The 138,442-nt window shown below is 41.7% G+C and overlaps 3 protein-coding genes across 4 annotated transcripts; all 3 read left to right on the forward strand.

Annotated features, from left to right (window-relative positions):
- The first annotated feature begins 21,276 nt into the window (after positions 1-21,276).
- Ireb2 (iron responsive element binding protein 2) lies at positions 21,277-68,811 on the forward strand. Its single transcript, XM_021171452.2, has 22 exons — positions 21,277-21,479; positions 22,886-22,975; positions 37,305-37,470; positions 38,272-38,409; positions 39,879-40,097; positions 42,377-42,446; positions 42,992-43,175; positions 43,946-44,085; positions 47,592-47,763; positions 49,064-49,161; positions 51,316-51,432; positions 52,376-52,535; positions 53,447-53,582; positions 55,327-55,411; positions 55,886-56,042; positions 56,386-56,510; positions 59,707-59,811; positions 59,917-60,059; positions 62,928-63,075; positions 63,160-63,282; positions 65,027-65,212; positions 65,915-68,811. Exons 1-22 carry the CDS (start codon positions 21,461-21,463, stop codon positions 66,023-66,025), a joined length of 2,892 nt encoding a protein of 963 aa, XP_021027111.1. The 5' UTR covers positions 21,277-21,460; the 3' UTR covers positions 66,026-68,811.
- A 2,693-nt stretch (positions 68,812-71,504) lies between these two features.
- Positions 71,505-98,057, forward strand: Hykk (hydroxylysine kinase). The gene is made up of 5 exons (XM_021172170.3): positions 71,505-72,081; positions 74,684-75,034; positions 76,216-76,355; positions 85,001-85,184; positions 94,203-98,057. Exons 2-5 carry the CDS (start codon positions 74,689-74,691, stop codon positions 94,661-94,663), a joined length of 1,131 nt encoding a protein of 376 aa, XP_021027829.1. The 5' UTR covers positions 71,505-72,081; positions 74,684-74,688; the 3' UTR covers positions 94,664-98,057.
- An 834-nt stretch (positions 98,058-98,891) lies between these two features.
- On the forward strand, positions 98,892-105,919 carry Psma4 (proteasome 20S subunit alpha 4). Of its 2 annotated transcripts, none has more exons than XM_021172522.3 (9): positions 98,892-98,995; positions 100,148-100,174; positions 100,408-100,450; positions 100,747-100,909; positions 102,731-102,808; positions 102,949-103,037; positions 104,271-104,401; positions 104,712-104,835; positions 105,524-105,919. In XM_021172522.3, exons 2-9 carry the CDS (start codon positions 100,172-100,174, stop codon positions 105,676-105,678), a joined length of 786 nt encoding a protein of 261 aa, XP_021028181.1. In that variant the 5' UTR covers positions 98,892-98,995; positions 100,148-100,171; the 3' UTR covers positions 105,679-105,919. The 2 variants fall into 2 exon arrangements, with proteins under 2 accessions (XP_021028181.1, XP_021028183.1); XM_021172524.3 differs by lacking the exon at positions 98,892-98,995 and adding an exon at positions 99,266-99,416.
- The last annotated feature ends 32,523 nt before the right edge of the window (positions 105,920-138,442 follow it).

Consider the following 138,442-nt stretch of genomic DNA (forward strand, 5'->3'; position numbering starts at 1 on the left):
GATTTTAAGTAATGAGGCAGGTGCTAGTACCAGTCTGTCAGCCTTTGCACTGCTGACTGGCACCTTTCATGAGATACTGAATGTTTCTGCCACACTTTCCAATACCTCTGCTCATTTAGATAATGTGACAACTAATAGAGTTATCAGAAATATGACTACCTCTCCAGTAGAAGTTTGTGTTAGTCCTCCATTTTTCTTTATATTGGCTGAATTTCAAAATGATACAGAATGGTTAGATTATACAAATATCACTTGTTTTTTGACGCAATGCTGGAATGGAACCAAATCCTTAGCCTTAGTGGTACAGCTACCAATCTTGGTCCCTGTACCTGTTGAGGCAGATCCAGAGAAGTTCCCAATAATGAGTCTAATTAGACAGAAGAGAGATTTTGGAATCACAGCTGCCATTGTCACTGCCATTGTAGTGTCTGCAGCATCAGCGGTTACCGCAGGAATTGCTATGGCCAATCAAGTTAATAGTGCTGATACCATAAGTCAGATAGCAGAAAAAACGTCTGAGGCATTGCTCACTCTGCAAAGGGTGGATTCTCATCTCGCCTCAGGATTAATGTTAGTGAATCAGAGAGTGGATATTTTACAGCATAACATGGAACAGATGATGGATGTCATTCAAATGAGTTGTGTGGCATCCACTCCGCATGTATGCATTACTCCCAATAGGTATATTAATAATTCTTTTATTAAAAGTACAGACCTATCGAATTATCTGAAGGGAAACTGGTCGCAGGAGCTGGACAGGCTGCAGAAGAGGCTGCAGATACAGATCCTGAACCTTAATGGAACCAGAGTGGAACCTGTGACCTTTGGAGACATTACCTCTTGGCTTTCCTCTGCTTTCTCTTACTTTAAGGAATGGGTGGGAGTGATTTTGTTTGGTGCTGCCATATGCTGTGGACTGGCGCTCATGCTCTGGTTGGTATGCAAATTTAGAACACAACAAAAACGTGACAAGGTAATTATAACTCAGGCACTATTGGCTATTGAAAACGGCGCCTCCCCCAAAGTTTGGTTATCTATGCTCAAGAATTAGTCGGCATCTGAGTTCTCTGCTCTTGCACATGAGAGAGACTCAACAATCATTGATCAGCCCTTGCACATTGATGCATACAACAGGGTGATCATGATTTCCCCACTAATTCATTTTTTTGGCTGGCCTCTTTTGCAGAGTTCGCCCTAGGTCACTTAGCAGTTACTGTCACACAGCACTGGGGTATCCAGAGACGGGCAACTTTCCTCATGCACAGGCCAACCTAAGGCACGGGGCCCGGTGGCGATAGGGTTACCCTACGACGGGAAAAGACTGTGACATTGGAGGAACGACCTAAAACAGGAGCCACAGCAGATGGACATAATTGCACAGGCCTAGTCCAGCCTCATTTTATTAAAACAGAAAGGGGGAGATGTGGGAAGCCACATGTGCCGTTGCAAAGTGGCACAGGCTTCTGCTGGCCACCATGCATACATAGGCAGGAAAGTTTTTTGCCAAGATGAGGTTTTGAGAATTGACCAAAATTGACCAATCAGAAGAGAGAGAAATTGACCAATCAGAAGAGAGAGAAAGTAACCAATCAGATAAGAGAGAAAGTAACCAATCAGAAGAGAGAGAAAGTAACCAATCAGAAGAGAGAGAAAGTAACCAATCAGATGTAAGAATGCAAATGAGGTTGTAAGTATCAACCAAACACAACACAATCCGGGTGTGAGACACGCCTCTCCTAGGCCTATATAAAGCAGCATCAGGGCTGGGCTAAGGGTCTTTTCGCCTCTGCAATCAAGCTCTCCCAATAAACGCGTGCAGAAGGATCCTGTTGCAGCGTCGTTCTTGCTGGTCCAGTCGGACGCGCGCAAGAGGAGCTGAAATGTTGCAACTGTCCACTTCTGAGTAACATGTAGAACCATTAGTAAACCAGGTCCTAGTTTTCTCTTCCTCAGGCAACCTATCATAGGGAACACCTAATGAGACTATAGGTACATGCTTAGCAGCAGACAGCATTGAACAGGGGTAGAAACCATAAGCATTTGGACAACTTCATGTAACTTGCTTGTGTGTCCAGGAGCTGCTTGGGCCTGATCACGTTTATACCACTTCCCTTGGATAATGGATTGCTGCTATGCAAGTCCTACTTTATGACTTGTTGGGTCAGAGAAAACCCAGCTCATGATAGGCAGTTCAAGTAACATGGTAACTTGATGTCCTATTGTTTAAATGATCAGTTTCCACTAAGGTCCAATAGCAGGCCAAGAGCTGTCTTTGAAAGAGAATAATTATCTGCATCCTGGGCCTGTTGAAGAGCCTTCTTCTGTTCCAGGCCTCACACAAAGCTAGCAGCTTTCCAAGACTCTTGGTAAATGGGCCTGAGTAACACACCCAAGTGAGGAATGTGCTGTCTCCAGAAACCAAATAGACCCACAAAAAGTTGTGCTTCTTTCTTGGTGGTGGTGGGGCCCAGGTGCAATAACTTATCTTTCATCTTAGAAGGAATATCTCTGCATGCTCCACACCACTGGACTCCTAAGAATTTCGCTGAGGTAGATGGTCCCTTGAAATTTGGTTGGATTTATTATGCTTAAGTGTTATCAATGAATCCAAAGTGGTTTCCACCTCCTGCTCACTTGGTTCAACCAGCATACTGTCATCAATACAGTGCACCAATGTGATATTCTATGGAAAAAACAGATGACCAAATGAAGTGGCAAATATTTAAAGGTCCACTCTAAGCTCCTTTGCATCCACCCAAGAGCTCTGGATTTGCAAATGAAAGACACATACACGCGCACATGCGCTGGCTTATTTTTAATATGCCTTAGCTAGCTCAATTGTTGGGCCACTTCCAAGCCTCCCTGCGGCTAACACACTCTTCCCTCCAATATTCTTTTTTTTTTTTTCGAGACAGGGTTTCTCTGTAGAGCCCTGGCTGTCCTGGAACTCACTTTGTAGACCAGGCTGGCCTCGAACTCAGAAATCCGCCTGCCTCTGCCTCCCGAGTGCTGGGATTAAAGGCGTGAGCCACCACGCCCGGCTCCCTCCAATATTCTTGAGTTATTACTTTCTAAAGTCTATACTTTATCTGATACCCCAGACCAAATCAGAGAAGGGACCACTGGGGCCAATTTTCCCTGACTCTTCTATGGTTGGTTCTCTGTCTTCCATTAGCTTTCATATATATATCCTCTTTCTTCCTTCTGCCCTGGCGATTCTCCTTCTCTCTGTCCTGTGTTTCCTCTCCAGGAATCCTCAAAGTCCTGCCTCTGTCCCCTTGCCCAACCATTGGACGATGATTCTTTATTGACCAGTCAGAAAGCCAGCTGTTGGCAGAGACCCACAGCAAACTTGAGAGTTCCCATGTAAGCACAAATCAAATCCCCAACAATCAAGATCCCTTCCAACTAAATTATGACACAGGGCAGAGGAGTTAATATATCCTTGAGGCAAGACTGTAAAGTCATACTGCTGGCCTTGCCAACTGAAAGCAAATTGCTTCTGATGGTCCTTATGAACAGGTACTAAGAAAAAGGCATTTAATAGACCAATAGCTGCATACCATGTACCAGGAGATGTGTTCATTAAGTAAGAATACTACATCTGGTACAGCAGCTACAATCAGAATTACTTCATAATTATGAAGAATTTGGACCCCAGCACCCACCTAACAAGCCAGGGGGCCCACTCATGCCTGTAACCCAAGCTCTGAGGTAGACCTACACAAGAAGATCACGGGGGCTATCTGGATTCTAGCCTAGCTGAGAAAATGATAGACTACTGTGATCCGGTTGGATTTTTGCCAACTTGACATAAGCAAGGCTCATCTGGGTGGAAGGAACTCAATTGATTAAAAAAAAAAAAAAAACACCCTTGCAAAGTGACCTACAGGCAAGTTGGTAGAGCATTTTTTTTTATTAATGATTTATGTGGGCAATAGTCAACTGCCATTCTCCATGATCCATCTGTCTTCTGCACTGACCAGATAGAGTTAAAGGGAGATGTGGTAGGAACCACCACCCCTGCATCTTTCAAGCCCTTGATGGTGGCACTAATCTCTGCAATTCCATGGATACAATATTGTTCTTGATTCACTATTTTTTTCTTTTGCAAAGGCAACACTAAAGGCTTCCATTTAGCCTTTCCAATCATAATAGTCCTCACTCCACAGGTCAGGAAGCCAATATGAAAATTCTGCCAACTTCTAAGTATATCTATCCCAATTATACATTCTGGAACTGGGGGAATAACCACAGGATGAGTTCAACCTACTGTGAGTCAGACTTCAGCTAAAACTCCATTAATCACCTGGCCTCCATAAGCCCCTACTTTAACTGGAGGGCCGCAATGTTTCTTGGGATCTCCTGGGATCAGTGTCAATTCAGAACCAGTATTCAAGAGACCCTGGAAAGTCTGATTATTTCCTTTCCCCACACTGTACAGTGTACCCTCATAAAAGGCCGTAGGTCCCTCTGGGGATGAACTGGAGAAAGGCTAACAGCAAAACTTTTAGGTGTCTTATCAAGATTCTTCCTCAGGGGAACCTGTCCATTCATTTAAGAGGTTGTCTTAGTCAGGGTTTGTATTCCTGCACAGACATCATGACCAAGAAGCAAGTTGGGGAGGAAAGGGTTTATTCAGCTTACACTTCCACATTGCTATTTATCACTAAAAAAAGTCAGGACTGGAACTCAAGCAGGACAGGAATCAGGAGCTGATGCAGAGGCCATGGAGAGGTGTTTCTTACTGACTTGCTCAGCTTGCCTTCTTTTTTTTTTTTTTTTTTTTTTCTTTTTTGGTTTTTCGAGACAGGGTTTCTCTGTGTAGCCCTGGCTGTCCTGGCACTCACTTTGTAGACCAGGCTGGCCTCGAACTCAGAAATCCGCCTGCCTCTGCCTCCCGAGTGTCAGCTTGCCTTCTTATAGAACCCAAGACTACCAGCCCAGGGATGGCACCACCCACAAGGGGACCTCCTCACTTGATCACTAATTGAGAAAATGCCTTGCAGCTAGATCTCATGGAGGCATTTCCTTACCTGAAGCTCCTTTCTCTATGATAACTCCAGCCTTTGTCAAGTTGACACACAAAACCAGCCAGTACCAGGAGTTCTGGGTCTGCAAACTGACTGAAGTCTGGAAATTAATTAACTGGCTGAGATTGCCTTTTGCCAGGATTGAATGTAACCTTTCATTTGTAATTTTTCTACTTATACGGATCAAACAGAAATGCATTGGGCTTCTTATCTATTTCATGCTTGGATACACCAATGACTGATTAGCCAGTTCAAAGGTCCATACGAGTCATGCCATTATAAAATTCACCTTGCCTGTGCTGACCATTATGGGTTAGGTCATTATGAATGTTGTTTTGTCTATACTGACCATTATGATAACAATGATCACCTTGCTTCCGGTGATTCAGTGCAGCCACCTGGCCTCTGCTATCTCTGATCCCAATTAAACCCATTGCATTTAATTCATCCAATTGAGCAGCAGCATCTCCAACCCTAAGGTCTGGCACAAACAAAAGGGTGAGAACAAAACACTTCAAATGTGCTGGTGCCTCTCTCACCAGTTTGCGTCTTATAGGATTTGTGAAGGGCATGTCTTCTGGGTCTTCCCATTGTGGAGGATTAGGTTTTACACAGCACATCCACTCTAGAATTGCAATTTCCCTGAGCTTTAAAATTCCTTCATCAACACAGACAAGGAATAGCACGCATCTCCAACTCCTGTTCAATAGGCTATCTTTTGATAAATGCTTCAGCTAACCATACAAACTTCTGACACCTTTTCTTAACTGTGCGAACTTCCATGTTAAACCTAGAATCTCCATTCAGAGGGCCCATGTCAATAAACTCAGCTTGATCTAATTTTATGTTCCTCCTACCATTATCTTACACTCTTAAAATCTATTCCCACACATATTCCCCAGGCTTCTGCTTGAATGAATCAGCAAACTCATTAAGGTCCTTAGTAGTGTTGCATACTTCCTCATGGACTACACTTTCTACCTTCCCTCTAGGGGCCTGCATTGCTTTGAGTCTGCTTATAGGTCTCGAGGCAACTATTGGTGGGCCTTGAGGAACATCAATATTGTCTTGCGTGGCATTTTCTTCAGAGAATGTCACTGCTGGTTTATCAGACAGTGAAAGATTAATTTCCTCAGGGGGAAAGGGCAATGTTTCAAGGGGTGGGGCTGAGGGCACTAATTCCTCAGGTGAGGTAAACCCTTGAGAATCTGAGGATTCAAAGTTCTCAACTTCAGTAGGGTCCTCCCACATATCCCCATCCCAAGTTATAGGATCCCATTCTTTGCCAATTAATGCCCTTCCTTTAACTGCTGGCATCCTCTGAGGCTGAGACTTGAATTTTTGCTGTAATTCAGCCAACGTTATGAGGGCTGCAGTTTGATTTTCTGCAACTCAAGCTCTATGGCTGCTAGAGAGAAGATTCTCTTCAAGGGCACACTTAGAAATCTTTGGATTCTTTATTCACATCTGGAGCCTGTCAACTTTATAGTGAAGCTCATTTCTTTCCTTTATCAATGTATTCAGAGATTCTAAGAGCAACCAACCAACAAAATCATTTTCCTCATTTCTTCCCAAACTGTACAAAGTTTTGTATACTGGGTCACCTAATCCATTACCATTCACAATCGATGGATCAAGATCATCAAAGGCATTTACCTCTAAGCTTGAAATATAGTTTCCACCATGAGCCTTTAATATTCTCTGAGCTCCCAGGAGAGAGTGTGACTGGAGAGGTTTCAGTAGCTAAAGGTGATGGCAAATTATATAGCCTATTCCAGATGCTTAAAGGATTCATCATTCTGCTCCTCTAGAACCACTTCAGATGCCAACTTCTTTGGTTCAGCTGGTCTTCTGTATGCTGGACTCCTGAAGAAGTAGGTTCCTACAGATGTGCTGGCCAGTAAGTGCAAACAGGCAAAGAAGAGTGAGTCTTCTTTCTTCCATTGTCCTTATGTAGACCTCCAGAAGGAATGACCTAGGCTAAAGGTGAGCATCAAGATCTAGATTAAAGGTGTGTGTCTTCCTGCCTCAAGATCTGGGTTACAGATGTGCCCTCCATTTCTGGATTGTAGTTCATTCCAAATATAGTCAAGCTGACAACCGGGAACAGCCATCATGAAGGCCATGCTGCGTTTGACTAGAACATGCACACACCGTAGCAAAATGCTAGAAGGTAATCCATTAGACTTAACTTGGAGGTGGTCTTATTAGGCATGTGCTCACTGGAGCTCCATCTATATTGAGACTCTCTTGCTCAAAGATTCCAAGATCTTTCCACTGGCTGTGATTGGAGCGTTCCTGAAATTCTCCATTGGTCCATGGTGGAAGGTTCTGAGAACCTTTCACTGGTCGTGCAATCTCTTAAGTCTGGAATTGGTTGGGGTGGAGATGCTCATACACACCTATTTCAGGCTTGTTGGGTCAAATCCCAGACATAGGGGAAGCTCTGAGTGGCTGGATTCGACCCTAGTCTTTCCTTGATCCTAGGCCTGCCATGGGTTCCAAGTTCTCCATTCCAAAGCACACATCCTCAGCCTGGTTTCAGGCTAATCTAAAAACCTCCATTTGGGAGAATGAATTACAAGTCCACTCGTTCAGATCTTGGTCCAAATCTGGCCTCAGTACACACAGGACAATTAGCCACTGAGGGCCCAAAGTTAGGAACTTTTGGTATTTAATATCGAGTTAATTTAAATAACCATGTAAGACAGAGTATCATGCCTTGAGGCCCTCTTCCCTATAAAAATCTCTAGCTTACCTGACTCTTTCTCAAGACCTGGCTTACAACCACACTCAGAGTTAAAATGTCCATCATTTCTGCTGGGTCTCTGTGATGGTTTGTATGTCCTTGGACCAGGGAGTGGCACCATCTGAAGGTGTGGCCTTGTTGGAATAGGTGTGACCTGGTTGGAATGGGTGTGTCACTGTGGGTGTGGGTATAAGACCCTCACCCTAGTTGCCTGGAAGTCAGTCTTCCACTAGCAGCCTTTGGATGAAGGCATAGAACTCTCAGCTCCTCCTGCGACATGCCTGCCTGGATACTGCCATGGTCCCACTTTGATGATAATGGACTGAACCTCTGAACCTGTAAGCCAGCCCCAATTAAATGTTGTTTTTTATAAGACTTGCCTTGGTCATGGTGTCTGTTCACAGCAGTAAAACCCTAACTAAGACAGTCTCCAAACTTGAATCTTTACAATTCTTAAGGCAACATAGAACTCTTTGCCTTGTGCATTTCCTGTATGCTTTAGGCCTACTTGTGTTTCTGCCTCCCAATGCCTGGAAAATCCTGCTGTCTGCTCCTACCTGCAGACACACACAAAAGGGTTATAGATATGTAGATCACAAGGTTTGGTCTTACTGAGATTTAAAAGCCTTTTGAGAATGGAGAATATTAAAAATTGTCACATACGCTGGGCAGTGGTGGCATATGCCTTTAATCCCAGCACTTGGGAGGCAGAGACAGGCAGATTTCTGAGTTTGAGGCCAACCTGGTCTACAGAGTGAGTTCCAGGACAGCCAGGGCTATACAGAGAAACCCTGTCTCAAAAAAAAAAAATTGTCACATGCTATTTCAGTGTATTAGAAAGGCTAACTCTGGAGCTGGACTTTGGCCTTCACTTTCCTGACCCAAGCATGCTTGCTTAAAAGTTTTGTTGTGCCCTGAGTCCATGGGAAACCCAGACGAGGCCAAGAATTGCAAAGTCCGCTGCAACTCACAAAAGAGTCTTTTATAGTTTCAAGTTTGAACTTGGATTGCCTGCTTCACACTCACTTCGTGAATGCTGGCAAGCGACCCTGAGTCCAGAAAACACTGGATTTATATACAGTATATAAATATACTGGGTTTATATACAGTATAGTTAGGAATCCTGTGAATGTTCACAGAAAAGGGGAGTAGAGGGCTGTAATCATTTGGTGGAATGGTACTGAAGCCGGGGGGTGGTGGTGGTGGTGGTGGTGTTAATGGGTGTCTGTTCAGGGACAATTGTATGGCCAGTTGTAACTGTCTGTGACCTGAATTCTGATCTCTCTTGATCTTGTTATTTCTCTAAATTTTTAAGGACAGACACCTAGAGAGTTATCAGGAGGAGTGTTGGTTTTTGGAGACACAAAGGTGGCTCAGATGTCTTGAGATGTCTCTTAAGAAGGAAGGTCCTCATTAAGGGGGAGTTTTATGGGTAGTGCCATTCTAATTCTAGGGAGGGGGAGGGAGCCCTGGGCTTGCTGCAGGAGGACACAGCATGGAAGCCAGCTGTCTGGTATAGTGCTTGCCTCTGGAGGGAGGATAGGAGCTTCTGGCAAACAATGTTTGAAAGTGATGTCTAATCAAGTGATAGACAAAGTGATGAATCAGAGGAAGATTTGACAGAATAGGACCTGCCCAACTCTCAGAAGGAGAGAAGAAAGAGAAGCAACATAAGAGGGAACAGTGCAGAGGAAGAGAGAGGAGGCAGTTTTACTGGGACAATTATAGAGAGACAGGTTGCAGAGAGAGAAAAAGCTCAACCCAGGTGAAGACAGAGAATGAGAAGGAGCCAGAAGATTAGAACAGATTGCTAGAGTTAGTCTGAGACCAAACAGAACAATTCAGAGGCTGAGAGAGAACTCAGATCGAATCAGTCAGTTTGGAGAGGAGTTTTGAGCCAGAACAGCTGAGTTAAATTAGCCAGGAAGAAATCAGAAAGAACAAGAAAGTTTTATTCAGCAGTAAGTCTCAGAGGCTGAAAATATTCAAGGCCTAGATGAGATTGTATGGAGGCTAGAGCCTAGGTTAGCAGACTAAGGCAGCAAGCCTTGGAACCAATAATCACATAGGTGTATAAAAGTTACTTTACAGGTTATAGATCACTTTGGCCCAAGCAAGCTCACTTCATTTATTGTCTTTAATATCTTTCATTGAGATGCCTCTAGGAAAACATGCATCATTTCATGTGTGTCTGAGATAATTATAATGATTTAAAGAGAGGTACTATACGATGAGTTACACATGATAGAGCGAGCCTAAGAGGCTCACAAGTACTGAACAATCTTAGTGGATTTCCTAATGGGTTCATTACACCCATTACCCCCAGTATCTGGGAATGCCTTCCTTTCAATGTCTGTGAGCCTGAGGGACTGAAGTACAACTTGTGAGTCATGTCAAGCTGGCAATTACTGACCGGGGCCTCGTAAACATCCAACTGCCTTTCTATAGAGACTCAGAGTCACACAGATGTCTACTGTAACGGATTACTTAGCTTTTAGATGTACATTATGCTGGGACAAATGAGCACTCAATTTATTCCTAACATCAGAAAGAAGTTGCAAAAAACTGTCACTAGGACCTGAGACTTCTGTCAGTGGCCTACTACATAGAGCAAAATTTGTTTTCTATAGCCAGGATCTAAAAGAACAGAGGGACTGAAAGGAAGCCAGTAGTGTGTGTGTGTGTGTGTGAGAGAGAGAGAGAGAGAGAGAGAGAGAGAGAGAGAGAGAGGGAGAGAGAGAGAGAGAGAGAGAAAGAGAGAGGGAGGGAGGGAAAGAGAAAAAGAGAAAGGGAGGGAGAGAGAGAAAGAGAGAGGGAGGGATGGAGGGATGGAGAGAGAGGGAGAGAGAGAGAAAGAGAGAGGGAGGGATGGAGGGATGGAGAGAGAGGGAGAGAGAGAGAAAAAGAGAGGGAGGGATGGAGGGAGGGAGAGAGAGAGAAAGAGAGAGGGAGGGATGGAGGGAGGGAGAGAGAGAGAAAGAGAGAGGGAGGGATGGAGAGAGAGAGAGAAAGAGAGAGGGAGGGAGGGAGAGAGAAAGAGAGAGGGAGGGAGAGAGAGAGGGAGAGAGAGAAAGAGGGAGGGAGGGAGAGAGGGAGAGAAAGAGAGAGGGAGGGAGGGAGGGAGAGAGAGAAAGAGAAAGGGAGGGAGAGAGAAAGAGAGAGGGAGGGAGAGAGAGAAAGAGAAAGGGAGGAAGAGAGAAAGAGAAAGGGAGGGAGGGAGAGAGAAAGAGAGAGGGGGGTAGGGAGAGAGAGAAAGAGAGAGGGAGAGAGAAAGAGAGAGGGAGGGAGAGAGAGAAAGAGAAGGGAGGGATGGAGAGAGGGAGAGAGAGAAAGAGAGAGGGAAGGAGAGAGAAAGAGAAAGGGAGGGAGAGAGAGTAAGAGAGAGGGAGGGATGGAGAGAGAGGGAGAGAGAGAAAGAGAGAGGGAGGGAGAGAGAGAAAGAGAAAGGGAGGGAGAGAGAAAGAGAGAGGGAGGGAGAGAGAGAAAGAGAAAGGGAGGAAGAGAGAAAGAGAAAGGGAGGGAGGGAGAGAGAGAAAGAGAAAGGGAGGAAGAGAGAAAGAGAAAGGGAGGGAGGGAGAGAGAGAAAGAGAAAGGGAGGGAGAGAGAGAAAGAGAGAGGGAGGTAGGGAGAGAGAGAACGAGAGAGGGAGGGAGGGGGGAGGGAGGGAGGGAGAGAGAACTACTTTACCACATCAGGCTATTACTTCTGTGATCAAGATGGATTGAGATTCTATTAGTCTTTGAATTGTATGTACTTAGCTGAGTAGGGGACTAGAAGACAGCTTAACCCCATCTGTATATGGTCCCTTCGATTATCAGCTGATGCCTGAAAGTTAATAAGAATGAAGACCCTAAATCCGTCTCCAACTCAACTTCCTTTCATCCAGAAATAGTCAGATTGATTCAAAACCCATCTCCTAGCAGGAGTGATGCAGTTTGGAAATTCCTGAAAAAGGATCAAAGGGTTTCAACTCTTGAAGGCTGATTGTTAGGTAGCTATTTAGATGTTAGCAGAGTTTAAGGTCATGGGGCCGAACCCCTCCCTCAATATCAGCAGTTTATGAAACCAGGAGGTCAGACTGCGGGACTGTGATTACTGGTCTGAATGAAGTATGTCTGGCCCTGCACGGGGACACGGTGTTCTGAACTGCTCAGGAAGCTATGATAAGATTACTGTCTAGCCAGAGGCTTCCTAATAAAGAACAAAGATGCACCATTGTTCCTCCTTCCCCCAAGAGTCAGTCCAAGTGCACTTGTCAATCACAGGGACAGGACAATGCTTCTGCTTTAGCAGCTTCAGAAAGAATACAATGCTCTCTCCAGCCATGCGGTCCTTCTCATCTGGACGTCCTCTCCGACAGGGTTTCTCTGTAGCCCTGGCTGTCCTGGAACTCACTTTGTAGACCAGGCTGGCCTCGAACTCAGAAATCCACCTGCCTCTGCCTCCTGAGTGCTGGGATTAAAGGCGTGAGCCACCACGCCCGGCCAGTTCTTTTGATAGTGATCGCAGACTGGGGAACCAAGCCAAGTCCAGAATAAGGCCATGATGGCACAGTAACCCTAAGTTCATCTTCCAGACACTGACATGAGTTTTAGAGGAAGAACTGGGGCATGGAGCAGGACATATGCATAATTAAGCAGTCCTAGTCAAGATGCGATCACGTGCGATCACGTGGCCTTAGCTCATCCGGAAAGGTGGTCCTGGGGACTCCTTTTGCTTAAAGGATGAGGTGACTCTGAGGAAGAGATTACTTCTGCTCCAGAGTACGTTCTCCAGCTCCTTGGGGAATGGGGCGTGGTCTGTTCTGATGGGCTTCGTTCTTCCGGGACAATTAAAGGCTTTACAAAAAAGAGGCAAAAATGCCTACCTCTTACATTGCTTTTAAGTTACCTTTAAGGTCCAAGCTAAGAGACAATGCTTTCAAGCAGAAGCAACTTTAAGTGCCTGTTTTTTTTTTTTTTTTTTTTTTAAAGATTTATTTATTATATGTAAGTACACTGTAGCTGTCTTCAGACACACCAGAAGAGGGAGTCATATCTCGTTACAGGTGGTTGTGAGCCACCATGTGGTTGCTGGGATTTGAACTCAGGACCTTCCGAAGAGCAGTCAGTGCTCTTAACCACTGAGCCATCTCACCAGCACCCAAGTGCCTGTTTTAAAAGTGGCGGAAAGACTGTTGCTTCCTCCTTCATTTTGTATCCGTCTCCTTTAGTCATCTTTTTTTTTTTTTTTTTTTTTGGTTTTTCGAGACAGGGTTTCTCTGTGTAGCCCTGGCTGTCCTGGAACTCACTTTGTAGACCAGGCTGGCCTCGAACTCAGAAATCCGCCTGCCTCTGCCTCCCGAGTGCTGGGATTAAAGGCGTGCGCCACCACGCCCGGCTCCTTTAGTCATCTTATGACTGTAGATGTCCAAAGAAACTAGGTTGGCCCACCCATAAATAGGTAATGGTAGAAAGTAGAGAAAAGGGCTGGAGAGATGGCCCAGTGGTTAAGAGCACTGACTGTTCTTCCAGTGATCCTGAGTTCAATTCCCAGCAACTTCATGGTGGCTCACAACCATCTGCAATGGGATCCGATGCCCTCTTCTGGTGTGTCTGAAGACAGCTACAGTGTACCCACATACATATAAACCTTTTTAAAAAGTAGAGAAAAGTGGTTTATTCAATGTGGCAACATTGAGAAGAACAAACAGAGGCCCAATGGTCCCCTTGTCTTATTTTTTTTCCCCCTGCTGCTATGATAAAATACTTTGATAAAGCAACTCAGAGGACAAAGGGTTTGTCTCAGTGGTTAAGAATACATTACAATAATGGCAGGGAAGCTGAGGTAGCTGGAGCTTGGAGAGCTGGTCAAGATGAATCCACAATTGGGTAACAGAGCACCTCACTTTCTCCTTTTTGTATAGTCCAGGATCCTACCCCAGGAAATGGAGCCATGTGCAACCAATGTGTATTCCCCTATCAACGAACCTAATCAAGGCCATTCCCACGAGCATGTCCTCACAGATGCACCAGAGGCTAGGTGAGACTGGATCCTATTAAGTTGACAATTAACACACTTGGGCCATCACATCTCTTGGGTCTATCTTTGATCCTGACATAAAGAGAGGATGAAAGGTATGCCTAACCAAGCAGTCTTGGTCAAGGTATGTCCCTGCCACCAATGGCCCATCCTTGTCTTCCTTTCAGTCTCTCTGACAGGTTAGTCTAAGTCATAATTGTGTAAACTCTTTCCCAGAGACAAGTTCCTCCCTTGGCTGGATCAGACTTCTGCCTTTTTCATTCTTTCAGCATGTGACTCCTGGGGAAATTTTCATTGTTTCAGAAGTCTGATAGTCAGAGGCAGCAGCACTGGAGTCTCTTTAGAATCTCTTTATCCCTATTAGGACAGTGTTGCCAGTGTTTACAGACTTCTGAGGAGACCCTAAATGTCTCGGGTCATTGCCCTAGATCTGCATTCAACTTCGATTCTAGGAACAACAGGACCTATTAGCACCTCTATGACGGGATTGAAACTGCCACCCTAGTAATGGATGACTCCCCAGTGAGGCCATTAATCTCAGATGCTGATGCTCCAGCTTGCTTTCCCTCCAGTGGAAAGCAATGTCTTGGGAAGCTAAACAACTAGTGCTGCAGTGATAACCCAACCATAAGAGCCTACTTAATTAGGCATAGCTCTCCCCTTGCCCCAATTACTCTAACATCTAAACCTAAAGCTCGCATCAGTGCCCTATAGATGAAGGACCTAGGGCCACCGAATCTCTTCATCTTTTTTTCCCAGTGTGCCCACAGTGATCAATAAATCTCTTTTCTCTGCTTTCACCAGTACTAATGTGTCAACACAAACACTCAAATCTCATCTCAGAAGGAATTCTCAGCCAAATATGAGTGCCCGTGGCCCAGGAGAAGGGATTCAGGTTGTCCTGAATAATGTGGTCCGGTGTGGATGTGTTTTTTATGAACTTTTTATAGAACAAAGGCATTATAAATCAAGGCACTTAAATAAACTGACCAGGACCTCAGGCAGTTAGGTTACAGCAGAGTCAGGAAAGCTCTTAGTTTTTGGGTTAGTGGAAGCTGGTGGTCTGCTGAGGATATATTCCAGAGATTTCATCTGACAGATAGAGGGATATTAGGTCAGACTTAAAGTAGGCAATGGGTAGTTATTGGGGGACTAAAACTAGCTCAGATAGTTTGACTTATGATTTACAGCATTCCAACTTTGTATAATCACAAAGTTTTGCCTAGTCAGTTGGCTGTTAGAATCTTCCACATAGGTGTGGCTTTTTTGGGAAGTTCAATTTATTGTTTAACTGGGGTATTGGCTGGAGGAGTCTTTTGGGATTCCTCAAGCCAGGGCCTAGATCTGAAACTGTGTCAGAGTACTAGGTAAGAATAGGGCTTATTGTGAACATCATGGTCTGTGCCTCTAATCCCGGTACTCCGAAGGTTTTAGCAGGAGGATTGTTATGAGTTGGAGGGTAGCCTGGGCTACAGAAGAAGGGACAGAGATAGAGACAGAGACAGAAACAAGGACAGAGACAGAAATCAGGTATAGTGACATGTCTGTAATACCAACACTAGGAGAACAGAGGCAGAGGAATCAGAAGTAAGGCTATCCTCAGCGACATAGCAAGTTGAAGGTCAGTTTGGGATACAGGAAACTCTGCCTTTACACACAGACACACAGACACACTCATACACACACAGAGAAACACAGACACATAGACAGACACACATACACATACACAGTGGCACACACACACACACACACACACACACACATTTGTGGGAGCATGCTAAGAAAGGGGGTTGGAACAGAAGAACAAATAAAATCCAGGCCCAAGAAGGTCTCAGACATTGAGCTGGAAAGCCTGATCTTGATAAACACATGCAGAAACTCTGAAGGATTTTTAAAAAAAGATTTATTTATTATTATATGTAAGTACACTGTAGCTGTCTTCAGACACTTCAGAAGAGGGCACTAGATCTCTTTAAAGATGGTTGTGAGCCACCATGTGGTTGCTGGGATTTGAACACAGGACCTTTGGAAGAGCAGTCAGTGCTCTTAACCACTGAGCCATCTCTCCAGCCCACTCTGATGGCTTTTTAACAAACATTATCAGATTTGTGATTAAGGAGGGATGGTGCCCTGGTGGGGTTGTAAGGGTATTTGGAGCAATGGTGAATTAAGAAGTCGAGGATGAAACAGGGAGAGTTGTTAGAAAACTAGAATGCTGAATTATATAAAATCATTATTTTTAGGTCACAGTGGCCAAAGCTTAACATTTTTATTTATTATTTATTTACTTTTGTGATTGTGCATGTGTGTATGATGTGTGCAAGTGTAAGTCCCACAGCATGTGGAAATCAGAGGACAACTTTGTGGAGTTGGATTCTGGGAATCAAGCTCAGGTCACCAGACTAGCATGGTAAGTGACTTTATCCACTGAGCCATGCAATAGTCTAAAGTGACCAATGGCTCAACCTAATACCAAGTAAGAAATGACCAGAACCTAAACTGTGGTACTGATGAATGAGGTCAAACAACATTAGGAAATTCTACTTTGACAGGACACCACAGTATCTTTGATGAAAGGGACAAACAGAAGGGTCTACATCAGAAAGTGGAAGCACAATTATAGACCACAGGAAAGCATTCCTGAGCCTAGGCATTTTACTTTTCTTTTGACAAATATCGACACAGCTTAAGGACCGACAGGTTCTTTTTTTTTTTTTTTTGGTTTTTCGAGACAGGGTTTCTCTGTGTAGCCCTGGCTGTCCTGGAACTCACTTTGTAGACCAGGCTGGCCTCGAACTCAGAAATCCGCCTGCCTCTGCCGCCCGAGTGCTGGGATTAAAGGCGTGCGCCACCACGCCCGGCTTTTTTTTGAACACTGTTGCTGTCTTCGGACACACCAGAAGGGGGCATCAGATCCTATTACATACAGGTGGTTGTGAGCCATCATGTGGTCGCTGGGAATTGAACTCAGGACCTCTGGAAGAGCAGACGGTGCTCTTAACCACTGAGCCATCTCTCCAGGTTCATTGGGATGTGATCATATAGCCAAGTTCAGAGCTAAAGTTGAGATTAACACTGTCTCTGTCTCTGTCTCTGTCTGTCTGTCTGTCTGTCTCTCTCTGTCTCTCTCTCTTGTTTTATTCGAGTCAGGGTTTCTCTGTAGAGCCCTGGCTGTCCTGGAACTCACTTTGCAGACCAGGCTGGCCTCGAACTCAGAAATCTGCCTGCCTCTACCTCCCAAGTGTTGGGATTAAAGACATGTGCCACCACCAGGTTTCTTAATTATACTGTCTCTGGTCTAATCTGGCTAATCAAAGACGGCATTAGTATAAGTTTCCCAGGGTTTCTATGACACAACATGGGTAGCAAAAACAATGATTTCAGAGGAAGTAGGAGGGGGATAAGGGAAGTATACATTACATACATGTGCAAAATTGTTAAAAAATAAATGATTAAAAAACAAATGACACTATGTAATTTTTACCTGTAAGTTAATATATATGACTTGAGGTCACTTTTAGCATCTCGTAGCATATCTTTATGTGAGTATTCTGTACTTTTTACCCGTGCTCCTTTGGCAGGCATTGAGGTCGCCTTAAATGTTATTATAAGCAGTAACTTAGTGCTTACCTACCCTGTGCCCATCTTCATATGCACCTAAAGCCACAGGCGACACCACTGAGACACTGTCAGTACAAGTCATTCCTGTGGCTCATGTGGTAATGGCAGTTTATAGTCTTTGCCATTATAAAGCGTCAACATTGTAAATAAATACTTTTTAAAAACTTGACACTATGCCCCTCCTTAGAATTGGGAACAGAACACCCATGGAAGGAGTTACAGAGACAAAGTTTGGAGCTGTGACAAAAGGATGGACCATCTAGAGACTGCCGTATCCAGGGATCCACCCCATAATCAGCTTCCAAACGCTAACACCATTGCATACACTAACAAGATTTTGCTGAAAGGACCCAGATATAGCTGTCTCTTGTGAGACTATGCCGAGGCCTGGCAAACACAGAAGTGGATGCTCACAGTCAGCTAGTGGATGGATCACAGGGCCCCCAATGGAGGAGCTGGAGAAAGTACCCAAGGAGCTGAAGTGATCCGCAACCCTATGGGTGGAACAACATTATGAACTAACCAGTACCCCGGAGCTCTTGACTCTAGCTGCATATGTATCAAAAGATGGCCTAGTAGGCCATCACTGGAAAGAGAGGCCCATTGGACATGCAAACTTTATGTGCCCCAGTACAGGGGAACGCCAGGGCCAAAAAAATGGGAATGGGTGGGTAGGGAAGTGGGGGGGAGGGTATGGGGGGCTTTTGGGATAGCATTGGAAATGTAATTGAGGAAAAGATGTAATAAAAAAATATTAAAAATAAATAAATAAATAAATAAATAGAAAAAAAACTTGATTGCATAAGTTTTCATGAACTTTGAAGTGAGCACAGTGATGCAATATCTAAAGGTTGGACTCACCTGATGAACCTTAGCATGAAGAAACAATGAGGCAAGCTCCAATTAATGAACATTTTGCGAAAACAACTGTGTGCTTTGACAGATACCAACAGCACCAAGGAAAATAAGCAGCTAAGAGACTATCCTAAGTACAGACTAGACAGGATTGGATTTTAGTGAGAAAAAATTTCTAGAAAAACAATATTATCTAGGCGTGGTAGCACATGTCTGTAACACCAGTACTTGGGAGGTTGAGGCAGGAGAACTGCCATACGTTTGAAGATACTTTGGGCTTTTAGGGACCCTCTGAGTCAGCTTGAGACACCCAAGACCAAGTTCTCAGCAAAAAGGAGGGACAGAGGACAGGATAGGAGACAAAGACAGGAGATAAAGGACAGGGAGAAGAGGAAGGGAACAAGGGAGGGGTGAGAAAGGGAGCAGGAGGAAGAGGGAAAGGAGCATGTCTGTGGGGGAGGGGAGGGGAGCAGGGACTGCCTCTGGATAGAGAGCAGACAGACATGCCTCCTAGGCAAATGACAGCTTATAAAGGGAAAAGGGGAACCCTGGGTTAGGGTGAGGTTTTAAATTTAATTGTGCATGTTAATTAGGTGGGCCAAAGGGGGCTGTTGATTGCTGGACTTCAATCTTTTAATAGCTGGACCTTTGTTGTCAGCCTCAGGAGGGAGAAGTAGCTGAATAAGGAAACAGACCTTGATTGCTAGCTTTCGGAGCATAATCTAACAGTTTTACAAGGCAGAGGGAATGAAGGAGAAGGGCAGGCCCTGCCAGAGCCATGTTTGTCACGCTTGGGCAGCCTAGCGTCCCTTTGGGGTTGTCTGGTGAATGTGGAATCAGCCAGAGCTACACAGCAAGACCATCTCAAAACAAATAAATAAAACAAGGTAAACAATTGAAACAATTGGCAACATTTTAAAATTTGGTTGTAAATGATGTCAATGTTTGATTATAGAATATTAATAGGGATGATTCTTCAAATGCATAAAGTGTAAATATTAATGGTACTGTACCAGTGCTAAATTTCTTTCTTTCTTACTTTCTTTCTTTTTTCTTTTTCTTTTCTTTTCTTTTTTTTTTTTTTTTTTTTGATTTTTTGAGACAGGGTTTTTCTGTATAGCCCTGGCTGTCCTGGAACTCACTCTGTAGACCAGGCTGTCCTCGAACTCAGAAATCCACCTGCCTCTGCCTCCCGAGTGCTGGGATTAAAGGCGTGCACGCTCGGCTAGTGCTAAATTTCTTGAATTTAACTGTTGTAGTGTGGTTGTATGAGAGACTGTCCTGGGGGGATGGAGAGATGGCTCAGCAATTAAGGCCACTTGTGCTCTTGTAGAGAACTTCAGTTCAACCCCCAGAACCACAACAAACGAATTTTCAAAAGCTCAAACTAGTGAAAACCATGAGATCTGAGAGAGAGGTTGGTAATTGAGATGATTCAACACCCTCTTCTGGCCTCCTTGGGCACCTGCACACACATGACACACACTAACATTGAGATACACATATAAATACATCTTTAAAACATACAAAGAAAAACCCAAGTCTTGAAAGAGTGAGTAAGGGTTAGCCAAGGGTGTACAGGAGTGTTGTTTCAAGAGAAAGCGGGACTATTCAGTTCAGCCTCGTGAACAATGAAGTTATACGTGAGCTCTTGCTTTCATCTGAATGCATCTCAAATCCAGACGCAGTTTCTTGGTATGTGAGTTCGGTTACTGTGTCCTTCCTAGTTTGTTTCAGTTTCATGGAGATGATTTCGAGAATACTCATGCCCTTCATACTTTCTGAGTAGACTGTCACAGTTGTCAAGATCAGGGTGGTTATGAGGGTAATAACTAGGAAGCCAGTGGATCAAGTGGACTTCTATACAGTAATGGAAGAGAGGAGCCAAGGATAGTGTGCTGGTATGTGCTTAGGCGGCGGCATTCGCTGGTAGAGGTGACAGACACAAAAGGATTCACTCACTGGCTTGGGTGGCAGTGGTTGTGCTGATTGTTTTTGGAGAGGTTTTGCATAGGCAACACCTGTGGTAACAAGCGTTAGGATATATTCCTCTAAGCTTAGGAGATGGGTTTGAGTTGTAGGTAGGCTAGAGAGCATCAGCTTATGAACGGATAGCTGGAGCCAATAGACAGGTGAATGAGCCAGAGGAAATGTAATCTGGTGCAAAGCTATGTCATGAGATAGAGTTAATGACAGTACACTTAATAGCTGGGCAGAGAAAGGCCCTGGTAGAGGAGACTGGGATGAAGTAGGCTTGGAGGCAGGAAGTACAGAATAGTTTTGGAATTATGGAAGCTAATACAGTTTGTCTTAAGAAACATACTAAACAAACAGCTAAAGCAAGATCTGGGGGTATGTATTAGCAAATAGTTATGCCTACCTTTATCACAGGCATTTTGGGAAGTGGAAACCAGTCTGAGAAGGGATAGGAGTGGGGAAGAAAAGGGCAAACCAGACAACTCCAAAGAGCCCGCTAACCAAAAGACAAGACAGGGAAGACATAAGGACTCTCCCTGGCGGGGCCAGAGAAAGACTTAGGACACCATCACGTTTAACTGCTCCTGGGAAGAGAAAGGTCGAAGTTATAGGAAAGTATGGACATTTTAATTCATTCAATTAGTCGATTGCCTATGTGTCCCATTAACCCGGCCTTGTTCTCTTGAGAATGCACGAGTGGGCCTCATTACATCACGGCTTAACACAAGGCTTTACCATGCAGGGAGAACCTGAGTCCCACTCCTGGCTCTTTCCTACAAGACAGTCCTGCAGACATCGCGGGACCTCAAATGCTCACGGTATACTTTTGGGCCCACAACCAAAGTAACGGAACCTATGGCGTCCCGTTGTCAAAGTTACTACCTCCCAGGGCTCCGCCCCCTCCCTCCCGCCCCACCTCCAGCTCTGGAGAACAACAGAGGCTGCGCAGAGACCCGCCTACCCGCTGGCTCCGCCCCACTCTTTCTTTGTTTCGCCGGTCCGAGGATCTCGCGAGAGTTAGCCGGCAAATCCCGCGAGCGCGGACCCCGGGCCAGCTCTGCGGCTCTCGCGGTGCCTGCGCGAGACTGCTTCCTTCCTCCTTCCCCCTGCCCGTCCGCCCGTCTTCCTCCCTCTCTTCCCGGCCTGGCCTCCCCCTCCTTCCCCCGCCGGCCCCCTCCCCGCAGGGATAATATGGTCCCCGGCGATGGACTCCCCAAGTGCAGGTCAGTTCCCGGCCGCCGCCTTAGCGTTGGCGGCTGGAGGCGTGCGCTGCCGTACATCCGTGGCCCTCGCTTTGCTCTGCTTACGGTCACCCGGGGGGCGGCCGGGCCCTCAGGGCTTGGTCGTTCTCTCCCCTCGGGGCGGAGGCCGCGAAGGCCCGGCGTCCCCGCCCGCGTCCCGCTCTTCAGCGGAGCGCTAATTCCGCCCTTTGGCCGGGGCCCGCTGCTTGTTGGTTGCAGCCTCCATGCCCCCAGGAGGAACTCCTGGGGCAGGGACAAGCCCACGTCTTTCTCTGCCCGCCCCCCTTTTGTGAGCATTGAGGGTCGGAAGACCTGGCTCCCTTGTTTGGCTTTCACTCTGCTGGCTGATCCTTCTACCCAGCATCCTGGAATCTCCCTTTCTTTGCTCCTGGAAGTGGAGGGGCTGTCGAGGCTGAACGTTAGCCGGTTCCCAGATCATTTGTTGCAGTCTCCTCCCCCATCCACCTCCCTCCACAAAAGAAAAACACTGTTCTTTCTGAATGGACTGTGCTTGTCTTTTCTGGTTTTGGAAGAAAATCTTAGCGCAATGTTTAAGGGTCTCACCCATCCAAGTAATGAGGCCGCATAATGAATTTTTATCTACCCCAAGGTGGCCTCACTCATTCTCACAACACTGAGGGTGGGGGCATATTCAATTAGTGCATAACCATTAAGGGTATATCTCTTAGTAGAATCTAATGTGCCAGTTTATCTAGATATTTTAATGGTCACTTTAAAAAACATCTTTAGTGTTCTGTTGTTGGATTTTTTAATTGCCTTTTGAAAACCTCTAACAATGGTTTTGTCAAAGCATTCTCTCTGTACTTAAGCAATGTTCAGGGCACGATTTCTGAATGCTTATACATCACTTAAACCATTCTTATGGTCTCTTTGCAGACATTTAACATTTTTAAGATTGAAAAGCCATTGGGTGGGCATGCTTGTAATCCCAGAATGGGCGTTTATTGCCTCTACTTGCAGGCTCTCCTGGGTTGCCCAGTGAGGTTAAGTCTGCTCTGGGATACAGTGACAGACCCTGTATCAACAGGCAAGGTAGAGAACTATCTCACTAGTTTCTATTTGACAAGAGTGGAAGTTTAGAATTGTCCCCTTGCAGTCCGATGGAGACGAGACTTGTGTCTGTGGTATGGAACAGTCAGCACCTCCATCACTGCCTCCATGGTTCAAGTGTGGCCCCCTTAGCTGCCCTGCAGGGTAATGCAAATATGCAATATTTCCGTCAGTTTCCCATCAACACACAGAGTTCTGCTGAGCAAAATTTTGGGTGTTTTCTCTTTGAATAAGGTTCTTGGTAACTGTAGTTAATGTACTTAATGTATTTGATGAAATGTATTTAATGAAAGGCATTTGTTCTTTTTCTTCTCCAGGATACACCTTTGAGTACCTTATTGAAACATTAAATGGCAATTCACAGAAGAAGTTCTTCAATGTACCTAAACTTGGTGGCACCAAGTATGGTAATGTTGCTTTATGTTTTTCGTGGGCTTTAGTTTCTAGTAGTTACAATGCATTGGTCAAGGTAAGCTGAAGACATTTATTTCCACCATGTGGCAACAGGGACACCTAGCCATGTTTCATGTTTACAAAACTTCCTTTGGGACTTTTGGTTGAGAACAATAGAAACCATACCTTGATTTCTTCTTTAAAACTTTTAGCTAAATAGATGGTGCCTCTCCTCCCCTCCTCCCAGAAGCTAATCTTATTTTTAAAAGAGACCATCATAATCTATAGTGACTTAATATGTGTGTTAACTTTTTCAATGGTCAGTGCCTCTGGTTATTGTTTTGTTTTTGTTTTTTTTCAGGACAGGGTTTCTCTGTAGAACGTGACTGTCCTGTCATTCACTCTGTAGACCAGGCTGGCCTCATACTCAAAGATCTATCTGTTACTGCCTTCCAAGTGCTGAGATCAAAGGCAGAGACCGCTACTGCCCAGAGCCTCTGATTATTCTTTATATCATCTTTAAATAGAATCATCAACTGAGCCCACTGGTTCAAATTGTTCTTCACTGCTAGGCTTGATTCTCTGACACTTTGGTAAATGTTCTCACATTCCTAATTGGGGTAAAATCTTTCATTGCATTCTCAGAAAAATGAACGTGGTTAACCTGGATGGAGTCTTAACTTTGATTTTCAGTTGTTTTTTGTTTTGAGACATGGTCTCCTATGTGGCCCAGGGTGGCCTTGAACTGTCATTTCTGTCTCAGTGCTGCAGTGGGAAGAAGGCCCCACTAAGCACAGCTTTTGATTTAGTTGACAGTTGAGCAATTTTTCTAACAAGACCAAAGAATAGAAAACCTGTTTGGAAGAATGGTTGCTGGTGTAAGCTTTTATGAAAAAAATTCATGGCCAGCCTTCTACAGTTTGGAGAGAGATTTTCTTTAGTCCTGTTTTATTGCTCCTTTATAAATACTGCAGATTTTTATGAATTTAAATACTCTTCATGTATTATATGTATTTATATGCATTTTGAGACAATGTAGGTATTTTTTAATATCTTAGAAGATCTTTGTCTTAGAACTATATTGCTCTTTAAAAATAACTATTCCCTAGAATGGCAACAGTAGCATTCCTTCTGTTGCAGTAATTTGTACTGATAAGAGAGTATGGGTATTTTTAAATATTTTATGTCTGTTATTTATTTTATCCCCTAAGTGATGATGATTTTGTATTGGTTCTAGAAGATTGTTTACCAAAAAAGGGAGGGGGCATTGGTTTAGTAGGCAAAACGCTTGCCCCATAGCGTGAGGACTTGAGTTCAGACCTGCAGCACTCACATTCAAAGCTCAGCATATTCATGTATCTGCCAGCTCTCCACAGGCAGACTCGGGCAGGGCCAATCCTTATTTGCCATCTGCCCAGCCATTCTAGCCAAAACAGCAATGCTCTCTAGGTGAGGGACCCTGTTTCTCTTAGGGTGGAGAGCAATATTGAAAACAACCTAACATTGAACTCTTGAGTACACACATGCACAGACAGGCATATCATTCATACACACATATATATTATTCACACACACAATAGGTTTTTCATACACTCTTTTCTTCAAAACAAAGCCTGATTCTAGTTACTTTTCTGTTGCTATGATAAGATACCATGACCAAGACAACTTATAGAAAAAGTTGATTGGAGGCTTACAGTTTCAGAGGTTTAGTCTCCATAATCACTATCAGGGAGCTTAGCAGCATGCTGTCAGACATGAATAGTGTAGGTGCTGTAGCAGAGAAGCTCTTATCTGAAGAGGCAACCATAATTCAGAAAAGGGCAGTGGGACTTTTGAAACTTGGAAGCCTGTCCTTAGTGACATACCACCTCCATCAAGGCTACAACTATTAGTTCTTTACAAACAGTTCCACTGACAAGGGACCAAGTATTAAACTCTATGAGTCTATTGGGAGCCATTCTCATTTAAGCCACTACCCTAGCCTCAAGGGATTTTGGGGTTTGATTTATTTTGTTTTTTAGATAGTCATATGTAGCCCAGACTATTCTGGAACTCACTATGTAGCCCAGGCTGGCCTCAAAGTTCTGATTTTCCTGCCTCCATTTCCCAAGTACTGAGATTACAGGAGTGTGTGTTGCAACATGTGATTTAGGTAGTGCTGGGGGTCAAACCCAGGCCTCTTGCCTGCTAAGCAAGCACTTTACCAACTAAATTACATTTTCTTTTTTTTTTTTTTTTTTTTTAAAAGATTTATTTGTATATGTGAGTACACTGTAGCTCTCTTCAGACACACCAGAATATTGGATTGGATCCCATTACAGATGGTTGTGAGCCACCGTGTGGTTGCTGGGAATTGAACTCAGGACCTCTGCATGAGCAATCAGTGCTCTTAACCACTGAGCCATCTCTCCAGCCCTAAATTACATTTTCATGTAAAAGTTTTTTAACACAAATTTGAATGATTAGTAAAGAACATATATAGAGAGATGGTTTTGTACTTGAAAATAAATAATTTCTATGAATACTTTATGGAAATATGCTTAAAGATGACTTATAAACATAGAATTAGGGAATTGAGCCATTAATTACTGTTCCCCTCTCCCCTTTCTAGTGCCAGTTTATCTTATTTTTAAAAATATTTTAAAAATTATTTATTTTTGAGGACAGGGTTTCTCCATATAGCTGTCCTATAACTAACTATGTAGACCACAATAGCCTCAATCACAGATGAGACTGCCTCTGTCCATTGTATCTTTTGCTTCTCCAATTTATATTCAGGGTACAGAAGTGGACACTCCTGAGACATTGACTATATTTTGACCTGATATGATTTCCCTCTTGGAAAGTTCTGAGTTGCCTCTTTGGTACCTTTTAGTAAACTGACTAGAAACTTAAGAGATCTTTGTAATTGTCTTCTCTGAGTTTAAAAATACACATATTCCCAAGGCAGAGAATAGTCTCCGTTGCTTGTAATAGAGTCTGCTTTCTGAAGCAGTTGAATTGCCATTGAACAGAGGGTATGTGGGTGGCAGTTAACCTCAGGTAATCACAGAGAGCAGCAGTATAAAATCATGAGTGAAGTGGTTAGCAATGGGGAAGAGGGTGGAGAGACGGGCTAGTGTAGAGTGTCCATTTTTTAACTAGTATGAAGCCTCATGCCTTTAGGTCATCTCATTATCTTTTCTTTTTTCCTTCCTGACTACTTACTTTCTTAACTATAGTAAATAGATATAGCCAGCACTGTATTCATACTTACCTTGTTAGCCAAGCATGGTAGCACATGTCTGTTGGTCAGTGTCAAGAGGTCATGGGTTCCAGATCAACCTGAACTACATAGATTCTGTCTCTAAATAGCATGGGGTGAGGATATAGCTCAGTGGTAGAGTAGAGCATGCACAAAGCCCTGGATTGGACTCCTAACACTAGGAAAACAAAACAAAATGAAAACCAACTCCTACATTGCATTCTCTGAAAGGAATCTGTAGTTAACATTTTAGTAGCGTGTTTTGTTTATAAGAATTTCAAACAAGATCCATCCTTCTTCACAGATAAAATAGAAAATCATTTTTTGTTTTGTTTTAGTTTTTGAGACAGTGTTTGTGTGTGTGTGTGTGTGTGTGTGTGTGTGTGTGTGTGTGTGTGTAACAGAGCCCTAGCTATCCTGGAACTCTCTGTAGACCAGACTGGCCTTGAACTCACAGAGATCCTCCTGTCTGTGCCTGGAATTAAAGGCATGCTCAGCATGCCTAGTGAAAGGCACATTTTTATAGACATATGTAAAGCATGAATATTTTTACAGTGTGTATTACTCTGTGACCTTTTTTCATATATTAGGTGACCTTTTTCACCTAATATATGCACATCTTTCCATGTCATTTAATACAAGTATTCCTGCTATCAGAATCTGCTTGGTTTCTGAGTCAGAGAGTGTGAGTTCCAGTGGGAAGGGCTGGGTGTACTTGCTACAGCCTTTAACGCTTACACAGTAAAGTTGTTACTAGCTTTCTCGGCTATATTTCCTTTATTCCTACCCCTGCAGGGCCTCAATTGCTCTACATCCCTGACTTCTAACACACACACACAATTTTAATTCAAACTATTGATACATAGTATTGTTGTGTTGAAGTTGTGCAGTTCCTTCCACCTTCATCACACATACTTTTATTTTCATGCTCCTAGTATATGCTGTCTCAGTCTCTACCATGGTCTATAAAGAACAAATACTTTAATAGAAAATGATACTATGTTTTCCAGATATGCAAAGATAGAGAGGAAAAGTATAGTCTTATCAAAACCAGTCAGAGCCAGAGGCCGTTTGCAATTTGAAGGCTGCCTGGTCTTGTTTTTTACTGTCTACCTGAGCTTTTATCTGTATAACTCCCTGTACTGACTTTGAATAGTTCCCAGTATGACCACTGTACTTTGAATAGTTCCCAGTATGACCACTGGACTGTTCTTTGTGCATTGTAAATGGCTTACAATCTAGCTAAGGTATCTCTTGGTGACTTTTTCACCTGTTGCTTTAACTGGATTTGTCAATTTTCCTCTGCTGATACAGTTATCCTGCTGAAAGGGTGTGTATTCTCTAATCTTGCATTTTCCTTGGACCCTGGAAAGGATTGTGGGTTGGGTAAGCAGCAGTTTACCTACAGTATATACACAGTACATATGTTTGTAAAGATTGCCTAATGTCAGCCTGTAGATATCTGGTACAGTTCTTCCTTTAACTTGGTACATTATGTTCAAGAGTTGACTTTAGTTTTGCTTTTCATTTTCTGTTGCTGATTACACTCTTAGATTATAAAAAAGTGGCACTTACTAGCTCAGCCAAAGTAGAATTTATTGTGTTGGTATACAGTAACTCCCAGGCTAATGAACTCTGGTTGTCTCTTGAGTTATATGTCCTGATCTGTAGGGAGCGGGGGAGACAGACAGACAGACTGACAAGGTTTGACATGGGCTTTTGAAATCTTAAATCTCACCCTCAGTGACAGTTCCTTCAATGAGGCCATACTCCTAATCCTTCTAATCCTTTCAAATAATACCACTACCTAGTGACTAAGCAATCAAATATATGATCCTGGGGGGCCCATTCTTACCAGAATACCACAATAGGCATGATTCACTTTTAACTATAACATCTCAAAGATGAATAGCTGTAGTGACCAGACAGCGTAGCACTAGATGATTAGTAGTTATGTTTATTTCATTCTTGTTGTTTTTAAAATAAGATCTCAATGTGTAGCTCTGACTGGCCTGATACTCACTATATTGACCAGGCTGGCCTTAAACTCAAGCTCTGCCTGCCCCTGCCTCCCAAGTGCTAGAACTAAAGGCGTGTGCCATTATGCCTGGCACTTACTCTGTTTTTGAGAAATGTTTGCTGAATGCCCACATTTGTATTGCCATGGTTTGTGAGTTGGTTCAAGTGAAAACTTCTTGAAAAAAAAAAAAGTGGCTACTTTATTTAACTTGCAACTCTAATAGTATCACTGATGTTTTTCTCCAAGCAATTACTGTACTTTTTCTTAAGTTATTTTTTAATTAGCTTACAAGTAGCATGATTCCTTACAGCTTTGCATCTGTCACAGGCACTGTACTTTGATGTTAAGCAGTGAGGCTATATATGTACTTTGTCTCACAGAATTAGAAAGATTTCAGCTGCTAAATTTTAAGAAATCAACACTCAGCTTCAATGACATTCTTACTGGTCTTTTGAGTGATAAGTCACTGATAAGTCATTTGGTGCCACTGCCTTGAGTCATCAGGCACTCGGTTTTGAGTTTTGTTCTATTACTGTTTTGAGATGGGGTGGGTGGGTCTCTAGTTCAGGCTAGCTTTGAACTCAAGGAAATTCTTCAGTTTCTTAAGTGTTGGTGTGATAGGCATGAGCTGTTAAGGCTAGCTTCACTGTTGGTTTTAAGCCATCTGGGGGTGGGGGATCGGGCACGTAAAATGCCTCAGTTAAAGTACCTGCTGCCAAACCTAATTACCCAAGTTTGACCCCTAGGTTCTCCATGGTACAGGAGAGAACCAGCTCCTGCAGGTTACGTCTCTGCCTCCATGATCATACTGGGCACATATATTCCCTCCTCCCCCACAGCAATAAATTAAAAAAAAATCACCAAAAAGGTCAAAATGCTAACAAGGAAAAAACCAAAACAGTGTCTTTAGAATCTCAGGAGTTCTACGATCACATTTAGAAAGCACTAGTGTAGATCAGGCATAAAGGTTGTTAAGAGTTTGGACTCTGAGTGGTGGTAGTAGACAGATGTGACAAGAACACTGCTTCATCTGGACATAGTGGTCCATGCTGTTGGTCTTAGCATTCAGGAGGCAGAGAAGCAGGTGAGTCTCTGTGAGTTGGTCTACAAATCCTGGTCTATAAATAGAGTTCTAGGACAGTCTCCCAGAGAAACCCCGTCTTGAAAACCAAAACGAAAAGAACAATGCTTCTTTTTAAAACTCCTTGTAGTGGGAATTGAACCTGAGACCTTGAGCATGCTAGGCAAGTCACACACTGAACCTTTACTTCTGCCCATCCTTCATTTTTTATTCTGAGTTAGGATCTCAATAAGATGACCACACTGGCCTTGAACTCAACTCTAGTCTGACAGGCCTTAAACTTGTGCTCTTGCCTCAGCCTCCTGAGTAGCTGGGTTTACAGACTTGTGCCCAGGCCCAGCTGTGATGCTGTGTTGATACAGATGTGATAAAGCAGAGGTAGCAGTAAGGAGCCATTGCATAGAGTAAATCACTTGAGTGGGAACTTAAGAGTGGGTTTTCAGGAGGCAACTAAGCGTGTAGTTCTGAAGCTTAGAAGACCATTCTGGTCTGCAGAAAATATTTTTGTATTGTTGGTGGAGTCAAATGGGTTAGATCTCCACGCAGGAGTGTGTGTGTAAGGTGGATAGTTAGGTGTGATCGAAGCCACGGGAGCAGCTAAGACCTCTAGGGAGAGCACTAATGAGTGAGACATAAGCCTCAATAAGAACTGCTAAATTTAAAGATTGGTTAAGAAGTTGATTACAGGGCTGGAGAGAGATGGCTTAGCAGTTAGGAGCACTGACTGCTCTTCCAGAGGTCCTGAGTTCAATTCCCAGCAACCACATGATGGCTTACAACCATTTGTAATGGGATCTGACACCCTCTTCTGGTGTGTCTGAAGACAGCCATAGTGTACTCAATAAATGAATACATCTTTAAAAATAAAAGTTGATTACATCTACATTGGTTTCTTAACGTGTAGAAACAGATCTGATGGAACCTGAACATTTCTTTTTAAATAATATTTTTAAAGATTTTTTTTATTTATTTTATGTATATGAGTACACTGTAGCTGTCTTCAGACACTCCAGAAGAGGGCGTCAGATCTCATTACAGATGGCTGTGAGCCACCATGTGGTTGCTGGGAATTGAACTCAGGACCTCTGGAAGAGCAGTCAGTGCTCTTAACCACTGAGCCATCTCTTCAGCCCTGAGACCTGAGTCTTTAAAGTGGGCAGTAAGCATATCTACTCTTTGCTCTAAAGCAGTGGTTCTCAACTTTCCTAATGTCACAACCCTTTAACACAGCTTCTCATGTTGTGGTAACCCCGACCATAAAGTTATTTTAGCTACTTCATAACTATAATTTTGCTACTATTATGAATTGTAAGTATTTTTAGAGATAGAGGTTTGCTAAAGGGCTCATGACCTGCAGGTTGAGAACCACTGCTATAAAGGGTCTTTCAAGGCCAGTCTCTTAAGCCATCTTCAGGAGCATAGCTTGAAACAAAGAAAACTAGTACCTTTTGGCAAATCATTTAGAAGGCATAGAAAATTGTCTTTCAATAACATGGTAGGGAGAAAATTGCAGAGAGCTAAGCTGTTGTGTGAGTCTGAAGAAATAAAGTTGTTTCCAGGAGGAAATTGTTAACCTTGTTGACTTGCTGAGAGGCTATTAGAACTCTTAACTAGGTATAGTAGGTATGATGTCAAAGACAAAAATGAGTTTTAAGGAAAATATAGAGATATAGAAACTGCATTTATTACTTGTGGGAATATAAAAGAATACCACCAGTTGGAAGCTAGTGGGCTGTTTCTTAAAAAGCTAGGGATTTTGGAATGTAGCTCAGTGATAGCATGTTTGCTTAGCACATATAAGTGCCAGGTTTCATCCCTCCTTAGCACTAGTAAATGAATGAACAAATGGTTAAGCATGAACTTATCATATGATTTAACTATTGTATATACACGGTATTCTTTTTTTAAAAAATTTATGTTTTTAATCTTATTTTATGTATTTGGGTATTTTGCCTACATGTATGTCTATGCCTGGTGCCTGTGAAGGCCAGAAAAGGGTGTTGGATCCCCTGGAGTTGGAATCACAGATGGTCATGAGTTACAGACTGGGTGCTAGGAGTTGAACTCAGTACTCTTAACTGCTAAACCCTGTACATAGTATTCTTATCTCTACCCAAGAAAAAAATCAAAGTGCTAATATTAGGAAGTGTTCACAGAGCTAAAATTTGTATGACTTAAATATCCTCAACTAAAGCACAATTTGGTGTGTAATATAATTTAATAAAAGAAAATTAACTGTTAAAGATACATAATATAGTAGGAATGAACTCTAAAAGAAAGTTCAATGAAAAGAAAGGCAGACAAAAAAGATGTTTTTGCATTATTCCATCTGTCTAGAAAAGATGAAGAGAAATACTCGTAGGGGTCCTGGGGTTGGAGAGGAAGGTATAAGGATTAACACTAAATGGGCATGAGGAAAGCTAGTTTATGTAACTGTACCAAAACTCATTTATGATGCTAATTGTAAAACCTGTCACATTTACTAAAAAATATTAGTTGCTCACTTGGAAAGGGTAAAGAATATAAGATATGGGAAATATGTCTCAATTTAATTATTTTGTTTAAATTAGCAATTCTTGAATTAGAGAAGTGATACAGACCAACTGAAAATGCTGAAAAGCTAAGTGTTATGTGACTTTTCTTGGGGAAACTTGAACAAATGCTTCTTCACTCCAGATAGAGTACTGGCAACAGACCACAGAGACAGTTCCACTCCAGTCACGGTTGGTGAACCAGGGGGTTATTTGAGTCACTTACAGGGAGGGACATGGCATGCTCATAAAGCTGCTCTAGAAGAGTCTCCTCTCTTCAGCAGTTGTTTACTGTTTATAGGAAGGGTCTTGTGACTTTTGTAAGTTTAGTTCCCTTCCTGAGTCTTCTAAACCTCTTTCCAGGAGAGAATGTTTTATTCAATATGAAGGATACAGCTACATAATATTTTTATCTCTTCCTCTTGTTCTTACATTCTTTCCAGTCCCTTTGTAGCAATATTTCCTGATCTTGGGTAGAGATGAAGGGTGTAATGTGGATGTCTCATTTTCTCCTATGTATAGCTTAGCATTGGGCCACTATGCTATAGGAATAGTCACTTACTCTTGGCAGTTTGACTAGTTGAGTCTCTACAGTAACCACCACCCACTGCAAAAAAAATTTAAAAGAACGCCCTCTATTAACTAACAGAAGTAGTAAATACAAAATGTCTAGGAGGCAGTTTACAGGCACATTAACGTCTGTTTTAAAAACAGTAGCCACAAAAACAGTAGTTCCCACCAGGGCATATGGCCTCTGTAGCCACAGGTCCTGGCTTACAAACCAAACATAGGCCCTTGCTTATGGAATCAAATTAGAAATCAGTGACAGTCAGTGCCACTATTTACTAATGGTATGTTCATTGTACAGTGGTCAGGTCCATACCCAAGCAGGTATGTCAAGTGACCGTTTTATCCATTTCTCATATGGAACCAGTAGCGGTGGTAATAGCTTTTATGGCTTGGGCCTGCCTAACCAGCAGCTTATAGGGAGATAACTTGCCCTTGGCATATTTGTAAATAATAATGGTTTCTGGGCATTCTCCCAATCCTCCCCCCTCCCCCCATCCTCCCTCCAGTCCACATAGGGTTTTTTTCAAACTCTAGCTGCTGATTTACTGTTCTTTCCAATGCTTTTCCAAAACTGTAAGATGCTTAGCATTATGTACATTTAAATATACATATATGTGTGTATGAGTGTGTGTATGTATAATATACATATGTAATCTTAATATATATATTACATATATATTGTACACACACACACATATATGTATAATCAGACTATGGACAGGATCTCTTAAGGCCTACCTGTATCTTTCCAAGAAAGTTAACAGTTTGCCTGTAGATTCTGCATCATGGATGAGAGCCACCTTGTTTGGCTTTCTGTAATGCAGTTGCTCTTCATTAGCAGTCATGCATTTTTTCATCTTGGGATGTTGTCATTGGGTTATTGCATACCTCATGAACTAGATGATATGAGTTTTGCTGCTCCTCTTGCCCAGGGAAAGGGAGAGTGGAGCTTAGTTTTTCTGCTAGCGTTGAATCCTCAGGCAGTCTCCCTTCCCCAATATACTATACATATACAGTCAACTTATGTAATTTAAGTATGCTCAGGGTATAGGGAGAATAACTACCCACTCTTTTTTCTTTTTAAAGATTTATTTATGTATGAGTATACCATTGCTCTCTTGAAACACACCAGGAGAGGGCATCAGATCCCATTAAAGATGGTTGTGAGCCACCATGTGGTTGCTGGGAATTAAACTCAGGACCTCTGGAAGAGCAGTTGGTGCTTTTAACCACTGAACCATCTCTCCAGCCCATAACTACCCACTCTTAAGATGAACTTTGTCTTTTCAGCTATACCCCTACCTCTTGATGAATTGTTGCTCTGGTTTTAAAGTCTTCCAGAGGCTCACAAGCACTGTTGGGCTTCTTGTTAGTTTTTCCCCTAGGAATACCAGCTCTGTTCAAAGCTGGGCCTAGAGAGGCCCCTTTATCTGCTTTATCCTTTTATCACCCCTTCATTGCTTTAGCACTTTATAAACCTGATTTGTACGTTGTTCTAAGTCATTCAGATCCTCTAGAGACTCTTCTATTTCCTCACGACTACATCTTATTATAGAGCTCAGCAAAGGCACAGAAACTTCATTTTCCTAACTCTCTGTGCACAATTTTATCAGGCCCAGAGAGCTGAACATCGTACACTGTCACTCAGAAGTCCAGTTTCTTTAGTAATGGCTGTTGTTTATTGCTTTCAGGAACTGTTGTGCATGAGAAAGACCTATCAGAGCGTATAAACCTTTCATGGTTTATATTAGATCCACTAGGGACTGATTTTCCTTATTGTCTTAGTTTGGGTTTTATTGCTGTGGAGAGACACCATGACCATAGCAATTTTGTAAAACGAAAACATTTAATTGGGGCTGGCTTATAGTTTAAGAGGTTTAGTACATTATCATAGACTAAATATGGGAAATGGGGCAACAGACATGGTGCTGGAAAAGGAGCTGAGAGTTTTATATCTTGATCTGAAGGCAGCAGTAGACTACGTGCCACCCTGGGTGTAGCTTGAGCATAGGAGACCCTTTGCTCAAGCCTGCCCCTACCGTGACACACTTATTTCAACAAGACCACACCTACTCCAACAAAGCCATACTTCCTAATAGTGCTACTCCCTGTGGGCCAGGCATTCATGCACATGAGTTTGTGGAGGCCAAACCTGTTCAAACCACCACATTTCTATTAGAACCTCAGGTTGTGCAGCTTTTGTTTTAAGAAGAGATGAGTAGTTTTATTACTCATCTTCTTTGCCTCTGTGGCATTTACGTTGCCACCCACATCCATGTCCCACAGCCTTACAAGCCAAGCTGTGAGCAATTCTTTCATTTGCTTAAAAAGTCTTTCTTAAAAAAAAAAAAAAAAAGTCTTTCTTAACCACTGAACCATCTCTCCAGCTCCTAAAAAGTCTTTTCTTAATTCAAGGCAGTTCATAAGGCTATTATTCCCTGGTTATCATAGTTTCTTTCACTGGGCCACTAGTAAGGCCACTTTCTGCACATTGAATCATGGCTTTTCCTTCCTCTCCAGTAAAGGTCAGTCAGACTGAAGGGGTATCTTCTATTCATTTCTGTCTCATTCTCTTCCAACCCATTCTCAGATTGGTTCTCCCCATGGGTTCCAAGTCTTTGGATCCATAAAGGGTTCTTTGTAGCATAGATCTTAATTGTATTCTACTTCTCTTATGCTTCTTGCCAGCTATAAGAAATGCCATGCCATCCATCTCATCTTCTATTTGTTTCTTCCATTTTTCTATCCTCCAGTCAAGTCTGGCTAATGTGAAGAATATCTGTTCAGTTTTTTCTAAAGTTCTAGTTAAAATAGTAAATGATCAAGTTCTTTCATGGCAGAAAGGCCCCATAATAAACTCCTGCAACAATCTGCTTTTGATCCCATCTCAATCTGAGCTGTTTTCAGGGACTGCAATATATTTTGTAATTGATCATCCATTTGAGGTTATCCCTGTACTTTTTTCAGACCATATTTATCAAAGAGGCATACTCTTCCCATAGCATGTAGAGAAAGCTAGCCATCTTGGAACCGTCACCAGGTGTGCCTCAGGCTCAACCTCCTTTGCTTTCATTGCATGTCTCTTCAACCAATAGATCAAGCTTGGTGAGAGTCTCATAAGCTTCCTGGTTCTTTCAAGCTTCATTTCCCTTCAAGGAGGTAGTGTTTCAACTTGAAGATAACTTAGCATCAGGGTTGGTGTTTTTTAGATAGGATGAAAGAACAAAGGGGTCTGAAAGGAGGTGGGGTTTTTTCTTTTTCTTTTCTTTCTTTTTTTTTTTTGGCCTGGAATTAATGATTTCCTTTTTCAGTTTCCTAAGTTTCCTTTGTCCTTACCCATAATCAGTATGTCTGGTCTCCAGAAGGTCTATGCTCCTGATTGGATAATCAAATAATCTGTCATTTTCCCTACACCCCTTTTCTTAGCAGCACTGCATTTAGACTTCATCTTTGCTCCAGTTGAGAACTGATTACACTGTCTCTATCAGCTAGTGCTCTGAGTCTCTTTACCCTTCCACCTCTGTTGGAAGCTACTTTCTAGTTTTCATATTTTTGTTTATATTTGTTTTATAGAACATGTCTTTCACAAACTACTTAAATAAGGAAGACACCAAGGGGATAAAATGAATGTATATAAATTTCAGGACTGAAGATAATTTTGACTTGGAATTTTGAAGCTATGCTACATAGTTGTCCAGCTTCTACTGTACCCACTAAGAAAGCTCTAGGTGCTTGGTCTGCCTAGTCCATAGCCAGACTTCTATATCCACTTCACACTGTTCAAAATTATGTGTATTTGGCTCCTTCCTTAGGCTCTTGTGGATTATAAACATTGTGTTTTTGTTTTGTTTGTTTTTTATTTTTGTGTTTTCAAGGCAGGGTTTCTCTTTGTAGCCCAGGCTGCCTTGGAGCTCACTCTGTAGACCAGGCTGGCCTCACAGAGGCCTGCCTCTGCCTCCCAAGTACCGGAATTAAAAACATGTGCCACAGCTGGGCGTGGTGGCGCACGCCTTTAGTCCCAGCACTCGGGAGGCAGAGGCAGGCGGATTTCTGAGTTCGAGGCCAGCCTGGTCTACAAAGTGAGTTCCAGGACAGCCAGGGCTATACAGAGAAACCCTGTCTTGAAAAAACCAAAAACAAAAAAACAAAAAAACCATGTGCCACCATGCCTGGCCCAACATTGCAATTAAAGAAAAAAAAGTATCTCTCTATTTCCTGTGTGTGGTGGTATTTGAGTGAGTAGTGTCTCCCATAAGCTCAGGTACTTGAACACTTGGTTCCCAGTTTTACCCCTGTTTAGGGAAGTGGTGCAGCATTGCTGGAGGAAGTGTGTCACTGGAGTCATGACTGACAGGATGAGAGGGCTTCACCCTCCTTCCGGGTCACTCTGAGTGGTGCCTGCATTTTAAGGTGTAACAGGTGTTCTAATCTTATTCTGTTGCTTTGACAACTGCCATGCCTGAAAGTAACTAAGGGAAGGAAAGGGTTTATTTCATCTTACAATTCCAGGTCACAGCCCATATTTTAGGATGGGAACTCAAGCAGGAGCTTGAAGAAAATCTGTGGAGAAACACAGCTTTCTGGTATACACTCTGGCTCACTTTCTTGTCCAACCCAAGACTGACTGTCCACAGTGGGCTAGATCTTCCTATACCAGTTGATAATCAGACAATCCCCAATATGTATACCCATGGGCTAATCTGATCTAGGCAATACCTCAGCTGATGACCCCAGGCTGTGCCAAATTCACAATTGAGACTAGCTGGGACAATAGGGTTGTCTTCATTACTGTATTTAGTTTCTACTCCATGCTTTTCAATATGTATTTTTACTGTTGTACTTTTTACAGAGGGTAGACATGACTTCTTGTTTACGGTAATATTTTATCTTGAATCAGATATTCTGCCTTACTCAATACGGGTCCTATTGGAAGCTGCTGTACGAAATTGTGATGGCTTTTTAATGAAAAAGGAAGATGTTATGAACATTTTGGACTGGAAAACCAAACAGAGCAATGTTGAAGTGCCCTTTTTCCCCGCCCGTGTTGTTCTTCAAGATTTCACGTAAGTGACAGCATTGTATTGACAATACAGTAGTCTCTAATGTGATGGCCTTGTTCCCACGTGTGAAACCCCAGTATGGAATGATGTGGTTAAAAAAATCTAAAGTTATCATTAATTCCTCCATTATATTGCCTTCCATCACAGAATAAAATTCAGATTCTTCACAGTATCCTGAAAGACTGACCCTTCTTGTTCTGCCTGTTTATGGGATATTTATTCGAAGTGTGAATTTTACAATAAATGTTGGAAGAGAGCACCCTGTTATCACTCAGAGTTATACAAGCCTAGCTTCTGTGCCACTGATCACTAATGTGTGGTAGCTCCCATATGTTGCTGCTTAATATACACATTACTGTTCTGTAATCAGTAATGTGTCCTGTTTGCCTTGTATCCTTGGTATGAAGAATATTGAAGTAATTTGGTACATGTTTGTTTTACACACATACACACACACACAGATGGATGAATGTAAAATGGTAAAGGCTATTATGAATAGCTTTTTGAGATACTGCAAGGACTGTAGGGGAAGGACCTACAGGAAGGAATCACACAGCCAATTCTGTTGTTCATTTATACCTCCAAAAGTCATCTCTTCTGTTTTTGGCAGTTCTACTCCTGAGCATTGAAGTTCTCAGATAATATTCAGTGTTAATTCTTACTAGACTGGGGATACATCTAAATTTATATCATTATCAAAATAATAAAAAATAAACACAAACAAAAAAGAGATTTTTTTAAAAAATGATAACAAGTGAGTATTAAGCGATTAGACCCATAATTTGACTGTTGTTTATCTTTCAGTGGAATACCGGCAATGGTGGATTTTGCTGCTATGAGGGAGGCAGTGAAAACTCTTGGAGGTGATCCTAAGAAAGTCCACCCTGCCTGTCCAACAGATCTCACAGTGGACCACTCTTTACAGATTGACTTCAGTAAATGGTACTGCAATACAGACATGTGTGAAGACAGTAGCACTAGTTAACTGGTAGTGAAGTGGGTAGTGTAGAGGTAGGGAATAGCAGTTCTGGCCCAGAGTAAAGCCCATTGTGCTCAGAACTGACTAGCACATTAAAGAAAACCCAGAGGAACTCATGGATTGGTATGATTTTCTGTACTTTGAGTTTAAAGTTCCTTTTCATATTTGTGTATTTCTGTTACCAGGCTTGATAGAAGTAGGCTTATAACTTGCTTTTTGGAATGAATATCTGAATTAAGTTTTCTCTCTCTCTCTTTAAGTTTTTGAGTCAGGATATTGCTATTTAGTTGTGATTGGTCTTGAACCCTATTTATAAACTACCTCTTCGTCCCAGGTGCTGGGATTACAGGCGTGCACTATCACAGCCAGCTTCATTTTGACTTTTAAGTTGCTTACCTTTTAGAATAAATCTTAAGGCTTTGTCTCTAACTACTTACTGGAAATGCTGAGTCTGCTAAAGCTTTGCTCTCCTTCCACTGGCAAAGGACATACTAGAGCAGCTTTCTGGTCTCTGCCATGTTTCTTTTTACATTCCTTACAGTAGTGGAATGATTCTGGAATTTATCCTAACTCTTGAGAGAGTTGATACCATGTATTAAAAAAAAATCTGTGTTCTTTAAGTTATGTGGAAAAAAAGTATAGTGTACTTTCTCAGAGTTTTTCACATTGGTATAGAGCATATAAAATAATTATGCCAAGTGTGGCTTTAATCACAGCACTTAGGAGGCAGAGACGGGGTGGATCTGAGTTCAAGGCTCTACATAAGGAGTTCAGGCCAGCAAAGCCTACATAGTGAGATTCTGTCTCAAAGACTTAAAATACTTACCAGACTCATCTTTCCTTCTTTTGCATGTCAAATTAAAAGAAATTCATATCTGCTCTTCCTCTCCTTACCTTATCTGGAGTGTCAGAGAGATGTGTTATTGCATGGGATATTTAGGATTATGTTTTAATAACCCTCCTGAATAAAAGCTACTTTAATGTGGGATGGCTGAGAGAGTTGAGGCAGTATCTCATTGTGTGGCCAAGGTTAGCCTTGTTCCTGTCAGTCCTCATGCCTTTCAAGCACTGGGATTACAGGCATCTGCCACTTTATGCGATTTGAACATCTTTCACTTCCAGATAGTCTGTTTTGTTTTGTTTTGTTTCTTTTTGTTTGTTTGTTTTATTTGTTTGTTTGTTTTTGTTTTTGTTTTTTTTTTTTTTTTTGTTTTCGAGAAAGGGTTTCTCTATGTAGCCCTGGCTGTCCTGGAACTCACTTTGTAGACCAGTCTGGCCTTGAACTCAGAAATCTGCCTACCTCTGCCTCCCAAGTGCTGGGATTAAAGGCCACTACCGCCCGGCACCAGATAGTCTTGATGATGTGAATTTTTTTAAGTTAAAGTTCTTGTTACTTGTAAATTATTACTTTGTTTCCTTTTTGAAATAATAGTGCAATACAGAATGCACCAAATCCTGGAGGTGGTGACCTACAGAAAGCAGGAAAGCTCTCTCCACTAAAAGTGCAGCCTAAGAAGCTTCCGTGTCGAGGCCAGACTACCTGCCGGGGATCGTGTGATTCTGGAGAACTAAGCCGGAACTCAGGAACATTTTCTTCACAGATTGAGAATACACCTGTCTTGTGTCCTTTTCATTTGCAACCAGTGCCTGAGTATGACATTGTTTCTGTTAATAGTTTTAGTGCCAGGTTATTTTTCAGTTAAGAAAATCACATTTCTCCTGATTACTGTTGTATTGCTTTCACAACTACATTTCTTTTTTTTTTTTTTAATACTTTTTATTAGGTATTTTCCTCATTTACATTTCCAATGCTATCCCAAAAGTCCCCCATACCCCTCCCCCCCCCCAACTCCCTACCCACCCACTCCCACTTTTTGGCCCTGGCATTCCCCTGTACTCGGGCATATAAAGTTTGCGAGTCCAATGAGACTCTCTTTCCAGTGATGGCCGACTAGGCCATCTTTTGATACATATGCAGCTAGAGTCAAGAGCTCCGGGGTATTGGTTAGTTATAATGTTGTTCCACCTATCGGGTTGCAGATCCCTTTAGCTCCTTGGGTACTTTCTCTAGCCTCCTCTTGGAGGCCCTGTGATCTATCCAATAGCTGACTGTGAGCATCCACTTCTGTGTTTGCTAGGCCCCAGCATAGTCTCACAGGAGACAGCTATATCTGGGTCCTTTCAGCAGAATTTTGCTAGTGTATGCAATGGTCACAATTACATTTCTGATAATGCTTTCTATAATGCTAGATATAGTCTTCCTACCTCAGCCTTCCAGGTATTATCATAAAAAATGTGTGCCACCATTCTTACATTCGATAAAGTTGCTAAGTTGTGCTCTCTTACTCAGTTATTAGCTTTTAAAAAAATTTTAGTAAACAGAGCTGGAGAGATGGTTTAATAGTTTTTTTGTTTGTTTCTTTTTTAAGATTTATTTATTATATGTAAGTACACTGTAGCTGTCTTCAGACGCACCAGAAGAGGGAGTCAGATCTCGTTACGGGTGGTTGTGAGTCACCATGTTGTTGCTGGGATTTGAACTCAGGACCTTCAAAAGAGCAGTCAGTGCTCTTACCCGCTGAGCCATCTCACCAGCCCCCGGTTTAATAGTTAAGAGAACTTCTTCCTCTTGCAGAGGATTGGGGTTTGATTCCTAGAATTCATGGCAGCTCACAACAATTTCCTCTGCAAGCTCCTGCATGCATGTGGTGCTCAGACATATATTCATGCACATACACATAATAGTTAAATAAAAACATGTAAACAAATATACTTTTGGTTTAAGAAGTATTAAAACATTTAAAGTTTTAAGTTGCTAAGAAAAATATTATACATATGCATGATAAATGCCAGATGATACGGTAATTTTGTCGTCTTTGTGGATCTTTGAAGTTGTATTTCTAAATCCTTTGCTTAGTATTTCTATAAAACTTTAGGTTATAGTAATAACCTAATGCCCTTCCTAAGGATTAAATATACCCTGACAGTTTTGCTGTACAGTTCCAACAGTTTTATGAAATAACTTCTTAATAACCATTTTTCCTGATTATTTTTGTTTGTAAATGCATCAGTAAAGTATTAATTGTAAATTTGAAGAAGAAATAGAAAAGTTAGATAGTTGGAAGTTTACCATTTGGCCCCTGACAGCTGTCTAATTTGAAATCATGTTATAATCTAACACACAAAAGACATTTTGTAGCACCAAGTGCTATGAACTAATAGATGTGACTTTAGAATACTGTTCCCAAAGAATGGAGTAAAACCTCTAGACTATGTTGTGGCTATAAAATTCACTTGGCTGTCAGTTATTAAAATAAGCTTTGCTTTTTAAAAAGTTCACAAACAATTAAAATTTTTAGAACCCAGGTTACATACAAATAACTTTTATTGATAACCCTAGAAAAGTCACAAGCTGTTAGTTGAAGTAAACTTGGGCGGTTTTAAGTCATACATTCCTGTAAGCTGTATTTATAGCCCACATAATCTACTTAAACATGAAGCAGAGGTTTCTTGTTTTCAGTGAGTTGAATAAAAAGACTTTGTGAAAAGGTCTCTTTAAACTATAAGGCAATGTTCATATGTCATTATGTTCATTCCCTTCGTTTTAAGTGGCACAAGAACCAAAGGGGTGAGAGAGTGCACACGTTCACTGATAAAACTCACTGTCCCGTTTCCTTCCTTCCTTCCTTCCGTTTCCCACAGCAGTCTGAGCACTCGTGGGTGCTGACTCAGTAAAGCAATGGTTCTGTATCTGTCTTGTATGCTGTGTAAGGTAGAAAGAGCTTTCTTGATGAGAAAGAAAATCATTTTGAGTCTGAGATTCTTACAGAGATTTGTATTTTAATGTTGACAGTAAAGACTTAGACACAAGGCAATGATTTTTTTTTTTTAATAATACATGTATTTAATACCAGCTTTTCATCCTTTTAGACCTGAGACAGTGTTAAAAAATCAAGAAGTAGAATTTGGCAGAAATCGAGAGAGGCTTCAGTTTTTCAAGGTATAAATGATTTCGGAAATTCTTGATTAACATCTATAAAATACTGACTCTGTAAAGTTTTTAGATTGAGATTTTTCATTAGGAAAAGCTTTATAGTCATGGAACTTTCTTGTACCATATAATTGGAAACCTCATATTTGGCATATTTAAGCAAATAATAAAAAGTAATGAAATCAATGGCTGTATTTTACGTGAGCCATGGGTAGTCTTGTTCCTTGGCTTTCCTTGAATTTTAGAGCATAGTACCTGTCCTAGAGCTTGATAAATAGCCGAGAAAGGCCTTGAACTAATTTCTTCTGCCTCCATCTTCCTAACTGCTGGGATTATAGGTATACATCTATGCCCAGCTTAATTTGGGTTTAATGTTCATGAGAATGCATAGGCTCAATATCTGTATTTTTAGTACTTATTATAAACTTGGAGTTGGTCAGATTGAGCAGTTGGCTAACGTTTTAGTGTCAATGTTTATTTGTATCTTGATTATGAATACAGAGTTACACAATGCACTAATAACACTGTGTCTCTTCAATCCAAACAAAATATAGTGGAGCTCAGGAGCTTTTAAGAATGTGGCAGTCATCCCGCCTGGAACTGGAATGGCTCATCAAGTGAACTTAGAATATTTATCAAGAGTAGTTTTTGAAGAAACGGACCTGCTCTTCCCAGACAGCGTAGTTGGCACAGATTCTCATATAACCATGGTGAATGGATTGGGGATTCTTGGGTGGGGTAAGTAAGTATATTTTGTTCCTTTTTAGGAAAAGATACCAAAGCCGGGCGTGGTGGCGCACGCCTTTAATCCCAGCACTTGGGAGGCAGAGGCAGGAGGATTTCTGAGTTCAAGGCCAGCCTGGTCTACAAAGTGAGCTCCAGGACAGCCAGAGCTATAAAGAGAAACCCTGTCTCGAAAAACCAAAGAAAAAAAAGAAAAAAAGGAAAAGATACCAAAAACATAATCAGGGGATGGAGAGCCTTTTTGAAGCAACAAAAGAACAGATTTATTTTAATAGTTTGTAAATTATATAGTAAAGGTGATTGATAACAAAAATGTGCCCAGTGTCCTGACAGCACCACTCCAGGCAGTTTCCGCAATGATGATGGTGAGGTCCGAGGAGTGTTGATGGTGACTGGTGTACTCCACTCTAATTTTTTTTATAGAGTATTATAACTATTGGATTTTTTCCCCTTCTTTCTTGGGTTCCATTTATTAAGCTAAGATAGATATAAACTGGATTGTATTCACATCTTGGTGTTTGTTACTCATCGAACAGTGCATAGCAAACTCAGAAAATGCTGATTGCATTTAATATAAGGTTAAAATACTAGTTTTCTTAATTATGTAAGTGGAGTCATTCTTTTCAAAAGGTTTAGGTTCAAGGTCCACAGTGAAAGTATGTTCCTTGTAAGATGCTATGTACGTCATGCTCAGGAAGCATAGGAGATTTTTGAAGGTACGTGGCTGATTTAAATTGTGCTGATACACTTGTCCTTCTTTACAGGAGTTGGAGGCATTGAGACAGAGGCAGTTATGCTTGGCCTGCCAGTTACTCTTACTTTACCAGAGGTGGTTGGATGTGAGCTAACTGGGTCATCCAATGCTTTTGTTACATCCATAGATATTGTCCTTGGCATTACAAAGGTAAGCTCAAATTATAGTTGTTCCATGACTTACTTAGTGGACATCTTATGTAAGTGGAGCAGCCCCACAAGAGATTTTGGGGATTGGATTTATGCCTCCATTCTTAGTTCTCATATTACCTGTATCATAAAGTTACCATAGTAAATATAACAAATGTAGCATATAATATATACTTGGAAGAACAAAAAAAAAATCATTGTGTACTTGCAACCTGTGAACACATTTATCAGAAGACCTCATTACAAGCTTATGAAGTAGTTATTATTGTAATTATTTTAATCGAAAATAAGATAGCCTAATTGTTTATCAGAGGAGGAGCACAGAGCTAAATGCTAAGTAATAGACTCAGGCTTCTGACCCAGGAGTCCATGCCCTTAACAAGTATTAGTGCCTCAGTAAATAACTTGATGTGGATTTTAAAATGTTACACTTAACCTGAGTGGGGAGTAGGAGAGTGGTGGTGTGCACCTTTATTCCCAGCACTCTGGACACAGAGGCAGGTAGATCTTTGTGAGCTTGATACCAGCTTGGTCTACAGAGCAAATTCTAGGGCAGCAAGGCTACACAGAGATACCCTGTCTCAAAAAATAAAAGAATGTTATATTTACACTTGGGGTGGTGGCACATTCCTTTAATCTCATCACACAGGAGGCAGATCTCTGTGAATTGGAGACTGACTGGCCTGTTCTATATAACAAGTTCCAGGACAGTTAGGACTACATAGAGAGATCTTGTCTTGCAAAATAACAACAAAATGTTACATTTATCGTATTTAATTAAGAAGCCAGGTGTGGTGGCACATGTTTATACTCCTAGCACTCAAGAGGCTGAGACATGAGACTGGAAGATCATGAGATAAGAGGCCATCCTCCAGAAAAGAATTTTGTTATGTGCATTTGTATGTGTGTATCCATATTCATGTGTGTGTAAGTGCTGGTAGAGAACCTGTTCTATTGATGCCTTTGTTTCTTTGTTTCTCACTGGCCTGAGTCTGGGTCTGAACCTCTTCAAGTAGGCTGTGCTAGCTAGGGATCTCCCTGTCTGGCTTCCCAGCACTGGATCATAGGATATGCTGCTGTGCTTGACTTTTTGAACTAGGGTTCTGGGCATCAAGTTGAGGCCCTGTGCTTAAGAACTTGTACTATTTTACCAACTGCTTTTTCTTCAGTCCCCATCCCCAGGTTTTTCTTCTTTTTTTTTTTAGGTGGTTGGTTGGTTTATTTATTTTACATATATGAGTACACTGTAGCTATCATCAGACACCAAAAGAGAGCATCAGATCCTGTTACAGATGGTTGTGAACCACTATGTATGTGGTTGCTGGGATTTGAACTCAGGACCTCTGGAAGAGCAGTCAGTGCTCTTAACTCTTGAGCTTTCTCTCCAGTCCAGTCCTCCCTCCAGTTCCTTTTTTTTTTTGGCTTTTCGAAACAGTTTCTCTGTAGTCCTGGCTGGCCTCGAACTCAGAAATTCGCTTGCCTCTGCCTCCCAAGTGCTGGGATTAAAGGCGTGTGCCACTACGCCCGGCCCTCCCTCAAGTTTTAAAAAGGCTTTTTATTATATATTTAATTTTTTTTGTATGTGTGCACGTACATATGCCATGACTTATGTTTGGACACCCTGGACCATCTGACCCTTCTCCCCAATTTTTTCTTTAAAGAAAGTCTCTTTCAAAACCATTACTAGATAATGCTTTAAAATATATGAATAGTAGAAATTTGATGTCAGACTTTTCCACTGTTAGCTTTAACATTATTTTGAGCTTTCTTGGAACTTGGGGAAAAAAAACCACTGGCTTCATGTGTTCAATATAGTGAATAATAAGTTGTAACATTGTAGTTCTAACTTTTCTATTTTTCACAAACTTTAAGTGCCATTTTTAAAAAATACTTGCACTGAAACGTGTTTCATACACAATTCCAATGTGGGTTGCTTCTCAGAAGTTTTGGTTAAATTACTGATGTGATGACTGGAGCTACTCCACAAGGTAAAAAGTAGTGCCAGCTCCTCGGTAGTCATAATGAGGATTTTCACTAACTGGGAAAAACCTGACATCTTAGTAAGATGATTAAGTCAGTGCTTGGTAGCAAAGGTCACAACATTAAATTGAGAAATGCACAATTTACTCCTAGAGGAAGAAATTTGTGCTATTTTGATTTTAAAGAAATTAGTTCTTTCGACATCCTAAAAGCACACTATTTTCAGATTTTTCTGGCTGTTTTTATTTAACAGTATTATTTGTGTGGTTAGCAGCTTATCGTGAGACAATTTTTATCCATTATGTATATTTATTGGATATATTTTTCTCTGTTGGTCCTGTTCTTTTTATGGTCTTTATAGGATTAACCATGTTATTTTCCCAAAAATATATTGTGACACTTCATTAATTTGATGAAGACAACATTTGCCCTAATCTATTTTTTTTTCAAGATTATTTTCACATTATTATTTTAATTATGTATATGTCTGTATCTATGTGTGCCTTTGTGGTCATGAAAAAGGTGCCTATACTGTCCAGGAAAGGGTCTCAGGCCCCTTTGGAGTTGAAGTTAAAAGGCCAATGTGAACCACCTTACATGGGTGCTAGGAGCCAAACTCGGGTACTCTGGAAGAGGAATATATACCCTTAAATGCCACTGAGCCATCTCTTCAGGCCCCCTATTTTTCTTTTTATCTTAAAAAACTAAGATCAGGGGCCTGGAGTCCTATTCCAGGAGATTTAAAACCCTTGCCTGGCTTTTACAGTCAATGAGCAGGAATGTGGTGCATAAATACACATGCAAACCAAAACATCAATACATGTAAAGTAAAAATAAGTAATAAAATAACCCCAAAGATGAGAAGTTGTTTCAGTTACTTGGTAGGAATGAGTGATTTTTGAAGGAATTCACTTTAAACCATGTGTTAAATCTGACCAAAATGAATTTACCTAGAATAATGTTGCTATAAATATTTAAGCTAATACTAATAATTAGGAGAGTTTTGTACAGCAGCATATACTTTTAAGATCACTAGTTTTTCTCATATTATTTCTTAAACTATAGGATGCCAACAGTAGTTAGAACACAGTTCTTTTATGTGCTGTTAGGAAGAAAAAGGGCTCCCAGCTATGTGAGCATTCTGAGGAATTGAAGATATATTCTCTGGTTTAGAGACGTTAATAATAGGTTTGGGGTTTTTTTGAGCATTCAGGTGTTTATTTTGTTGTTATCACAGCATCTCATTTTTACCACAGCTCTGGCTGTTGTAAAGATCTGCCTGTCTCTGCCTCTCAGATGCTGGGATTAATGGTTAGAGCCACCATGCCCTCTTCTCATCCTTCTCTTCCTCCTCCTCCTCCTCTTCCTCCTCTTCTTAAAATACCGGTAAAACTAGAATGAATTTGTTTCATACAATAAAAGAGTATTGGTTAAAAATTTAACTTTATAGAAAAAAATCTGACTTGCTTTTCTAGAAATCCATGCTAATTTTACCATTGCTGTGTTGTTTTTGCATATCTCTAAAAGCACCTCAGGCAAGTAGGCGTGGCTGGAAAGTTTGTTGAGTTCTTTGGAAGTGGAGTTTCACAATTATCTATTGTCGATAGAACTACCATAGCAAACATGTGTCCAGAATATGGTGCTATCCTCAGCTTTTTCCCTGTTGACAATGTGACACTACGGCATTTAGAACATACAGGTAAGAGAATATAAAATGATTGCATTTCTACTGTAGCTGTTTGATAGTCCTTTATAATAAACTATGTCATATATGCTATTGGATAGTTATCAAACTGTTAATTTTGAAACAGTGACTCTAATCTTCATTTATGTCCCTAAAAAAATTCCTTGAAACAGTCCCTTGTGATCCACTGACACGTGTTAAAGAAATTATTCAAACTACTGATGTTCATGTTACCCTTTCCTTACGCATACCAATGCTCTCACCTATCCTTAGTAGAGTTGCAAGCAGACAAGAGATTTTTGAGTGAGAAGCAGTTTGGGTCGCAGGTTCAAGATCCTGTGTAGCTTGGTTGGCTAGGATCTTTGATCACCCTGATCACTATAGAAGCCACCTTCAAAATGATACTTGGTATTTCATAAAACCACTGTTGTCTGAATAGTAAGTCTCCTTTCCATTATGAAGAAACCACTGTTGGGCCACTTTAGAAATAAGTGAAAAATACATTTTGAGAGAGAGAATCTGTGTTCTTCAGTTTGTGGGCATATTATTATGAGTGAATAAATGGAACAGCCAATAATAGACAGATTATATGATGCCCCTGAAAAGATGTGTTTTCCATAAAATGCACAAAAACAATACTTTTTTGAGAAGCCAGTCCTCATGCTCTCGGGTGTGTCTTTCTTTTATGAGCATTTCTCTCCTAACCCTTGTCTGGGTTAGACTGTCTTTATTGAACCCTAAGTCTGTTTCACCTCCTTTCTTACATACTAATATGAGTTAAGGTAGCTGGTGATTATTTTTAACTGTATAACAAACTAGCCTAAAATGTAGTGGTTTATAAAACAGCAGTAGGGCTGCTTAGCTCTGGTAGAGCACATGCTATATGCCACAAGGTCCTGACCAATCCAGAACAAAGCCAGCAATAATCACTTACTGCCTCATGATTTCAGTGGGTCTGATTTCAGACAGGGCACAACAGGAAGAGCTTGTCGCTGCTTTGTGTCTAGGGCCTAGCTGCACAGTTCACAGACTAGGGTCTGGAATTCTGAAGACTACTCACATGAACATCTGCTGTGGACTCGGTCGGGCTGTGAACACATGCATTCATACATGCCAGTGTGGTGTGTCCTTGTGGTTTCCACGTGCAGTCTGGACTGCTAAGTGGAGACTGTCGAGGTTAAGCAGAGCAAGAGACAAGTGTAAGTCAAGGATGTTGTGAGTGGGTGGACTTAGCTCAACACTGCAGTTTCTCATCGCTGTCATCAAGAGCTCAGAATTCTTTACTACATTTCATTTTGCTGTTCCTCTTTTTTAGGTTTTGACAAAACCAAACTTGAGTCAATGGAAAAATACCTTAAAGCTGTGAAATTGTTTCGAAATGATGAGACTTCTTCAGAACCTGAATATTCTCAGGTATATGCAAGTGACTCACTTAGGAGTGAGTACAAGGATAAGTGCTTGTGCATAGTCCTGTTTATAAGTGTTTACTAGCTAGGTATCTTTGGGCAGTGTGCCCTACAGACTTAGATTAAATGCAAATTTGTAGACCAGTTCCAGCAATGTACTAAGTGCTTAATGAGTGATAGCTGTTAATCAGATGGCCCATTTCTGACACATTATTTTGATTTTATAATGACATTTAGATAGATTCTAGTTGTAGTAAAATTTGCAACATTTTGTAAAATCTACCATTTTGATTTATATTTAATTATGAGAGTGGGTATATATATATATATATATATATATATATATATATATATATATGTATATGTATATATATATATATATACACACACATATGTAGAGGTGCCCACAGGGGCTAGGAGAGAACATCAGGTCCCCTGGAGTTAGAGTTAACGTGGGTTTGGGAACAGAATTTGGATCCTATAACAGAGCAATGTGGCCTCTTAACCACCCGACCCATCTCTCCAACTCCTGCTCTAGCTTTGTAGGTATTTAAAATATCAACTCTAAGTTCTAATTTTGTCTGATTTAGGATGAGCGCTGTACTGTTCTCACTGCTCCACAAATTGTAATTTTTATGATTTCTGCTTCTGGTTTATGATTATTTTGCATCATTCTATTGTTATATGGTCTTAATGTTCAAATTACTTTACAACTCTTTTTCTATTGGATATTTTTGATGCCATAGGTAGAATTCACATTCAGGAAAGTTGATATCAATTTGGTATTATTATGGTTTTGCTGTGCTCCAATAGTTGGAAATAAAGCTAAAATCCATCAAGACATTGATTTCAAAAGAGACTAATTGAGGCTAGAGAGATGATTTAGTGGATAAAGCATTTGCTGCTTTTCTCAGAGGACCTGGGTGGGTTTCCAGCCAACCATATGTCTCCTAATCATCTGTAACTCCAGCACCAGCAGATCTGACAACCCTCTACTGGCCTCCACAGCTACCAGACACGTGTTCACATATATACAAACATGTACATGCTGACAAATAGTCATACATATAAAATAAAACTAAATCTTTAAAAAAATAATAAATGTCTTCAGTGTTTATTTAGGTCAAAGACTAAGATCAGTTGAACCTATTAAATATAGTAAGGTCCTTTAGAATAATCATGGCTGTGATGAGACTATAATGAAGAATGATTAAATTTGCTGTACCTAACCACATAAGATGCACAAAGGAAATATTAATATTTGGAAAAATAAATAACTAATTGGAAACTGAGATTTTAACAAAAATAATAACTTTTTAACCAAGAAATAAAAGCCATCTCATAGGAAACTAGCCAGTAAGATCCTCTTAAGCCACACAGAGAATGAAAACCTTTCTTTGGGCTGGTGAGATGGCTCAGTAGGTAAGAGCACCTGATTGCTCTTCCAAAGGTCCGAAGTTCAAATCCCAGCAACCACATGGTGGCTCACAACCACCCATAATGAGATCTGGTACATCTGAAGACAGCTACAGTGTACTTACATATAATAAATAAATAAATCTTTAAAAAAAAAAAAGAAAACCTTTCTTTGTTATATTCCCTTAGCATGCTCTGTTGACCAGGCATCACATATGAGGTGACGGGGGAGAATGTTTACTAACCATTCACTTCGTGATCTGAGAGTGAGGCATGGCTGGGATTAGAACTCAGATCAGTGAGCTGATGATGAGCAGAGGTTCTTGTGCAGGCTTCTGTTGTGACAGTGGTTTTGGTTTTGTTGTTATTTAGGGCAGCCTTATATATTATATAGCCCAGGCTGGCTCACTATATAGTTGAAGATGTCTTTGAACTAATAAACATCCTGTCTTTGCTTTTGAGGTATTTGGATTACAAGCAATATACTATCAATTCTGATTTTGTGTGATGCTCAGGGTAGAACCCAGGGCCTCTTGCATGCTAGGCAAGCCCTCTAGCAACTAAGCTATATCCTCAGCCCTTTTGATAGTATTTATATTTGTAGAGAAAAACATAGGAAAAGCCATAGTTTTTATAAGTTGTGTTAAAATAGATGTACTCGTTCTGCTTATAAAGTAATGTTTGCTTTTGTATTTATTCTTAGAAATTCTGATCTCCTTTCATCCTCCACTCTCTGTTTTCTTAGGTGATACAGATTAATCTGAATTCAATAGTTGCATCTGTCAGTGGTCCAAAAAGGCCTCAGGATAGGGTTGCTGTAACAGATATGAAAAGTGATTTTCAGGCTTGCTTAAATGAAAAGGTAAGTTATTTTATTGTTACTGTTATGCTATGTGCTAAGTAGTTAAGAGCCTACAGGGTTTGAGATTGATTTCTAAATTCAGTCTACTGCTTTTTTTTTTTTCTTCATATGCTGTGGTGTATGCTAGCAGCCTCAAGAGGGTCAGAGTTTGTATTATATCTATTTAAAGTAATCAGAACTTAATAAAGTGAGGTTTCTCAGTCCTAGTGGTTTCCTTTCAAGTGCTAATCAGGTGCGTGATAGAACAAACATTGTTTATATCACTGAAGGATGTTTTACTGGGCATCATTATTACAGACTTCCTACTAGGCAGAAACCATTGCACTGTATAATTCTTTTCATTGAATTTGAAAAAAAAAAAAAACCAACACAAACAAAATAACTTTGGCTCTGGGGTTTCTGATTTTTGTCTTTAAAGTCATGGCTGTAGTTTTGTCACTTTGGTCTGTTAGGAAACAGTAGAGTTGACTTTGCCTGCCAATCCTTACTTTTATAGTTTCCTTACTTTTTATTTGGAAAATACTAAACATGTTCAGAAGTAAGGTGGTCTCTGATAAATTGCTGTACACTTGCCGGGCACTGTTAGCACTAATGAACTCAGTGTAAACCTCACTTACCTCCTCTGCACTCACACACTTGAACCATTGGGGCAACTCTTTACAATAGGAAGAGTTTCTACCGTGTTTTTGAAATTTCCTGTGAACAGGAATAACTAGGAAATGTCTTAGTTGGGACTGGATTCTGGGTGGTTGGCTGTAATCAGTATATAAAAAAGTGTTGTTTCTGAACACCACTAGACTTCTGTAAACATTCAAATCTTGTTTAAGATGAATTGGACCTTCTGAATGGTGTGGACCTTATGTGTCACAGTAGAACTTTGATGTCCAAGTTGTGTTTCCTATTAGTCCTACCAAGTCTGTAATATTGGCATACAAATTTATAGGTTGGATTTAAAGGCTTCCAAGTTGCAGCTGAAAAACAAAGTGACACTGTCTCTGTTCATTATGATGGAAGTGAGTATAAGCTGTCCCATGGATCCGTGGTCATTGCTGCAGTTATCAGTTGTACCAATAATTGCAATCCATCTGTGATGCTTGCTGCAGGTAGGTTGGTATTTATAACTATATATTCTCTCATGTAAGTTACTGTTTGCTTCCCTGGTATATTTCTCATTTTTAGATAATGTGTCTGTGTGTGTGTTTTATATTGAGACACTGAAATTTTTAATTAACTTGTTAGGAGCTTTTAATTTGTAGTTTTTTTTTTTTTTTTTTACACAGAAGGTAGCTTTTGGAAAAAAACCCTATAATTTACATACCTATTAATTTTAAATTGTTTCTGTCTCTTCAGTAAATTTAAAAGTAACGCTACTCAGCAGGTATTGCTTGGGATTTTTTCCCACCAGTTTACAAACACAGTATACTGTGCAAGGGGAGAATTACTGACACGTACCATCAGTTTGTGTACCGGGTGACAGCATTACCAATGTTAAATTGTTCTTTGTTTACTATGATTATGGCATTGATTCCATCAGTAGCAGTTACAGATGACGACTGTTCTTTTTTTTCCTGTTTGTGTGATGCTGTGGTGTTAGCCTTACCCTCCTTACCCTGCTGCATAATGCTACTTTACTAAAAATTTCAGTTTGTCTTCAGTGAACTGAATAGGTAGAGTAAAATGCACACAGTAATGATATTAAGGTTTTATGGGCTGGAGAGATGGCTCAGAAGTTAAGGGCATTGGTTGCTCTTCCAGAGGTCCTAAGTTCAACTCCCAGCAACCACATCTGCTGCTCACAGCCATCTACACTGGGATCTGATGCCCTCTTCTGGCATGCAGGTGTAATACAGATAGAGCACTCATAGACATTAAAACATAAATCTTAAACTTTTTTTTTTTAGCTTTTTACTATAAATTGTAGTTGACGGTATTAAACGCACCCTTTTATTGGTTTTTATTCTAATGTGAAGGAGTACGGGTGCGTTGTCATAGTCATTGTTTGTTGGTTTTACAGGTCTTCTGGCTAAAAAGGCTGTTGAAATAGGTCTACGAGTTAAACCTTATATAAGAACAAGTTTGTCTCCAGGCAGTGGGATGGTTACACATTACCTCAGTTCAAGTGGAGTGTTACCCTATCTCAGCAAGCTCGGGTGAGTGACATTACTGTTAATTTATACCTAGACTGGCATCCAGCAGTTAATAAATATATTTCTTAGGAATCAAAGAGAAGGAAAAAAGGAAAAATACCACTTAAAAGGGTGGATGGCCCCCTCAGAGTTGGTACAAGACACACCCAGACACCAAGTTCTCAGCAAAAAGGAAATTTTATACCCAGAGGGTCTAGCAGATAGGGGAGGGTACAAAGGCAGACAGCACAGCAGCAAGAAGCAAGCAGGTGTTTTGGTTTTTTTTTGTTTGTTTTGTTTTGTTTTGTTTTGTTTTGTTGGAGGAGTGGATTTTTAAGGAGAAAAGGGGGAAATCTGTGCTTGGATGAGTTGGTGAATCTTGATAGCCAGATAATGAATTTTGGTTGTTGGATCTTGGTGTTTAAATCTCAGGAATGAGTCAGTGACAAATAAGGGAATCGACCTTGGGAACAGGTTTTAGCAATACAGTTTAGTGGTGTTTATTTTAGCAAGGGGAGAAGGAAAGATGAAAGACAAAACCTGTCAGAGCCATGCTTGCCGTGCTTGGGTGTGCCAGAGCCCTTCACTTGTTCCCTTGCCATTCACATAGTCTGGTGCCTAAGAAGCAGGTGGTGGTTGGGAATGGTTGATAACAAGCACATGGTCTGTAGCCCTCAGGATAGGGCTGTTACTGTTAAGAGTGGGGTGAGGGAAAATCTTAATTCTCATGAGTCATGTTCAGTTCAGAAAAGAGTAAAGGAATAATACAAGTTGGATTAATTTAATTGAACACATCTTTAATCCCAGCACTTGGGAGACCGAGGCAGGGGGATATCTGAGTATGTGACCAGCCTGGTGTACAGAGGTAGTTCAAGGTCAGACAGGGCTACAGGGAAATTTTGTATTGGGAGCAGTGGGGGGAATTGAACAGATTGTCTTGATTCAGGTTTTGCAAAGTTATTGTGTCTGCAATGTGAGGTTAATTTATCTATGAAGCTTAAGAGAAACAACTTCTGAATTTCTTTCATATTTAAGTGATGACAGTATAATTTTAGAAAATAACAAACCTCATAAATTTTAGATTTTTTTAAAAATTTTGCCTTTAGAGCAGCAGCTAAAGTAATTTAGAGGCTTATGTTTGTAATCTTGCTTTGGAATTACTGTCAGGGATTCTTGTTAGGTGTAGTTTATTCAGAGTTGAATAATTTACTCCCACTAGTAAATTGGGACCTTTGATAACTGTTATAGTGAGGTCATCCTTATGTTTTATAGTTTGAAATATGCCTTTCGAGTGGAAACACATGATTTTTTGTTTGTTTGGTTGTTGTTGTTGATTTTGGTTTTTCGAGACAGGGTTTCTCTGTGAAGCCCTGGCTGTCCTGGAACTCACTCTGTAGACCAGGCTGGCCTCGAACTCAGAAATCCACCTGGACACATGATTTTTTTAAAGGGGGTTTATTAGTTCTAGTTGTAGCAGAGGAGCTTTCTGATACTGTTTAAGTACTTCTGATCTAGTACAGATAGTGTGGCTGTGTGGGCTCTTCTAAGATTTATAATCAGTTCAAAGAACATGCTACCAGTGAGACTTTAATGTTTAAAACTGTGAAACTCACGTGTCGATGGTTAATTCTTATGAAGCAAGCAGTAATCTTACTGTGATAAGGGAAATGAAGAGAAGATGCTCACAACCGTCTAGAAGGGAAATACAGAGAGAAGACTTGTCCTCTCTTCACATGCTGTCTAGTCATGCTTCACTTTTTAAATGCAGGTTTGACATAGTTGGCTATGGATGTTCAACATGTGTAGGAAATACAGCACCTTTGTCAGAAGCAGTTTTGAATGCAGTAAAACAGGTAAAATGTAGATTAGCACATCTAAGTGCATTTTTATTGTTTATTTTTAATAAGGATACTTCAATATCTACTTAAGCATCAGAGTTGATTAATAGATGCTAGATTAAAAAATCAGACACACTTATGAATGCAATTGTGAGCCTCTTTGAGAGTTGCCCTAACTTGTTTCAACTATATCATGTTAGTAAATTATAAACAGTGTGTATATTGATATTTATACTTGAAACTCTCAGGAAACGTAACTTGTGGATATTAAAATAATGCAAAGAATTACTTGTATATTTTAAAACTAATTCCTTAGTAATATAAGGAACCATTAAAGTATAAGAATTGTAGTTCTGTACTTAAAATTAAAACTTAGTAAAATATTTTTTTTTGTTGTCTGGATCTCAACTAAAATTAGTTGAGACAAATTTTATAATTGTGTGAGTATATATAAGCTCTTGAATCAAGTATATTTGTTTTCCCTCTTAGGGTGATTTGGTTACCTGTGGAGTTTTATCTGGAAACAAACATTTCGAAGGCCGTCTTTGTGATTGTGTCCGTGCCAATTATCTCGCCTCTCCGCCATTAGTGGTGGCTTATGCCATCGCAGGCACAGTGAATATAGACTTCCAGACAGAGCCTTTAGGTGTGTTTTCTATATATTACCTGTATGTTTATATGCATACTTATGTGCACTGTCTCCAGAAGTGGTTAAAACCATATTCTTGATAGGAAAGAAAACATGCAGTACTTGTTTACTTTCTTACCACATCCATGTTTCTGCTCTCAGTGTGTCTGTTGATATGAAGAATGTAATATGTATATGTAATTGGTTTGCAATATTTAAACCTGAAACACACCCTGTTGTTAAATCAGTTACTTGATTTCTGTGACTTTTCTTTGAAAAGATAGAAATGCTTTGAGGTGTTGGTTTTTGGTGGTGGTTGTTATAATATGTGTACTGAATACCATGTTACAATTTTGATCAGGTACTGACTCTACGGGCAAGGAAATTTACCTGCATGACATTTGGCCTAGTCGAGAAGAAGTTCATCAGATGGAGGAAGAACATGTTATATTGTCAATGTTTAAAACACTAAAAGAGAAAGTAGAGGTAAGAGTCTTGTGGGGCTTTGTTTTTAGTTCTTTAATTTAAAGCAAGGTCTCACATAGCTCATACTGACTGAGACCTCACTCCTTGCAGCCCACACTGACCTATGAACTCAGCAATCCAGTCCTCTTAGTTCTGGGCTTTCAGGCATGATCCATGTGTCTTGCTTTCTAGACAGAATAAAAATTTTAACTTTGAGTATATAATTTTTATGGCTGAGTTTTTTTTTTAAAGCCTCTGTGTGTGTGTGTGTGTGTGTGTGTGTGTGTGTGTAAAACCATTAAAAACATTTGGTGGTGGTATAGGCTTTAATCCCATCACTCAAGACAAAGCCTCAGCCTCACAGTGAGATCCTCGGGGGGCGGAGATGTTCTTGATGACATTTTCATGTTTGTTCACTGCTCTCTCCTGTCCCCACTATTTCCTGCTAGTCTCCTCCTCTTCCCAAACAGTATCCCTTCTACAGTCACATGTATGTGTGTTCCTGCAGGCATTTACAAATCTTTGTATGTGAATGATGTGTGTGTGTGTGTGTGTGTGTGTGTGTTTATGTGTATGAATGTGGGCCTGTGTATACCATGGCATGTGTGGAGGTCAGAGAGCAGCTTCAGGTATTAGTCCTTATCTTTTACCATATTGGAGAAAGGATCTTGCCTTGCCACTGCCTCTGCTAGCCTAGCTGATAGACAAACTTCTAAGGATTCTCTTGTCTCTACCTCCTGTTTTATCCATAAGACTGATTTGCAACCTTATATCCTGCTTACATGACTTCTGGGGGCTCAAACTCAGAAACACTGTGTCAAGTGATTTATACCCATTAATCCTTCTGCCTACTCATAGTTCTGCCTTCTCTTTTATAACTTTAAATATGGGCAATATAACTTTCTTCTATCCGATGAGCTTCTCAGCCAGAATGTCATACATTTGGCACATATGTTTTATTTTGAAATCTAGATTCCACATAAGAGAAGAAAATACAATATCTGTATTTCTGAGTCTGACATTTTAACATAATGGTCTCTAGCTTTATTTTCTTAAAAATGTCAGTTTGTCTAACATGCTCTCTCCCTCTCCTCCCTTCTCTCTCTCTCTCTCTCTCTCTCTCTCTCTCTCTCTCACACACACACACACACACACACACACACACACACACACACTTAAATCTAGATTCTACATGTGTGATATTTATCTTTATTTTTACTTTTATATTATCATCCCTTATTCCCCTTCCCCCTTGTGCTCTTTCTACTATTATATTTGAATCTAGATTCTCCAAGTAAGAGAGAGCATCTGATATTTATGTTTCTGAGCCTGGCTTATTAACATGATGATTACCAGCCCATCTATTTTCCAACAAAAATAGCTGAATAAATTCCTGAATAAAACCACACTGTTAATACAAGATTTTCTTCATCCTGTTGATGGACATCCATGCTGGTTCTATAAATTGACTACTGTTTTTTTTTTTTTCTGTAATTCTGGTGAATTCATAGTTTTTAATGTTATTTTATATCTGGAATTTCTAGTTATAAGGAGAAAGACCTAGAATATTCTAATTGAGTTACTGAAATATTTGTCATTCCTATTCACATAGTTCAAAATTAAAATAAGTAAGAGCAAATAACGCTTGCTATCACTAAAATCCTGGCCATTGCTTTACCTCCTTAGGACTGGGAAAGTGTCATTTTTAACACTTTTTAAAACTTACCTTTGTTTACAGATGAGCAAATACAGTCTTTTATGTTCAAAGTGGTGTATAAACTGGAGTATTCAAAAACTGCCTGTGTAACAACTACTAATTGAACAGAAAGCATTCTATTACAGAAAGACAGTGAACTGTATGTAAAAAAGTAATTAGCCAGCTTTGCAGATTCCTGTGATCCCAGCCCTTGGGAAGCCGAGACAGTAAGATAATCACAAGTTCAAGGCTGGCTTAAGCTCATCATGTGTTGGTTTCAGGACAACCTGAACTACAGTACGAGACTCTGTTTTGAAAAGAATGCTGGGTGTAGTGATGCACATCTTTAATCACAGTCTCGAAGAGACCAGGAACAGGCAGATCACTATGGGTTAGAGTCCATTCTGGTTGCCTAGGGAGTTAGTTATGGGCCAGCTAAAACTACATAGCAAGACTCTGTCTCCAAAAAAAGAAAAGAAAGAAGAAAATGATTAGGTAAATAATTGCATATTATGCTAAATGTATAGAGAGAAAAGGAAATTAGGATAAGGATTAATTGTTCAAATTTTGGAAAGCATGTTAGATGGGGTTTTGTTTTGTTTTGAAGGCAGCCTCTTTTTGTAGACCGGACAAGCATTAACTCCAGTTACCTGTCTTAGCTTCCTAGATGCTAGAATATATCACTATGTCTTGCTCGCATTTCTGTTTTACACAAGATAGTTGAAAGATGACATTTAGTTTTACTTTTTATGTGCATGAGTATTTGCCTTTGCGTATGATCCTATACTATATGTGTGCCTAGTGCTTGCAAAGGCTAGAAGATGGGACTCAGAACTCCTGGAGCTGGAGTTACAGATGGTTAGGACCTGGCAGGTGGGTACTTGAAATTGAACTTGGGTCCTCTGAAAGAGCAGCCAGTGCCCTTAACCTCTGAATAATCTCTCTAATCCACTATTTTGAAAGGAGAGAGTTAGATAAGAAAGATAGAACCAGAAAGTTCATGTCTAATAATAGTCAAAGGTGTTGGTAGACTAGACCATTGAGATAGTAGTGGAGACTGATGAGAAATGAGGAGTTGTTGCTATTTAAATTCTATTTAAAGACAAGACTAACAGGTGGTGATATGGGACAAACAAATTTAAAAAAAAAAAACATGTTTCTTTATGATATTCTAAAAGATTGATGACATAGCTTACATACTGTATCATTTTGCTGTGAGTGTACAGATATATACGTGCATGTCTTTGTGAGTTACTTAGTTTGAGGGTAGAATGGCTCTATGACATCTTTAAAATTGTTTGTATAGAAACTTAACACTTAAAATTAATTGCTTCTGAAAGTTTGGTGGGTTGAAAGTTTTAAAGCAAGTCTATTCTGTTAAAAAAAGTCATGACTTTTCAGGTGGATATGGCTCCTTTTTTCCCCTTACTCTTACCTAAGTATTATTTATTATTGTGGATATTTTTAAAGTCTCATCTTCTAAGTTGTTCTTGTGGTCCATTCTTAAAACCATGTTTGCAGATGGGAAATAAACGGTGGAATTCTCTAGAAGCTCCAGACTCATTGCTGTTTCCATGGGATGTGAAGTCTACTTACATCAGATGCCCTTCATTTTTTGATAAACTTGTAAGTCCCAGTATACTGTTTGATCTTTTAAAGATTGCTACAATCTTAAAATAAAAAAAAGGAGGGGGGAGAGAGAGTTCAGTCTTTTCAATTTTGTCTTTTTAGACCAAAGAGCCAGCTGCATTCCAGCCTATTGAAAATGCCCATGTCCTGTTGTATTTGGGAGACTCTGTCACTACAGATCATATATCACCCGCTGGAAGTATTGCTAGGAGTAGTGCTGCTGCTAAGTATTTGACAAACAGAGGGTATGTGTGTGCCCATGCCTCTGGGTGTTGCTTTCCTTCTCTTTCTTTTATTAAGAGGCTTTTCTTCTGGTCATATTCCTATACACAGTAATACATGCTATCTTAGGGATCTCCTTGTTCACACATTTGTCTTTTAGCAAGAACTAAGTAGTACCTTGTAAACCCTTTCCTTATAATGTTAGAAATTGAAGTCACTATTTTTAACTTACTTTTTATTCAAACTAACAAGTAAATGAAGCCTTTATAATCAAAGAAATAACTGATTAGAAGCACTAATCTTAGTTTGACACACCAAATGGAGCCTGACCATTTGGTTCTAACCAGCTTCCCACCATTAAATTGTAGTAAATGTGTGCTTCCTGCGGCTATAAAGTATGTTGTCAGTGAGGCTAGGATTCATATGTATCAATATCAAAGGAGACTGAAAGGATCAAATTTGAATAGCCTGAATATATAGGAGCTAAATTACTTTAAAGAAGTTTTACCTGTTGTATTAGTTAGGGTTTTACTGCTGTGAACAGACACTATGACCAAGGCACGTCTTATAAAAAAAACAACATTTAATTGGGGCTGGCTTACAGGTTCAGAGGTTCAGTCCATTATCATCAAGGTGGGAGCATGGTAGTATCCAGGCAGGCATGGCGCAGGAGGAGCTGAGAGTTCTATGTCTTCATCCAAAGGCTGCTAGTGGAAGACTGACTTCCAGGCAACTAGGGTGAGGATTTTATACCCACACCCACAGTGACACATCCATTCCAACCAGGTCACACCTATTCCATCAAGGCCACACCTTCAAATGGTGCCACTCCCTGGTCCAAGGATATACAAACCATCACACCTGTATACGTGTGTATGCACCTTTGCTTGTTGTATATGCACCATGTGTGTACTGCCCATGGAGATAGGAAAAGGATATTGAACCCCTTGGAACTTGGAGCTACCTGACATGGGCTCTATAAACTGAATTCAGGTTCCCTGCAAGAATAACAAGCTGTTTAAACTACAGAGCCAAGGAGATAGAAATTTAAAACTATAAAGGCATTTTTTCATTTTTATGTCAGGAATAAACTATGGCGTTGTTCTCACTAAAGAACTGTTTTGGTATCAGGAAGTTTATTTGTTGATTAACTTTTGGACATTATTTGTTGCTTGCCCAATCAGATATCAAGAGTTTTCATTGAAATGCTTTATAATAATTGAAGCTATGAAGTTTCACTTGACATAATCATACTATAGGGGTTTTTTTGTTTTTTTTTTTTAAGATTTATTTATTGATTATATGTAAGTACACTGTAGCTGTCTTCAGACACTCCAGAAGAGGGAGTCAGATCTCGTTACGGATGATTGTGAGCCACCATGTGGTTGCTGGGATTTGAACTCCGGACCTTTGGAAGAGCAGTCGGGTGCTCTTACCCACTGAGCCATCTCACCAGCCTCCCATACTATAGTTTTTATTACAGAGTTTCCTCCTAATACTTTTTACTGCATTTTTTAAAGAATAGTCTTTTAATTAATTAATTAATTTTTTGATGTATGTGAATATACTGTTGCTCTCTTCAAACCCACCAGAAGAGGGCATCAGATCCCATTACAGATGGTGTGACTTACCATGTGGTTGCTGGGAATTGAACTCAGGACCTCTGAAAGAGCAGTCAGTACTCTTAACCGCTGAGTCATCTCTAGCCCCTTTACTGCATTTTTATTTAGTATGTGTGTGTGTGTGGAAACATTCAAGTCAGTTCTCTGCATGTACCCTGGGAATCCATACTCCTGTTGTCAGGTTTGCTGTCAGGCTTGGCAGCAAGTGCCTTGACCTGCTGAGCCATCTTGCTGGTGTTACCTCCTAATATTTTTTAGCTATGATTTCCATTCTGGTCATAATAGTAATTATCCTCCACAGAAAAAAATCAGTTACCGCTTCTTTTAAATATATAGTTTTGTATTATTTCTTTTAATCTAGTAGTTTTATCACTTTAGAATTTTCTGAAAATATGGACATCCAGAGTCTAGCTATACTAGTGTTTCTCAACCTGTGGATCATGAGCCCTTTTGGGTTTGAACAACCCTTTCACAGTGGTTACATATCAGATGTTTTTTTTATGATTCACAATAGTAGCAATATTACTATGAAGTAGCAAAAAAATAATGTTATGGTTGGGGGTCACCAGAACATGAAGAACGGTATTAGACAGTCATGGAATTTTAGGAAGGTTGAAAACCACTGGTCTCTATCATTCTATCCTGAAGTAAAAAGGTTTTTTTAGTATACAACACATTCAAAGTATTGATGCTTCTGTATAAAAGATCAAATGGAGCTGCTGGGCAGTGGTGGCGCATGTCTTTAATCCCAGCATTTGAGAGGCTGAGGCAGGCAGATTTCTGAGTTCGAGGCCAGCCTGGTCTACAGAGTGAGTTCCAGGTCAACCAGGACAGGAACCCTGTCTCGAAAAACCAAAAAAAGAAAAAGATCAAATGGAGTTGATAAAAATCAGTTGTTGATTGTTAAGATATATTTATAAAGTAATTTCTGGCCTCTAAAACTTCTCAGTGTGGTAGCTGTTTACAGGATAGTAAGTTTGAGACCAGCCTTGACTATATACCTAAGTCCTTCCTTGCCTTTTAAAAAGAAAAGTGAGATCTGAGATTTACCTCAGATTGTTGAGGCTGATTAGCTAAGAAACTGTGTTTATAGATGAGTCATAAACTCGACAAACGCATGTATAGTCATTGTATTCTTTACCTACCTACTGTACTTGCTTGAGATCAGCTAAAGTTGTGGGAACGGACAACAGCCTTGAACAGGTTTTACAATTCAGTAATGTTACCATTTTGTACTTGGCATGAAAACTCTTTCTTAACTTTTTATAGCCTTACTCCCCGAGAGTTCAACTCTTATGGAGCTCGAAGAGGTAATGATGCTGTGATGACAAGAGGCACATTTGCAAACATCAAGCTTTTTAATAAGTTTATTGGGAAGCCAGCTCCCAAAACAATTCATTTTCCATCGGGACAAACGGTAAGGATATCTACAAGAGTGCCTTGGCCACTGCTCACTGGATCAGCTTCTGTATTAAGTGTTTTCTGTCTGTTTAATCTACAGCTGGATGTATTTGAAGCTGCAGAACTGTACCAGAAAGAAGGTATCCCACTGATAATTTTAGCAGGAAAAAAATATGGTTCAGGAAATTCAAGAGATTGGGCTGCCAAAGGACCCTATTTGCTGGTATGGATTCTTAAATTTTAATTTTTTTTTGTCAGTAACATCGTATCAAAGTTTATTTGGCTTATTTGGATTGCACATTTATGAGTTTTGTTTCCATTGATCTTAGATGATATTTTAAATTTCTACTTTTATTTTGCTACTCTGAATTTGGTTAAACCTCAGGTTATTTGTTTTGTTTTGTTTTGTTTTTACAAAGTCTGTATGGAAGTCTGTATGGACGCAGTGAAGATAGAAACTCCGCCTTAAACTAACTTTCATGTATACCAATGTCTCCTTTTCACTTAAGTTCTGTCAAGAGACTCAGGTAGCCAAATTTCACACACTTTGGCCAAATAAGAAACCTATTTGTATTTTCTCTGAGGCTATTGAGTTTCTTCAAGGACAATAACTTATACAGGAGACACAGGTTGGCTCCATCCCTGTTTAGTCTGGTTTCTCAGGTCATCTGTTATCCCTGTCTCATGTCATCTGTATTCTCCAACGTCCCAGTGTGCCTCAATTTATGACCTTCCTGCTCAGTAGGGGTTTGCACTTTGAGTGAAGGTTGATTGAGTGGTTTTTACACATGTTATTCTGGAGCTAGGTGTGTAGCACATCTTCACTCTCAATGCTCTGCAAGTGGAGGCAGGAGGATCTCAATGAGTTTGAGGACAGCCTAATTTACAAAGTCAGTTCGAGGCCAGTCGGGGCTATGTAGAGACCCTGTCTCAAACAACAAGACTGACAAAACAAGTTATAGATATATATTAATTACAGGGTAAACATAAAGTATTTGAACAAGTATATAGTACATTTGTGCGGATTTTGGAGGAAGAAAGAAGATGAAGAATGTATGATTGAGAGGGGGAAGTGTCCTAAAACGCTTCTGAGGAATTTTTTTTTTCAAGTAGAGAAGCCAGGTCTGGAAGCTCTAGTTCAGGGGCTCTTAGCCTTACTAATACTGTTATGGTGACCCCCAGCCATAAAATTATTTTTGAAATGTAATTTTGCTGCTGTTATGAATCATAATATATGTATCTATGTTTTTTGATGGTTTTAGGAACCCCTGTGAAAGGGACGTTGAGCCCTCAAAAGGGTCACAACCACCGGTGGAAAGCCACTGCTTTAGCTCATTTTCTTTAGAGAATAAACATTTGCCAAAGTAGGGCTAGAGCTTGAGGTCTCAGCTCCAAACCTCAGTTCTGTTTGCAGATTGACTTCATGCTGATAGCACTGTCTCTTACTTCTAGTTATCAGTCTGCCAAGTGAGTTATCTTTTTTTTTATTATTACTTTTTTTTGTTGTTTTCTCTGTTGTTGTTGTTGTTTCTCTGTGTAACCCTGGCTGCCCTGGAACTTGTTCTAGACCAGGCTGGCCTCCAACTTAGAGATTCACCTGCCTTTGCCTCCCGAATGCTGGGATTAAAGGCGTGTGGCCTCTTATTAAAGAGCAATGTATAGAAGGTTCCTGTGGATACCTTATACAACTCAAATCTTAGTAATGGGATATTCCATCAAAAACAACTATACAAAGCCCAAAGTAGATATTTTTTCCTTTAAAATACTCACTATAAGGCTGATATGGTGGTATACCCTGTAAACTCAGCACCCTGGGGCCAGAGAGCAGGAAGATGGCCATGATTGAAGCCAGTTTATGCTACAAACGAAGATCCTAGTAGTAGTAGTGATAATAATATTAATAATAATAATAATAATACAAAAAAGCTCAAAATGTTGAAAGGAAATAAAATGCACATTCATTACAGGGTGTAAAAGCTGTTTTGGCTGAAAGCTATGAAAAACTACACAAAGATCATTTGATTGGAATCGGTATAGCACCACTTGAATTCCTCCCGGGAGAAAATGCAGATTCCTTGGGCCTCTCTGGCAGAGAAGTATTTTCTTTATCATTTCCTGAAGAACTCTTTCCTGGAATTACATTAAATATAAAGGTAACTCAAAGATCCCCAAATCTGTCATTACATACTCTATACTCAGGTTTTGGAAGTTGTGTAAGAATTGTTTCTAATTGGATGCTAATGTCAGCACCTGTAAGCTGTAGCTCTTCCCTGTTAGTTGGTGTTATTAATACACCCATGTTGTCTGAGGACAGTAGAGGAAACTAATCTTTATAAAAAAGATGCCTGGCAGAGAATTGAGGCTCTATGTACATGTGCCAGGTTTTTAGCTCTTTCTGTTTGATCAGAATATTGCCCAGGCAATAATCAATTCCAAAGAAAAACAAAAGTTCAGCACTCAAGGTTGGAGTAAGATTTTTATAACTAAGGGAACAAAAGAAAGAGCACTAGACATTGTATGTAACAGATACTCACTGTATTGTGAGTGTAAATAGTGAGTGGTGACCTCCTCGGGGAAGCATAATCTAAGTCATGCTGTAGACTTACAGGGCTGATAGCTGCCGTTTAGTATTAGAGATCAAAATACCTGGTTTTCTGTTTTTCTACTTATCTCATTGTGGGGGGGGGGGAGTCTCAAGTTTTCAAATAGTAGAAGTGTATTGCACAATCAAAATTTGGGAAATTAGAATCAGGAAAATGACAAAAAAATCAGGTAGTTAGTGATTGAATACCAGTGGTCTTAACCAAACGACACTTTAAGCTCTGACTCACAGGAGATCTTTTTGTTTCTTTAAGACAAGCACTGGAAAAGAGTTCAGCGTGATTGCATCATTTGCAAATGACGTGGAGATAACTTTGTACAAACATGGAGGCTTATTAAACTTTGTGGCTCGAAAATTCTTATAGTATCTACTCACCGTGGTATCTTTCATGACTCGTAACTGCAAACAAAGCCTTCTGTGCTGGACCCAGGAATCATTGCCATGGAACTGCAGATAACTTCAGTATACTTATCCATGGATGTAAATGATAATGAATCAATGTAGTGACTAAAATGAAATCTTGATTTTTAAATAATACACGAATGGTGCTATTAACATTGCTAAAATCAACGTGTGAAGTGTGTTGTGGAAGAGACCTGTAAGTATGGGGGGGTATATTTTATGAGAACATTTTGTAAATAAAGACAGAATTTGAACTTGTGTTGAAGATTCATATGAATAGCCGTTCTAAAGCTGTTTGTTTTGTTTTGCACCTTTAAAACTGGACTACTGTTTGTTGGTTTAAGAATAGCAAGTTGAAATAGAAGAATCCAGACTAGACCCTAAGATTGTGGGAATGGGTACCTGATTTATAAATGAATTTTTTTAAAGTGTTTTTCTTTCCAGAATTGAATTGGACACAGTTGGCATTCCAAATTTGTAAAGTAAGTCAGGTTTAGCCTTAGTCTTAGTATGTCTGCAAGGCATAGAACCTGCCCCAGATCACAGTCTCTCTGACCAGTCCAGCCAGAATGTACTCCATGTCTGAAGATAAACGACTGCAAAATATAGCTGATCATGTGGTATCATGTATTAGTGAAATATATTTCCTATGGTACAGCCCTGTAATTTTTTTAGTAATTTGCCACTATGACCTTCTTGCAAGCCCAAATACTGGTGTATTAATTGAACTAGATTTTGCTCATTTTACATGATACTGTAACTCCTGTAACCTCAATTAGGTGTCACCAAGCTGACATTCCACACTCCTTTTATAAATGCTGGAAATAATTTGAATCAAACTCTAGTTTTCCTTTAGATTTATAAATTATCCATCCAAAGTTATAGATATGCACCCTTAAGGGTTTTTTGGTTTTTAGTTTTACAGTCCTTTAAGTTGACTTCTTGCTATTTGGGTCTTATTTTATCTGGGATACATCACTGTTAATTTCATTATAATTTGTTTTTTAATCAAAATTGACCATAAAGATAAGACACTTGGTGGTCACAGCTGTTTGCATGTCTGTCATGTGTTTGCAATTGCATCTGTATCTGTTACACCACATCACATGCTTGGTCCTTGTTTAACATCATTTTAAAAGATTGGAAAAGAATTTTAGAAAGCCCTATATCTTTTTTTAGTTAAGTTAAACTTAGCAGCAAAAAGTTATTAAGTGTAGTGGTTTTTTAAAAATTTTTTTTTTAAAAATCTGATCTGTTCTTGTACACTACACAAAATGAAAAGTACTTCTTTTATGCTAAACTTAAGGACTACCAAACCAGTGGGTGAAGAACACTTGAGAACTTCACACATGATCAGTCGTACAGTCTTTTAAGAATATTTTTCAAATATGTACTTAGTTGGACTAGAGTTTGACAAAACTAGTCTCTTTAGTTAATGTTTTCTTTGCTACTTTGAAACCATACTGTATTCTGGTAGATACCATGTGTCTGTCTGTGTATGTTAATGTGTGGAAGCCTGAATCAGGAATGGAGAATTTACAAGTTGAGTATTAAAATACTGGTACATGCTTTGAAAAAAAATGGTAATTCCAGATGTATATATGGAAAATAATCTGTCATATTTTGAAGGCATACTCCGTCTGTAGTGTGAGCTACAAGTCTGGACATAAATGTCTGAAAAATGGTAAACTCGCTATGAATCAAATATTATTAATCAAACATTTCCAGTACAGTAATGGTATAAAAAGTGCATTTCAGGAACAAATTGAAGGTTCTCTTAATTTCTCACCCAGAAACCGTGAACTAAACTCTTGATCAGCATGGTTTTAAATGTGGGAAGGAAATTAAGCACATGTCCCAATGTGTGTATCTTGTGATTCTGCCTCCAGCCAAATAATGCAAAAATGTGGCACCTGTTTTTATTGTGTTACTTTCTTTGTTGACAATTTTTAGTTATTTTCTAAAAATTACCAATATTTGGAGAAAGAAAGTGAACACAAAAAAAGCAAATCAGTGTTTTGAATGTAGCACAGTTACCAACAGCAGCATTTTAGTCTCTGAAGAACATTGTGCTCCATGCTGTTGTGTGCCTTAGTTGTGCTGCTCATACAAATGAAGGAAAGGAAAGACCTCCAGCCACTGAACTGCCATTGTTAGTTATTCCTCTAAGGTTCCCAGGATGGCAGGTACCTCTGTTAGTACTTGGATGAGAGGCACAGCATCTCTTCACCACACTGCTTGGATTTTCACAGGGATTGTACTAAAAGCTGTAACTCAGCCAGAAGCAGTTATTTGCTTATCTGGTAACAATGTAGTGTTCCTTCCTCTTCTCCATGGTAAGTGACATGATGAGAAAACCTGATATTTTTCAGAGCCTTTTTACCTTTGAGTCTAGAGAGAAGATGCTAAGGTACTGGATAATGATACTGTATTTGATTTGGGGAGTAAAAAACGGGGAAGGAAGTGAACTTTGGCTTTTTTTCAGTGGGGTATTTTCCCTTTCAAGGTGACTGTGCTGATTTGTTTGTTTTATCAATTTTATGCATAATATGTGACTGTAAAACCTTATATATCTCTTAAGTAACTACAAATCATTGTTATTTAAAGCCAACAAAATAGCATAACAGTTTTAAGTTCAATAATGTTAAGTATTGTATAGAAATATATTGGAGGTAAAGTTCAGTTATGAAATTGTGTATATGTTATTGATGCTGTAAATTATTTTTAATAAAGAAAATTGTATTATCACATTTGACTCATGTTGTGTTTTATAGTCACTCAGAATAAAGCATAACTTAAATGGGATCCAGAAATCTCTCATCAAATATGTTCTATAATGTTCAGATTTTGTTCATTCCCAATATAACAGCCAGGCTGGTTAATCTCACCACTATATCTCTAAGTTCCTTTCTATGCTAAGATTAATGAGAATAAAAGTCTGAAATATGGTTAGTGTCCACTTAAACAGTAAATGAATTTAATTCTGGGAGTATCACAATGGATAATCAAGTTATAGAGTCAGTTTAGTCTGAAACAGTAGTCTGACCTAAACCAGGATCTTCTGTACAAACACAAGTCAGGCAAGTTAACATTAAAGTGACAGAGTATCCTACCCAGTGATCCATTCTGATACCGAAGTTTGAATGTTTAAAAACTGGATTTCACCAGGCTTAGTGTTGCATACCTATAATTTCTGTGCTTAGGAGGCTGAGGCAGGATTGGTTAAGTTGAAAGCCAGTCTGAACTAAAGCCAAGTCTACTATGGTAAACACCTTGTCTCAATTTTTTTTTTCCCACAAACTGAAATCATCTGTTTGTAGCTTATACCCTGTCTCAGGGGGAAAAAGCACAGATGAGGTACTGGAAAAGACGGAAAATCCTCTTCATCAGTTTGTGTGCATGGGCACATACATGCAAGCAGAATGTAGAGGGAAATGGAAGCAGGTACAAACCAAAGAAGGCAATTGTGAAGTTTGTTGTCCTGTGTTTTCACAATTTCAGCATTCAGTCCTCATTCTCATTGTTTTTTTCCAGGCCATGAGGAGAAAGAAAACGGACCAGTAGCAGTAGGATAGTGAGAGAAGGTGTAGCGAATTCAGACACTGCAGAGAGGCCTCAGAAAGCAAACATGGTTACAGGAGACTCAAGTCACAGTCGCCAACATCAGAAAGTGCAGAAAGGTCGTCCCTAGTTGAAGATTAGAAAAGAAATGTGCTGGGCAATGGTGAGGCATGCCTTCAATCCCAGCACTCCAGAGGCAGAAGCAGGTGTTCAAGGCTGGCCTGGGCTTCAGATGGAGTTCCTGGACAGCCAGGGCTACACAGAAATTCTGTCTCAACCCTCTCCACCTTCCCCCATCCCACACAAAACATAAACATATTTCTAAAGGGGGCAAAGGAAAATTTTCATTACGATAGGTGTTGACGGGGATTGGAGAGACTATCCGAGTTAATAATCAGAGTAACGCTGGGCCGTGGTGGTGCATGCCTTTAATCCCAGCACTTGGGAGGCAGAGGCAGGCGGATTTCTGAGTTCGAGTCCAGTCTGGTCTACAAAGTGAGTTCCAGGACAGCCACCGCTATACAGAGAAACCCTGTCTCGGAAAACAAACAAAAAATAATAATCAGAGTAACTATGGCACCCATGAGTATGCCAGGACAAGAAAAAACAAGTGAGATATGCATACAGCACGATAACATAAGGAGAGCAAATTGCAAACCTGAGTGACAGGTGTACAGGACTCTTCCAGGAGGGAGTGCTCTGGTCCATCAAAAAAGTCCTGCTTAGCTGGAAGAAGGCATCCAGCTATGTGGCCTAGTGTGTTGGCGTGGGCTTTGAGACTCTACAAGCTGCCTGAGGATGCCCGTTTTCTCCTGTTTGCCATCAGAACAAGATGTAGGAAGCTCCTCCAGCACCATGCCTGCCATTTGTCTGCCTTGATGATAATGGACGGAACCTCTGAACCTGTAAGCCAGCCCCAATTAAATTTTATCCCTTACAACCTTGCCTTGGTCATGGTGTCTTCACAGCAATTAAACTCTAAGACACCTAACTAACTACCTTGTCTAACTACCCCTACCTTGTCTCAGAATCCCAAAGTCTTGAGCACTTTCTCATTGTCAGAACTGCCTAAATAAGGATTCTAACCCAATTGTCAGCTCTGTTCCTCCGTGTAGACGCTTCATTCATCACCCCAGATCTGAACTGTGACACTAACAGCCCAGTTGGCGCTGCTTTCTTTCTCTCTCTATTGTACTTCGTTACCCCGCTTAAAAACTGGTGCTACCGCCTAGATCCTGAACTGGGAGTTGGTAAGCACGGTCTGGTTAGGGTTAAGGGTCTATGCACTCTAGGCTTCAGTTCCCGCCAGCACAGACAGTGTAGGTCTGTTTAATAAATGAAGCCTTTTCGGATTGGGACATGCTAGTGCAAAGACAGCGAGCCCCATTTCCTCACAGAGAGGGACTGACCCTTGTAGTTTCAGAACCAGGATTCCTTTCTGGGGAAAATGAACCTCTAGCCAACCTCTATGAAGATGGCCTTCAGGATACTCGCTTCTAGAAGAGTGGGAAGGAGTGAGGAAAGAAAGTCAAGATGCTATCTCTCCTGGCAGCTTGCTGACAGACTTGTGCTCCAAGTCGCTGCCAGGACTAAACCAACCTGGTGAGAATTGACAGATACCACTCAAACCCCAAGGCCTACTAATTGGCCAATCAGAAACAAGAGTTTTGACTAGAGAACCGAGATTGACAAGGTTGTCGGATTCCGGACAGCCAATCAGAAGCCAGATCTCTGAACTCTGTTGGTGGGTTGGAGAGGGTTGGGCCAGAGCTGTCAGTAGTGTGTACTGACTGGGCGGAGGGATGTGGGAGGAGCCAATAGGAAGGCGGGGCTTGCAGCGGCGGCGGGTCCGGCCCCACCTCCTGCACCGCAACCGCTAGCTGGCTGAGTGGAGAGAGCGATCGGTCTCAGGACGTCCGGTCGCTGTGCGTGAGAGGAGGTGGAAGAGACTGAAGCGAGACAAGCGTCTCTCTGACGGGACATCCCTGAGGGGGCGTGGCGGGCTCCTGCAACCCTTGCGCTCCTCAAACTCGCTGCGTGCTGACGCTGCAGGTCACTGTCCAGCCCCAGCCCTGCTGAGATCTCAGTGCGCAGTGTTGAGGGTCCCACCCTCCGCGGGCCTGCGTGGTTTGGGGGTGGAAGCCATCCTAAGGCTCCTCTGGACCTGAGACAAGGCCGGGAACGGGCTGTGGGCCACCTCCCTCCCATCGGTGTCTTTCGCTCCTCAGCAAGACCCCCTGGAAGTGAGTCTTGCTTCCAATCGCCCTTAGAGGACGACAGTGTAGAGTTCCTGCGGCCCGCGAGCTGTGAGAGTGGAGGCAACTCACGAAATAAGTGCAGGGAACATCACTGCCTGCTTCCCAAGCCTGGAAGCTCACAGCAGAGGGTCGCCGAAGACAGCCGTGGAGGAAGTGCTAAGGCAGAAGTCACAAAGACTTTGTAACACTTTAGGAGAAGGTGAGAGGAAAGACTAGTTTATGTGTTATTATTATTTTATTCTTGTGTACTTTTCACCAAGTGCAGAGTGTAAGATCCACTCCCTCTCCATTCTCCTCTCATGCAGCGAAAAATTACTGAGTCTGGCGCAAACCTCCTGCTTAGAAGTCCTTACTGTTTGAGTTGTTTGTTTGTTTGTTTGTTTGTTTGTTTTTTCCGGATCTAAATATTGTTGACAAGAAGTATACTAACATCTATATAGGATTTCGAATCGCTTTCCACTCTCTCCACACACGGGGCGCATTTGATGAAAATGGATGTCTCTGTTTTTTTATTTTTACTTTTTACGTTTTTTCTTTATGTGTATTTGCTTTCAGTAGCATGTTTCAATGTGTGTCTTTTTTTTCAGGTTGTGGAGTTCTTTCTATATACAGCAAAAAGGCTCAAAATTCTTCGTTGAACTCTTTTAGAGGCAGTGTGGCTAAAGTTACAGAGGTTGGCTGCCCAGCTGGTGCTGGGACAACTTTTCACAGCTCAGTAACTGTTTGGTACCAGGTTGTCCCGTGACCAGACCTACCAACAGTACTTTGTAAACAGGACTTTGCTTTGCTAAACAGGACTCTTCGAAGAGATAATTAACAAGCCCCCTTTAAGGACATGGGAATGTTTTCTGGAGATTGGCCTTCACCAATTGACTTCAACAGTCTTCAAATTTAATAGCTTTTTCTTTTTGAGACAAAGTCTCTCACAGTAGCCGGGGCTAGTTTGGAACTCAATAGGTAGTCTGGACTGACCTTCAACTAGCAGCAATCTTATTGTCCTGCTCTGGATTGGCAGGATAGCAGATGTGAGCTACCACACCCAGCTCCCTGTCAAATCCCCATCAAGCTCAGTGTTGTTTTTAATACCCTTAAATTCTTTCAGAGCTTGGAGTTAAGGTTTCAGTTCACATTACATTCTGAGCACTAGCCTTATTTTATAAATATATTCAGAAGGAATGTTTAAAATTCCTTGTAAAGTCTTAGAACCAAAAGCAGTGTAACAGGATGTATCAGTTTCCAGAAGTTTCAGGTGCAAAGATTCTTTTGAAGCCCTGTTTAGTCTTTGTGATAATATGTTTTGTGTCAACACCGGAGGGGCTTAATTGGCTTCTGAAAGCAAATATTGCGGTCAGAAGGTAAACATGAGAAGTGTTTGTCAAGAACACAACAGCTTGGTTGGGCACATGATTTACTTTGTAGAGACCTTGCCTAACATGCACGAGGTCCTGAGTTTGATCCCTAGCACCAAATAAGCCAAGCATGGTGGTACATGGGAGGTAGAGGCAGGAGGATCAGAAATTGAAGGCTGTCTAATACGTTTAAGTCCAGCCCATGCTACTCAAAACCCAAAAACATAAAAGAATACAACTCAGAATTATAGGCATGTGCCGCTAAGCCTGGCATTCCCATGGTTGCTGTAGTTCCAAACTCTAGTTTCCATACTTACACATTGGCCACCATCCGAAGTGTGCCATCTTCCCAGCCCTCAGAGCTGAGGTCTCAGTGGAACTGAATATTAGTTTTGGACACATCTCTTAATGTCTTTGGACCTGTGTTTCTCTATAAAGTTGGCAGGCAAGAGAAAAGATTGGATTAGATAACATAACAAAATGCTTCTCTGGCCCGCGTTTGTCCATAGAACTGTACCTTTAAGTTGTGAGGGAAATTTATAAATAACTTATGGCCCAGGATTTTTATTCATCTAACATATCTACTTCTATTTTGTTTGTTTTATTTGAGACCAGGTCTCTCTATAGTGCCTGGCCAGCCTAGAACTTGCTAGGTAGACCAAGCTGGCCTGGAATTTGAAATAGTCTCCCAGCCTCTGCCTTCCAGGTGCTGGGATTATAATGGCATGGGCCATTATCCCCTGACAGAACATCAATTTTTTTAAAGGTTATTTTAATTTTTAAATGTCTCTGTGTGGGTATGGTGCACATGTAACTACAGATGTAGCACAGAGTGTAGCTGTCCAGCAGTCATGGATAAACTGGATTACCTGCAAGGGGGGCTGGAAATGAAAAAGGAACGGGGTGCAAGAGAAGGATGAAGCCAAAACAAAGTTTCTGCTCAAGGCTCAAAGTTTAATTTTCAGCACTGCGTTTATATAGGGAAAGCCCACAGACCTCATCCTTTGTTTCAGCAGAATGTTGCAAAGCAACTCAGTTGGCAGTCTGCTCCTGCAGGAAATTGCAGGTGCGGCAAAGGCAAGGCGGAAGCCTCCTCCTGGGTCGAGGTCCAACTGTGGCAAACACTTAAGATCTATTTGGCCCGCTCAAAGCTGGGGGAAGGGCACAGAGGAGTCCCCTGGAACTGGAGTTACAGGTGATGTAAGCCACACAATGTGAAAGCTGGGGACCAAATTCAGGCCTTCTACAAGAGCAGCAAGTGCTCTTAACTGCAGATCTACCTCTCCAGCTCCAGGTCATCTGCTTCTTCATCTTATTCACTAATTGATCATTTAAACTTTATAAATAAAAATCAAGAAGCATAGACTCAATATAGAAAAATAGTGGCCTGTCTGAGAATAATCATTCAAACAACTGCCATTGTAATATGCCTGGCTCTTATTTTCCCCCTAGGCATAATGTCAAGTGGAGCTGGCCAGCAGTCACAGGCTTCTGCCAAGCCCGCTTTTACTGAGGCACAAGCCTCTGCACTGGTAGAATCGGTATTTGGATTCAAAGTTTCTAAGATCCAGCCACTCCCTAGCTATGAGGACCAAAACTTTCGTGTTCACATTTCAAGAGGCAAAGAGACTACAGATGACCCAGTTGAATATGTCCTCAAAATAAGCAACACGAAGTCTAGCCAAACTCCAGAGCTGATTGAAATGCAGAACCATGTCATCATGTTCCTGAGAGCAGCTGGATTCCCAACAGCCTCCGTGTGCCGAACTAAAGGGGACAACACGATCTCTCTCATATCCATTGGTAAGAGATTTCCTATACATTCATATTACTATATTTTGGCTACAGGTAGAAGCAAAGTGTCTAAAACAAGTTCATAACTCAAAGTGGAGATATAGCTTGGACATGGTTTTAGTAGAGATCTACTGTAAATTTTTTTTTCAATTTTTTATTAGATATTTTCTTCATTTACATTTCAAATGCTATCCCGAAAGTCCCCTATACCCTCCCCCCACCCTGCTCCCCTACCCACCCACTCCCACTTCCTGGCCTGGGCGATCCCCTGTACTGGGGCATATAAAGTTTGCAAGACCAAGGGGCATTTCTTCCCAATGATGGCCAACTAGGCCATCTTCTGCTACATATGCAACTAGAGACACGAGCTCTGGGTGTACTGGTTAGTTCATATTGTTGTTCCACCGATAGGGTTGCAGACCCCTACAGCTCCTTGGGTACTTTCTCTAGCTCCTTCATTGGGGGCCCTGTGTTCCATCCAATAGATGACTGTGAGCATCCACTTCTGTGTTTGCCAGACACTGGCATAGCCTCACAAGAGACAGCTATATCAGGGTCCTTTCAGCAAAATCTTGCTGGCATATGCAATAGTGTCTGCGTTTGGTGGCTGATTATGGGATGGATCCCCGGGTGGGGCAGTCTCTGGATGGTCCATCCTTTCATCTTAGCTCCAAACTTTGTCTCTGTAACTCCTTCCATGGGTATTTTGTTCCCTATTCTAAGGAGGAATGAAGTATCCACATGTTGGTCTTCCTTCTTCTTGATTTTCTTGTGTTTTGCAAATCGTATCTTGGGTATTCTAAGTTTCCTACTGTAAATTTTATGTTTATAAATGTCCTGATAAATAATAAGTAAGGGACCTGTGAACACCACGAGGACATGCTCTATTCTTATTTAACACAAAAAGATTATGTGTTGCTAGGAATTGAACCCAGGCCCTTGCACGAGCTAGTCAAGCACTCAGTAAATTCACTTCTCCAGCCTTGAGAATGTATTTGTATTGATTAGACTGGCTGCTGAGTTGTAATAGAAATAGAAAGAACATGAAACTAGCAATCAAGCATTTAAAACACCAGTTTGTCATTACTATGTATGTGACCTCGGACACAGCACGTGTATGCAAGGCTGCAAGTTCTCATTGTCTTTTCAAGAATGATTGATTGACAGGATGTATCATCCCTTCCATCTAGACAGTGGATCTGGAGTCAAAAGCTACTTGGTAAGAATGCTCACTTACCTCCCAGGAAGACCAATAGCTGAGGTTGCCATCAGCCACCAGCAATTATATGAAATAGGAAGGCTGGCTGCCCAATTGGATAAAGCCCTAGAGGTAAGATCTGGGGTCTTGTTTGTAAGGGATTTTGTTTGTTTATCTTTTTTTGTTTTTGTTTGTTTTGAGACAGAGTCTCACTAAAGCCCTGGCTGGTCTGGAATTGATGATGTATACCAGACTAATGTTGAATTCGCAGACATCTTCCTGCCTCTACCTGAAAGTGCTGGGATTAAAGGCATGCATTACCACTCCTGGCAGCAATGAGACTCTTAAAAGCAGTATGCTTTGTTTATTCATTGTCTTTTAGACAGAGTCTCCTACACTATGGGGTAGCTTCAAACTCCCTGGGTAGCCAAAGATGGCTTTGAACTTCTGGTCCTCCTGCTTCTGCTTCCTGAGTACTGAATTATAGGCACGTGCTACCTCATCTACTTTATATGGTGCTGGGGATTAGGCTTCGAACATGCTAGATAAGCATACTTCCAACTATGCTGCCTTCCCAAAGTATTTATTCATCCTTTACCCTTGATGTCTAGCATTGTGCAGTGAACACATTGGGAGACTTTTAATTTTAAAAAAGTAATGCCAAGCTGATGCTAAAGTTAGTACTGCATGGGTCAGAAGGACATTGCAGGTGAAGGAAAGAGCACATGAAGTATGATGAATATTCTGGAACCTCTGGATTGTTCATTGTGGCTGCTATATATATATGAACTATAAATGAGGCAGGCAGGAGATAAAATTAAAAATTTAAGGTGGAGTCAGATTATAAGAGACACATTCTATGACAGTAAAGAGTTGGTTTGTCCCAGACACTTGGGAGACTGATACAGGAGTCTCATCAGTGTGTGCCAGCCTAGATCACATTGTAAGACCCGCCCTCATCCAAAGCTAAGGAGTCTGAACTGTATCTCTCAGGCAGTAGGTGTGTGTCCCTGAGGGAAGTTTTTCTTACTATGCAAAACCTACTAATGATAGCACTCTGGGGTCCAGAGAGGCGTGGCACATCTAGAAAGCTAATTCAGTAGTCAGATAATCAATAGCTAGTAAAAACAGATTAAAGAAGGGCTTGAGTCAGGGAGATGTTTCAACTCCCAGCACTTGGGAGGCAGAAGCAAGAAGAGTACCATAAATTCAAAGCCATTCTGGTCTACATAGGGAATTCTGGGTCAGGACTATATAGCTAGGCTCTGTCTCACAATGAATAAAGAAACAAACAAACAAACAAACACATTTTAAAGTTTCAAGGTTTAGAAGGCAATGGGACTATATTTGGTGATTGTTTTAGTGTTAAGTTGGTAACCAGGGAAGAAGTGAGCCAAGTGCAGTTCTAACCTAGGCTTGTTGTGACGCAGTCTCATCTGAAGCAGGAAGCAATTAAATAAGCACTGAATGAGAGGAGAAGGAGAGGAGGTTAATTCTTTCAATCTCGAACTTATTTGGAGTCTTCTAGAAATCAGTGAAGAGAAAGCAGAATGCTGTGTTATGTGGCAGAGTTGTTATGCCTGAAGTGTTTCTTATGGGAAGAATTTTTAGGGTCTTGTTTTTGTTTCTTTGTTATGCAATCTGATAATGTTTACCAGGCATGGTGGTATATATCTGTAGTCCCAGCACTTAAGAGGCTAAGGCAGAAGGATTGATGAAAATTCAAGCCCAGCTTTAGCTGTGTTCTACCACCCTAACTCAAAAAAAAAAAAAAACAAAACAAAAACAAAAACAAAAACAAACCAAAGAAACGCAGAGGCTTTGCCATTTAGTTGACACATGTAGGCCACTTTACTTTTTTCCCCATTGGGGTATGTGTGCCTATGTCTAGCTCCTATGTGTTTCTTGTACTTGATATTCACTGAACGTCCTTTCAGTACATGCAGTTAGGGTGATTTGAAGTCATTTGACTCTTTTGGGTCTTGCTTTTAACCTCTTGTAAGTGGGGCCACAGAGCTAGGTTTACTTTAAGAATTATGTAGTGCAAAACCCTTCTGAGTTCTCTGCCCAATAAACTATGTTTATCCTATAAACTTATGTTTCCCAGGGTGGTCAGTAGCCACAGGCACTGTTCTCAGCCTTGCATATGTGCCCAATCCAATCCCTTTCAGCCCTTTCAGATGCTCCTTCCCTCAGACTTAACACGTGCGGTGTACACCAATGCATCAAATTCTCAAGGAGGACTTGGTGTTCTCTCTGCAGCTCTGATCTTTGGGAGTCTGTCCTACAAACTGTAGATGCCTTGGTCTTCCTGGACTCTCAGCTCTATCTCTTCAACTCATTGAACTCACTGGTCTCTTCCCAAGTCTTCCCTCTGCACTGAATCCTCTGTCAAGGTAGTGAGCGGGGACAAACTCATTTTACTTGTCTGTCTTCATTACTTAACGTCAGGGACTTGAATCGTCTTCAGTATTTTAACTTTTATAACTGGGCAAACCAAGTCGGTTACACCTCTTGGCCAGAATGTCAAGACCATGTGACCATCTACACAGTATTAATTTACCCTGTTCTCCCAAATCGTAATAACCTATTTTTTCTGGTTAAATAAAAACCCTTTACTTATTCGTTATTTAAGAAAAACAAATAAAAATACAAAGAAAAATCAGAAGTTACAAGTACTCCCATCCTCTGGAAGTGATGTTCAGTAAATGGTTATGAACTTTCTACTGCACTCTGTTCACCTGTTTAAAACGTTGTATTGCATATAGCTGTGGGTGATGAACATGTCAAACATTTCAGTCAGAACTCTTTCTAATTCTTTTGTGGATCTTCATTAAAAAGTGTGTCTATGGCTCTGCAAAGTTATTTTTGTCACAAACACAAAAACCTGAATTTGGATTCCAATACTCACATAAAAGAATGGCAGAGTGTCTCCCAGCCCTGGAGAGGCAGAGGTGGGAGACTCCTGGGGCTCCCTGGCCAGCCGGTCTAGCCAAATCGGCAAGCTCCAGGCTCAGTGAGTGACCTCATCTCAGAAAAATAACATGGAGGGTCTGGAAAATGACTAAGCAGCGAAGACTCTTGCCACCAAGCTTGAGACCCACGTGGTGGAAGAAAAGGCTTGACTCCCACAAGTTCTCCTCTGACTACCATACTCATGAATACATACATACACACACATACATCAATACACGTGTGTTCACACATACAAATATAAATAAATAAAAAGTAAAATAAAGAGAAGAGTAACTGAGGAAGATGCCCAGTGTTGATCTCTGGCCTCTAGGTATATACATGCACACATGAACATGCATATGCACACATGCACGCGCGCACACGCGCACACACACACACACACAACCCATTTAGAATATCAATATACTTTTAATTTGAGTAATTGTTTTATTTTTATTGGTTTATGACAGGGTATTTCTAGAAAAGATTTATTTATGTTTTGCCTGCATCTATGAAAGTGTGTTGCATCCCAAGGAGGCCAGAAGAGGGCACTAGATCTCCTGGCACTAGAGTTAGGAATGCTTGTGAATAGGTATGGATGCTGGGAATCCCTCTTCTACAAGAGTATCAAGTGCTCTTAACCACCGAGCCATCTCTCCAGCCCCTGAGACAGGGTCTTGCTCTATAGCTCTGACTGACCTGGAACTCTCTATGAAGCCTGGGTTGTCCTTAAACTTACGACAGTCCTCGTGCCTCTGTCTCCTGAGTGCTGAGACTACATGAATAGTAAAAGTACACCTGGTATACGTGTACTTTTAGGAGATTTTTTTCCATATATAAATTTTATACAGAAAAATCTTTGTAGTGATTACAGTCCTCTGTATTATATCTAGATTGTCTGTGTAATACCCTCATAATGTCTTCTAAATACACTTTTTAAATAAGTGCCTCTTACATTTTTCTCTTTTACTATTTATAAAAAAAATCAATGTATTGTGATATATTTAAAGTATACAACATGTTATAAGATACATATGCACACACAGTAAAGCTACTGCTACAGTGGAGCACACTGTTCCCTCGTTCTCTCTTCCTGTGACACTCAGTTAATCCTTGTTAACTTCTTCTCCTGTGCCCATTTACCAAAAGTGTGACGGAGGACTTTTAGGGGTATTCATGCTGTTAGATCATTCATCTTGATAGTTTTAAATATTTACTACTTTGCTACTCCCATTTCTCTTCAGAGACTGTAAATAATTTGCCTTTTGTTAAATATTTGCTACAGTGAAACCTTTGGCCTACACACACCTCTCTTTCTTTTAACCTAGCTATTGTGACTAATTACAATGAACATAATAGTACAGATATTTTCACGAGGGCCATATTTTCCTTCCCCTTAGGTAAGTGCCCCTAAAAGGCTGAACTAAAGGTTCACATAGTAGTTCTGGTTGTAATTTATTTATAGTAATTTTCCATGCTGTGTTCTATAGTGGCTGTACATTCTTGTCAACAGTATACACAGGTTCTCTTTCTCCATACCTTCCCGAAGCTAGTTTACTCATATTACTGACAGCATCTGTCTTCACAGATGTGAAGTGATAGCTCACGGTGCTTCCAGTGTGTATTTCCCTGGTGGGTGATGTAGGTGACCATGCTTCTGCGTACCCGTTGGATATTTTTGTGTTATCTTTGGAAAAGTCTCAGTTTTAGTCTTTTGTTCATTTTTAAACTGAGCTATATTGTTTTCCTTGCTATTGGGTTTACTCGTTCTTTATACATTTGCATACCAGCGACATGTCTTCTCACACTATCAATTGGGATTAAATTGTTGAGTTTGTGTATGAATGTGTTCATGTATGGACATGTTGTGTGGGTGTGCACTGACATGTGTGCATGTGCATGTCAAGGCCAGAGATTGACACCAGTGTCTTCCTTGATTGCTCTCCATCTTTTTTATTATTTAAAAATGTTCATATCTATCTGTCTGTCTGTCTATCTATCTATCCTATGTGTGTCCATGCATTTATTTATGAGTGTGTCCTTGCATGCCACAGTGTATGTGTGGAAATCTCAGGTAAGAACAACAAGTCAGTTTACTCCTTCTGCTATACTAGTTTTAGGCATTACACTCAAGTCATCAGGCTTGACAAAAGTCTTTTCCTGGTAAGCCATCTCACTAGCCCTCCACGGTATCCTTTGAGCCTGAAACTTTCCAATTGTCTCCAGTGGCTGGCCAGCAAGACCCAGGGCATACTCCTATGTCCAGGCCTGTATCACCTCACTAAGCCATTCCCTCAGACCCAGTGCTGTTGTTTTCCATGCAGGAGCTTTCAATTTGATATAATCTCATCTGTTTTTTTTTTTTTTTTTTTTTTTTTTTTTGCATTGGGTGTGACAGGCAAGAAATCATTGACAATGCAATTGTCAAGGGGTTTTATGATTTCTGATCATGGCATTTGGGTCTTTTGGGGGTTAGTTTTTGTATCTGAGGTAAGAAACATCTCCAATATCATTGTTTTTTATGTTGAAATCCAGTTTCCCCAGAACTACACTAAAGAACTTTACCCTTTCCCATGGTGTCTTTATGGTGTCCTTATTGACCACTATTTGGTACTGTGGGATTTTTTTTTTTGCTTGTTTTTTGTTTTTGTTTTTGTTTTTAGATTTATTTTATTATATAGGTACACTGCAGCTGTCTTCAGACTCACCAGAAGAGGGCATCAGATCCCATTAAAGATGGTTGTGAGCCACCATGTGGTTGCTGGGAATTGAACTCAGGACCTCTGGAAGAGCAGTCAGTGCTCTTAACCACTGAGCCATCTCTCCAGCCCTGGTACTGTTTTTAAGGATTCTTTATAGATTCTCTGCTCTGTTCCACTAATTCTTTTGTCTGCTTTTATATGAGCAAAATGTTATTTCTTGCTTTTGTTTGTTCTCTGGGTCGCAATGTCTATAGAACTGGGAAAGTGTTGCAGTTCTGCCCTTGTGCTAGAGGCTGTGAGCAAACTGCTGAGGATACAGTTGAGCACTGAAAATTCCATCAGCTTCCAGGCCTAGGTGCTCCAGTGTAGACAGAGGCCCTGACATCACAGAGACCAGAACTAAGGCATTCTTAAGTGATTGAACCAATACCACTGGAATTTGGTTGAAGCTTGATTGGCAGTTGGACTGCAGGTCAATCTCAGAAGTTTCAAATATTTTGAAAAAGAAGATATAGGCAACTATGGTTGTGGTCTGAGCTCTGTAGGGAGCAAAGTGCTTAGGAATGACAGTGACGGGAGATAGGCTGACAGGAATTAACAAAGAGCACTGGTTAAACTGCCATCAATTCCCATTATTTGCAAGGAGCCAAAAAGAAATAAAGGCCAGCAAAATCAGGATGATAGTGCAGAATTTCAGTTCAAACACACTCTTGGACTGAGGACACAACTCAGAGACAGAGTGCTTGCCTCACATGTGGAAGGCCCTGGGTTCAATCCTCTGCACCACAGAACAAACAGACAAACTCAAAGCAGAACATTGATGGAACACCAACATGGGTGAGGGCTGTATGTCCTCTTAGTCCATGAGTGACGGATGCCTTTATGTTCCTGATAGAGAAACCAAGGTCTGAGATGTTCATGGCCTGTCTGTCAGTAGGAGAGGGAGTTGGAGCTCTGTGTGACTCAGTCCAGTGTTCCTTCCACTGGTGCCCTGGGAGCTGAGATGCCATTCTGTGGGTGTGGGGGACAGCATTGCCAGCACTGTAGCTGAGTAGACTGTAACTGGAAACCCAACAAGAGTGTTATATTGATACAGATTTTTTGAGACAAGGCCATACTCTGGCTGTCCTTGAACTTACTATGTAGATCAGGCTGTCCTTGAACACACAAAAATCCTCCTGCCTCTCTGCCTCCCAAGTGCTGGGATTAAAAGCATACACCTGACTTTGCTATATTTACTTTAAAAATACCTGGAGAGATGGCTCAATGTTTACTAAGTTATTTATTTATTTATTTAAGATTTATCTATCTTATTTCATGTATGTGAGTACACTGTCGCTGTCTTCAGACACAACATTAGAGGATTTTGGATCCCCATTACAGATGGTTGTGAGCCACCATGTGGTTGTTGGGAATTGAACTCAGGATCTCTAGAAGAGCAGTCAGTGCTCTTAACTACTAAGCCATCTCTCCAGGCTCATTTACTAAGTTCTTAAGCCTTAAGGGGGATATACTGTTCTTCTAGGGGACCTAAGTTCAATTTCCAGTACCTAGATGGGTGGTTCACAACTGCCTGTAGTCTCTGTGGGCACCTGCCTTCACATCTTCTCATGCACACATCCATGTAAGACGTACACACACAAACACACACACACACATACACACACACACACACACACACACACACACACACACCTACAGCCCATTAAAATTAATAAAAGTAGAGACTAGAAACAGTTCAGGAGTGAAGTGGTACTTCACACTTGATGCAGAAGCATGAAGACTTGAATCATCTCCCCAGAACTCACATAAAAATACCAGGCACAGGTTTAGAATCCTGGGGCTGTGGAGGAAGAGACAGGAGGATTTTGGGAACTTTGGCTTAGCCTAATTGGCTCACTCCAGACAAATGACAGTCTTTGTCTTAAAAAACAAAGTGGATGGGTCCTGAGGAATGGCGTGGTCACGAAATTGACCAGTGGCCTCTACATATAAGCACATAGATACATATATATCCATAAACACATGCACTCACATAAATATGCATCTTATACCCTCCAACTCCCATACATATCAAATAAAAATAAAACTTACATGCATATGTGTATATGCATATATATGTATATGTATGTATATATATATATATATATGTATAATATGATTTCTAAAACTTTGAGTAGCATTGACCAGCATGAAACAAGGAAGTTCCCTCTACTATGACCTCTGAGTCGCAGTCCATCCCCAGCGCCATGGCTCAGGCGGGTCAGTGCTTACCCTCTACTTAACACACTAGAAGAGGAGGAGACTGAAAACAGTGTCTTGTGAGGTGTGCTGTGTTCAAAGCAGCTTCAAGGCCTGGGGATTCCCAGAGAAGACATACATACCCTGTTGCAGATGTCCCTAGAGGGTCACAGTTGGACCGGTGGCATAGATACCAGTGCAGAGGCAGATTTTACCTCAGTGAGAGGAAGAGCCATCTCTGGGAGGATGAATACTTCCTAGGAGTACCTTTCCTTAGAGAGGGCTGTGAGATATTCGAGAAGGGGTTGACAATGTATAAGGCTTGTGTAGAGGCTTTTTCGCTGAGTGGAAATGAGAGTCTAACATCACTGTGGAAAAGGGCATCCTGGGAGAGAAATGGCTCATGACAAAGCATTGAGGCTTCTTGGACTCTAGAGAGGCCAGAATGGGACCAAGTGAGAAGAGACAAGCCTCAGATCAGATGCACTGGTGAAAAATGTATGAAGAATATATTCTCTCTCTCTCTCTCTCTCTCTCTCTCTCTCTCTCTCTCTCTCTCTGTTATGGTGTATGTCACAGTGCAAGTATGGAAGTGTAGAGGTCAAATGATAATTCTTATATACGTAATATATGTAAATTTTCTTGCATGTGTGTGTGTGTGTGTGTGTGTGTGTGTGTGTAAAATTGTTTTTTAGGTAGGCTCAGACTCACTATTTAGCCAAGGATGACTTTGAACTTCTGATCTACCCATATCCAGCTCTCAAATGCTGGGATTACAGACATATGCTGCCATAGCAGGGATCAAGCATAGGGTACTGTCCATGCTAAACAAGCCCTGCCTAAGCTACATTCTATCCTGGTTTTCTGCTTTTCATTTAGGAATTCCATCATCCAAAGTTAAATCTTTTTCATCGGGAGAACTTTATCTGGAATCTGAAAAACGTTCCTCTTCTAGAGAAATACATGGGTGCCCTGAGCCAAAGTCGAAACCGGGAGATTATTGAACAGGTCATTCAGCTGTTCAAGGAAGAAGTAATGCCCAAATTAAGTCATTTTCGAGAATGTGAGTATTTTCCCAATCAACATATGTATGTTTCTTAATCTTTAACTTGGCAAATTTAGTGTCAGGAAAACATGGAGGAACTGCTTAGCTTTCTGGCATTATAAGATGTTCTCCTCTGTTCCTATCACTTTTACAAGAATCATGCCTTTACTATTCTTTTTTTTTTTTTTTTTTTTTTTTTTTTTTCCGAGACAGGGTTTCTCTGTAGAGCCCTGGCTGTCCTGCCTGGAACTCACTTTGTAGACCAGGCTGGCCTCGAACTCAGAAATCTGTCTGCCTCTGCCTCCCAGGTGCTGGGATTAAAAGCATGCGCCACCACTGCCTGGCATGTCTTTACTATTCTTACGTTTGTTGTATTTGAAGTTAACTTTTATCGTTGTTAGGTCTGTATAGTCCAGGCTGGTCTTGAATTGGCAGAAACCCTCCTGCATCAATCTCAACTTGACCAAATAATGCCAGCTTCCAAAAGAAGTTGTATAGTTCATACTACTATCACCAGGGTGTAGACGCTCTCCCTGCGTTACCATCTGGACTTTGTTTTTTGTTTGTTTCTTTCTTTCTTTTTGGTTTTTCGAGACAGGGTTTCTCTGTATAGCCCTGGCTGTCCTGGAACTCACTTTGTAGACCAGGCTGGCCTCGAACTCAGAAATCCGCCTGCCTCTGCCTCCCAAGTGCTGGGATTAAAGGCATGCGCCACCACGCCCAGCCCATCTGGACTTTGTGATGCTTATATTTTTCTTTTCTTTATTATTGAACTTCTTATTGCTTCTTTGTGAATTTCCCATCATGCTCCACAATACCATTCATCTCCCCAATCTTTGTACCTGCTCTCTGCCCTTGCAACCTCCCCCATCCAAAAGAAAAAAAAATCTCATTGTGAAAGCTTTAGTGTGTCACAAGTATGTCCCACAGCATATCCTTTTGTCCACACTTCTTTGATTGTAAATGTTCATTGCAATGAGTCACTGGTGTTTCCTTCTGCTCTACCATCAGTACTGGATTCTCACTGGGACTTTTCAAGGATATCCTGTTGTTGCCCTGTGTCATGGGAAAGCTGTTTCTTTGGGATTATAGGATCAACCCCTTCACATGTTCCAGTAGTTCATCAACTGGTAGATATTGGGGTGGACCAATTCTAAGTCCTAGATATGGACCTGGGTGGTAGCTGAGCTGGTCAGCCTTCTAACCCTTCTACACCCACACCACCAGGGCAAGCTCTCCAGCACTGCACAAACTAACTTACCCAATGCCACAGCAGACAAGGGGCAGAGCTAGCTCTCTTATTCTTATATCCTTGGGACTGGATCACCCACAACCCACCCCTGCAACCAGGGCCAGCTCTACTGTGCTGCCCAGGTAAGGTGCAGGGCCTGCTATCCTGAGGGCTGCAGCTGATGAGGAGCAGGGCCAACTCTCCCTTTCTCATAACCACAGGGCCAACTCTCCCATCTGCTTCAGGTGGGGAGCATCTCTTTCTTGTCCGTGCTACTGCATGGCAGACAAGTGACAGGACCAGCCACCTTTCCCACACTCACTCCCTTGAAGCTAGCTTGCCCGACATCCCCCCCACCCCCACCCCCGCCCCCTGTCAGCTCCAGTGTGATGCTTAGATGGGATGCAAGGTCAGCTCTCCCAAGTGTTGCAGCCAGTGAGGGGCAGGGCCAGCTCTCCTACTCTCAAAGGTCCACCTTTCTCACTCTCATGACCTCAGGGCCAACTCACCTACAATTACCAAAATTAGGGCTAGCTCTACTGTAGCTAGAGAGGTTCAGGGCATGGTGGTGGTGGCTGTTCTCCAGAGTACTGTTGATGAGGGGCCACCTTCAGGACTAGCTCTCCCATCCATGATGCCCAGGTGAGAGGTACCAACATGGATGGCCCTAGGCAGCAGAGATGCCTGTATGGTCTTTGGTCATAGGACACCACTGCTGCAGGGTCATGGACCCAGACGTGGCTCTTGGAGGTAGGACAGGTCAGGACCTTACTATTGCCTTAGGTGGATGCTTTCCCAATCTTCTTTTTATTTAATAGTTTCTCATTGTAATTTTAAAATATATTTCTCTATTTAGATACATTCATACATTATATATAAATATATATATATATATATATATACACATACATATACATACACACACACATCAGAGGCTAGAGGCAGCCTCTCTGATCATAATTGGATATATATATATATATATATATATATATATATATATATATACACATCAATATACATACACACACACATCAGAGGCTAGAGGCAGCCTCTCTGATCATAATTGGACTAGGGACTGATCTATAAATACAGCAGAACATCATTAGAAATTTTTTGTTGTTGATCAGACGTGTTTGTTTCTATCCCTGGTCTTTAGGCTGTCCTGATTCTGATTTCTGGTTATCCAGGCATTGTCAGGCATGGGCTCCTTCTCATGGCATGGGCCTCAAATTCTCAGTCACTTCTTGGCCACTCCCACAAGCTTTGTGCCTCCATTGCCCCAACCCACATTGTAGGTTGAAAGGGTTGGTATCCCAGTCCCATCACTGAAAGCTCTGTGTGTGTGTGTGTGTGTGTGTGTGTGTGTGTGTGTGTTAGAGAGAGAGAGAGAGAGAGAGAGAGAGAGAGAGAGAGAGAGAGACTTTCTTGTAAAGTGCCTATTCAAGTCTTTGCCTGTTTTTTTTCCTCATTGGCCGACTGATTAAAATTCTAAACATATGAGTTCTTTGTATAATAGTTATATATGTGCAAATGTTTCTCCCATTCTGTGGCAAATTTTAATGGTTTCAAATATTTCAGTCTTGGTGGAGAAGGATAGGAGTTCTTCTCCAATATATGATCAGAAACATATTTAATCATCTTATATTTTACTTTTTTTTTTGCTTTCTACATTATACCTATAATCCACTGGGGTTTATATACAATATGAATTTGTCTTATAACTGGCCATTTTCTGTCGCTTCTGTCTCCGACCAGCAGAAAAGAGTGATGACACAGCGTACTTCTCAAAGCAGTTTATTCAGGAACCTTTCAACATGCAATCAGGCATCTCTCTAAGCAGGAATCTCTCCTAGCCCCCAATCGCAATCCCTTATATAACCCCTCAACCACACCCCATCAGCCCAGTCCGAGTAATCTCAGTTCATTGGCCTTCGTCAAATGGCCTGATCTTGCGTCATGGTGCGCCTGCGCAGCTCTCACGATGGACGAGGCTTATTTTCAGGTGTATGAGGAAGTCAGGTGCAAGTCATAAGACTTGGCTGCAGTCCCAGGCGCCATCTTGGGACTACCGCCACACCCACTCCCCACAATTTTCCTCACCATCATGAATTGTAGATACCTTCTCCTCTTCTAAGCTTTGCAGTATTACCTCTGTTATTAATTAAACATGATTTGGATTATTTTACTATTCTGATTTTGTTGTCCATCTCCACAACTATACAATAATATATCAATTTAGTTTATGTCTTTGCTCCAGTCTCCCTGATCCTCTTCATCTCTCCAGATAATCCACCTTTCACAAACCCTCTTCCTTATGACCTCTTCTCTCTCCTGGGCTTCCTCCTAGATTCATGCCCTACAACAAGTACACACCAACATATTAAGTCTAGAGTCCACATAGTAGAGAAAACATGCAATATTTGTCTCTCTGCATCTGGTTATTTCACTTTAACATAATGATCTTCAATGAATCCATTTCCTAACAAATATCATGATTACTTTTTTATGAACAAATAAAATTTCATTATGAATGTGTACTACATTTTTTTTATCCATTTATCTGTTAATAGACATCTAGGGTGGTCCCATTTTCTAACTATTGTGAATAGTTCAGTAATAAACATGGATATGCAGGTACCTTTGCACTGGTTTTAAAGATTCTATTTTGAAGTAACAATCATTTATGTTCACATGTCAATAACCAAAAAATGTCATATGGTCATACCATTCCTTTAAAAAATAAATAGTATAAACCAGCATATTCCTAATTAGAACTTGTGAGTGACCTAAAGATTACTACACAATCTTAATTTCTTCAGTTTTAGTTTTTGAATAGAATAGAATAGATCTCCTCACCTTCTTGTTCTTTTATGTAAGAGTTTTAACTGTTGAGTGTGGAGGCAGAGGCAGGCAGATCTCTGAGTTAGAGACCAGCCTGGTCTACAGAGCTAGTTCTAGGGCAGCCAATATTACATAGAGAAATCTTGTGAGAAAACAAAACAAAAACAAACAAACAAACAAACAAACAAAAAAACAACAAAAAGTAACCCCAAAAAAGGCCTGGATGCCCTGGAACTTGCCTGGTAGACCAGGCTGGTCTAGAACTCACAGAGATCTGCTTGCCTCTGCTTCCTGAGTGTTGAATTAAAGGCGTGCACCACCACCATCACCCAGACAAACAAGAGTCTTAACTACTCTTTTTCTTCCTTTTTATTTTTTCATTTTAGAATCACCAAGTCATATGTTTAAAAAACTTTATTGATTTGGATTTCAATTGAATTGTAGATAAACTTGAAGAAAATGATTATTTATATTTATATTTATAAAACTAGTCTAATTCATGAACAAAGCCAATGTCTTCAGTTACATTTTAGGAATAAAGACATGTAGATAGACAAACACATAGACATTGCGTTTTTTAAATGTCTTTAAAGAGGTATTACCAGGCAATTAATCACTTCCAGTTCCCACTTCACTTCTGCTTTCTGAATGAAACAGCAGGTTTTACATTTTTCTCATTGCAAAGAAAATCTTGCATGCTTATTCTGGTTTCTCTGAAGACCTGTGGGCACGCAGACCTTCATGCTGTGCTCTCAAGACAGCCATACTTTTATTTAAAAAATTTTATTTGTGTGTGTGTGTGTGTACCACATGCAGGTACGCATGGAGGCCATAAAATGGTATCAGATCTCCTGTAGCTGGAATGCACAGCCTTTGTGGGTGCTGCAAACAAAACTCAGGTCCTATGGAAGAGCAGGAAGTGCTTTTAACCCATTGATCTATCTCAAGCTCTCGATATTAAACACATCATTTAAATAATTTATCCCAAGATACTTATATGTGTACAACAATATCATCTAAAATGTTCTATAAAGGAAGAATTTTTTTCCCCTCAGGTTCAGTCTTTCTATGTAGACCAGCCTGGTTTCAAACCCACCTTCCTCTTGTTTTAGCCTACCAAACAAACTCTGGGTTACAAGTACGTAAAACCAGGCCAAGGGCCCTTTTATTTGTTTTAGCTCATTAAGTATCCTTGCATTTTTACCCCAGAAAACTCTTTGAACGTTGAATTTTTTTATTTATTGTGTATGTGCACACATGTGTATGCACGTGTTTGTGGACATGCACGAGCTGGGGTATGTTGCGTGGAGGCCTAAGGACAACTCTTGAGCGTTTCATCTGTCCTTCCACTTGTGAGTTCTGGAGCCAGAACTCAGGACGTCAGGCTTGTACTGCAAGCACTTTCACCCACCGAACCTTCTTGCCAACTGCCAAGGTTTAACTATTGACTGCGATAGCCAGGCATGGTGGCACACGCCTTTAATCGCAGCACTTGGGAGGCAGAGGCCAGCTTTGTCTACATAATCAGCTCCAGAACAGCCAGGACTACAAAAGAGACCATATCTCAAAAAACAAAACAAAATTTAAAAAACAACAACAAACAAAAAACCCAGCCAAACAAAAACCTGTTAACTGTGGTGATTGCTTTAGTTTGTTATTTTTTGTTTGTTTTAAAGATTTATTTATTTATGTGAGTACATCACTGTCTTTAGATACGCCAGAAGAGGGCATCAGGTCCTATTACAGATGGTTGTGAGCCACCATGTGGTTGCTGGGAATTGAACTCAGAATCTCTGGAAGAGAAGTCAGTGCTCTTAACCCCTGAGCCATCTCTCCAGCCCTGTTGCTATTGTTGTTAACATCTTTTATAAGGTTAGGGAAGCTTCCCTGTATTCCTGTATTCATTAAGAAGTCATATAGAAACGCATGCTGCTTTATCCCTAAGTCTATAGATATGTCAAATTATATTGGTTGTATTTAACCTTAAATCAACATTGCATTCTTAATTTAAACCCAATGTGGTCATTGTATTGGTTTTTTCCTCTTTTTTATCAGTTTACTAATGTTTTATTATGGCTTCCATCTACATTCCTTACAGCTTTCCCTTTATAATAGCCTTGTATGGGCTTAGACTTGTAAGATCATTTAGGAAGTTCTTCTATTTTCTCAGTGATTGTGAGATTAGAGTGGGGCTGGCAAGATGGCTCAGCTCTTCGGAGCACTTGTTGCTCTGCCAGTGAACCTGAATTCAGTTCTTAGCACCCATGTTAGCTGGCTCACCACCCCTTTTTACCTGAGCTGTAGAAGAGCCATGATCCTCTTCTGGCCTCTGTATTCATCTACTCATGTGTGGCATACACACACTCAGACAGAAATTCACAAAGTAAATTTATACTTTAGAAGTACAACAATACTTGGTTTGTTTGTTTGTTTGTTTGTTTTTTGAGACAGGGTTTCTCTGTATATCCCTGGCTGTCCTGGGACTCACTCTGTAGACCAGGCTGCCCTTGAACTCACATATCCACCTGCCTCTGCCTCCCAAGTGTTGGGATTAGATTAAAGGTGTGTGTCACCACTGCCCGGCTTCACGACAATAGTTTCTTTTTTGAATTTTCCACTGAGGTAATTTAGTACTGTATCTGTCTTTAGGGAAGATATTAAAATTAGCAAACTGAGCATGATGGCATCCAGCTGTAATCCCAGCACTTGGGGATACAAACAGAAGGATCAGAAGTTTGAACTTATCTTCAGGTACATAGTTCAAGACCAGATTAGCAACATGAGTCCCTGTCTCAAACAAAAAGCCCCAGAAATTATTTAAAATTGCAGTTTAATTTTTTAAATATATATAGGACTGTTTAGATTTTTGCCATATTTAATGGATTGTATTTTATAGAAATTTATCTAAAATTTTGTACTTAAATTTTTTTTTTTTTTTTTTTTTTTTTTGCCGGGCGGTGGTGGCATATGCCTTTAATCCCAGCACTTGGGAGGCAAAGGCAGGCGGATTTCTGAGTTCGAGGCCAGCCTGGTCTACAAAGTGAGTTTCAGGACAGCCAGGGCTACACAGAGAAACCCTGTCTCGAAAATAAACAAACAAACAAACAAAGTTCCTTTTAAAAAAGATTTATTTATTTATTTATTTTATGTATATGGGTACACTATAGCAGTCTTCAGACACACCAGAAGAGGGCATCAGACCTCATTACAGATGACTGTGAGCCACCATGTGGTTGCTGGGAATTGAACTCAGAACCTCTGGAAGAGCATTCAGTGCTCTTAACCACTGAGCCATCTCTCCAGCCCCAACTGTAAGTTCTTAACATGCATGTTAAAAATTGTTTTTATCATTTTTATTACTTACTCTTTGAAAATTTCCTTTTACTTTGTATGTATGAGTGTTTTATTTACACATATGTCTGTGTACCACATTCATGTAGTGCTGGAAGAGACCAGAAGAAGGTAGTGGATCCTCTGGAACTGGAGTTATAACAAGTTGTGAGCCACCTTGTGGTTGCTGGGACTGAAGCCGGGGGCCACTAGAAGAGCAGCCAAGTGTCCTTGCTCTGAGACACCTCTCCAGCTGTCTTTACTTATATTTTCATACTGATCAGGTCTTTAGTGATATGTGTCCTTTTGCTCTGTTTGGAGATCAGTAGCACCTCTTCCATGTTTTCCCACTGGCTCCTGTCTCGGGCTCATCCTTTGGGGAAACACCTTTTCAAGACCCTCTTTATTGTATCTTAAATTACTCATATCTATTTTTTTCAAATGTTTTCTTTTTGCTTTTTAAAAGCTTCTTGAAATAGGTGCTTAATTCATGATTTTTTTGTGATTTTTTTATTCTTTGCCTTTATTTGGACTGCAAACATAAAATTAATTATGCATATGTCTTGATTTGTAATGATCTGTACTCATTATTGTTCCAAAGTGTTTTCCCCAGTTTTCCTTCATCCTTGTGTGTGTGTATGTGTTTGTGTGTGTGTATGTGTGTGTCCGAGCAGGACACGTGTATGTTAAGAGTCTCACTCTGTAACCTTGGCTGGCCTGGAATTCACTTTATAAACCAGGCAGAGAACTCATCTGCCCCTGCCTCCCCAGTGCTGGGATTAAAGGCATATGCACCATGCCCAGTTCCTTTTTTTCCAAGATATTCAAATTTAAAGTTTGTTTGAGAAGATATGCTGTTTGTCTGAAGACTTTATAAAAACCTATTTTGAGAGACAATGAAATACAATCCCAGCACTTGAAAGACAGTGAATTTGAGGCCAGCCTGGGATACAGAGCAAGAACATGTTTCAAAAAGCAAAGGAAAAATGTATTGTATTTTGAGATATTTGTTGTTTGTCAAACAATATATTGTTAGCCTTTTAAAAATTGAAGATAAAACATCCCATTTGTCTTTTCTTACACCTTTATTGGGATATGATTCACAGAAGATACAATCTATTCATTTGTATAATTCCATGCTCTTACATGGCTGTGCAAATGTTGCATTTCCAGTTGTAGAACGTTTCATTTCCAAATAAGAAACCTTGTACCCTGTAGCAGTCAGTTCTATTGCCTTTAAACTAGAAACTGTGGGGGTCAGTTTTGGCTTGGCTCTGTTTTCTGCTCAAGGAGGGAGGTGGTCTTAGATTACTCCTACTGCTTTGATTCTTATTGTTTCTGTTTGTTTTATACGCTGCCATTACTGGATGTCCATTATTGGAATCTCTGTTCACCAGCTACTGTCAGAAGTGCTTTTTGTGGAAAAACAGCTATCTACCTCTATAAGAGAAACCGTGCACATAAGACCCTGTGTCTTCTCCAAGGGAAATGGCTTTATTTTCAGAAAATAGAGTTTGTTCTTTTATCTCTTCTTGTTCATCAAATTATTTAGATGGCTGTGCTTTTAAAAGAAAGATAGAAAGAGAATGAGTTAGCATTTTAAATAACTTTTTACATGATCTTTCTGATTTCAGGTATTAATCATGGTGATCTTAATGACCATAACATTTTAGTAGACCTCAGCAAGTCAGCCTCTGGAGATGGTGTGCATCAAGTGTCTGGGATTTTAGACTTCGGTGACATGAGCTATGGCTACTATGTGTTTGAAGTGGCAATCGTCATCATGTACATGATGATTGAAAGCACAAACCCTATACAAGTAGGAGGTCACATCCTCGCAGGGTTTGAAAGTGTGATCCCCCTGACGGCTATAGAGAGGCAGGCTTTGTTTTTACTTGTATGCAGTCGTTTTAGCCAGTCTCTCGTCATGGCTGCATACTCCTGCCAGCTGTACCCAGAGAACAAAGAGTACCTCATGATTACAGCCAAAACCGGATGGAAGCATTTACAGCAGCTGTTCGACATGGGCCAGAAAGCCGTAGAAGAAATCTGGTTCGAAACTGCCAAGTCCTATGAATCTGGGATATCCATGTGACTGCCGCGGTAAAAAAAATTAAACCGCTCAAAACTCCCCGGTGGTGCACATGCGCTTGGCGCTATGCACTCACAATGTTCTGGATTCCCGAGTGAAAGACACACATGCACAGCCTTATTTTTAATATGCCCTAAGCAGGTCAATTGCCGGGCCACTCCCTAACTCCACTTGGTTAACGCACACTCCACTTCAATATTCCTGAGTTATTACTTACTAAAATCTATATTTTATCTTTGCTGCCCTGGACCTGGCTGGGCAGCCCTCTTGGACAGCTTTCCCCCTGCACCTACATGTCGGCAGTCTTTCCCTTCTGTATCTTTCTGGCGTGGTCCGACTCCTATGCCCCTCTTGTGGCCGAATCTTCTCTTCCTACTCTCTTTGTCTCTTCCCAGGAATCCTAAAGTCCCACCTCTGTCTCTGCCCAGTCATTGGCCGCTGGTAATTTTATTGACAAGTCAAAAACTAACTGGGGACAGGCTTCCTTTAGTCCTAAGTGTGGGACACTGCAAACAGGTATTTTTGGTAACATAATTAGCATGAGAACACAAGCCGTTACAAGTGACCTTAGAAAAGCTTGTGTTAATTAAAACCCAGTTGGCCTAGAACAAATTTATGAAGGATTTTTTGTGCAGAGTTAAAACTAAAATGGTAAAACAGATCCATTCTCACTGGGCAGTGGTGGCGCATGCCTTTAATCCCAGCGCTTGAGAGGCAGAGGCAGGCGGATTTCTGAGTTCGAGGCCAGCCTGGTCTACAGAGTGAGTTCCAGGACAGCCAGAGCTATACAGAGAAACCCTGTCTCGAAAAACAAAACAAAAAAACAAAACACAGCCATTCTAAATATGAACTGGTGAAGGAAGATCTGGTTTTTACAGCGATCTTTGGACCATCTTTTACTCTTAAGAAAGTACTACATGATGAACCCTTGCCTAGTATGCAAGGCCCGGGTTCAACCTCAGCACTACAGAAACAAGGAAATCCACACAAGTACCACCCAAGTAAGCATGTCTCTGTGCAGGTCATGCTTGCCTTTTACAAGAAACACACATGATGATACATGATTTGTCATCAGTCTCCAAAGATCGATTCTCATCCTTAGGTCAATGATTTTTAAACTTTGAAAAGAATGTATAGCTATATTAATTTTGTTTGTTTGTTTGTTTTTGAGGCAGGGTTTCTTGGCTGCCCTGGAACTCTCAAATTCACAGAGATCCAATTGCCTCTGCCTCTCAAATGCTAGAATTAAAGGCATCTACCAACGCACACATATTCACATATTTTAAATAATCCACATATTTTAAATACCTAACCTATACATCGATAACTCTATGAATTCTTCCTTAATCTCACCTGTCAAGAATTGAGGTCTTTCTGTCTTTTTTTTTTTTTTTTTTTTTTTTTTTTTTGCATTTCACTGTTACCTGCATATTGTTGTACAGTCATCTATCTTGTAAGTTACCATGACACAGACCATGAGAAACTTAAATATGTAGCTTACACATCACTAATTCTGTAGACTCTTAATCTCACCTCTCTAGAAGTGAGGCATTCTATCTTTTTTGTGGTATTTCACTCTTACCTGCTGATGGTTGGTTGTACAGTTATCTATCCTGTAAATTGACATGGCACAGCCATGAAAAACTTACATCCGGGTGTCTCTTCTTGCCCCTCTGATAGTGCCTTCCCCACAGAAAAGTCTTTGGACACATTTACAAAATGAATGCATGCAAGAAGAAAGACATGAAGCCCTCGGGAAAACACTAGAGGGAGTCCTGAGAAAAACTTGTTTGGGAGAGTAGCTGCAAACAGAACTCCAGACACAAGTACACTGAAGCAAATGTAGGCATCCAGGCAAGGCCATTATCCAGGACACCAGCAAGGCTCCTGGGCAGTTAGGGCTTACTATGCTCTTCAGGCTGGTCTTAAACATCGTGGCTCCCAAGATCCTCCTGTTCAGCCTCCCAATGCAGAGACTATAGTGATACACCATTCTGCCTGGCCCCACATGTTCTTTGTTCTTATAACTAATGATTGCCTTTTTATAGGATTCTGTAAAAATGCAGCTCATTGCATATTTGGCTTAAGTTTTATCTCAGTATTTCCTTTACTGACTCCTTTTCATGTCTCTCTAGTCTAAGTGGCTATTTACTTATTCTTGTAGGTTGGGATTTTTTTTTTTCTTTTCTGTTTTGAGACTGGATTCCACTGTGTTGTCCATACTGGAATCAAGCTGTCACATGGTTATCCTGGACTCACATGATAATCCTGCCCGTGCAACCCAGTAGCTAGGACTGTAGGCATGCACAGACCACTCACTGCATTCTTTTGTTCAACCACATGCTTTCTAAAGATGACTCAGGTCTAGACCCCTAGTCATTTATTTAAACATCTTGTTAGTAGTTATCAGTCTATGTGAGTAGGCCTTGATACTATGACTCTTGTCTGATGTCTGCCTGCCTATCTACCTGTCTAAACTTCCCAAACTAGGTATTTCTCTGAATTTACTTATACAGTTTATTTTTAACTTCTCCTTGTCTCCCTTTTCTTTTCCTTTCTCTTTCCTTTTTTTCTTTTCTTAAGTCAAGATAATGTTTGTACTTATCTCAGAGAGTCAATTGTGAGGGTTTTGTAAGAGGCTAATAGCAGCCTCTTAGCATAGACTCTGGCACATAGTAGAGGCATAATAAATAGTTACTAAATAATGGATCATATTCCAGGTTACGCACACTCAAAATATTGGTGTGGCATGCTGCTTGCCCTTCTCACAGTCAGCCATCGAGCCCTGCTGCTTTCACAAATCAGGATTTTAGGTTAACAAAACTGGAGCAGTTTTGTCTTTCCTGCTTCATTACTTTTTCAGTAGAATATACTATAATACAATGGTATTGAATGTTATTTTACATGCACTACCTCATTTAATCCAGAATAGAATCACAAAGATATTCTGATGATTAATCTCCATTTTTAAATAAAGAAATAGAGCCTTTAAAAGCTGATTTATTGCTTTAGAAGGGAGCCCAGGCTTAGATCTTGAATTAGGTCTTTGGGCTGTTACCCCTGTTCCTAATCACTACAAAATCCCATCCTTCTGCCTTTCCTTCCTTGTTTTTACACACTCACCCCCCCACACACACATGGGGGCAGTACATGAGATCATTCACATGTGAAACACTTAGGATACTCATATTTAAGGTTTTTATTTAAGTTGGCCAATCAGGACCAGAAAAATGGGCTGGAACTTGGGTCTCATTCCAAATCAGTGTTTATCCTGTTATACAATGGAACTCTGCAAGTTTCTCTTGATTGTTCTTGCTAAGAGAGATTCTCCACTAAATTCCTACTGCAAATATTGCTAATTCCTGTTTGAAATTAAATATATGCTGCATTGTATGGATATTTTATTTTTTGGTCTTTTTTTTTTTCTCTCTCTCTCATTTTTAAAACAGTCTCACTATATATCCCTGGCTGGCTAGGAATTTACAGGGCAAACCAGGTCCTGACTACAGGCCAGGTCCAGTCTACATGCAACTAAATTTCTAAGCTTCCCCCTTTAAGAAACCCAGATCCAACCGTTTTGCCTACACAGAAGACAAAGGCCCACTAGCTCTTCAAACCCCAACATAGGCACAGAAACTAGGTAAGATTGGAAAGGAGAAATGGATGAAGAGAAGTCTTTTTTTCGTTTTTTCTTTTGTCTGAGACAGGGTTTCTCTGTGTAGCCCTGGCTGTCCTGGAACTCACTCTGTAGACCAGGCTGGCCTCGAACTCAGAAATCCGCCTGCCTCAGCCTCCCGAGTGCTGGGATTAAAGGCGTGCGCCACCACTGCCCGGCGAAGAGAAGTCTTAAACTTGGAACGAAAGTTATCCCAATTAAAGAGTTGGATCTGAGAAAGGAGAAAATGAGGCTAAGAGGAAGAACAAAGGAAAGACTGTTAAGGGGCAAGACTGGAAGAGTAAACGATTTGGTTTGTCTATACAGATGCTACTCTGGCCTCCGTTGGAATGGTACAGAAGAGAAAACGAAAGTGGGTGCAAAGCGTAGGAGGAATCTGGTTCCACTCTCCACAGTATAGACGCTTCCCTCCTCCCTCCAGTCCTCCTCTAACACAGACCGCAGCCAAAGCCGAGGTTGTGCTTCTGCACAGTCCACGTGGGCAGACTGAACCCGCCCCGCCACTGGGAGAACTTCCGCGTCCTCCCGCCCCGCCCCGCCCCCTCGCAGTCCTGCGCACGCGCGGGAGCCATATTCGCCGCGGATGCTTGGCCATCCGGGTTGGTTTTTCTCCAGCTGAGTAAAGAGGCGCTGATCTGCACCCTCACCGTCTTCTTCTGGTGAGGCTCAGTCCTTTAGGGGCCGCGGAGTCGAGGTGTCTGTCTCCCGGGCGGGGGCCATCTGCGTGGAGACCACGGCCCAGGCCCGCGGCCGCCACCGAGGAGCCGTGGGCACGATGACTTTGCACCCGCCTCCTCGGTGACCGGCCTGCCAGGGACTGGTCCCCGCCGGCCGCCGTCGGGTATCCCCGCGGGGCCTTGAGACCCACCGGGCCGGTGTGACGGGTGGGGGCGGCTGCGGCCCAGAGAGACAATTCCGGAAAGTGGCGCTGCGGGGGAAAGTCCAAATCTTGTAGCGCCGGCGCCAGGCGTGGAGGTAGCTGTGTTCACAGTCGAATCCGAAACCCGCCGTGGCCTCCGGGCTGCTGTGCTCAGGGCCACCTTTCTGTTTCTCCTACGTGTTGGAACCGACTCCTGGCAGGTTAGCTCTCCTTAGGCCTGACGACTCTTCTAAAATGTCACTTCCCGTGGTCCTTGAGTCCAGCCCGTCGGTGAAGCGATCTTGAGTAAGATAAAGGTGTTTTCTATCACCTGGGCGCGCAGACCCTTCAAATGTCTGTTTAGCTTCCCAGCCACGATGCCTTCCTTATATCCCATAGGAATTGAACTGCCATTTTTCTACTAAGGCAGAATTTCCATTGCTGTCTTTCAAAGAAACGGAAATGAGTACCAGGTTTACCACCTAACCCCTACACCCCCAAATTTAGGATCATGTGAATTATCCACTTTGTTAACCATTCTCAGCGTGCTCTACTTGGAATGCCTTTCCTTCACCCCTTCCCAATTCTTTTTCTTTGACTTGAGGCTTTTCAACGTACCTTCGCCTCTCCCACCTCTAATTTACTCTCATTATCTGTATTGGTTTCCTAAAATCTTACTTGCTGTCGATTCCGCTTTCCCTCCCCACCCTCAATTTCTCTTCCATGTTGCTTTATAATCTGTGTCTGTCATATCTGGCTGCTAGATTCTGAGCTTTTTCAGGATACCATGGTTTACCTTTATTGTGGTGGCCCAACATCTGTATAGTTCCCAGTGGTGGTGCGGTTCATGTTAGCTGGGTGATGGTGTGGATCAAATGGTATTAACAGTGGAAGACACTTCTTAAAATTGTGGGGTGTTTTTGTTTTTAATGATCCTGTTTTCTTTTCACAGGAATCAACATAAAGTTCAGAAACCATGGTGAGTTCATGACACGTTTCCTTTAACTTTTGCCTGGGAACATTACGGGCTTGTTTGAAGCGCACAGCCTGACATGGATGAAAGTGAAACCAAAGGGGTAGAGGGAGTTGAATGGGGTCTTCCCTCTTCTTCCCACTGAACTCAGCACCAGGGTGTCATTGTATCCGATGCATGGGCATCCGGAAGTTAGCTTATGTCAGTGAACAGGCATCATCTCTGTTTTTCCTTTGCAGTCTCGAAGATATGACTCCAGGACCACAATATTTTCTCCAGAAGGTAAATTAGAAGATTTAGCCTGCTCCAAAGAAGGTTGGGGCGTTTTGTTGTCGTTGTTGCTTTAAGGAGTATGTTTTTAGTGTTGGGGTCTAGTGTGACGTTTAGCTACACACATTTTGGAGTTAACTTCATTCCTTTGGTTCTTGGAGATAACTTGTCACCAGGTTGATTACGCCATGCATTGTGGGCGAGTGAATGCAGGGCTGTTGATGCCAGCCTACCTTGTGTCATTGCTGATTGCTCTCAGATGAGCGGTGCAAGAGCGAGAGGAACCGTGGTGTCCCACTGTTTTGTAGGTCGCTTGTACCAAGTGGAATATGCCATGGAAGCCATTGGACATGCAGGCACCTGTTTGGGGATTTTAGCCAATGATGGAGTTTTGCTTGCAGCGGAGAGGCGCAACATCCACAAGCTTCTTGATGAAGTCTTCTTTTCTGAGAAAATTTATAAACTTAACGAGTAAGTGAGATCATGGGGAAGAGTTTGAACTATTGCACTTGACAGCGTACGCAGGATTTGCATATTTAGGGAGGGATCTTCTATGTGAGGTGGTAGAACTGAAATGAGCAGTTTTATTATTTTTCTTGTAAAAATTTGTGTATTTGCTTTATTTTGCTTGACATCTCCTTGCAGCCCATTATGTCTCAGTTCATTATGTGTATAATTCACTTGAAGTGCAAAGATAAACACTTGGTGCAAAGTAGCATTGTGCAGTGATAAAAGTATGTATGTATTTTCTGGCCACACAGATTTGGTTTAAAATCTAAAGTCCACTGATAGAAGGTGCTACACCTATTACCTAACTTCTCGAGGATTAGAGTGGTTATGGGAATCGAATGGAACAGAATAGTGAAATAAACTAACACAGTGCCGCCATGTAAAGCAGGCCCTCAGGACGCCGTTCAGAATGGCACGCAGGATTTCTGTACAGTTATCCTGACTCTACCAAAGAACAAGGCTCGTGGAGATCTGACTCAGTTCAGCCACGGGGTGCAGTCTCATTCTGTTCAGTTTGAGTGCTTGGAGCTGTCTGTGGAATTTGGTTGTTGGTGGAAGACTGGCTGTGCTATATAGAGACTTTGCCATCAGTGGTAGGCCGGCTGAAGACTTGGCACTGGGGCCTAGTTAATTATTTGTTTATGTATTACAGCTTTGGATGTGTTCACCAAGCGTACTGACCACTCTCACAACCTAGTCTTACCTTCCCATCTCCCACCCTTCTCCCCACAAATATTTATGTCTGTCTGTTTTGATTCACTGGCATTACCAGGGCCATCTGTGTGAGAGCTGCCTGCTGGAGTCTGGTGGGCTCAGCAGTGTGTACATATAGCCAAGAACAGTGAGTCTTTCCCAGAATCTACCAGTAACCAATAGGTCCTATATAAGGGGTAGGGTCCTATGAGCTACTCTTGGCTAATTATTGACAGGGCTGGTCTTGTCGGTGCCCAAACTAGTTGTAAGCTTGTGACTTCACTTGTCAGATCTAGAGAACGTGCTCTGCCGCCCTTACTCTGTCTCCTCTCTTAAGTAGTTGGCAGCTCCTTTCCCACAACGTTCACAGACCTTAGAGAGGGAGTGGTTGGTCTGAGTGGCATCCTTAGGACTGTCTCACACTCTCATTTATTTCCTGTGTTATGGGAAGCCATGAGTCTGCACTATAGCATCCATTGTAAGTTGGGGCTTCTCTGATTAAAGAGGGGATCCACTTCTGTCTGGGCGTAAAGTGTAGGTATTTAGAAGGCAGTTGGGTTCTGTGTTCATTGGCCCTCAGAAGTGCACTTCCTGCAAGGGCCTTTGGTACTCCCCTCACATAGTATCACCCTCCCTAGTCACATTAGTCTCTACCCAGCGACTTGTGTCGGCTTGTTTAGGCATAGTCAGTGCAGATGTCTACACTATAGAGAGCCAGGGAAGGCTTTGGGGAACAGGCAGAAAGCGGGTACGTGCCTAGGCAAATTTTGAACTTACCACTCTCACCCCTACACCTGTCAGGCCAGGCATGGCGAGTTAGACCCTAACATGTGGAAGTGGTCTGGCTTCTGTACTTGATGTTCCTTCTCTTGCTGTTTCCAGAGAGCAGTAATCAATACATCTGTTATTGTTCTGGCTGCATTTGTTTATCATTTATGCTGAATGACACTAGGTAAACATTTCCAGAGAAGATGCTATTTTCATCGCAAAGCTGTTGAATCCCTAATAGATCTAGGTGTTTTATATCACTTAGAAATTCTCTGACAAGCATCTTCCCTGCTTATAGTGACTTTTTTTTTTCCCTTCTAGGGACATGGCTTGCAGCGTGGCAGGCATAACATCTGATGCTAACGTTCTGACTAATGAGCTAAGGCTCATTGCTCAACGGTAAGGACGGAAATCGTGTAGCACTCAGCATGTCTCCAAGGAAAGCTTTTCCTTTCATATATATTCTCTACAAAGAGCATCTTCTTGCATTGTATATATTTTAGAGAAGCCTGTTTAATATGTCAATCTCTTTACTTTAGGTACTTATTACAGTATCAGGAGCCAATTCCCTGTGAGCAGTTGGTTACAGCACTGTGTGATATCAAACAGGCGTATACACAGTTTGGAGGTACTGAGTTTTTTTGGAAATTTTCTGAAAACTGAAAACATTTTATGAAGAATAAACTTTTTACTTTGTTTTGTTCTGCTTTAAGGTTTGTTAAGGTTGTTTTGTTGTTGTTGGATTTATTTTGGTTTTAGATTTTTTAAACATTTTATTTATTTATTTATTTATTTATTTTCGAGACAGGGTTTCTTTGTTTAGCCCTGGCTGTCTTGGAACTTGCTCTATAAACCAGACTGACCTCAAACTTACAGAGATCCACCTGCCTCTGCATCTCAAGTGCTGGGCTTAAGGGCATGTGCCACCACCACCTAGCTTTAAAACACATTTTTTAAAAAATATTTTTGTTTTTTGCGAATTTCCTGCAATGAATTTTGATAATATTCACCCACCATTTCCTTCCCTATCTGTCCCCCACTTCTCAGCCCACTCAGCTTCCTGTTCTTTCCCTCCCCTCCCCTTTCCCCTTTTAACTCCTTCAGTTCAGGTGTGGAACCTGCCCCAGAGCACTGTCACATTACCAAGAGTCACACCCATAAAGAACCTTCCTTCCCCTCCCAGCAGCCCCCATTTGCTGGACACTCTGAGCTGGAGGAGGGGCCTCATGCGCCCTCCCTTCGGGGCTGAGAGTTGGTCTGCCACTGTTCTTGTGGATGTTGTCACAGCTGCTGTGAGCTCATGTGCATGGCGGCTCAGTTGTATTTGGAGAATACTTTCCTTGTCATTCAGCACCTCTGGCTCTTCCAGTCTCTCCCTTCTTCTTCCATGATCCCTGAGTGTTGGAGGAGTGTTCTGGATGTCCCGTGGGAGGAGCACCCTGAAGTCTCTTACTCTACACACTCGTTTGTGACATTCACAGTTTAGCCTGAACTCCTCTGGTGCTCCCTGCAGTCCCGCCACAGCCTCCTGCACACTGGGTGCAGATCGTGCCTGCTTCACTGGCAAGGCTGCTTCCACGTGTCAGTTGGCAGCTTCACAGATACTCAAGCCTGGAAACAGACTTCTTCCATATTAATGAAGCTCAGCACTGGCCTTCTGTATCCGAATGTCCACCCCAGCCTCAGCCCAGCTCCTAGAGACAGAGTTGGCATTTGTGACTGAGCTTATCTGTGGTGGCCAGAATACAAACCAGTTTTGTGTGCTTCACTTCTCAGAGGCTTGGGCCACGTCCACTGACAGCTCTAAATTGAGATTGTTGGGTTTAAAATTGAAATTATTGATTCTTTTTCTTTGTTAAAGGTAAACGTCCCTTTGGTGTTTCTTTGCTGTATATTGGCTGGGATAAGCACTATGGCTTTCAGCTCTATCAGAGTGACCCAAGTGGAAACTACGGGGGATGGAAAGCCACATGCATTGGGAACAACAGTGCTGTGAGTATTTTCGTGCCACTGTAAAATGTAGTGAAAGGCTAAGAGGACAGTAATGTTAAATAGTGATGTGTGTTAGAGTATCTACCATAGGATTTAACAGCTTCATAACTTCTTCAGTGTGAAGGGAATGCCTGTTTCTAGTGCTACATCTTGATAGTTTGTTGATGCTACCTGTAGCTAAGGGCTAGTTTTCCCTTATAAGTAGTAAGGCCTTATAAGTAGTAGTCAGGCCTTAGTTCTTCTAACCATCCTGTGCCCTCCCTACCATGCGCAGATTGGAAGGAAACTCTGTTGATGTTTTGTTTTTCAGGCAGCTGTGTCAATGTTGAAACAAGACTACAAAGAAGGAGAAATGACTCTGAAGTCAGCGCTTGCTCTGGCTGTTAAGGTGCTAAATAAGACAATGGATGTTAGTAAACTGTCAGCTGAAAAAGGTAATCCTGTGTCCTCCTGCTTTGTCTTAACTGAGGATTGTATTGAATAGCCACAGCCTTAGGTTTTTAATGTGTTTGAGTTCATTGAAGCTGCCACTTAGGGGACACTAAGGACCCTATGTCTCGAATAGATGAGTCTTGATGAACTGTAAAGCCACAGTTCTGCAATATAGGGCAGGCTTAAGGACTTGAGCCTGATTGTAACTCCTGGTTTGGAGATCCTGTGTCAGCAGCTGGCCTTGAACTCAGTGTTAGACCAAAGCTGGCCTCAAACTAGCATTGCTCTTCCCCTGCTTGTTCCCCAGGTGTGTACCACCATGCCTGATGGAAGCTGCTTTTTAGGTCATTTTTTTAAAAAAAGAAATGAGAAAAGTCCATAAAGAAGTGTTGCTTTGTTTAGGATTCCGTCTTGTTTTTCTGGCTAGTTTGTGTGGGTCAGTTAGAACAACTGCCAACCAGATATCAGAGAGACATAAATGTTTTGCTAAGAAAGTTGTTGGGTGAAGAAAAGACCTCTAGGTAAACATCAGGGTGTCACAAGATCAAAGGTGTTGTGTTCCCATAAAAATGTGGGTACATCATAAAGTATAAACCATGGGAGAGTAAGACTCAGGTAGAGAGAACAGCGTAAGCCATGGTGACATGCACTGAGTCCTGCCTCTCATACAAATGTATGTTTGTGTTTTAGTGGAAATCGCCACACTAACAAGAGAGAGTGGGAAGACGGTGATCAGAGTCCTCAAGCAAAAGGAAGTGGAACAGTTGATCAAAAAACATGAAGAGGAAGAAGCTAAGGCTGAGCGGGAGAAGAAAGAAAAAGAACAGAGAGAAAAGGATAAATAGACAGAATCACGGATTTTATAACTCCTTAGAGGCACCAATTCACTTAGGAGCTGTCCTGGCCTTCCACCCCGGAAGTGTTTTCTTGTATTATCTTCCTTACCTTGGCCATCGGGGAAATAGGACATTACATACTGAATTGGGTCCATGTCTGTCCAGTTGGATGCTTTATTGTAATGATGGACATCTTTATAAACATCTTAATCTCAACACATAATTTTTGGAATAAAACTTGGAAAGATTGGTTATGGTGAAAGGATACTTTCTCTGTGGCAACAATTGTTGAGAAGATGCCACGGCTGGGGCTGGAGAAGGGGCTCAGTCATTAAGACAGAGGATCTGACTGAGTTCAGTTTCCAGTGCCCATATTGGGTGGGTCACAGCCACAGCCTGGTCTCCTAGGGGTGGCAATGCCCCTGGCAATCTGCAGTTGTATGTAAACATACACACACACACACACCAGAGACGTAAATAATTAAATAGCAGTGAACAAAAGGTACCAGGGTTGCTAGGGTGACCATTGCTGCCTTCTTGTGAGGTATATATGCTGTGGCTTACACTTGAAATACCCCAATTTCACAAAAGTGGGCAGATGGTCAGCCATCTTCCAGATTGGTTTACGACTAAACAGACTGAACAAGGCCAGAATTGGGGGTGTGCGTGCACTTTGTGTGTACTTTGTGTGTGTGTGTGTGTGTGTGTGTGTGTGTGTGTGTGTATGAAGAATGCTGAGTCCCGAGACTGGGGCTACCCACAGTTAGGAGCTGCAGCTTCATAGAAGATCATACTGGAGGAGGAGTTGGAGCCTGAGGAGGAGAGGGTAGCACACGGAAGGGCAACTCCAGTGAGGCTGAAGGGAGCCCTAGTGCTCAACCTGTCTGCTTGGGGTTCTGTGACTTGACAGAAGTAATGGAGTGCAGTTGTTAGAATGTGGTTTGTTCAGTTGTTACATCAGTGGAATAGAAGCCGGGGCATCACACCCCAGACCTACTGTCTGCAGTTAAAGCCCAGTCTTACCCTGTTGTTCATGCTCTGACACCCACCTCCACCCCAGGGCCTGGGCTGAGAATCTTGGGCATAAAGATATATCCCCACCCTGTTTTAACAAGCTGTAGATTGGGATTCTTAACGCTTGCTAAAGTTTTAGAGGTAAATTTTACACATTAGAATCACCTGACAGCTTTTCAAACTTGGGCTCAAAGCTAGGTCCATACCATTAGCTCAGTATTTGGCAGGGAACCCAGACATTGGTGTGGCTTTTATTCCATGGTAGAGGGATAAGAGCCAGTTTCTTTAGCTGATGTCTGTCAAGCCTCCGAGTGGTCTTAGTGACTTATCTGAAATATTTGCTGTGTTGTTTATACAGCTTATTCTCACTTTTGGGCCTTTTAGCAAAAATCAAATATATATAGTGTATTCATCTGTTCATACCTGTTTTATGCATGTTTCTGCTTAAAAAGACATCCTTTGTTGCTTGTTTTCTAAGAGCTTTTCTGTGTAGCCCAGGCTAGCCTGGAGCTCACAATCCTGCTTCAGTTTTTAAGTCCTGAGATGACAGCAGGTGTGTACAGTGTACACAGTTGTAGCAGCTCCAACCAACGGCATTAGGGCTATATTTCCTTCTCAAGGCACATCATAGCTTTCCTATGCTTAGGAATGGTGACTAGCAAACACTATGCCTGAAGATCATTTTTTTTTCCAACCGAAATTCAGCAACAGCACTTGTGCATGAAAACAAGATGCAAGATAGGTGGTATGCTCAGAATGAGAGCTGGCTCAAGAAGGTCAAGGGTCACCTCGCTAGCCCTTACCTAGGAAGATAGGCCTCAGAGCACTCAAAAGAAGTGGAGAACAGTGAAAGAAAGCACTGTTTTAGCTTTCTATTTTGATGATAAAGACACCATGACCGAAAGCAGCTTGTGGAGGAAAGGGTTTGCTTACTTCAGCGTACACTTTCAGGTAACAGTCCATCACTGAAGGTAATCAGGGCAGGAACTCAGAGGCAGGAGCTGATGATGCGGAGGCCATGGAACAAGCTGCTTACAGGCTTGTTCTCCATGCTTTCCTCAGCCTGATTCTCTTACAGAACCCAGGACCACCGGTCCAGGGCACCACCACCCTCAATAGGTTAGTCCCTCCCATGTCAATCACTAAGAAAACGCCCAACAGGCTTCCTACAACCTCATCTTATGGTAGCATTTTCTCCTCTATTGGGGTTTCCCCCTTTCAAATGATTATCTTGCGTCAAGTTGATGTAAACTAGCCATCACACATTGAGTAATAATTCTGGCATCACAAGTACATGGTTGTGAGTAGACAAGCCCCTGAATCTTACTAGGATTGACTATACATCCTTAAATGATCCTCTTTCAGTCTTGTTACACTCAATAGTAACGTGAGTAGAGAAGTGAATCCATATATTGCCTTGCCATATCTCCAGCTTATGCCCAGAGGCTAGCCAGTTACCTCTGTAGGGATCAGGACTGGTCTGAATGGTTATACCAAGATCTCTCACTTGGACATCAGTGGCCCTGGACTGATTTTCTTTCTCCATAGGCACCTGCCTCTGTAAAGTCCAGTTCTTCACACTAGCCTAGGGCAGCACCCTATACTCCGGCTTTCAGCTGCCTTTTCTACCTGTGCCCCTTCTTCACCATCTAGCCATCCTTGGACCCATCAATCCCTCATCTCTCGTTCATACACTTGCCAGTTTCTCTGCCTCAGAAGTGCCCTTCCCCTGGGTATATGTCTCTCTTTTGATTGAATGCTTTCTCATTTGGCTCCTATAGAAGAATAATCTGCTGTGCGCTCTCTAAGCTCCTTGCCCTGCTGATTTTCTCCATAACACGCCTCACTGGCTGTCATACTGTCCATCTCCTGGACTACGGTTCCAGAGAAAGGACTTTGTTCTCTTTCAGTAGCTACAACCTAGTTCCAATACAGGAACTGACACGTTCAAGGTAACAAACACTGATACATGGATAAACAGTGTCCCTTCTTGATACGCTGTGCAAAATTCTGAAAAACCCTTTTCCATTTAGGTTAGTAGAACTAGTCGGTTTTCCATGTCCTGACTGTCCCTTTCACACCCCAGAGCAAGGACACCTCAGAGACTAGCAGATAAGAGAACCCCGGGTACCTCACTACCACACTAGGAGCTAGCACACTTTCGGCTTTTACACTGGGAGGTTAAAGGTTGCTGGGGGCAGCCAAGGCTACCCTGTAATGGCCAGTTGCTTTATCCTGCTTTGGGATCAGCTAGCCTAGAATCTTACCCAACGTTCTTTCAGCTGCTCTGTGGCATATTTTTATCCCTGTTGCAGGGCTTTCTGGTTCTAGGATGTTGCCTGATGCATCCCAATTGTTGCCTCAGCTGCCCTTATCCTAACAGGCACCCTTCACCAATAGCAATCATTGAATTCTCTCATCTGGGCAGAACTAGATGGTTCTCACAGGGCACCCCCGCCTTTGCAACCTCTGACAGGAACAATTAAGAGAGCTCTGGCTTAAATTTCTGGGTCAAACTTTAAAATCAAAAGTTTTTCTTTCACTTTCAAGAGCTTCAGCTCATGCTTTTAAAAATAGTAGTGTGGTGGCAAATGATGTGCTCCTGTGCATGCTTTCATCTGGTGTTTTTCTTAATCGGAAATGAGTCTCTGGAATCTCGACAGTCTAGCACTTTGAAAGTTCCAGAGCATTTGTTTTAGCAGAAGAGAAAGAGAGAAAGATGGAGAGAGAGCGAGAGGGAGGGATGGAGGGATGGAGGGAGGGAGAGAGATTCCTGAGACTGAAGACTAAGAACTGACGGCCTATTACTCATCCATGTATACCCCATTACCAAAAGTTAACTAGAAATGTACATGTTTAATGGCTTAGTTTTTCCTCAGTGTGAGTTTTTTCTTTTAATATTTATATATTATTTTACGTGGATATGTGCCTGAATGTATGTCTATGAACCACTTGTGTGCTGTGGTCACAGAAACCAGGGTCTCCTGGAACTGCGGGCTATAAGCCACCCATGTGGGTGCTGGGTACAAAACCTGGGTCCTCTGCAAGAGCAACAATTGGTCTTCACCACTCAGCCATCATCTCTCCAGGCCAAGGGGAGTTTTCTTTCAAATTTTCTTTCCAATCTCTCTCTCTCCCCACCCACTGGATGTCCTTTCCTTCAGTCTCTGCTCCATTTTTGTCCCTGCATTTCCTTTAGACAGAAACAATTCTGGGCCAAAATTTTGAAGGTAGGTGGATGGCCCCATCCCTTTACTGGGGGTGCCCTATCTATCTACTGGAGATGGTCTCTTCAGGTTCCCTCTCCCCATGGTTAGGCATTTAAGCTAAGATTATCCCCATTGAGTCCTGGGAGCCTCTCACATCCCAGGTCTCTGGGACTTTCTAGTGGTTCCCCCTGCCTCCTACCCTCTGTCGCTGCATATTTCCATTCATTCTCTTGGCTCTCTGGGCTTCTCTCCTATCATCCCCCCATACCTGATTCTGCCCCCCCTCCCCCCCACCCAGATCCCTCCCTCCCTCCCTCTGTCTCCCATGATTATTTTGTTCCCTCTTCTAAGTGGGATTGAAGCATCCTCACTTAGGCCTTTCTTCTTGTTAAACTTCATATGGTCTGTGAATTGTATCATGGGAGATAGCCCCAAACGCATTGGCATGGGGGAAATTTTCCTGAACATAACATTGGCTCAGGCTCTAAGATCAACAACTGACAAATAGGACCTCATGAGAAAAGCTTCTGCGAGCCGGGCGTGGTGGCGCACGCCTTTAATCCCAGCACTCGGGAGGCAGAGGCAGGCGGATTTCTGAGTTCGAGGCCAGCCTGGTCTACAAAGTGAGTTCCAGGACAGCCAAGGCTACACAGAGAAACCCTGTCTCGAAAAGCAAAAAAAAAAAAAAAAAAAAGAAAAAAGCTTCTGTAAGGCAAAGGACACTGTCAGTAGGACAAAATGACAACCTACAGATTGGGAAAAGTCCCCCACTAACCCTACTTCCAATAGAGAGCTAATATACAAAATATATAAAGAACTCAAGAAGTTAGACTTCAAAAAAACCAAATAACCCAATTTTAAAAATGGGATACAGAGCTAAACAGAGAGTTCTCAACAGAGGAATCTCGAGTGGCCAAGAAGCACTTAAAGAATTGTTTAACATCCTTGGTCATTAGGGAAACACAAATAAAAAAGATCCTGACTTTATACCAATCAGAATGGCTAAGATCGACAACTCAGGTGATGACACATTGATGAGGATGTGGAGATAGAGGAACACTCTTCTATTGCTGGTGTGCTGGTGGGATTGCAAATTAGTACAACCACTCTGGAAATCAATCTGGAGGTTCCTCAGAAAATTAGAAATAGTTCTACCTGAAAACCTAGCTATACCACTCCTGGACATTTACCCAAAAGATGCTCCACCATACCACAAGGACACGGGCTCCACTATGTTCATAGCAGCCTTATTCATAATAGCCAGAAGCTGGAAACAACCCAGATGTTCCTCAGCTGAAGAATGGATACAGAAAATACGGTTCATTTACCAAATGGAATACTATCCAACTATTAAGAATGAGGACATCATGAATTTTGCAGCCAAATTAGAAATATCATTCTGAGCAAGGTAACCTAGACTCAAAGGGGCATGCATGGTATCTACTGATAAGTAGATATTAGCCAAAAAGTATGGAACACCCATGATACAACTCAGTCTGCATTTTAATTTTATATGCTGATGTACCCAAGTGGTTTTTGTTTGCTTGTGTAAGCAAAACTGTCAATCATTCGAAGATTTTATATCTATCTATCTATCTATCTATCTATCTATCTATCTATCCATCCATCCATCCATCTACCTATCTATATTGGTGCCTGGGGAGATGGCTCAGTAGTTAAGATCATTGGCTGCTCTCCCAGAGGACCTGGATTGAATTCCCAGTGTCTACATGGCAGATCACAGCTGTCTCTAACTTCAGTTTTAGGGGATTCAGCACCCTCACACAGACATGCAGACAAAATAACAATGTGTATGAAATAAAAATAATTAATTTAAAAATTGTCTTTTGACAGTTTCATACATGTAGTCTTAGGGTATCTATTGCTGTAGTGAAACTCATGACAAAAAGAGCAAGCTAGGGAGGAAAGGGTTTATTTGACTTACACTTCCATATTGCTGTTCATCATCAAAGGAAGTCAGGGCAGTAACTCAAACAGGGCAGGAACTTGGAGGCAAGAGCTGATGGAGAAGCCATGGCAGTGTGCTGCTTACTGGCTTGTTCTTCCTGTATTGCTCAATCTGCTTCCTTGTAGAATCCAGGACCACCAGCCCAGGGATGGCACCACCCATAGTGGGCTGGGCCTCTCCTATCACTCACAAATTAAGAAAATGCCCTACAGTTTTGCCTACAGTCCGACCTAATGGAGGCATTTTCTTCATTGAGGTCCCCTCATCTCAGATGACTTCAGCTTGTGCCAAGTTGACATAAAATCAGTTGGCACATGTGTATATAATGAATTTTACTCCTTTTCACGTCATTGCCCTCTTTTCTCTCTTCCTCTGATGCTGTCTTTCCCCTAAGAAGTCCTCTTTCTACTTTCATGTGTCTTTTGTGTGAGTGACCCACTTGGTTTGTGGTGGTTTGAATGAGAATGTCCCCCCAACCCCAGACCCCACATAGGCTCATATGTTTGAATACTTGGTCCTCAATTGGTGGCATTGTTTGGGAAGGCTTGGGAGGTGTGCACTTGTTGGAAGAGGGGGTCCTTGGGGGTGGGCTTTGAGGTTTAACAGGGTTGCTCCATTGCTAGTGTGCTCTCTATGCCTCATGCTTGCAGAGCGAGATCTGAGCACTCAGCTGTTCCTGGCACCATGCCTGTGCTCTGTCATGGACTCTAACCCTCCGAAACCATAAGACTCAAATTAAACACTTCTTAAGCTGCTTTGGTCATAGTGTCTTTACCACAACAGATTAGTAACTATGACAGAAGCTGCTACCAGGGACTGGGCTATTGCTTCACAGCCTGACCATTCTGGCTTTTTGGAGGAGCATGGAAGACGTTGGAACTTTGGACTAGGAAAGCAGTTCAATGTTAAGCGGAGCTCAATGGGCCATCCTAATAGGAGCTTGGAAGACAGTGTTGCCGAGAGCAATGTGGACTGTGGGGGCCCAGTTCAAGAGAAGTTTCAGAGGGCAACTGTCATGGTTTGAATACGCTTGGCCCAGGCAGTGACACTATTTGAAGGTGTGGCCTTGGTGGAATGGGTGTGTTACTGTGGGCATGGGCTTTAAGACCCTCATCCTAGCTGCCTGGAAGTCAGTCTTCCACTAGCAACATTCAGATGAAGATGTGGAACTCTCAGCTCCTCCTACACTATGCCTGCCTGGATGCTGCCATGCTCCTGTTTTGATGATAATGGACTGAACCTCTGAACCTGTAAGCAGCCCCAATTAAATATTGTCCTTATAAGAGTTGCCTTGGTCATGGTGTCTGTTCACAGCAGTAAAACCCTAAGACAGGAACAATAATAGCAATGGGCTAGAGTTCATTCTTGTGCTATTTTAACAAGGAATGTGGGTAGTTTCTTCCCTTACCCTAAGAATCTGCCCGAGGCAGACTGATAAGTAATAGACTAATTTCTTTGGCAGAGGGGTTTTCAATACAGACTAATATTGACTCTGTTGTGTGGTTATTAGTGAACACTCTTATGCTTGTCTACAATGAAAGGGAGCAAGTGGGGCAAAAATAAATACACAACGTGCAATTGAAGATAAAGAACACCAGGAAAACTTGCTATTGGAGTCAAGGCTTATGCTGCAAAAGATAAGGAGATCAAGGAGAGTCCAGATCCACATTGGACTGAGACTGGGATGTCCTCAGGGCAAGACCCTACCCAGCTAAGCTTCCAATTCATGAAAGGTGTAAGGAATTTCCAGCTCCTAAAAAGTAAAGGCAAATCAAAGCTGCTACAAATGTGATTTAAGAGCGTCAAGATTCATCCAAAGTTGGTAGCCAAACTTAGCAATGTCAGCCCTGTGGCTTTGGAGTTATGGAGGATACATGAGTGAAGGGGTTGTGGAGTCTTCCTTCTTAGTTAAGGAGAGATGCTGAGGCCACCAAGCAATGTGTGGTACGGTCAAGAGGCTCTGAGAGGCCATTGAGTGGGGCTGAATTGCTTTGGAGACCCCAGGATGTTGAAGATGCCAGAGCTGTGAGATGCCTACCAAGGAGAGCTGCACAGAGTTGAACCAGCCCAGAAGAAGAAGGAAGTATGTTGCTGAAGCAAAGCCAGAGGGAAAGAGGCATGTAAGCTCTTTGACATCAGATATGGAACAGCATCTTTGGAGTTTGCCTTGCTGGGTTTTGCTCTTAATTTGGTCCAGCATTTCCTCACAATGTCCCAATTCTCCCCTTTTGGAATGGTAATATATGTTCTATGCCAGTATGTTGTCAGTATGTCATCTGCCGTTAATTTTACAGTGATTTACAGTTAAGAGGTTTCCTCGAGTCTCAGAACAGACTTTGGACTTTAAAAAGCTTGAGACTATGACAAAATATCAGTACTTTTGAAGTTGAGCTAAGTGCATTTTGCATTATGATATGGGCATGAGTCTGTGGGGACCAGGGTATGTAACAGGATGGTTTGAATGAAAACAGCTCAGAGGCTCATGTGTTTGAATAGTTGAAGCAACATCTTGGGAAAGAGTAGGTGTGGTCTTTAGGAGGTATGTCACTGAGAGTGAGTGGGCTTTGAGGTTTCAAAAGACTTGCTCCTTCAGTGTGCTCTCTTGACTACAGCTTGCAGATCAAGATGTGAGCGCTCAGCTGTTCCTGCTGCCATGACTTTGCTCTGTCATCATGGACTCTAACAACTGTGAAAACATGAGTCCAACTAAATGCTTTCTTTTATAAGGTGCTTTAGTTACAATATTCTAACAGCAATAGAAAAGAAACTAAGACTCGGTGTGGTGGTTTGAATATATTTGGCCCAGAGAGTGGCACTATTAGGAGGTGTGGCCTTTTGCAGTAGGTGTGGTCTTGTTGGAGGAAGTGTGTCACTTTTGGGGTGGGCTTTCAGACCCTCCTCCTAGCTGCCTGGAAGACAGGCTTCCTTTGGATGAAGATGTAGAACTCTCAGCTCCTCCAGTGCCATGTCTGTCTTGATGTTGCCACATTTGATGATAATGGGCTGAACCTCAGAACCTGTAAGCCAGCCCCAATTAGATGTTATCCCTTGTAAGAGTTGCCTTGATCATGCTGTCTATTCACAACAATAAACCCTAAGACACATGGTTTAATTGGAGTTGCTTGCATATACATATGTGACAATCACATTTTTGTTTAAGATTTATTTTATTGATACTTTGCCTGCTTGTATGTATAAGGACCATGTGTGTGCCTTGTGCCCTAGGAGGTCAGAAGAAGGTGTTGGATCCCTTGGAACTGGAGTTACAATTGATTGTGATATGGTTGCTGATGAATCCAGGTCCTCTGCAAAAAACATGTGTGTGTGTGTGTGTGTGTGTGTGTGTTGAGATAGGGTATCTCTCTATATATCTCTGGTTGTTCTGAAACTCACTATATAGATCAGATAGGCTTACAGCTCACAGAGATCCACCTGCCTTTGCTTCCCAGGTGCTAGGATTAAAGGTGTTCACCACCACATCTGGTTATAATCATATATTTTGAATTATGTGTTATGAACTGGTGAAGTGACTCAGTGTGTAAAGACATTTGCTCTCAAGCCTGACCACCTGCTTAACCCCTGGGTTCTGCGTAGTGGAAGCAGAGAACTGATATTCACAAGTTCTATTCTGACCTCCAAATGCAGTGTATGCACGTGCATACAAATGGACAAATGTAAAACATATCTAACTGTACACTTTGGCTAGGGATATAGCTCAGGTGGTTTGCTAAGCGAGAACAAAAGGCTGGGTTTGATCCCAGCACTGAATAGCACAGAGAGTAATGCACACAACTGTAATTCCAGCATTTGGGAGGTAGAGAGGGAGAGACCGGAAGCTCTTGGTTATCTTGCATTGTATAATGAGTTCAAGGCCATTGGATACAGGAAATCCTGACTTTTAAAAATGCACATCTCAATCACTTTTGCTATAGTCACAGAACTGAATAATAATTACCATAGTCAACTGCAGAATGCTTTCCTCACTGCAGAAAGAAACATTGTACCCAACATCCAGGTCCCTGCCCACTCAGAGCAAATGATAACCTACTGTCTGTCTTTACAAATGTGTCTGTTCTAGATAGTTCATATAAATGGAGTCATGTACAAGTTTTCATGTAGACATGTATTTTATTTTTTTAGGAGAATATTCCTTGGAGTCACATCTCGGTATTCCTGGGAGTCACGCCCTGCCCTGCTCATCCCCTGCACCAGCTGGCAAACCCTGTCTGCCCTCCTTTCCCCAACCTCTCCCACACAGAGAATTCTTCATCCCCCTCAGAAAACTCCATGCTAACATGTCATCACTCCTTGTCTCCCCTTTTCCCACAACCCACTCAAGAGTGTCTGTGCAGGGGTTCAGTTTTGAACCATGTATGGGCACCATCCCAGCTCCTAGCATCACTCCTCACCCAAGCTCTATAAAACCCCCTTCTTTAGCCTGGATGTGTGACTCCACTGACCTTCACTGTGAGATTGGTGAACCCACGAAAGAGCTGCCTCCTAATAAACCTGCCTTTATTGTTGTCTTCAGACACACCAGAAGAGGGCATCGAATTCCATTACAGATGGCTGTGAGCCACCATGTGGTTGCTGGGAATTGAACTCAGCACCTCTGGAAGAACAATCAGTGCTCTTAACTACTGAGCCATCTCTCCAGCCCCACCTTTATCTACTTTTAATCTGGTCGAATCTGCCCTATATCTGTCACCAAGGGAGAGAAAATGCCTATCATGTATTAATATTAATAATATTTCATTACATTTTAATTTATGTTGCAAGTGTTTGGCAAATGTGCATGTGTCACAGTGAACATGTGGAGCTCAGAGGACAACTTGTGGGACACTCTTCTCCTGCCATGTGAATCCCAGAGACTTGACTCAGGTCATCAGGCCCAGTAAAGGCATCTTCACCACTACACCATCTCACAAGCCCATCTTAAAGTGTTTGCTTGTTTGTTTGAAACAGAGTCTCTTCTTTCTATATGGCCCTGGCTGCCCTGGAACTCATTACGTAGACCAGGCTGGCCTTGCCTCCCAAGTGCTGGTATTAAAGGTGTGCATCACTATGTCCAGTCTGTCTTGTTCTTTTTAAAATCTACCCTACCTTCATATTAGGCTTATAGTTTATAAACTGAGTTTGTGTTCCTCAGTTGTTTCTCACATAGCCCAATAAAATTGGGGAACGGGTGGTTATTTGAGTGTCTAAGATTTTTGTCAGTTTCTGAAGTAGTTCTCAGATCTGGAAGGGATTCTCACTTCTTTTCACACTGGAAGAAGGAATCCTTTCCTTTCTCCAAGTTCCTGTCTACATGGCACCTGGAGAAGCCAAGTCTTTGCTTCTACACCTAAGAACCTTGCAGAGTTGGAGGTGTAGTTCAGTGGCAGAACCTTATGTAATGACATTCTCTGAAAACTGCAGAGTCAGAGAGCTGGGGGAATTCAAGGAAACATGTCTCCTAAGGCTTGAAGAATAGAATTACTTTTTTTTCTGGTGTCAACCACAGACATGATTGTTTTAGAGAATACACAAACAAGTAAAATTTGAGTCACAGATGACATCTTGCCTAACGATACCCACTGTTAACTTATCCCAGTGACCCACTTTCTTTCCATGCCAAATAAGAATACTGGTAACCTTCAGCTAATTGTGGCAAACCATTTAAAATACAGTTCTTTTTTTTTTTTTTTTTTTTGAGACAGGCAGTGTTTTACTATGTAACCCTGGCTGGCCTGGAACTCATTATGTAGACCAAAGTAGCCTTGAACTCTGCCTCCAGAGTGCTAGGGTTAAAGATGTGTGTGTGTGTGTGTGCCATGATACCTGACCTTAAAGTTAGTTGTGAAGGTGAATTTAAAGGACTTACTTGTAGTGACAAATTTGGTGTTTTGGGCTCTTTAAAAAACACAGGACTATTATAAGATATGTTTTTATCCTAATCCCAGGTGTAGGATATGGGGCTGCTTCAGATTATCCACAGCAGCTGTCTATGATTTGCCTCGTGCTCTGGTCAGAGTGTGATTTTGTCAGCTGCTGATAGTTGTTGCAATTGTGTAACGTTTAGAATTGTGGGAACTCTTCAGAGGGTATATAAACGCTAGGGCCTGGAGAGGTGAGGTAAGGTTTTATTGGTTAGTTGATGTGGGGGGGGGGGGGGGGAAGGTCTGTTGGTGAGTGGGTGGGTTGTTGGTTGGTTGCTATTGATTGCAGTTTGTTAAATAGTTGTGGGCAAAGAAGAAACTAGATATCCTGACTGCAAAGATCAAGGAACTCTATGGCCCTAATCAGTAGGAAGCAGTCTAATGATATCTAATGATAACGTCACCTCCTTTCCTTTCTATCCCTTTTTCTCACCTATCTAGTGTTAGGGGATTGAAAGGGTGGGAGAAAAGGGGTGGAGAGGGGAAAAAGGAGAGAGAGAGAGAGAGAGAGAGAGAGAGAGAGAGAGAGAGAGAGAGAGAGAGAGAGAGACAGGTAGCAAACGTCGGTTACACTTCCTGCTCTTTCTTTGCTTCTTTTGGGAGCCCCATTTCTCCACACAGAAGCTGCCATGTGTCATGTTTGCTGAGGAAACAGCATGTGTCAATCATTTCAAAATCCTTAGTGCTCATTCTCACATGAGCTTGGAAACGAGGAATTAAAATTCCGGTGTTCAGCTACTGACAGCCTGCTGAGCGCACAGTGTGTGCATACAGTTCTACTACGCAGTTGAGAAAAAAAAACAAAGACCAGAAAGACTTGAGTGACTTATGCCGAGTCTTGCAGCTCCTGGGACACCATTTTAGCGTGAGCTATCACTGTCATCCCTTAACGTCATACCCATTCTCCACCCCATTCTTTAATGCTAGAACGATGGTCTTAAAACACAAGGCAGAACATAGAAATATGTCTTAACTGCTACACTGGCTTTCCATTAGTAAACTGTCATGTTTACTGCGACAATGAAGCCAAAGCTTCAAACTCAGCCTTTTCCACAGCCTGGAAAGAACACTAAGAGTGTATTCCTTGCTCACGTGCTTTTCATGAAATTTTTGGAAGTCCTTTGAGCCTAGTGTGGTGATGAATGCCAGTCCAAACTATAAAGCTGGAGGTTCTCTTGAGCCCTGAAATCCATGACCAACCTGGACAAGATAGTGAGCCCTTAGCTCTTAAAAAATAAAATAAAATCTTCTTTTAGATGCTTGTTTATTCCCTTAGACAGGGTTTAAAGCCTTTGTGTAGCCTTTGGATTCCCTGAATCTAACTCTGTAGACCAGGCTGCCCTCGAACTCAGAGTGATCCACCTGCCTCTGCGTCCAGAGTGTGCCACTACTGCTCAGCGATTTATTTTTATTTTTAATTTTATATCTGATAAAAGATATGAAATCTTGATTTGAGGTGATTATGAGAGTTTAGATGCCTGTGGAGTCCAGAAGAGGGAGTCAGATCTTCTGGAGTTAGAGGCAGCTGTAGACCACCCAACAATGGTACTGGGAACTAAACTTTGGCTTTCTTCAAGAGCATTATGAAGTCATCCACTGATCCATCATTTCTTCAGCCCCCCACCCCAATAAATGTTTTAACTATAATTAATAAGTGCACTATCTATACACTTCTTTAGGAAAGTTCTTCATTGGGAAGATCCTGGAGTGGCCATGGTGAAATGTTATATTTATTCAGAGCTGATTTCATGGTAAGGTTATTGCCCATCTCCATGTAAGGTTGGCTTCCAAGACACCAACCTCCCTCAAACTCTTAGTGACCATATCAGGAAGATGCAAGGACTGATCTTGTGTCTTGGAAGCAGCTAAGCAGCTCAGTGGACAAAAGCAATTGTCAGACAAGCCTGATGACCGGGGTCCATGGAACTGGCGTAAAGCTAGAAGAAGAGAAGAGATTCTACAAAGCTGTTCTCTGACTGCTACACATGTGCTCACATGCACACACACACACATGTACACATGCACACATTAAAAGGAAGCTGTGCACACATACTATACACAAACTATAAGTATATACATAGAAAGCTATGTCACCACAAGCACACCATCTCTGGGCCCTATCACTGGACATTTACAAATGGTGAAAGAGAACAAAGCTGGACATGAATGGAGTTAGAACCTAGTCTGTGGCAGGTGGGCAAAATTATAAGTCAAGGATTCTATTCTTATCGATGCCAAGAAATGTAGGGACAAGAACGATATGGTGTTTCAGGCCATTAGTCAAACCCTAATTTCCTGGATATTATGATGTTTGTCAGTATTTTAAAAGTCTCTATTTTTTTTTCTTTGCTGGGCATGGTGGCACACACCTTTAATATAAGCACTTTGGAAGTAGATGCTGTCAAATCTCTGAGTTCAAGGCTAGCCTGGTCTATATAATGAGTTCCAGAACAGCCATGGCTACATGGTGAGACCCTGTCTTTATAAAAATAAAACAAAACCAGCATACTAAGGTTTCCTGATTTGTTGGGTTCTTTTTATTTTATATAAGTATCCAATTACACATGAAGTTTTGTATTTGTATTGTTGTATTTCACTTAAAAAGGGTGTGATGATTTATCTTGTCATCTTGATGGGCTTTAGAGTCACTATGGAAACAAATCTTGGGTAATGTCCATAGGGGATTAATAGCTTAATTGAGGTAGGAAAACCCAGTGTAAATGTGGTCGTACCATTACATTGGCTTGGGTTCTGGACTGAATGCAGAGGAAAAATGTCAGTATTCATCTCTGCTTCAGGACTGTGGGCCCAATGTAACTAGGGGGCCTCACACTACTGCTGCTTTCCGTGGCTTCCTTCATTTCTTCCTTATGTCCTTCCTTCCCTGAGTTGCTTTGATCAGATATTTTGTTACAGGAACAAGATAAGTACCAAGGACCAGCCCCCAAATTATACAGTCTTCCATTTAGACCTCAACCATTCCCTGTTCACAGTTTTCCTCAGACTAGAGTTCATTCTGACTGGAACCTGCAGTCATGTATCACAGGACTCCTCCCTATGCCTCCCTCATATCAAGTTTCTTCCTTCGCTCCATCTGGATTCTGTATGCCAGCAATTCCTCCATCTCCAGCTCTAGCCTGGGTCACCTTGTCAGAAAGGCATTTTTTTTTTTTATTGTACTCTCTGTTTTGTGTTTGTGTCCTCCGTAGAATTTGTCATACAGTTTATCCTCCAATGTTTATTGAGTGAATGAGCAGCTAGAGAGTGAGAGAGTGAAGATTCAGACTCAAGTCTGACACCAAAGCAATAGCTTCACAGTTCCTAATACTCCAAGAAAGATCTATATTTTCCAATCTATTATCCCACAGAGTATTGGAAAGATAGCTAGGTGGGTAGATATTTAGACAGATAGAAATAAATTGTCTCTGGGTGTGTGTGTGCACATGTGTGTGTGAAGTGATTTTGACTCTGCTTCACCAACAGAGAAGACCAAATAAAAGCAAAAATTAAAATAGCTTTCTCCATATAAGTGACTTCAAGAAATTTTCAGTTTTCCAAAAATAATGGCAAATTCCTCAAATTAATTGGGTTTGTTATTAGAAGACCAAGAAAAGAGCCTGTCTTCGAGAGGCAGCTGTGGGACTAGGAACCAAATGATTTCCAATTTTAAGATCCTTGGATCAGGTGGCTGAATCAGATTAAAGATAATCAATTCTCCGGCATGATTAATGCCATTCATTATGCTAACCTTCCGAGGGAGCTTTTGCTTTTTGATGTTAATTACCATTCAACAGGAAATGAAGCTGGATGAGAAAGGGAACCCTGGCTAAATCAATTAGAAAAGTGGATGAGAGGGAAGGATTCAGAGCTTGTTAAGGAAGCAAACATTTGGGTGTTGTTGTATCTTGACTTTCCTGGAAGTATCAGCACAAGGTGTGATGTTAACTCTTCATTATCAGCCTGCCCAGACTTATAGTCACCTGGGAGACATCTCTGAGAACATCTGTGAGAGCATTTCCAGAAAGTTTAACTTAGGAGGGAAGACTCACCCTGAACTTGGCTGGCACCATTCCAGGGACTGGAAGCCAGAACCAAAAAAAAAAAAAAAAAATGGAGAAAAGTAGAAAGCCAGATGAGGGCCAACATTCATCTCTCTGTCTCCTGATCTACTGAAATGGGAGGCAGCAAAGATCAGAGGACAGGGTCTTGCTGCTCTGGGGCTGCATGCAGCCATGCTTCCCTGGTCATTCTGGACCTAACAGAATCTTTCCTGCAGTTGCCCTTTGTCTGAAGAGCAACTTGGACATTAACTGATACAGATAGTTTGCTCATGACATATGCAAATGGATTCTGTGGCCTTTTGAAGATCAGATTTCAGGGACAGGGAGATAGATTAGCAAAATAAAGGGCCAACCACATGCTGAGTCCAAGCCCCCAAGCCCACACAAAAAGCCAGTTTCAGTGGTATGCAACCAAAATCCAACATCTCCTATGCAAACAGGAGATGGAAGCAGGAGAATCAGGCAGCAGAGCAGAAAGGAGAGACTCAGCTCAAAACAAGGTGGAGGGAGGGAGGGAGGGAGGGAGGGAGGGAGGGAGGGAGGGAGGGAGGGAGGAGAGAGAGAGAAGAGAGAACCCACACTCCCACATACACATAACAAGCATAAATATTAAAACAACAAGCAAATAAACACCTAAATCGATGTGGGGATAGTCTGGTGACAAGTAAACTGGCACTCAAGTAAATTCACTTACAATTTTTATTTATTATTGTTTTATTTACTAGTGTTGGGAGGTTCCTGTGCCAATGTGCCTGTGGAGGTTAGAGCAGAGAGTTGTGGAGGCAGATCTCTCCTTCTGCTTCCACGTGGGTGTGGCTCCAGGGGTCAAACTCAGGCTTCCAGGCTTGTGCCCTTATCCACTGAGCCATCTTGGAGGTTGTCTTTTATTGTGGACAGGGTCTCATGTAGCCCAGGCTAGCCTTAAAGCATCTGTGGGTAACGTTGAGCTCCTGATCCTCTTGCCTACCATGTGTTATGATTACGGGCATGCATCACCATGCCTGGTTCAATGAGTGACATTCTGAAATGGCAGTTCTGGCGAGCAACTACAGACACCCAGAGCATCTGTGGCCACACCTGCGGTAGAATAGCTACTTTTGATTCACTTTTCATGTATGTAGGAGTAACCATAGATAAATATCCTATCTAGAAGAGAAATATGGAGTGGATAGGGTTTACATTTGGAAAGAATATCTAAATTCTATTTTTTGCACAGGGTTGAATGTTTTCAATTGCATCTTATACAGATGATAACAATGGCCTAATATCTTTGTTTAAGTTTGTAATAGTATTATTGATGGAGAACCATAGCTTAAGACAAATTATTCATAATAAATTATCTTTACTAATCATAAGTGTTGAGCTCTTGTATAGTAAACAATTCCTGCCCTGAATAAAGCAATGTCCTAGTTAACAAGGGACTCCATGTGTGGCATATTAATTCCTCAAGAAGATATCTCTTAATGGTGTCATGGCTGCCTTTGTTTGTGAAAGGAAACTCCATGGTGTTCACACAGTAAGGAAATCACCTGGCAGCCCGTTTCTGTGAACAAGTCTCTGTGGTTAAGCAGTGCATACCTGTGATTGCAGATCTGCTGAGGGACTTTATCTCCAGAAATCCAGATTTGTCTTAAAGAAAAAAAAAACTTTCATAACATGATTTATCACTTCCAATGTAAAGGATTTTAACACTTTGGGGAGATTGGAATATTACATTGTACCCTCCTAATGTGGGAATAATATCTTTACTCAGTGTGTGTGTGTGTGTGTGTGTGTGTGTGTGTGATATGTGTGTACCCATCTGTGTGCAGGTATGCTCACTATACAATGGGGGAAGAGGTTCCAATCAGGAGGCTTTCCTCTATCTCTCTCCAGTCTCTTTTTTGAGATATAGTCTCTCACAGTCTCAAGCTCTACATTTTGGTTAAACTGTCTAGCAAGCCCCAGACACCTGCCTGTCCCTATCTGCCCAGCACAGCATCTTCTGTGGGTGCAGAAAATCTGAACTCAGTTCCTCAAACTTACACAATAGATACTTTACCCACTTCACCATCCCCCTACCCAAGTATCTTCATTTTAAATAAGAGCTGATATTTGTTCTGGATACATTATAATTTTCTATTTTATAAGTGAATTATAATTTGCTTATTAACTGTTGTTCTTCTACTAGCAGTCAAATCTATGGCATGTTGTACTATGTGATTATCCTATTAGGATAGCTGAGTTTCATGTATGGTTTATATGTAAATGTATATTTAAATGAAGTTACTTAATTTAAATGTATATTTATTATATGAATATATTACATATGTATAGATCGTGTTTAATTAAACATGAATACAGCTATTGCAATCTAATAAAAGTATAAATTTGATCCCTGGGACCCATGTATTGGAAAGAGAGGACTGACTTCCCTAAGTTGTCCTCTGAATCCCATATGTGCTGTGTGAACACACACATGTACCAAGCATAAATATAGAATAACCAAGCGCTCTACATGAATCTATGTTTGCAATCTTGCATTTTGATCGTAATACTGAAATAACCCTTGAAAGGGACCTTCGCTTCTCACAGCGTCTGTTTTGAGGGGTTGAAGTTTAATATCCTATCAGTTCTTGGTTTCCTTCCTCTAATCTGTGACAACTCATTTACTTTCAGCAATAAAGTTGACAGAATCCATTTTTATCTTTAATTAACTTTTCAGCTTGGCTTTCATTTTAAAGGCTCACAGCAAAATTTATCACCAAGCTGTAATGAAAGCAATGAATGGAAGGTTTGAGGACACTGCTCAGCTCTGAATTTAGCTCGGATGACCCGGTTCCTGGGAGGAGAAGCCAACAACAGCATCAATAGAAAAGACAACTCATTAGGTCATACCAGCAGCAGATGACAATGTTTATTTTTGTCTTGTTGTATTAATTTTTTAGCCTCTTAATTCCCTTTTCACATGCCATGTGTTAACTCCAAAGTACCAAATTCCCTTTGCTTAGGGGTTTGGTAAGTATAAAACATGTCTGAAAATAATTGTCACATAAATAATTGTAGCTACTCTCTATTGAGCCTTTGGGTGCTGCACTGAATACTCTGCGAACTCTCCTTCCCGTGGAGCATGTTCTAAGGGACTGTGTTAAAGGACTTTGCTAACAGGACTTAAGGGGAGAGCTATAAGTTCACTTTAACAAAACTGTAAAGCTTTGGAAGTCAGGTCACCTGGATCAGAATTGCTACTACATTCTAGTTCACCAGCTCTGAATAGTGAATTAACAAATTAGCATTCATTTATTCATCGAATAAACATTTGGAGCATCTAGCATGTGCTCAATATACCAGGGAAGAAGCCAGGCACAGCTGCTGCCTATCAGGAGAAATCAGGGGAAATCAGACTCTCTGCTTCTAGAGAGAATTACAAATTGTAACAAACAAGATTGCTAGGGTTTGGATCCTAAAGGTCCATCAAAGACTCTTATGTTGAAATCCTGGTCTCTACCTGATGGTGTTCTTGGGAGGTATGGAACTTTGGGGGGGGGGCAGGTAGCCTAATTAAAGGAACTAAGCAATTGAGGGCATTTCTTTTGGGATCCTGGCCCCTTCCTCTCTGTTTGCTTGCAGTCACCATGAGCTCAGCAGCTTTCTCCCACCATCTGCTCCGATCATGGTGTGCTACTCTGCCACAGACCTGAAACAGCGAGGCCAAGTGACCAAGATAAAAGCCTCTGAGATCCATGAGCCAAAGCTGGCTTTCCTTCTGTGGTGGTTTGAATATGCTTGGCCCAGGGACTGGCACTATTAGGAGATATTGCCTTATTACAGTCACTGTGGGGGTGGGCTTTGAGACCCTCCTCCTTAGCCACATGGGAGACAGTCTTCTGGTTGACTTCAGATCAAGATGTAGACCTCTCAGTTCCTCTAGTGCCATGTCTGCCTAGACCCTGTCATGCTCCCGCCTTGATGATAATGGACTGAACCTCTGAACTTGTAAGCCAGCCTCAACTAAATGTTGTCCTTATAAGAGTTGTCTTGGTCATGGTGTCTGTTCACAGCAGTAAAACCCTCACTAAGACACCTTTCTCTCTCTCTCTCTCTCTTTCTTTCTTTCTTTCTTTCTTTCCCTTCCCACCCCCAAGGATGGCAGCCTGACTCACACAGTAGTGAAGGATGGGAAATGGGATCATGATGAAGACTGACTAGGTTGGCTTTCAAGGAGTGGCAGATAATGCCAGGGCTGAAACTGCCCTAGGAGGTAGGCAAAGCAGGGAACAGGAAGAGTGAAGGGAAAAAAAGTCCAGGTAGAGTTAATGGCATGTGTGAAAGTCCCGATAGGACTGGATTGCTTGCTCTGGAGAGTGAAGGAGCCAGCGTGGCTAGACCTAAGAACAGGTGAGGTGGTGGTACAGAATTACCGAAGGCAATGGCACTTTTTGAAAAGAATGTAAGATTCAGTTTCTCAGATGTTCCTCGTGCTGCCATCTGCACTTAAGGTTGAGAAGAATTCAGTAAGTGAGCAGGGGGTGGGGGTGGGATGGGGGCCAGGGGTGGTTTCCAGATTCCTAGTGTGAATAATTTGTTCTATAGTGATGGGAAGTCTAACAGGAAGGAATACTTTGGGATATAGTAAGTGGTGTTTAATGTTAATGGTCTCAAGTTCATTGCCAGGCTCACCAGAGCCTAGAGGTACGGCCAACATCTGACTATAAGACTGGATCTATTGATCTGGTGTGTGTGTGTGTGTGTCTCCTTGTGCAACATAAGCTCGTGTGAAACTCATGATGCCTTTGCCTCAGCCTCTCCTGAGTGCTGAGGTTACAGTCTTGCACTGCTTTGCCCAGCATGTAGGTCTACATAGGAAGAAGGAAAAGATTACTGAAGCCAACGGGCTTCTGAAAGGAAGGAGCACACAAGGGGATGGAGGGGGAAGTTAAGACAAAATGGGGGCAATATAAGTACTTTCCTAGTGTTGCTGCTGGAGAATAAATTAACTTGTATATTTAAAATACATATTACATCTCACATATGTAGCCAGGTCAGTAAGATTATTATTAAATTCTATTTTATTTCTTTTCTGGAGCGTGGGTATATGCATGTGAGTATGTATTCAAATGCTTGAGAGTTAGGAGGCCAAAGAAGGATATCAGGTGTCCTGCTGTGTTTCCTTTGAGACAGAGTCTCTTGCTGAACCTAGAGTTAGGGCCAGAGGCCAGAGAGCCTCAGCAGTTCTCTTGACTCCATCCCACACAGTTCTAGGAGGGCTTAGGCAGTCATGTGCAGCTTTTTACAAGGGCTCTGCACTCCAAGCTCAGGTCTTAAGAATACTTTTGTTCTTCCGGAGGACTACAGTTCAATTCCCAGCACCAAACCCCATTCCCAGTTCACAGCTACTTGTAACTGCAGCTCCAAAGGTCCCAACCCTGGCCTCTTCTGGGTCCCCTATGCACAGACAAATACTGGCACACAGATATAAACATAAATCAAAGCAAAAGCAATACAAGACAAAAAACAAACTTCATGATAGTTCCTTTAGCTCAGTGTTAGACATTTAGTGGGTAGATGCTATGTCAGGAGAATTTTGGCAGTGGCTGCTCAACAGCCTTCATTGTTGATTGGTCAGTCAGTGTGTCCTAGCAATGTGGAGATGCCTGCCAAGGATTTAGGGATGGACACACAGCTGGCAAATGTGAAGGATTAGCACATTATCCTAGAGGGGATAGCATCCAAGATGGACACATTGTGTACTGAGATGATTTACCTGGGTTGGAAAGTGCCCAAGACATCCCAGGCCACGCCTTTCACTTAACTGGCAATGGTGTTGCAGAGATGATGTAGGTAACTGTCCTCTTGTGACTGTAGATTAACACTCCGGAGCAGTCCAAGTTCTAATTATGCTCACTGTGGCTGAGCTAACAACCATTAACCCAGCTTTACCACTGACAGGTATTGTGATCTTCAGCAATTATTCAACTCCAGTCTCCACGTTCCTTAGCTGTGAAAGTAGAGCAACACTCTAAAGTCACCCAAACGCTGGCTAGGACAAATGGTATAAGTGGCTGTAAGTCCTATAAATTCTTCAAAGTATATATTTGCTGTGTAGGGGGTTAGGCACTGTCTCATTCTTGTGCAGAGGTATAATTAACAACTGGCATTGTGAACACCATACACATCTTTTATTCTCTGGTTCTTTCACTTGCCTGCTTAAATACACTCGCTCATTTGGACATTGTTTCCATTTCTCTGGATATACTTGGACCCAGGGGGGAAAGGTCTTAAATGACTTTTGCCTTTAAGATTCTTTGCAACCGGGTCTCACTTTGAACAGATTTATGCAGTCTGAAGGTTGGAGTGAGATTTCTGCCTATAATGAATTGTAGAGGTGCCAACTCCATAATTTTCTGTGAAAAATCTGGCATGCTCTGCCACTGAAGTTTAAAGATAATTTGCCTGAATCTCTTCAACCAAATGAAGCGTTCTAATCAATTATGAGCAGAGGCAATGAGATACAGTGCAGAGTCTAGAGGGATTTGTGATGCAGTCAGCATCGATCTCTATCAAAGTTGTAAGGGAGCAGTAGCAGTCGAAGGCACTAATATTTACAATGCCAAGTGATGACCGCACAGGCAGCATGGCCTACTCTGGAAGCAATTGCCTATCATTTTCGCGGATGACTTGAATGAATGTCAGAGCTGTCAGTCACAGCTGTCCTTCAGAGTCCTCCAGTTTATCCATCTCATTTACAAGGAAGAGAAAATAGAAGCACAAAGGAAGAGTGATTTGACCAAGATGGTCTTGCAGATCTCCTGATATGGATCACTTAGCATCTACACCAGGGGCATGAAAGTCCACAGCAGGGAGGCAGTCTTGTTGGCTCACTCGGGAATCCAGAGTTTACAGTTCCAAAGGAAACAAAACCGCACCAAAACAGACGTCAGGACAGTCTTCGCACCTGTCACAATTCTTGCGGAAGGCTGAGAAGGGGTGACAAGGCAGCACCAGGTGTGGGAAAGGCGGAGCTACGAGTTGATGAAGCTGGACCCGGGGCGGAGCCTAGAAGGACGGGGTGTGGGCTCTGGGGGCAGAGCTGCGGGCCATCGGGGCGGGGCCAAGCGCCGCGGCTCCGCCCTGGAGCTACGCGGGCCTTCCACCAAGTGTTGAGGTGGGCTTCGTGCAGAAGCTGAAGAGCGAGCGGCGAGCGGCTCCGGAGGAACGAGCGGAGTTCGGCGGCAGCCCGCGTGCTCCGTCCCTCAGGGCCCGGAGTTATCCGCGAGGCAGCCGTCGGCGGGCGGGCGGGCGATGGCGGCGCGGGGGTCGCGGCGGCGCGCGCTGCGCCTGCTCTTGATGGTGCAGCTGCTGGCGGGGCGCTGGCGGCCGGCCGGGGCGGCGCGGGGCGCGCGGGGAGGTGAGCCGGGGCGGGGCTGAGGGTCGCGGGGCCGCGCAGCGGGGCTCCGCTCCCTTTCCCTTTCTTCTGAAAATTCGGGATGAGGTTCCAGGTTAGCACCCAAAAGCAAAGAAAAGGCCGGTTTTGGCGTTCGGTGGCTGTCACCGTTGGGCCGCTGGTGTAGGGCGTGCCTCGGTACAACTTTCCAAGAGCGTACTGCTGGCATCGGGCTTCCCACTTGGTGGCTGGCTCTCGGTGTGGAGACTTTGGGCTTAATGCTCGCCTTTGAGACTTTATAGTTTACCCTCTCCTCCCTCACTCCTGCAGCATCTTGGCCAGAAGAAGCAAACGTTTGCAGAAGAAACGTTTGCTAGGCAGTTCACATGCCCAGGCTTCGGGACTCAAGGATTGTATCTGGCTTCCTCGCTCCTTTGGAACAGGGCTCGCGCGCGCGTACCACCCTCCCAGCCCGACCCTCCACGCTCTCCCGCGCCCTGTCTCCCTCCCCTGCTTAGCGTTTCAGATGTTGTGGGTTGGGATAGAGACAAACAAAACAACCTAGCTAGTACTTTAAATTTACAGTGCTTTAGCATATTTTTAGTCAGCCCTTTTAAGAACTTTGGAAAAAAATCCTACTGTTTCTGGAGCACCTGTGGTGTGTCCAATACTAGAGAAGGTGCGGCTCCTTTAAGTGGAGGGTCGCTGCACGCAAAGCTCAGTTTTATCGAGATGAGGAAATCTGGCGGACCTTTCTTTCCTTATGGTTCTTAAATTGTGAGTCCTGGTTTTCTTTAGGAAGTGGTAACTTCGCAGGCTAGGATTCCTGATTACAGAACCGGTCTACCGAAGAGATGAAATCTTTGCAGAGTGTAAACAGTTTAGAGAAGGAAAGGGGGGCCCTTGTCTCAATTTATGTCCCCAGTGTGTCTGTCTTAGGACAGAATTCTCTCCTCCGCGTTCTTCCCTCGAACCAGGAGGACAACACTGCTTGCTTTTCCCATCCGTTTTCAGGATTGATTGGTGCATATAAAACGCCAGGCAGTGCCTGACAGCCTAGAAAATGGTATCCCTGCCTCTCTTGATGGAGCTGGGAATTTTGAAAAGGTTTCTCTGTTTTAAGATAAATCATTGTTGCTGATTCTTCAATGGTGTAAGCAGCTAACTCTTGCAGGGCTTGGTGTTTTAACCAGACTTGATGACCTACTCCTTTCTTTTCCCACTCGGTGGGACTTCTTTAATACTAAGCATCTGTATAATAGTTTTTCCCCCATGGGAGCTCCTTAAGATCCGATTCCTTTGTGTGTGGGTATGTGCATGTGCCGGTAGAGGAGAGATCAGCCTTGGGTATTGTTCCTGGGGGTGGGGGAGCTGTCCAATTTGGTTGTTTTGTTTGTTTGTTGTTGTTTGTGACAGTCTTTCTTGGTGACCTGGGGCTCATGGTTAGGATAGGCTAGTTGACAATCCTGCTGAATTCCATGGCTCTGCCTGTCTCTGCCTCCCTAGTGTTAGGATTACTAGGGTCTCCTTTTGCCAGGGCTTTTACATTTTGCTGTGGGTTAAACCTAGGTCCTTGTGCTGTGCAGCAAACACTCAACAAGCTGAGCCATCTCCCAACCCTCAAGACCTGCTCTGCTTTTCTGTTTATCTTGGTATCCTTAATACCTGGTTTATTATAGGAGACTAGTGGATGTTTATAAATGAGTGGATGGAATAATAATAATAGATATTTTCTCACATGCAAGAAAAGGCCATTACATATTCCCCTGTACAGCTCTAAACTTCTTAAGTTCTGTGCATTCTAAATGAGTGCCTTGAAGAAGACACTGATACAGAGTGATATTGTTGCGCATTTGCAAATAAATGTTAATATGCTTTTGTGTTCTACTACCTCTGAATTCTCAGTGGCTGTCTGTGTGGAGTTAAGAGACCTAGGAACTGGCTGTGGGTTATTTTATTTATTTATTTGGCATATTCAACTTTGCTGACTACTTATCTCTCCCTCTTTTAGATGATAGAGTTGAGGTGGATGTTTTTCAGATAATTGATTTTATATTTATGTTTTATTGTTCTCATATTCATCTTAGGTTCTCATCATAACTCTTACGGTTTCCTATGAGCCAATTCCCAGACAAAAGGAATTCTCGTCTTGTCAGCCAGCAGCCATCCATACCTGTTTGGCTGAGTGAAGGTCACAGAGCTGTGGAAAGTAGCCTGGAAGGCAATTCTGTCTGCGATGAAATATAATTTACTAGTACATTAAGATAATATAGGTCTCTGAACTGACCCGTGATGAGGACATTTATGGAAATTAAACAGTCATTAGTTAGGTACAGTTCTTAGCTGTGCGACGTTTTAAATGGTTGAAACTTTATTTTAGTGTATGTTCTTCAGTCAAAGGAAGGTAAAATAGTTTAATAGAAATATACTCGTGTGGCTGTCAACTTCACTTTTATCATTCATTATTTTTAAAGAAAGTATTGACGTTTATTGAGCATGCGCACAGAGCTCCAGCTTTGTATGTTCTAACTCCTGTGAAACGACCCACCGTGTGTGAAGTATTATTTCTGTCGGCTCACCCTGCAGGATTTATTTAGGACAAATCAGTGTCTTAGGTGCTGGTGAGATGATAGTAAACACAGTCCTCTGCCTCTTTAGAGCTTAATCCATCAGATGATGAGGTTGATATACAAGTTATTTATATGATTTAGTCTAGGCTGCAGCTAATGAATGAGAGACTCTAGATTTGAATTTGGGAAGTCTGACTGGGGCTTTGCTTTTAGTCACTATTCTTAGCTAACCTCATATATTTTTTTTTTTTTTTTTTTTGGTTTTTCGAGACAGGGTTTCTCTGTATAGCCCTGGCTGTCCTGGAACTCACTTTGTAGACCAGGCTGGCCTCGAACTCAGAAATCCGCCTGCCTCTGCCTCCCGAGTGCTGGGATTAAAGGCGTGCGCCACCACGCCCAGCTCTAACCTCATATTTTAATCGGCCAACAAAAGTGAAACAGACCAGGTATTTAACTTTGGAGGGTTAATATTTTAAATATATACTTTTAGTGAATATTTTTTTTTCATACAATCTATTCTGATCACAGCTTCCCCTCCCCAGCCCCTTCTGGATCATCCCTGCCTCCCTACCCACACAACTCTATGCCCATTCAAAGAAACAATCTTTTTTTTCTCTCTTTAGAAAACAAACAGGTAAACAAACCAGAATTTTAAAAAAAAACAGAAAAATACAAAACACATACACACACCACAAACAAAACAAAATCCCACTAAATCAGAAACCATAATATACAAGCAAAAGACCAGCAAGACAAAACAACAAAACAAAATGAAACAAAGGCCCAAACAAAGCAATATGAGTCAAAATTATCTACAAAAATATCATTGAGTTTGTTTTGTTTGGGCAGTCAACTGCTGGGCATGAGGCCTACCCTTAAGTGTGTTTGTTGTTGTTGTTGCTTTCCAGATAGGATTTCTCTGTGTAGCCCTGGCTGTCCTGAAGCTCACTATGTAGACCAGGCTGGTCTCAAACTCAGAAATCCACCTGCCTCTGCCTCCCAAGTGCTGGGATTAAAGGTGCGCGCCACCACTGCCTGGCTTAAGTGTGTTTTATACACCTAGTGAGACTCCATTGGAGAAAATTATTTTTTTCCTTTACAAGAGGTTGTCAATTGAAGTAACTTTTTGGTTATAAGTGGGATACTGTGTCCATTTCCCCTCTCAGTGCTGGGACACTGTCTGGCTTGAACCTGTGCAGGCCTTATGCACAATGCCACAGTCTCTGTGGGCTCATATGTGTATCAGTCCTGTTGTGTCTGGAAGGCAGTGTTTTCTTGATGACGTCCATTCCTCTGGCTCTGAGTCTTTCTGCCTCTTCTTCTGTATAGTTCCCTGAGCCCTTAAGGACAGTGGTTTAATAAAGATGTGCTATTTTAGACTAAACTTCCAAAATCTCTGTCTCTGTCTCTTACACCCTGCACCTTCCCCCCGCCCCCCCCCCCCCCTCCTGCACACATTGCCCAGCTGTGGTCTCTGTGTTAGTTCCCATCTACTTCACAAGGAAACCTCTCTGATGGTGACTGAGACATTGACCTGTTAATATAGCAGAATGTCATTAGGAGTCATTTTATTGCTTTGTCCTTTTAGCGGTAGTATTTGGTTTTCTTCTAGACCCATGGCCTATCCAGTCTCGGGTTCTTGGCCACCAGAGCAGTGTCAGGCCTGGGTTCTGTTTTGTGTAGTCAGCCTTAGATCCAGTTAGAGAATGACTAGTCACTCCTACAGTGTTTGTGCTACTACTGCACCAAGATGTCATGTGGGCATGTCACTGTTGTAGATTGCAGTTTGTGGTAGAATATCTTCCATGAACCATGGAAGATCATGAACATCAGTCAGTGGGGATGAAGGTGCTAATTAGGCACCAGCTTGGCCTCTCTGTGTTCTCTGAGATATGTAAGTGTTGACTTCAGCGGTAGAGCCTCACTATCAGTTTGTGGAAAACAACCAGAAGCCTTGACAATAGACTGAGATGTTTGGGGGCTTCCATGATATCCCTTTAGCCAATGACTCAACTAGATGTTACTTTTCATTATTTGGTGAGTTGGTTTCATATACTTTAGATTACTTTCATATATGGATGGAGTTATGATGATTGAGATGACTAGGACTGGATATTTGGCATTGTCTTTGTTGCTTGGGTGTTCCCTTCCTTGGTTTCTATTGTAGATAAAAGCTGCATAAAACCATGTGTATGTGAGAGAGACAGAGATGAAAGAGAGATGAGACTGGGGGAGTAAAGGACTAGCGGAGAGGGGCGCGGGGGAGGGGGCTGGGGAGTGAAAGGACTTGGAGATGAGTGTGGCTGAGGTACATGACATACTTGAATGAAAACGTTTGCATAAAACTCGTCATCATCCACAATGACTAGATATCAACAAAACCTTTTCAAAGTTCACAAGTCAACTTGGGCTAAACAGGACTTGTCTTATAGAAAGAAAATAATTGTTTTCTTGAAAATGCAGAACCTGCAGGCTAGGGTCACAATTCACTGGACAGTGCAAATGTACCTGGGCAGTTATTGATTCACTGGGACATGTTTCAAGTAGCCCAGGTTAGCCTCAATTGGATGCAGAGTCCAGGATGACCTTGAGCCCTTCCTCCCCCCCCCCCCCCCACTTCCCAACTGCTAGGATTACCGTTGTGTTTCACCGAGCTCGAGCCTGAGTTTATGTAAGTATCTGCAGACAGGACAGTGCTCTGATACAGTTGTCAGAATAGAGGGTTCCTGTGCTTCTGTGATTACAAATTATATCTACCTAGCAATTTTTAAAAATTAGACTGAGTTTTTAGTACAATAGTTTCAGCATATCATTTTTCTCTTGGTAGCATTGCTTTTCTCTTGTAATAGTTGGGATTAAATTCTTCTAGATGATATTTTTAGTTTAAAATTAAATAAGCAAGTAGATGCAGACATGTTGAACTTAGAATACTTTAGGAAGAAGTTAGAATTTGTTTTTTGGTTTGTTTTTTGGCTTTTTTTTTTTTGGTTTTTCAAGACAGGGTTTCTCTGTGTAGCCCTGGCTGTCCTGGAACTCACTCTGTAGATCAGGCTGGCCTCAAACTCAGAAATCCACTTGCCTCTGCCTCCCGAGTGCTGGGGGACTAAAGGTGTTTGCCACCACTGCCTGGCTATAATTTTTATTTAAATGCTTTCTTTATGATTTATTTTTTTAAAAAGATTTAGTTATTTATTTCGTGTATATGAGTACACCATTACTCTCTTCAGACACAACAGAAAAGGGCATCAGACTCTATTGCAGATGGTTGTGAGCCACCATGTGGTTGCTGGGAATTGAACCCAGGACCTCTGGAAGAGCAATCAGAGCTCTTAACCACTGAACCATCTCTCCGGCCCGTCTATTATGATTTAAAACAACATGGCATCATCTCTCCAATCCTTTAATTTTGACCTCATGCTCTTTTCTTGTAACGCAGGACTGAAGAGAAGGAAGGGGATGCCAGTAAAAGAGATGTGAATTTATTGTTCTGACAAGAAGATAATTATAAACTTTTGGATTAAAAAATATTTCTCCTTAAAGATTGTTAGTGATATGTGTTGAATTAGGCAGAACTTTTCTTCTGAGTGAAAATTTCTTAACCTCTGAAACCTTTGGCTTGGGAAGTATTTGTTGTTGGGAGGAAAAAAATCCTGGCCATCTAATGTGTTTACAACAGCCCTGTGGGAAAGGGCCCTGGCCATGTAGCATGTTAATAACATCCCTGTAGGAAAGGGTCCTGGCTTTCTAGTGTGTTTACAGCATCCCTGACCTCTGTTTGTGAGCCACCACTCACCCTACTGAGAAACATCTCCAGAGTCTTTCAGATGTTTCCTATGGGTCAGAATTGCTCTTCCCCGACCTATGAGGATCCCACTTGTAGTTTTGTTGAGGAGCCTCTCATACGTTGCTGTGTGAAGGGACCCTTGGGGGTTTCTTAAGGGGATATGGGGGTTCAGAAGGTCAGAGGCAGGGCCTGAGGCTCAAATGTCTCTGAGATTCCAAGGGAAGTTTGTGAGATTCATGCTGTACTGGCTGTACTTGTACTTTTGTTTGCTTGCTTGCTTGTTTTTAAGACAGGGTCTCATGTAGCCCAGGTTGATGTCATTTTTATATGTAGCCACTGCTGCGGAGAGTAACACACTTTAAGTAGGAGAGCTATGGAGGTAAGTCCCCATTTGTGTCAATTAGTGTCATTCTTAGGACCCAATGAAAGTAGTGAATGTTTGCCTAAATGACATAAAACTAAGAGAAACCCGGGGGTTGGGACTGGAGAGATGGCTCAGCCGTCCGGAGTTCAATTCCCAGCAACCACATGGTGGCTCACAACCATCTATAATGAGATCTGATGTTCTCTTCTGGTGTGTCTGAAGACAGCATACTCATATACATAAAATAAATAAATCTAATTTTTTTTTCAAAAAGAATAACTTTAAAAAAAAAGAAAGAAACCTGGGGCAGGAGAGGAGAGAAGACTAAGTGGGTGGGAATACTTGCTGCTGGGGTGTGGTGGCACACACATTTAGTCCTGGGAGGCAGAGGCAGGCAGATCTACATGAGTTCCAGGACAGCCTGGGCTACCTAGAGGGAAATAAAAGTATCTGCTGCTCTTCCAGAACCCACGTGAAGCCGTTAAACCACTTGAAACTCCAACTCCAGAGAATCCAGTGTTCTCTCCTGACCTCTGTATGTACACTCCAAACATGGCACACACAGACACATAGATTTTAAAAACTCTGGAAAGACTACTAGAAGCCAAGAAACCAAGCACTAGTTCCCTGTTCCCACAAAGCAGCTCTCTGTCCCCTTTCCCTTTTCTTGTTTCTTTCTTGAAACAAGGTCTCACTGTGACTATGTAGCTTAGGCTGCCCTTGAACTCAGGGGTCCTTGAGGCTGACCTTAAGATCAAGGTCTTGGGGCTGGAGAAAGAGCTGGCCTATGAGGGGATCAGGCACTGTTGTGGTGCACATACATATAAGCAAGCAAAAGACACATACACATAAAATTTTAAATTCTAGCAACAACAAACTCCTGAAGAATTCCTGACTCCACCACTTACGTGCTGGGACTATGGGCCACTATGCCTGGTTCTTATCTTCATCTTTCTGTATTCAGTATTTCTTTAAGTCATTATTTGCTCATAGCTGGACAATTCTGAAAAATGATTCAGTCTCAACTAGGTAGGTAAGAATGGCCTTCAACTCCTGGTTGTCCTGACTCCAGCACACTCTGGGATGACAGGGGTGTGCCACTTCCTTGGCTCCAGGGGAAGAGGTTTGCAGGAGTCTTATGAAGGTCAGATAGGCTTTGCAGCTTCTTATGCCCATTGGATGTTTTATTTCCTAACGCTGTCAATGTACTCGCTTAAATATGTATTTGTTGCCCATTGGAAGATTTCTAGTGCCAAACTAAAATAGCAAACTCTGCATTTATTTGATTTTGCTAATGCCTAGCCTCTTTTTGAACTCCTTGAGGACTGTTGACTGGGCCTAAACTTAACACTGCCTGAGGTCATTGTGTACTCCTCAGGTTCTGAGAGTCAGGGAAAGATGTAGAAGTGAGCTTTGTAATAGCATTTGCAGTGTAATTGTGTCCTGTAATTTGGTGTTAAAAATCAATTGAAAGCAACACCCCTGCACTCATCTGTGATACTGAAACAATGATTAGTAAGCACGCTGGCCTTATTTGTCACGTTGAAAGTGCTGAGTTAGTGCATGCTTAGTCCCCTGTATTAACCAAATGCTTATGTTCCCTGCTTTATCCTGATATCTCTTAAAATAGCTCTCCTAGGACTGCAGCAAGGAGAAGTTTTTAAAAGAGGCATTAAAGTCAATTTTTTTTTGTGTGTGTGTTAACTTAAAAAAAGATTCAAGGAGACTTAGAGGGTAGGATTAACTGCTCCAGGAATGCCTTCATTTTGGGTCGGGAAGAGAGTATATCTCTCACCGTTACAAACCTTTCTAGGTACATGATGTATTTCACTCTTAGGTAGCCTGTGAAGAAGTTAGGGAAGACTCCTGGCAACACGTAGCACAACTGAAGGCATGCACACCCTTGACTCAGAGGTCACACTTCTAAGAGTCAGCCCCCGCATAAGACGGGGACGACAGATATACAAGGATGTTAGCTACAGCATTTTCTATAGTATCGTCATTGGAAACAGATCCAAATGCACACAACATAGATGCCCACCTGTGAAAGCTTAGAGTATGTCAAGGACCCATAATGCAGACCACTCTGTGATTATGAAGAAAGAATAGAGATGGATGCATAACCATAACATACTTTTGAATGGAAGAAATAAAGCCAAAGAACTTTAAGAGGGAAATATGTGTTCTTCTGTGCAGATATGATGTGCATGTGTGTTTGTAGTTAAAGTGTGTACCCTTCAAACTTATCAGTGGTCAACGCTAGAGTCAGAAAGAGAGAGGAGAGGTAGATTCCCTACTAAATGAACTTCTAGGTTTGAGTTGTAACAATGACCATACCTTATTTTTTTGTAATTTTGTAACGAAAGTATCATTTAGAAAAAGGCAGATCAGGCCTCTGCTTCTTACTTGCTACTGTTTGAGCAGTGCTTCTCAGAGAGGGGAATTTTTGGTGCCCCTCCCCCCATTAGGCAGTGTCTAAAGGCACTTACAGTTGTTGCATAAAGACAGTATCTGGTGGATG

This window comes from Mus caroli, unplaced genomic scaffold (genome assembly GCF_978045245.1).
Source record: "Mus caroli unplaced genomic scaffold, Mus_caroli_1 scaffold_11, whole genome shotgun sequence".
In the NCBI taxonomy this organism is placed as follows: domain Eukaryota; kingdom Metazoa; phylum Chordata; class Mammalia; order Rodentia; family Muridae; genus Mus; species Mus caroli.

What these genes read in the sequence shown, in the direction of transcription:
- Ireb2 (XM_021171452.2), top strand. An exon ending in ACGGCATTTAGAACATACAG is followed by an intron (nt 47,764 to 49,063) that starts GTAAGAGAATAT and finishes CCTCTTTTTTAG; the next exon opens with GTTTTGACAAAACCAAACTT. An exon ending in CCCTATCTCAGCAAGCTCGG is followed by an intron (nt 53,583 to 55,326) that starts GTGAGTGACATT and finishes TTTTAAATGCAG; the next exon opens with GTTTGACATAGTTGGCTATG.
- Hykk (XM_021172170.3), top strand. Translation starts at nt 74,689, where the DNA reads ATGTCAAGTGGAGCTGGCCAGCAGTCACAGGCTTCTGCCAAGCCCGCT. An exon ending in GATCTCTCTCATATCCATTG is followed by an intron (nt 75,035 to 76,215) that starts GTAAGAGATTTC and finishes CCTTCCATCTAG; the next exon opens with ACAGTGGATCTGGAGTCAAA. An exon ending in AATTGGATAAAGCCCTAGAG is followed by an intron (nt 76,356 to 85,000) that starts GTAAGATCTGGG and finishes CTTTTCATTTAG; the next exon opens with GAATTCCATCATCCAAAGTT.
- Psma4 (XM_021172522.3), top strand. An exon ending in GGCGTATACACAGTTTGGAG is followed by an intron (nt 103,038 to 104,270) that starts GTACTGAGTTTT and finishes TCTTTGTTAAAG; the next exon opens with GTAAACGTCCCTTTGGTGTT. An exon ending in GCATTGGGAACAACAGTGCT is followed by an intron (nt 104,402 to 104,711) that starts GTGAGTATTTTC and finishes TTTGTTTTTCAG; the next exon opens with GCAGCTGTGTCAATGTTGAA.